Source organism: Arvicanthis niloticus, chromosome 6 (assembly GCF_011762505.2).
Source record: "Arvicanthis niloticus isolate mArvNil1 chromosome 6, mArvNil1.pat.X, whole genome shotgun sequence".
In the NCBI taxonomy this organism is placed as follows: domain Eukaryota; kingdom Metazoa; phylum Chordata; class Mammalia; order Rodentia; family Muridae; genus Arvicanthis; species Arvicanthis niloticus.
In genome coordinates, this window is record NC_047663.1 from 6369371 (window position 1) to 6489914 (window position 120544).

General features: G+C 50.5%; 6 protein-coding genes and 2 long non-coding RNA genes across 19 annotated transcripts; 5 read left to right on the forward strand and 3 right to left on the reverse strand.

Annotated features, from left to right (window-relative positions):
* Positions 1 to 584: 584 nt before the first annotated feature.
* Positions 585 to 8918, forward strand: Wbp2 (WW domain binding protein 2). Of its 6 annotated transcripts, none has more exons than XM_034504469.2 (8): positions 585 to 779; positions 3715 to 3823; positions 5016 to 5151; positions 6239 to 6331; positions 6848 to 6982; positions 7195 to 7320; positions 7758 to 7834; positions 7945 to 8918. In XM_034504469.2, the coding sequence occupies exons 1-8, from the start codon at positions 721 to 723 to the stop codon at positions 7996 to 7998; spliced, it is 789 nt and encodes a 262-aa protein (XP_034360360.1). In that variant the 5' UTR covers positions 585 to 720; the 3' UTR covers positions 7999 to 8918. The 6 variants fall into 6 exon arrangements, with proteins under 6 accessions (XP_034360360.1, XP_034360361.1, XP_034360362.1 ...); XM_034504470.2 differs by having other exon boundaries at positions 7198 to 7320; XM_076935467.1 differs by lacking the exon at positions 585 to 779 and adding an exon at positions 903 to 1681 and having other exon boundaries at positions 7198 to 7320.
* A 741-nt stretch (positions 8919 to 9659) lies between these two features.
* Unc13d (unc-13 homolog D) lies at positions 9660 to 24422 on the forward strand. 3 transcript variants are annotated; one of them, XM_034504451.2, is made up of 32 exons: positions 9660 to 10131; positions 10798 to 10833; positions 11069 to 11176; positions 11274 to 11333; positions 11428 to 11494; positions 11718 to 11898; positions 12839 to 12883; positions 12981 to 13049; positions 13174 to 13243; positions 13432 to 13536; positions 13659 to 13751; positions 13828 to 13931; positions 16104 to 16221; positions 16292 to 16416; positions 16559 to 16649; positions 16732 to 16788; positions 16869 to 16966; positions 17048 to 17099; positions 17177 to 17307; positions 17430 to 17550; positions 17856 to 17999; positions 18188 to 18286; positions 18401 to 18607; positions 18753 to 18821; positions 19810 to 19889; positions 21096 to 21201; positions 21273 to 21344; positions 21806 to 21889; positions 21984 to 22104; positions 22263 to 22386; positions 22747 to 22943; positions 23720 to 24422. In XM_034504451.2, exons 1-32 carry the CDS (start codon positions 10015 to 10017, stop codon positions 23839 to 23841), a joined length of 3273 nt encoding a protein of 1090 aa, XP_034360342.1. In that variant the 5' UTR covers positions 9660 to 10014; the 3' UTR covers positions 23842 to 24422. The 3 variants fall into 3 exon arrangements, with proteins under 3 accessions (XP_034360342.1, XP_076791570.1, XP_076791571.1); XM_076935455.1 differs by having other exon boundaries at positions 16732 to 16782; XM_076935456.1 differs by lacking the exon at positions 9660 to 10131 and adding an exon at positions 10549 to 10677.
* Positions 24423 to 25327: 905 nt separating this feature from the next.
* Unk (unk zinc finger) lies at positions 25328 to 63142 on the reverse strand. Of its 3 annotated transcripts, none has more exons than XM_034504459.2 (17): positions 62889 to 63142; positions 57127 to 57772; positions 38658 to 38867; positions 37430 to 37606; positions 37151 to 37281; positions 36428 to 36563; positions 35794 to 35911; positions 35081 to 35165; positions 33404 to 33546; positions 32851 to 33051; positions 32105 to 32170; positions 31508 to 31682; positions 30510 to 30611; positions 30215 to 30403; positions 28143 to 28324; positions 27335 to 27592; positions 25328 to 26706 (listed from the first exon to the last, which is right to left on the reverse strand). In XM_034504459.2, the coding sequence occupies exons 2-17, from the start codon at positions 57228 to 57230 to the stop codon at positions 26551 to 26553; spliced, it is 2433 nt and encodes an 810-aa protein (XP_034360350.1). In that variant the 5' UTR covers positions 57231 to 57772; positions 62889 to 63142; the 3' UTR covers positions 25328 to 26550. The 3 variants fall into 3 exon arrangements, with proteins under 3 accessions (XP_034360350.1, XP_034360351.1, XP_076791576.1); XM_034504460.2 differs by having other exon boundaries at positions 33443 to 33546; positions 62889 to 63048; XM_076935461.1 differs by lacking the exons at positions 38658 to 38867; positions 57127 to 57772; positions 62889 to 63142 and adding an exon at positions 38601 to 38619.
* A 734-nt stretch (positions 63143 to 63876) lies between these two features.
* H3-3b (H3.3 histone B) lies at positions 63877 to 66149 on the forward strand. The gene is made up of 4 exons (XM_034504472.2): positions 63877 to 64034; positions 64414 to 64551; positions 64655 to 64808; positions 64899 to 66149. Exons 2-4 carry the CDS (start codon positions 64424 to 64426, stop codon positions 65025 to 65027), a joined length of 411 nt encoding a protein of 136 aa, XP_034360363.1. The 5' UTR covers positions 63877 to 64034; positions 64414 to 64423; the 3' UTR covers positions 65028 to 66149.
* Positions 66150 to 66829: 680 nt separating this feature from the next.
* LOC143442612 (uncharacterized) lies at positions 66830 to 74559 on the reverse strand. Its single transcript, XR_013110916.1, has 3 exons — positions 73507 to 74559; positions 71502 to 71598; positions 66830 to 67949 (listed from the first exon to the last, which is right to left on the reverse strand). It is a non-coding gene; the product is annotated as an uncharacterized LOC143442612 (long non-coding RNA).
* A 988-nt stretch (positions 74560 to 75547) lies between these two features.
* Positions 75548 to 79646, forward strand: Galk1 (galactokinase 1). Its single transcript, XM_034504467.2, has 8 exons — positions 75548 to 75754; positions 77057 to 77246; positions 77588 to 77707; positions 77891 to 78026; positions 78155 to 78336; positions 78981 to 79131; positions 79208 to 79370; positions 79457 to 79646. Exons 1-8 carry the CDS (start codon positions 75590 to 75592, stop codon positions 79526 to 79528), a joined length of 1179 nt encoding a protein of 392 aa, XP_034360358.1. The 5' UTR covers positions 75548 to 75589; the 3' UTR covers positions 79529 to 79646.
* Positions 79647 to 79772: 126 nt separating this feature from the next.
* On the reverse strand, positions 79773 to 113274 carry Itgb4 (integrin subunit beta 4). Of its 3 annotated transcripts, none has more exons than XM_076935437.1 (40): positions 113137 to 113274; positions 110411 to 110502; positions 109139 to 109221; positions 108806 to 108907; positions 108451 to 108655; positions 107557 to 107653; positions 107231 to 107402; positions 104099 to 104362; positions 103731 to 103820; positions 103323 to 103445; positions 102886 to 103050; positions 102207 to 102283; positions 100655 to 100857; positions 99110 to 99213; positions 98923 to 99021; positions 98655 to 98784; positions 97825 to 97947; positions 97630 to 97736; positions 96014 to 96047; positions 95648 to 95839; positions 95286 to 95389; positions 94970 to 95028; positions 94774 to 94797; positions 93806 to 93954; positions 93542 to 93721; positions 92740 to 92888; positions 90172 to 90379; positions 88341 to 88498; positions 87864 to 88044; positions 87578 to 87715; positions 85030 to 85212; positions 84820 to 84951; positions 82473 to 82709; positions 82161 to 82319; positions 81603 to 81752; positions 80970 to 81158; positions 80734 to 80889; positions 80486 to 80650; positions 80288 to 80398; positions 79773 to 80192 (listed from the first exon to the last, which is right to left on the reverse strand). In XM_076935437.1, exons 2-40 carry the CDS (start codon positions 110487 to 110489, stop codon positions 80053 to 80055), a joined length of 5421 nt encoding a protein of 1806 aa, XP_076791552.1. In that variant the 5' UTR covers positions 110490 to 110502; positions 113137 to 113274; the 3' UTR covers positions 79773 to 80052. The 3 variants fall into 3 exon arrangements, with proteins under 3 accessions (XP_076791552.1, XP_076791553.1, XP_034360331.1); XM_076935438.1 differs by lacking the exon at positions 82161 to 82319 and adding an exon at positions 83170 to 83364; XM_034504440.2 differs by lacking the exon at positions 82161 to 82319.
* A 203-nt stretch (positions 113275 to 113477) lies between these two features.
* On the forward strand, positions 113478 to 120316 carry LOC143442611 (uncharacterized). The gene is made up of 2 exons (XR_013110915.1): positions 113478 to 113653; positions 119958 to 120316. It is a non-coding gene; the product is annotated as an uncharacterized LOC143442611 (long non-coding RNA).
* Positions 120317 to 120544: the final 228 nt, after the last annotated feature.

The window sequence follows — 120544 nt, forward strand, 5'->3', positions numbered from 1 at the left end:
GATCAGAGCAGGAAGCAGCGCCATCGCGAGGCTGCAGGCTGCAGGTGCTAGACGGGAAGAGGGTGGGAAGCCGACCACTCAGTCCGCAGAAGTTCACACAGTCCGACTCGCGGGGACTAGGTCTGGGTCGATTAAAGCGACATATTTTTCTCAGGCTCTGCCAGTCCACTTTAGAAGGGACTGCACCTCGCACTGCTCTGTAAGTTCGCAACGACTACCCAAGTGTAAGCGCGAACTCATGACAGTTGCGGAAATGAAGGCGGCTGGTTAAGTGACTTTTAAATGTACCGTACACCAAATCATCACATCTAAGTTACATTTCTTCGACTGAGTTTGCTTAACATGAGGAGGCCAGAACGAGAGACGCGTCCAGATGTTTAAGTAGTTTTGTAAATATACGCTCAAGCCTGGCCTATAGTAGGAAAAGACTACAAGTTCCAAAATTGCACGCGTCACTAAAAGCAACGAGAAGCCGCGGTTGCAGGACCATTGCCTGCTGGGAATTGTAGTTGGCTGCTTGTTTGTGATGTAGGTGCAACTTGGGGGAGGGGGAGCGGGAGTAAACTCTCCCCACGTGACAGTCCAGATCAGGTGGTTGGTCAGCCTACGCGCAGGAGCTATGATTGGCTGACTGTAATACGAACGACGCCACTAGAGGCGGGCCAAAGACCAGCGCAAGCGCAGAGCGTTGCGAGTCTCGGGACCCCTGTGGGAGAGACTATGGCGCTCAACAAGAATCACTCAGAGGGCGGCGGAGTGATCGTCAACAACACTGAGAGGTGAAAACACGGCGGAAGGATCCTGGAGACTCGAAGGGCGGGTGTCGGCCGCTTTGTGTGGTGGGCGGTGGGATATGGTGGAGAAGGAAATTGATGGAGCGCTGGGGGGGAAGGGGTGGTAACGGCCGTAGGCGGGGCTGGAGGGAGTGGGTGGGTCGTGGGGGAGGACCAGGGTGCCGATCAGCTGGGGTGCTGGGTGGGGGTGGGGCGGCAGAATGGTGTCAGGGTTTGTTTATGAGTGAGACCCACGGGTGATTTCTTGAACGCCTTCCCAAAACGAAGTCTTAAAAACATAGTTGCTGTTTATTAGGCGTTCACTGCGTCTTTACTAGGCTGCGTCAGTTCTACTTTAGGTAATAATCTTGTGCCGCAGAAACTATTATACACATTTTACAGGTAGGACAAGTGAGGCCTAGTGAGGTTAAATAACTTAGATCGTAGTGCTGTGTTGTGAGTAACAGATGGGAATTGAAGGTAACTTGGCCCCAAAGTCCGTAGGCTTAACTAGTTCTGTACAGTTTTCTCGTATTCTCCAGAACTTCTCAGGTTCCAAAAGAAAGCCTGCGGCCCTAGAGGTGGAACTAAATGTCTGTGAATTGCTTAACCCAGTGACCCTTGTAAGGCTTGTCTCTTGCCTGGTTCTCTTGAATTCCTGATGGCCTGTGTCAGTTCCCAGAACAAAGGTCTCCCAACTTCAAGCTTGTTTTCTCTACCCTCCCCTGAACTGCTGGGCTCCTCTTTTCCTCTTGTTTCTTGTTCCTTGAAAGTCGGACTCTCCTGACTGACTTGCGCTATGTGGGCTTGAATTAACTTCTTGAGAGCCAAGGGAGACATGAGGAGGTCAGAGCCCACACCCATCCTGGGACCTGTCACCCGGGAAGCTTGATGAATCAGACGAGAAGGTGTGTGTACAGTGACAGAGCCAGCTTCCGCTGACTTTGTGTGCAGAGGTCTTGGGAAGAGGCTGGCAAGCACGTGTGCCTGGTGACCACTTGTTTAACCTGAGCTCCCCTCTTTTATTGTACCAAGGAAGGGTATTTGGGAGGGGAGGAGACAGATGAATGGAACCATATGAACTCGGGCCTTTTCATCTTGTAATCTAAGAAACCTTACATTGTTCTCTGGTATACTTTGTCTGGTTCCTTGGCAGAGCCAAGCGCTCTGATACCATTTAATGACTATCCCCACCTCTACCAGTCTCTCTGGTTTTTGAGGTATGGTTTCATTCCTGTACTCCAGGTTGGCCTTGAATTTGAGACAATCCTCCTACCTCTGGCTTTTGAGTGCAAGGAATCCAGGCATGGACCACCACAAACCAGGGCTATTTAGTTTCAGTGTTTAGGAGTAATTGATTGGTTTGTTTGTTTGTTTTTCCAAGACAGTGAGCCCTGGCTGTCCTGGACTCTGTAGTCCAGCCTGGCCTTGAACTCTCATAGAGATTCACCTGCCTCTGCCTCCTGAGTACTGGGATTAAAGGCATGTGTTCCCATGCTGGGAATTTTTTGTCTCTTAAACTGAGTCTTATCTAGGTGGTATCTGCCCTCCTGGGCCTTAGCACCTGGCTCATAGCTCATTTGTGTCAGTAGGGATAACTAAGGGGTAACCTCAGCCTCACTTCTGAAACAGATGTGTCAGCAAAAATTGAAATTTAAGTATAATGCTCAAACTTTGGAAGTTAAAGTAATAAACATTAACCTTTAATTCACAAACCTCTGATAGACATAAAAGCTTTGAACTTGCCGGGAGTTGGTGGCACATGCCTTTAGTCCCAGAATTCAAGAGGCAGAGGCAGGCAGATCTCTGTGAGTTCCAGGACAGCCAGGGCTGTATAGAGAAACCCTATCTCAAAAAAAAAAAAAAAAGGAGAAGCAGCAGCTGCTGTGACCTCTTCCCAGAGAATTGAGTACACACACACACACACACACACACACACACACACATCCCTATCTCAAGGGCCTTATTTGCAGAAGTTTCCTGCTGCTCCAACTAGAGAAGCTTGGATTGGGCTGGAGAGGTGTGGTTCAACAGTTAGGAGTACTTCCTGTTCTTCCAGAGGACCCAGGTTCAGTTCCCAGCATCCATGTGGAACAGGTCACAACCACCTGTAACTCCAGCTCCAGGTGATCCCATGCAAGTACAGAGTCATGTCTTTAACATGCATGCGTGCATGCATGCATACATACATATATACATGCATACATGTATTTACTTGTTTATTTTGGTGCTGGGAATGAACCTAGAGCCTTGACTATGCTAGATAATACTGAGCTATGTCCCTAAGTCCCATTAGACTCTGTTTACATATTGGGTTTTTATTTTGTTTTGAGACCATTTTTCTGTGTAGCTTTGGCTATCCTGGGACTCACTCTGTAGACCAGGCTGGTGTCAAACTCACAGATCCACCTGCCTCTGCCTCCTGGGTACTGAGATTAATCTATGCACTGCCCTGCATAGATTAGGTTTTAAACGCTGACCAAAGAGCTCGGCTGGGACTGAGTCTGGGACTGAGCCGGTGGACTACTTCCATAGCAGGCACACACCCAAGGCTCCAGCCCTAGCACCTCAGGAAACCAGCAGCTTGTGAGGTGGAAGCAGGAGGAACTTAGCAAGCTCAAGACCAGCCTGAGCTGTATGAAACCCTACCCCTAGAACACCCCCAACAGAACCCCACTCACAGGGTTTTAGAGCGAACTAAAGTGCAAACCCAGCTGATCTAATCCAGCTGCAGAGGTGGAGGTGGTTGTCTTCCTGGTCACGGGGGGCTGTGGACATAGAATGTGGGGAGATCCTAGACCTGGCTTGTTCCTCTCGACTGGGCCGTGCTGATGGTTTCCTCACAGCTCCTATTGAGACACTGTTCTGAGTGACTCTCTCCAGTCTAGAATAACTGACGACGTATCATCTGGCCTCTTTGTTTTTAATTTTTTCTTCATAGCATCCTAATGTCCTATGATCATGTGGAACTTACATTTAACGACATGAAGAATGTGCCAGAGGCCTTCAAAGGGACCAAAAAAGGCACCGTCTACCTTACTCCATACCGGGTAAGTTGTGCAGCAGGACAGTTGAGTTAGAGGCTCTGCGCTCTGAGACGGTCATGTGTGTGTCTGCTTCAGCCTTGTGACACCAGTGGCCTCTAAACCCTGGGGACTGTTAGTGCCTTGCCCAGCCTGTTTCTCTGTCACACGATCCTGGATTCTAGAACCACCAGGCTCTTTGTGCCTCTCTCCTGACCCGGGCCATGCAAATTTCACAAAAATCTCTCTGAGGTAGGATATAGCTGCCGGGATGACTTGCCTAGCGTAGCCCTTGATACTCATGTGCACAGTCAGAGTGATGAATGCATAAACAGGGGATGGTAGCAGGGCTGCAATCTCCAGGCTGGGCAGAGAGCCCAAGAGAACCCTGCAGAGTATGAGGTGCCAGGCTGCAGAATCAGCCTCCTCTGAGTGAGCCCTGTGAGCGCTGAGTAATATCAGTAGGAAAGGGGCCCTGCCTGTGGCCCCCCCGCCGGTGAGGTGTGAAGACAGCTGGAGAAGAGCACATGTGCATCTTTCCATGATGGCACCTCTCCCAACACACCCACCCCCGGGGGCGGCCATTCACGGCTTCCATTAGGTTGAGTGTCTGGTGGTTTGGAAACCCAGGGGTTGACCCACAAAGTGGAAGGAAAGAACTGACCTCTGACCTCCATACATGCACTGTGGCATGTGCACACTCACCCACCCTCACAGATACAATATAAATAAATGTAATTAGGAAGACAGGGAATCCAGGGGTTTTCCAGGTATGGGTCAGGAAAGTTACGTGGCTGTCAGGCAATGTGTGGCCTGCAGGAAGTCACAAGGATCCCTTCTCCTGGACCCTTATGTTCCATTGCGTATGAGCTTGGTCCGCCCCCAGGAGCCTCCACCTGCTCTGCCCTGCACCTAGCACATAGCATAGGAGGCTCCTTCTGTGTGCACCATGTCTGCCAGCCTGTGTCTGGAGGGATGGCAGTGTATCCCACTCCTTCTGCGACCTGCAGGTTCCTCATGTGCACGCCAGGGTCTGGTGTCTCCAGGCTGCACTGAGGCCATTCGTTTACAGCACTTGGGAGGAGCCACGTGGCTGCCAGGAGTGGGCTGTGTCACCTCCTCTGGTGCTGGGAACAGACCGCACACAGAGAGTGGCAGGGAGCAGTGACTGAGCTGGCTGTGGTTCTGGCTCTGATGGCCTGGTCTCCTCTCCCCACAGGTCATCTTCCTGTCTAAGGGGAAGGACGCCATGCAATCCTTCATGTTACCCTTCTACCTGATGAAGGACTGCGAGATCAAGCAGCCGGTGTTTGGTGCGAACTTCATTAAGGGGACAGTGAAGGCTGAAGCAGGAGGTGGGTGACGGTGACAAGCTCAGCATCTCTGCCTGCCACCTGGAGACACCCTTTCAGGTTCCTTGTCCAAGCCTTCCACTTCAGAGCTGAGAATTTTTTGTTTTGTTTTGTTTTTTGAGACGGTTTCTCTGTGTAGCCCTGGCTGTCCTGGAACTCACTCTGTAGACCAGGCTAGCCTCGAACTCAGAAATCCACCTGCCTCTGCCTCCCAAGTGCTAGGATTAAAGGCATGTGCCACCACTGCCCGGCGAGAATTTTTTTTTAAAGATTTATTTACTATATATATGTATATGTATATGTATATGTATATGTATATGTATATAGTGCTCGGCCTATCCACCAGAATGGGGCACCAGATCTCATTGCAGATGGTTGTGAGCCACCAAGTAGTTGTTGAGAATTGAACTCGGGACCATTAGAAGAGCAGCCAGTGCTCTCTACCTCTGAGCCATCTCTCTAGCCCCCTAGCCATGAGCAGCGCATGTGGGCTTTGGAAATGCTGGGTTAAATCAGTCTTTTGTTCAGAAGCTGAGCCCAACAGAAAAATTAAAAACTGAATGTGCTTAGTTTTACCCAGGAAGGGCCCAGGGTTTAGGTTTGGAAAGGAGTCGTGTCCCATTCCTGGGAGGCCTTCCATGAGTGATGGTCGAGGCGGCTGCCTCACCAGACTGCAGAGGGTTCTGTGTGAGCCACACTCTGAGCTGGGGGGGCCATGTTTTGTCTTGAGGCCCCTTCCCAAGAGAGTTCTACCCTGGACCGTGATGTCAGTTATCAGAAGAGCTGCCACATGCTTTGTGAGGGGTGGAGAGAGACCTCCCCACCTCCCCCTCGCTGTTGGCTCTACAATCAACTCTATAGCCTTGGTGATGGGGGTGTACTTGGCTGGGGATGGGGAAAGTCATGCTGAGAGGATGAGACCCTCCAGCAGGAGCCGGGCCAGTCTGCAACAGTGGGTGTTAATGTGGGCAGGGCAGGAGTGCACCCTCCCGACAAGTCTCCTCAGTGTTGGTGGATGGCCAGAAGAGGACAGCATCTCTGCACTGAACCTGGTTCCCTTCTCACTCCTGACTGTCCTTGCCCCTCTCAGGTGGCTGGGAAGGCTCTGCCTCCTACAAGCTGACCTTCACAGCAGGGGGCGCCATTGAGTTCGGGCAGCGGATGCTCCAGGTGGCATCTCAAGGTATCCAAGTCCTTAAAAAGTAGGGGCTAAGACACATCAAACATACGGTGGGTTTTTTGTTTGTCCTTTTATTTTGTATTGTAAGCACCAGGAGGTAAATATCTGGGCCTGGCTGACAGGACTGGGAAGTTGGGGGAAAGAAACCTGTAATTATCCTCTGTGGGCTTCCTCTGCCCAGAGCAGGCATGAGATATTCTGGCAGAAATGTTTGGACTGAAAAACAAACAAAAAACCCAGCTATTAAACTACCATCCAGCAGCCATTGTAAATCACCCAGTGCTGGGCTCAACATCCGTCCATCTTGTTCCTCACCTCCCCCCATCCCCAGCACATCTCTCCCTCTGCTTCTCTCACGCCTGTCCTTGACCCCACCCTCCCCTCAGCACATGGTGACCTAGGCATACCCCTTGGGGTGGGCAGGGGATGGTGGTAGGGCACGTCTGTGGGCACATTCCTGGGACCCATCAGTCCCTGGGGCAGGTGACACTCAATGTCTCTCTCCCCTTGTACTTATAGCCTCCAGAGGTGAAGTCCCCAATGGAGCCTATGGGTACCCTTACATGCCCAGCGGGGCCTATGTCTTTCCCCCGCCAGTCGCCAATGGAATGTACCCCTGCCCTCCTGGCTACCCCTATCCACCGCCCCCACCCGGTGAGTGTGTCCTCTGCTGCCCAGACTCAGCCTCCCCAGCCACCCACTAACCACACCTTCAAGCTGCAGAAGGGAGACATGCCCTTTCATTCTTCAGGCCTAAAAGACATTGGAGAGTTTAGAGGGCATCCCAGGTATTAGATAGGACATCCCAGAGTAGCCAGATGGGACCCAAGTGGGTTGCTCACTGTCTCTGTCACTCTCTTCCCAAGCAGAGTTCTATCCAGGACCTCCCATGATGGATGGGGCCATGGGGTACGTACAGCCCCCACCACCACCCTATCCTGGGCCCATGGAGCCTCCAGTCAGCGGCCCCAGTGCCCCCCCTACTACTGCAGGTGAGGCCCCTCAGCTGCTAGCAGCCCTTCAGGATTAGCCTTCCCCTCCCCAAGGTCTTATGGAGAACTCCACACAATGGCTGGGGATGACTGATCCTCAAATGGTGAAGGGTCTCTGGGTTACAGACCACCCAAAGGCACTGACACAGTGGCAGCCTGGTGGTAAAGAGCTATATTCCAAGGGCTGGGTGTGGTTCAGTGAGCACTTGCCTGAAGGGGCTGGACCTGGCTTCTATCCCAACTGCCACAGAACAATAATTCAAAGGTATGGTGAGATGAGGCTTCTGTGGCTTCTTGGCTTGTGGTGACCTTTTGGGACCCAGAAGGTCACCCTCTGTGCCTTGGTGTTCTCATCTACAAATGGCCCTAGGTACTCGGGTGAAGGCAGAGGAGGGCTTATCGCTTGTCGCCGTCTCCCCATCTGTTTGCTTTCACAGCTGAGGCCAAGGCTGCAGAAGCCGCTGCCAGCGCCTATTATAACCCCGGCAACCCGCACAATGTCTACATGCCCACGGTGAGTTACAGGAGACTGCCTTCTCAGTCATGCAGTCTGGGAGCTGGCGTTGGAAGCGAGCACAGCTAGTCCTACGATGTCTAATGTGAGCTTTGTTTATTTTTCTCTAGAGCCAGCCTCCACCACCACCCTACTACCCCCCAGAAGACAAGAAGACCCAGTAGACTCACTTCCCACCTCTTACCTGAAGACCCCTTCCTGGGCCTCCCATGGAGCTGCATCTGGGATTCCAGGAGGCCAGGGAGGGCCCTGTTCTTCCCCAGGCCTGAGTATAAAGTTAGCAGGAGCTAGCCCTGATAGAAAGGTGGAACTCCTGGCCTCTGAGAGACACGTCCCAGCTTACCACCCTCGCTCAGCTCACAGCGCTTTTCTACCCAGCTTCCCTTTCACCATCTCTGGAGCTTGCAGGAGCACGGGTTCACCCCTCATTCCTCATGATAGTAGCACCCCCACACAGAGGGACTCTCTGGCCACTCCTCCGCTGCTGTCCAGCCTGGTGACCATTGTTTTTCATTTCTTAGGCCCCTAAGATCAGCCATGTGTCTCCCCAGCAGGCCCTGCCAAGCCGTGTTCACATTTCTTACCCTGGTCTGTGCGTGTCCGCTGTCTCAGCGGACTGTCAGTCCACAGTCACACCCAGCCACCTTGTTCTTTCTGTTGCTTCCAGGGATTTTACCCCGAGCTTCCAGTGGCTGGCATCAGCGGCAAAGCCACTGTGTCAGAGAGGAAGCCCCTCTGCCCTCTGCTACTGTTGCTGGGAATTATTCGCCCTCTTCTCCTCTCCCCTTTACTAGGGCAATGGAGAATGCATGTCTGTCCCAACAGGCCTTTTGGTCTGGGATTGAGGCCTCCAACCACGTGACCTACAACCCGCCATTCGCCCCTCTGTAAGCTTCACGCCCCTGGATGCACTAAGAATTGCTCTTGTTCCTGGTCTAGACGCAAAATGAGGAGATGGTTATTTAAAGAGAATTCCTATTTATTTGACACAAAAAGTCCAGTTAATATATTAATGTGAAATAAACCCTGTTTGCACCTTGATTTGTTTGCTACAACTGTGAATAGTAAAAATGAAGTGACTGGATGTTCTCTGACTCTGTGTGGTGACCTGGGTGAGGTCTTCCGGAGGAGGGGCTACTGTCTGCTGGGGGCGGGGCTTCAGAGCTGGTTTCCTCCTCAGTGAGTCTCAGCGTGCATGTGGTTCCCAGCCTTCCTACAGAGGCCCCCCACACCTTCCTGGGATGGTGCGAAGTGCCACACACTGCCAACAGGGGGCAGGACGAGGTCTGTGTCCCATCTGCTCCTCCCGATCCCCCCTCTTGAGCACAGGCGTGCCAGGGTTTCTGTGAGGGAAAGTCGCTGGGCTGACTACCACAGTGTGTGCTCTCATGCTGCCTTATTTAGAGAAGAAGACTGGGGGATAAAGCAAAGTCCTTAGCCAGGCCTGCACCCCACTCACAGTGAGCCAAAGAGCTGTGGGAGATCCCAGGGCTGAAGTGTCCTCTCCTGACCAAAATGCTCCCTTAAGCAGAGACTGCTCCAAGGCCTCACCACCTCTGCCTTCCGCCACTGCCCCCGGGGGCTCTCAGGGCTAGTAAAGTACCCTAACGGTGGGCGGTAGGACTGGACTTCAGGTCCCTTCTGTCCATCCCTGGCTAACACAAAGTAGTTCTGTCCCTTTCCTGGAATGTCACCTGTAGGGTGGAGCAGGCTGAGCAATTGGCTGAGAAACGCCTCTCACCTCTAGCCTCTCAGGAGCCGCCGCCCTGCGCCTGCCCCACCCTGACCCAGATCTGGGGCCCATTCAGAAGACCTTAGGGTGAGAACACCACGGGTCTGGGGCGGCTTCCTTGGCCCAGGCATAGTTGAGGCAGGCAGCTGTCTTACCCCTGGCCAGGAGCTCTGGACTCTACCCAGAGCCTCTGTGGGACAGTGGGTGGGGCTTACCCCGCCCACTGGGTCCACTTTCTCCCGGCTGAGGAAGATCTGGCAAGGATCAAGGCTGAAGAGAGTTTCTGGGAGCCTGGAGAAGGCCCCACCAAGGCAGTGACACCCTGACCCTTCCATCCCTCCACCCTCCTCGGCAGAGTGTAGCCTGGGGCCCTTTGCATCACCCTGCGGCTTCCTTGTTTCCACCCGGCAGCCAGGGGGTGGCGGAGAGAAGGGCAGAGCCAACCACCATGGCGACACACCTCTCCCACCCCCAGCGGCGCCCTCCACTCTTGCGCCAGGCCATCAAGATAAGACGCCGCAGGGTCAGAGACCTGCAGGATCCACCGCCCCATGCCACCCAGGAGGTAGGAGTGACTACAGGAAGGTTGAAGAGCCAGCCTGGGGGTCCTCCGTAGTCTTGGGACTTGGATGTGGGAGGCGGGCCCCCACCCATTTGCCCTCTATGGCCCTGGGCATACCCTAGTAGGTAGGCCGAGAGGTCCACCAAGTATTCTCTGACCCACAGTGGGCTGCTTTAGTTCCTTCTCTTTGGTGGGCTTGTACCTCAGGCTCTCTCTGTTCCTCTAGCTTTGAAGGGTCCAGCCCCGTGAAACAGTATCTCCAATGACAGTGGGCTACCTAGGGACCCCTCTGAGCTACCGGAGACCCACCTGCCGTTTCCCCCAGCTCACCCACCTCTGCAGCTAGGCCTCACTTCCGCTGCTGGGGTGAGGAGCGGGTGGCCGTCTGATAAGCACTGCTGTTTCCTCTGGGGAAGGAAGGGGGGGGGCAGGTACTAAAGAGCCCACAGCTGGGCCGGCTGAATGCCCATGGACCTCAGGCATGGCAGGCCAGGGGATGAGCAAGATGGCCCAGGGGTCAGCCCTTTGGAGAGCCTTATTTTGGAACAGGTGAGGGACACTGGTGGGCCCAGAGGCTGAGGTGCTGGGGTTCCACTATCTTAGGCATGGCCCTTCCTGCCTGGCCGGAGAGGCCTTCAGGGACCCCGTGTCTTTCTACCTTGCTCCTAGGTCCAGGTTCAGTCCCACCACTTCTCCCCAGAGGAGGTAAGAGGAAGGGTTGGGAGAGTTGGGGACGTGGGAAGCAGCCCTGCATCCTCTCCGGGGTGTCCGCTCAGTCCTAGAGTCTGAGGATGCAACAGCCCAGTAGCGATCACGATCACGATCACACTGGGTCTCAACCTTCACTGGACATCTGCTGCTTTGCCCCTTTTCTGGGCCTGAGGTGTGGGTCTCGGGGAGGGCTTCTGGGTAATGATGAGGTGACCCTGTTGTGTCTCAGCGGGACCTGCTGTATGAGGAAGCCCTCTATACTGTCCTGCACCGCCTGGGTCAGCCAGAGCCCAACCATGTGAAGGAGGCCTCAGAACTGCTGAGCTATCTGCAGGAGGTAAACCCAGCCTCCACCCTCACCCTCCTCCCACCCCAAGGCTCAGCCCTGCCTCCCACCACCATGTGTCCGCTCCCACACCTCTGCCTCCCTTCAGGCCTTCCAGGTGCAGCCCGAGAAGCACCAGCAGATGCTGCAGCGAGTCAGGGAGCTTGAGGTAAACTGAGCTGGGGCACCCTGGGAAAGGAAGGGGCATGGGAAGAAGCCTGGCCCTCTCAGGAACTCAGGCAGCTCCCCTCTCATCCCTACAGAAGCCAATATTTTGTCTGAAGGCAACAGTGAAACAGGCCAAGGGCATTCTGGGCAAGGATGTCAGCGGTGAGTGTGGTTGAGGTGCCCCAGATGACCTCTCCCCATCAGTCTGGCCTTGAAATGTTCCCCAGAGTTCTTATAAAGAGCCCCCAGCTGCTAGCCTCCTGCATTTAGATGCTGAGGGACCTTACCCAACTGTCTCAGGAGGAGCCTGGGCCCCAGTGGGGCTGATGGGAATTAAAAGGAAGCTGGCTGACTCCCTGGAGTCTTGTCTCTCACACCTTCCTAGGGTTCAGTGACCCCTATTGCCTGCTGGGCATAGAGCAGAGGGTTGGTGTACCAGAGGGGAGCCCTGTGTCCCGACGTCGGCAGAAAGCTGTGGTGAGGCACACGATCCCTGAAGAGGAGACTCATCGCACCCAAGTCAAGAGCCAGACACTTAATCCTGTCTGGGATGAGACCTTTATCCTGTACGTAGTCCTGTCCCATCCACCTTCTGTTTCCTGCTCCCGTCTCGGGCACCTCTGGGTATAAGGTTTTTCTAGATAAGAAGATCAGTGATCTTCCTGGATCAAGAGACACAGCTTAGTCCTTGGTTCTCAGAAGGAGCCGGAGAAAGAATCACCCTCGTCGGACAGACCCATAACATAAATGCCAACCATGCATGGGCCTGATGTAGTGCCACATACCTGTAACCCTAGCACTCAAGAGGGCGAGACAGAAAGATGGCAAGTTCAAGGCTAACCTAGGCTACATGGCAAGAGCCTGCCACATAAATAACTAAGTGTGCTGTAAAGTAGTGAAGCCGCTCTGGGTGAGTGGTGGCCAGGGGACACTGCAGCCCTTCCTTGAGAAAGGTAGTGTTTAGGAAGGAGGAACCATGCTGGGTGAATTTTTAATTCCAGCACTTGGGAGGGAGAGGAGGTAGATCTCTGTGAGTTTGAGGCCAGCCTTATCTACATAGCGAGTCCCAGACCAGCCAAGGCTACATAATAAGATCCTGTACCCAAGAGAAAAAAATAAAAAGGGAAGAGAGAGCCAGGCAGTGGTGGCGCACACCTTTAACCCCAGCACTCAGGAGGCAGGGGCAGGGGCAGGCTGACACTGAGTTCGAGAGGCCAGCCTGGTCTACAGAGAGAGTTCCAGGACAGCCAGGGCTACACAGAGAAACCCTATCTGGAAAAAAAAAAAAACCTAACAGAAAACAAAAGGGAGGGAGGAGGAAGTAGGCAGGACGGGGTTACAACTTCATAGTGCCTGATATTGGCCATGTCATTTCCAGAGGGCAGGCTCTCAGAGGGCAGGCTCCGGGCTTATGGCCAACCCTTGTGGCCTGCTCTGACAGGGATGTGCCCTGGGTGTCCTACCCTGCTAAGGTTCTTAAGCATACATGTTCTTTTTTCCCTAAAGGGAGTTTGAGGACATAGCCAATGCGAGCTTTCACCTGGACATGTGGTGAGTGGCAGGCCCTGACCCTGGGGGAGGGGGGGAGGGACAAAACTGGTGAGGTCACAGGCCTTCTCTGCCCCTTGCTCAAATCTCTGGCCTGCAGGGACCTGGACACTGTGGAGTCTGTCAGGCAGAAGCTCGGGGAGCTCACGGATCTGCACGGGCTCCGGAGGTGGGTGTGGCAGACTCACGGGGAAGGAGGTCCCCTGCCCTCCCACATGCACCCTGGTTTCTGGAAGGCAGGCGCTGCCCTTGGGTGCCCAGGTGGCTGAACCCTCACCAATCCTTTACAACAGGATCTTTAAAGAAGCTCGGAAGGATAAAGGCCAGGATGACTTTCTGGGGAACGTGGTTCTGAGGTTGCAGGTGAGGGCCGGGGAGAGGAGCCAGGATAGAGGCAAAGGCAGGAGCTGGAGGGCTTTGAGGGACTCCAGGTCTGACCCAACCCAAGCAGGGGTGGGGGTAGAGGGGAGGAAGGGGCTGCCCGACCACTTCCCTGTCCTCGCCTCAGCTCTGCACATCCCCCATCATCATCGAAAGTCTTGCTTGCTTAGGACCTGCGCTGCCGTGAGGACCAGTGGTTCCCGCTGGAGCCCTGCACGGAGACCTACCCAGACCGCGGCCAGTGTCACCTCCAATTCCAGTTCATTCACAAGAGGGTAGGTCCAGGGCCTGGGCTAGTGGCTCTGTCATCCTTGATTGGCGGCCTCCTTGGGTTGGGGAGAACTGGCTGTACCTGGCATGAGGCCCTCCACTAATGACCCTGCCGACCTCTTTGCAGAGAGCCACGATGGCCAGCCGCTCCCAACCCAGTTACACTGTACACTTTCACCTACTGCAGCAGCTAGTGTCCCATGAAGTCACACAGCACCAGGTATGGCTGTCTGCCAAAGCTGAGTACCACCAGGGCCACCTGTCAGGTCCTGAGATGCATCTGTTATTTCCCTTAGGCCGGCAGTACCTCCTGGGACGCGTCACTGAGTCCCCAGGCCCTCACCATCCTCTTTCTCCACGCCACTCAGAAGGACCTGTCAGACTTCCACCAGTCCATGGCGTGAGTATACCAGCCCTGCTCAGAACTCCGAGGAGACCTCCTCTGCCCTGCCCGCTCTGCCAGCCTACAGGCGGGCAACTCAAAGCACAACTCTCAAGAGTGTGCTCTAGGGTCTAAGCTGTGTTTTTAAGTTTGGAGTCAGTTAACAAACTTTCAGATCTGGAGATTTTGTGCACAACTCAGATCCTAGCTATCCTGTGAGATGATAGGAGTGCTGGAATTACATGTCCAACAGAGAAGAGTACCGTGTCCTCCTTTTTTGAGCACATCCCCCCCACCCCCAGGTCACTCACTGACCTTGTCTGTGTCTCTCAAGTCCTGGGCTTTTTGAATCTGCCTCGGCTGCAGCTCGATTTCCCAACGCCATAGACTCATGGCAGCCAATAGCTGATACCCATAAGTTGATATTAAAATGACTTGGTGGTATATGTCTGCAATCAATCCCAGCATTCAAAAGGCCGAGGCAGAAGAATTACAGCAAACCCTCTTGGGCTATAGGTGAAACCATCTCAAAGAACAAACCTGTAAAAGTGACTAGTCTCTCAAGGGCCATCATGTCCCCTGGATTATGTCAGCTTCTGGGAATGCCAAGAAGGGCCACTCAGGAATGACTGGCATGCCAGCCTGTGTCGTGTAGCAAAAGGCAGTCACAGCTGGATGCTGGGCAGGAGAAAGAGCAGATGCCACCCAGGGCCTGGCTGTGAGTTGGTCATAGAGCGAGAAACTGGTGGAGAGAAGAGGGTGATTGTGTGTCTTCTGGACTCGGGCACACGGGTGTTCCCGAGGCCAGTGAAATGCCACATGGTAAGGGGCCAGCCTCCCTCTTGGGATCTAGGCATCTAATGCGAATAGTAGCTGTTCTGGGAGAGACCTCCGCCTGTCCCTGGTTGATCCCTGCTTTCACCATAACCCCTTCTAGCCAGTCACCTGTCAGGTCTCCCCTTACGTGTCTAAGGGAACTTGCTGCTGACGATTGCTGTGTGGGCAAGACTTGAGTCTCTAAACCTGTCTTGTTTCAAAAGAAACAAAAACAGCCTGGCATTTCACCCCGGCATGGTGGCTCACTCCTGTAGTCTTAGCACTTGGGAGGTGGAGGCGGGAGCATCAGGAGTTCAAGGCTCTCCTCAGCTATCTAGTGAGTTAGAGTGATGTCCCCATTTAGTAAAGTCTTCTGCTCTGCAGACATTAGGATCTGAGTTCAGTCCCCAGCACCCAGCAGGACTGGCTTGGCATGCCTGAAATCCCAGCACTGGGGCTGGGCTGGGGTGGTGGTGGCAGAGACAGGAGTCTAGGGGAATTGAGGAACTTCAGGATTGATTGAGAAAGACCTTTGACCTCTGGCCTTCACACGTATGTACACACTTACATGCACACCTTCTCATACATATGTGGGTCCATTCACAAACATCCTAAAATTTGTTTTAAGAATCATTTTATTGATGGGTGTGTGTCTGTGTGGTCATCGAACATCTGTGTGCAGATTCCTCACCAACCAGAAGAGGGCACTCGATCCTCTGTAACCTTAGCTGCAGATGGTCAGGAGCCGCCTGATGTGGATGCTGGGAACAAAACTCAGGTCTTCTGGGTGAGCAGCCAGAGCTCTTCACTGTTGGGCCATCTTTCCAGCCCCAGTGAATCCAAGCACTTTTACCCACTGAGCCATCTTACTAGCCCCAGAAATGATGAAGGTTTGTTTGGTTTCGGTTTTGTTGATGTTTGAGACAAGGTCTCTCTATGGAGCCCTGGCTGGTCTAGCATGTGCTGTGTAGACCAGGCAGACTTCTAACACAAAGAAATCCACCTACCTGTGCCTGCCAAGTTGGAGAATTAAAGGTGTGCTTCACCCTGCCCAGCTCTGAAGGTTTATCCATACAAAGCACAATTTAAGAGACAGGTAAGGTGATGTGGTGTATACCTTTAATCCCGGCACCTGGAAAGATCTCTGTGAGTTGGAGGCCAGCCTGGTCTACAGAGTGAATTCCAGGACAGACAGGGATATGTAGAGAGACTTTATCTCAAAAAACAACAAACAAAACAAAAACAGTCAGGCGGTTTGAAAAGCATCTGCAGAAACAAACAGAGACCCCATGAGCCTCCCTGGCCTTCAGCCTCAACTGGTCGAGGTCAGTCGAGTAGGGGGATGTTTCCACCGAGGACTTCCTGTCTCTGCAGGCAGTGGTTGGCTTACAGCCGCCTCTACCAGAGCCTGGAGTTCCCCAGCAGCTGCCTCCTGCATCCCATCACCAGCATAGAGTACCAGTGGATCCAGGGCCGACTCAAAGCAGAACAGGTAACTGGTGTGAGTAGGGTAGGTGGGGCTCTGGAGAGACATGGCCCGTAACATCTTTCTGGCTTTGCAGCGGGAGGAGTTGGCCACCTCCTTCACATCCCTGTTGGCTTATGGCCTCTCCCTCATTCGGAAGTTCCGCTCTGTCTTTCCCCTGTCTGTCTCTGACTCCCCATCCAGGCTGCAGTCCCTCCTCAGGTCAGTGGCCACCCTTATATTCTGTGTGTGTAGGGGGGTCAGAGATTGAGTGTGCAGGCTGGCACCTGCAGGGAGAGGTCAAGAAGGCCAGTTGGGTAGCAGTAGGGTTGCAGACCCCTGGATGGAGCCCTCTGTCTTCTAGAGTCTTAGTCCAGATGTGCAAGATGAAAGCCTTTGGAGAACTGTGCCCAGACAGTGCCCCATTGCCCCAGATGGTTTCTGAAGCTCTGCGGGTAGGCATCTCCTCTGGGGTGGGGGTAGAGGCATGGACCTTAGCTCAGTCACCCCTCCTTCTCCCTGCCTGTCTTCCAACAGATGGGCACAGTTGAATGGTTTCACCTGATGCAGCAACATCATCAACCCATGGTACAGGTAGATTCTGAAACAGGGCTTGGAGGCGGGTGTGTTGTGTCTGCCCTAGAACCCTGCTCAAACACCTGTATCCTTCCCAGGGTATCTTGGAGGCTGGCAAGGCCTTGCTAAGCCTGGTACAGGATGTTATGGGTGATCTGTACCAGTGTCGTTGCACATGGAACAAGATTTTCCACAAGTGAGCATTTATGGGCCTGGAGCTGATGGGCCTGTGGGACCCTGGTGGGTACCACTGTCACACATGCTGCCTTTCCTTCAGTGTCCTCAAGATAGACCTGTTCTCTATGGCCTTCCTGGAGCTGCAGTGGCTGGTGAGACCCTCTACCATCTCTAGGTAGCACCCCTCCGTCCAGCTCTACAGTCCTGTCCAACAAGCTTTTTCTCATAGGTGGCCAAGAGGGTACAGGACCACACGGTAGCGGTTGGCAACGTTGTTTCTCCAGATATCGGAGAGAGTCTGTTTAAGCTCTATGTCAGCCTGAAGGAGCTCTGCCAGCTGGGCCCCGTTCCCTCAGACAGGTGGGCAACAAGTGGCTTGAAGGTGGGCTTCAGACACAGAGGTGGGAAAAGGGTTAACTGACAAGGACTGAGGCCGGAGGCCAGCCCATGCCTTCAACAGGCTAAGCCTCTGTTCTCCCCAGCCATGAAGTCCTGGCCCTGGATGGTTTCCACCATTGGTTTCAGCCAGCCATCCCTTCCTGGCTGCAGAAGACTTACAGCGTTGCCCTGGAGCGGGTGCAGCGTGCTGTCCAGATGGATTCGGTACAGGCAGAGACTGAGATTTGGGAGCATGTGGTTGGGTTCCCTGCTGGGGCCTCCTGGCTGGAAGAAGCCTGTAATGTCTCTGAACATCTCATCTGGGCATTGGTCAGGCCAGCTGGGTACAAAATATGGTCTCAGTAGGGCTTCCCTGAGCCTAGGGTATCCTACAGGTTGGAGGAACAGTGGGCTGGGCCTTGCTTCTGTCCTCCTTGGAGCCTCCACTCAGCTCTGTGACTGATAGTGGTAGCATAGATTTTGGCCTGCCTGCTCTGGGCCTTCTCTTCTAAGCGGTTCCCTTTCCCCAGCTGGTACCCCTCGGTGAACTGACCAAGCATAGCACTTCTGCCGTGGATCTGTCCACCTGCTTTGCCCAAATTAGCCACACTGCCCGGCAGCTGGACTGGCCAGACCCAGAGGAGGCCTTCATGATCACGGTCAAGTTCGTGGAGGTACAGCATCCCCCCTCCCTTCAGGAGAGCCTCCCTTCAGCTCTAGTCGCTTCCTCCCAGACACTCAAACTACTAGCCACTACCAACCCCCTGCATAAATTGTGTCCTAAATTTCAAGTTTCTGAGGCACCTCCACCTAACCATTCTGAAAGCCCCACCCATCAGTTCATCCACTGTTCTCCCCCTAGGATACGTGCCGGCTGGCCCTGGTCTACTGTAGCCTTATAAAGACCCGGGCCCGAGAGCTGTCTGCAGTTCAGAAGGACCAGAGCCAGGCAGCTGACATGGTAAGAGCCAGAGCTGGGGTTGGGGGGCTGGCCAGGGTAAGGGTGGATCTGCTTGTCTTGCTGCTTCTTGTTCATGAAGCTCGCGTCTCTCTCTGTGCCTGTGACTGTCCCCAGCTGTGTGTGGTGGTAAATAACATGGAGCAATTACGGCTGATCATCGACAAGCTGCCCACTCAGCTGGCATGGGAGGCACTGGAGCAGCGGGTCGGGGCCGTGCTGGAGCAGGGGCAGCTGCAGAACACGTTACATGCTCAGCTGCAGGGCGCCTTGGCTGGTCTGGGCCATGAAATCCGTACTGGTGTCCGGACCCTGGCAGAGCAGGTACTGTCTGATCCCCCAGGGGACTGTTCATCAGCAGGACCTGATGCCTATCCCAAGACCCTAAACCTAAACTCAAGCGTTAAACCGACCCTCTGGTTCCCCCGACTCACTCCATCTCCCTTGGTCTCTCTGCCGCGTGTTCCAGTTGGAGGTGGACATTGCCACACACATCCAGAAACTCATCGGCATCAAGGAGTCTGTTCTGCCTGAGGATGTAAGTGACTGTCCTGTTTGCTGGCCTTCGCCTGTAGGCCATCTGTCTACATCTGGGGTTGTGACAGGAGTTGAAGGCTCTGAGGATGTCAGAGATCAGACCCTCAACCTTGAGCCAGGTGTGATGTCTCCATGGCTTCAGCAGTGTCCCCGTTCATGGCCTGGGCTCTCCTAGCACTGATGGATGGTGTGGGATTACCTCAAGAGGTCCAGCTTGGTTTTGTAGCCCAGCAGGTCTGGGGACCCGCCCTTCACCCTGCCCATCATCTCTGTTGCAAGCCCACCGACCCTGACTCCTCATGTGTCACTGTGCTCTTGCTTGCTTGGGGGGAAAGTTGTTCACTAACTCCAAATACTGAGTAAACACATTTTAGTCCCAAATACTGACGTAAGCATTGGTACTAAGTCAGTGTGACCAAAACTCCTGTTTTCCTAGGGCTTCTGCTCTGAGGACATAAAAGATAGCTCAGTGCTGAGATACAGCTGACTACAGGTTATAACTAACTATGAACACGCGTGCAGTCTTGTGCACACATGCTAATACAGTGTGCTGGGTAATAAGCAAGTGCTAAGGGGAAAATAAAACAAGAGAGGGGGCTGGGAAGTGTCAGTGTTGTAGAGTTTGATAGTGGTCAGGGAAAACCTTATCCTGAGTGTGACAGCTGAGTCACAACCCACAGGAAGCAGGGAAAGGATTTGTGCAGATGCCTGCAGATGCCTGCAGGAGGAGCATACCAGGAAGAGCATCAGAAGAAGCCCTGAGGAGGCGCGTGTGGGGCAGGCTGAGGTGTAGTCAGAGGATGGTGTAGTCAGAACACACAGACAGAGCAACAGGCTAGAAAGACCGCAGGGAGCAACCAGTGCAGATATTGTATACCCGACACCTTTGTTCCCTTACCGAGGGGAGGGGACAACCAGGTGGAGCAGAGTGCATGGGGTCAGGACTAAAATAGGCCTGAAGCTTATGTCCTTCCCCCTCTTTCTCTTAGGCCATTCTGCCCCTGATGAAATTCTTGGAGGTGAAGCTGCGTTACATGAACACCAACCTGGTCCAGGGAAACTTCAACAGGTGCTCAGCCGCCCCTGGTCTGTACTGCCCTCAGCCCCATGTCTCCAAGGCCTCAGTGCTCTGGGGTCAGTGGCATGCTGGGAATCCTTTTGGTGACTTCCTTGGAGGATGTAGCCAGCTTCAGGGACAGGAAGCTCACTGCTTACCTTAAAGGTCCTTTTAATTCTGCCCAGCTCCGAGCATGGCAACCCTTTCCCTGTATCCCTCCAGGGCCCATCCCGAGGGCCCCTGACTGCTTCTCCTTCTGCTTCATGATCCAGGCGTCTGGTGTGGCCTACAGTCCAGGGTGGGCAGTGAGGGTGGTGCTTGGGGGGGCCCCAGCATCTGGTTGGGAGTTGACACTATAGGCTCTGGGTACCTGGGTTCAGCCTCTAGTGTTTTAGTTCTTTGAGATGCCCACGTTTTATCAGTGTCCCAGCCTCCCCTGAGGAGTGAATGGGCCACAGGAGGAGCTGAGGGCAGGACTGTGGTCCAGAGCCTCACCTGTCTCCATATGAAATCTGAGCCTTGATAGGCAGCCGGGATCTCCCTCCTAAGAGTTCTGGTCATCTGCTGAGTAGAAAGCAGGGTTCCTGGTGGCTTGGACTCCTTCAGTTTTATTGAACATTTTTTGTTTTGTTTTGTTCTGTTCTGTTTTCCTCCACATAAGCAAGAATTAACTTTCCTAGATAGGAGCTTTGCTCAGAAACATCTAGAACAGTGCCTGGTGCACAATGACCACAATGACCACTGGTCTAGCTTTCCTCCCCGCTCTCTGGTGGTTTGCTGGAGCCCCATGGTCTTACTGGTGAGGGTTCTCCATTGACATTAAGAGACACCTTGTATGGAATTGTGACTCCCGTGGCCTGCCCCTTTTATTCTCTAGAAGCAAGCTTTCCTTTGTATACCACCTGCCAGCTCTGGCCCAGCCTCACTGTGGAACAGGTGGACAGGGAGGGAGGGTGAGCCTGAGTTCCCGAGGCCTCTCCTTTCTTTCTTTGTTTTTTTTTTTTTTTTTTTTTGAGACAGGGTTTCTCTGTGTAGTCCTGGCTGTCCTGGAACTCACTCTGTAGACCAGGCTGGCCTCGAACTCAGAAATCCACCTGCCTCTGCCTCCCAAGTGCTGGGATTAAAGGTGTGCGCCACCACCGCCCGGCGAGGCCTCTCCTTTCTAAAGCACATCTTTGTTTCCTCCCGTCGTCCTGTCCTGTGTCTGCCTCTGGCCAGCCTTCTGACTCTACTGTGGACCCACACACTTACCGTGCTGGTGGAGGTGGCTTCTTCCCAGTGTAGCTCGCCATTGGTTTCTAACAGGCTGAAGGTCGCCCTTCAGGTAATTGTACCAACTATGAGAACAATAACCCTAGGGTGCGTGCCTGGAGTCACCTCTCCTCTCTCCCCCAGAACCTGGAGTTCTGCTTCCACGGGGAGGGTTGTGGTCTGTCACGAGAGGCCCTGCGCACAGACACCTTCCAGGTAAGATCACTTTTCCTGAGCAGTGCCGGGAACAAACCTTGTTCACTGGGATGAACCAGGCAGGGCCTTCTTAGGGTCTTTTGATGAACCCCTAGTTTGGAGGTCAAGGCAGGGAGCCTACTTTGTGTATTCACCTGTATCCAGGACTAGCTATGTAATTCACAAAACCAAGTGCAACATGAAAAGTTGGGTTTCTTATCCAAAATTATTACAGATTTTTGATTGTGGCAAAAAAGAATCCAAATGTGGTGTCCTTCAAAGCACAGGCTCCCTGCATGTCCGCATTAGGGAGATTAGACTTCCAAGCAGACCATCTGGTGCTTCTGCCTTGGGGTCTTCCGGTGCGCCCCTTTCCCTAATTCCATAGCCCCAGCACTTCTTATGGCAAAGCCACACCTTACCCTCTCTGGGTGTCTGGCTGCACCATGAGCATAGGTAGGCATGAAGATATGCCATTCCAGGCTCTGCAGAGTGACCTGGAGCTGCAGGCGGCCTCCAGCCGGGAGCTCATCCAGAAGTACTTCTGTAGCCGAATCCAGCAGCAGGTGAGAAGCCCTTCCTGTCATGCACCCACTGAGGGTCACAGTGGCCTTGCCCCAACTCGTTCCCAGCTGATCCCTCTGCCCGATCCCATGCCAGGCTGAAACCACATCAGAAAGGCTGGGTGCGGTCACAGTCAAGGTATCCTACCGTGCCTCGGAGCAGAAGCTTCATGTGGAACTGCTCAGCGCCTCCAGCCTGCTGCCCCTTGACTCTAACGGTAAGTGGAGGCTGCCCAGGGCCTCTCTCCACTGGGATCCCTGAAGGTTCAGCAGGAGCTTTGAGCACATTTCTTCCGGTTATCAGGAGGGAGGCGGGAAGTAGAATGTGGTGATGGCTGGAATTCAGTCAGCAACCCTCCTCTGGGCCACTTGCTAGGTTACAGTGACCCCTTTGTTCAGCTGACACTGGAACCCAGACATGAATTCCCTGAACTGGCTCCCCGGGAGACACAGAAGCACAAGAAGGAACTTCATCCACTCTTTGATGAGACCTTTGAATTGTGAGTGGGATCCTACCTTTCTCCCAGTCTCTCCTTTCCCTCCCTGGTTACCCTGTGCTATAAGGAGCCCCTAAGGTGACCACAGTGAGCTCTAAGAGTCCTTGGGATGAAGCTTTGCTTCTGTTGGGGGAAGGGGTGGATTCTCATACTTTGACTTCAGGGGTACTCAGGGAAGAAAGGATGCTGTATCCCAGATACTTGGGTACCTGCTCTGTTGAAAATGAGCCTGGGGCCATAGACTCCTTGTAAAATTCAGCTGGTGATCAGAGTGTTATACTGGTGTTATACTGTGTGGTAGAGAGAAGGTTGATGACAGATTTGGGTAAGGCAGTCAACTAACTGAGCCTGACTCCCTGCCAGCCTGGTGCCTGCTGAGCCGTGTCAAAAAGACTGGGCATGCCTCCTGCTCACCGTGCTGGACCATGACACACTGGGAGCTGATGACCTGGAGGGAGAGGCCTTCTTACCACTCTGCAGGGTACCTGGACTGACGGGCAGTGCAGAGCCTGGCGAAGCACCTCAAATGCGCCTGCCTCTCACATACCCTGCACCCAATGGTAGGCCTGAGTCCCAGGGTTGGGCTCCCTGGCAGAGTGTCCAGAGAGATGCCATGGCACAGGTTGCTGACTATTTCAGCAAAGCTCTGGTCTAATGGAGAGACCGGTGAAATTTAAGCTCTGGCAGTGTTATGTGACTTCTGGTTTCCCTGTGACAAGGGGCCTGGATCTCTGTGCTAGGCCCACATCTTGTGAAGAGTACTGTGACAGAAAGGCTCCTCTGCCTCTGTCTGCATCATGAGCCACTGAGTACCTGAGGGCTGGGTGTGATGGCACACCCCTGTAGGCCCAGCACCAGGCAGGCGGATCTCTGTCAGTTTGAGGCCAACCAGAGCTCTAGTGAGGACCTTGTCTCAAACAAAAACTAGTGGGCACCTCCAATTCTCACAACTCTCTAGTGAGGTATAGTCTCACCTGGACTGATGAGCTGTGTAGAGGCTGGTGAAGCACCTCAAATACACCTACCTGCCTCTCACACACCCTGCACCCAGTGGTAGGCCTGAGTCCCAGGTTGGGGATCTCTGGCAGGGTGTCCAGAAAAATGCCCTTTACAGGTGAGTAGGCTGAGGCATGACGTTAGCTATCCAGCCTTAGGTTCTCATAGAAAAAGGCAGCCGAGTCACCACCCAGTACCTATGTTTCCAAGTCGTGTTAGTCAGGACAAATCTTGTGAATTTTGCTGGTCTATATCCACTGGTCTCTTCAAGGTTGGCACAAGAATGCCACAGTGCTATTTTTTAACCCAGAGTTTGACCCTCAAACCTTTCTCTCCGCAGGGGATCCAATTTTGCGGCTGTTGGAGAGCCGGAAGGGTGATCGCGAGGCCCAGGCCTTTGTAAAGCTGAGAAGGCAGCGAGCTAAGCAGGCCTCCCAACACGTCCGCCCTACAGGGCCCTAGCAGCTGAAGCAAAGCCAGAGTCCTGAAAGTTATGGGTCTTCCTAGCCACAGAGAGGCCTTTCATCCTGGTGTAACACAGGGAGAACCAGCAGGTGGAGGGCCCAGAGTTCTTGACAGAACAGTCCTTGGTCAGAGTATCGTGACCAGGATTCATCCTGTCTTGTGCCCTGGCTGTGTTCTCTGCCATATTCTAGCACAGAGAAACATCTCCTGTCTCTGTTCCTTCCCCTTCCCCCAGAAAAGCTGCTTTGGTAGGGTAGCATAGTGTCTACGACCATCTGCCTTCTGGAACTATCAGTTCCAGCTACTGGGGTGAGGCCAGACTACTGGGACCAGAGCTGTGGGCCCAAACTTCAGAGAGAGGACTCTGTCAAAGCCACCCCGGCGCAGGAAGGGGGTGGCCATTACTGAGGGAGGTGGGAAGAGACTCTGGCTCTGAGGTGAGAGCTGGCAGGAAGCAGGCCGGGCACAGATGGATAGCCGCAGTAAGGGGAGTTTGGCTGTCTACAGAATAGCCTTCCTCCCTCAGATAGCACCTGCCACCTAGAAATGTTCTCAGAGAAAATAAAAATAAAACATTATCCACTGCCCTCGGAAAATCTATAATTGGCTTACAGTGGGCCCAGGAAGATCTGTCAGGCCCGGAATGCCTCCTCAGAATGCACTGCAGCATGCTCTACCTGTACCTGGAATGCATGGCCACCACATGGTGGTCACAGGAAGCTGACAGAAGTGGACCTGGAGCGGTCAGCGGTGTGTGTGTGCTGGCTTTTCAGGAGTCAGGCCTCCTTCTACAGGACCAAACTCGGCCTGTCAGGCGTGTGCAGCTAGTACAGCAAGGGCCTTTCCCTGCAGAGCCTCCTTGCTCCTCAGTCAAGACTCCGGACACATTTCACCTGGCACATCAGTTACTGTGATGGCTACAGGATAGGAACCTGGTATTGGAGGGACCATGAGGCTGACTAGCTGCTCTGGACAGCGAGTGTGTGTGTGGAGGGGCTCCTGAACAATGACGGTCAGAGCTTCTGGCCTGGTGGTCTTCCAACTTGACCCTGGAAAGTTAATGTGCACACACAGTCAGGCAGAGGGTGACAGCTCTTGTGGAGGGCAGATCATCCGGCCTGGATGTGTTCTCAGGTAGGAAACTTCCTTGGTGACACCTCCCGTCCTTCCATGTAAATTACTGGGCAGAACTGCTTGTCTACAGCTTAGAGAAGCAGTGAAGGACCCTATCACTCACAGCATGGCAGAGAGCGCTGAGCAGGAGTCACATGGCCTGGGGCGTCACTGTCTACGGCTAAGAGGCTAGGTAGGTCTGGCTTGGGGGTGCCTGAGCTGCCTTTGCACCTGAGAGACTGAGGCTGCTTCAGCTGTCTCTTCACATGCAGAATGGGCAGTAGCCATTTCCACGGCCAAAAGCAGAGTCTCGCTCCCCTGGAAGCCTGGGCGGCCTCATCCTTAGTCCCATCCCACATAAACAAGCCACTGCAAGTTCATAGTTTATTTCCAATAAGTTTGTTGATTTTTGCATTTTTGTAAAAAAGGAGAAAGTTTTCACTTAATTCATTGAAAGCCCTTTCGTGCTGAGCCCAAGGGAGGGGCCTGTGCTGGGGCAGGTTCTTCGTAGCCTCTCGAGCCCTCTGGACACCCAGTACTGGGGACAGGGCTGCCTCCCTCTGCCCTCTCTGCTTTCCCGATTCATTGCATCTCTGTACAGAACAATTTTTAAAATTGAAGCTAAACACAATATACATCAGACAGGCACGCACACACATGCACACAGGCGTCTGCCCAGAACGGCAGTACGTCAGCTGCACTCAGAGAGCACCAGGGAATGCATACTACCTCCTCTCAGCAAGAAGGGCAGGGCTTGTGCCCTTGGTCCTCACACTGCACTCCTCCCAACCATCGCCCTGCTAGCTGCCAGAGGGAGGGAGGCAGGGACAGGCGAGGGCAGTGCCAACCTGACAGTGACTGTGGGGACAGAGGCTATCGAAGGAATTCCAGAAGAAGTGACCAAGGAGAAGCCCAGGCTTCAAGATCCTGAGGGACAGAACTAGGCCTTGACCTTTGAGGAGCGTCAAGGGTCCAGGTGTGGGAGTGGGGCTAGCCCGTAGCTTCGGCCTCCCTGCTCTATGGCTGTCCCCAGAGTTCAATACATATTTGGTAAACCCAGGAGCTAGTCTGGTTTAGAGTTTCAGACCTGCCTGAAGCCCTCACAGCTGGGAAATGGGGACCTGAGTCCACGCTGACAGACCCTGGCCTGGAGAGGCAGGGTGAACGGAGCCTGCCCTTCCAGCTTCCCATCCTTCCCTGCTCTGGCCCCAGGAAGAAGTTAAAAATAGTTAGTTCCTACATAAAAAATGAGACAAAAACATATTCAGTGTCAAAAGGCCAGTGGGAAAAGAGGGGATGTTTTCTGTGAGCAGGAAGGATGGGGAAGGGACAGGAGAGGACTGCAAAATAGTCTCTTCTTTAAAAAGTGCTTGGTAAGTCTGTTTTAAAGTGTGTGTCTATATCTATGTCCAGATATACACACAGACACTGTACACGCTGGCACCACGCACACCTGCACACAGAAATGTATACATGTACATAATCATATACATATACATACATACATACGTACATACATACATACATACATATATATACTTTAAAAAGTCCTAGGTGAAAAGGTCTAGGCCCAGCTGGGCCCGGTCTGCAGGGTCACGACTGGAGGGCATGGGCCCGGCTGGGCTGGCAGACGGGGCACTCACTGCCCTCAGCACAGAGCTCACACAGCACAGCATGTTGGCATGGCAGCACTGCCCGGGTCTGCTCCTGACACTTAAGGCATTTCACTGACTGCATGTGGAACACAGCCTGCAGGGAATAGGACATCGCAGTTACTGGAATGCTCTGTCACCTGCTTGGCTGCGAGCTGACCAAGCGGCTCTCTTGACTCTCATGTTAGCATCTTGGGGAGGAGGAACGTGAGGCCCAAAGCCCAACACTCACAGGGTCCTACTGGCAAGTAAGAGCATCTCAATTCCTGCTGCCCCAGCTCTAATGGCCCGACAGGGGCAGCTGGGTGGCAGCTCTCATCCTCGGGACTTAGTTGGTTCAGAGGTTAATGCCTCTTGTCATACTTGACTTTACCCTAGGCACCCAAGGAAAACCAATGAGGCTGAGGGGACATGCCAAGGGGACTGATGGTTGAAAGACTCTCCTGCTTCTATCAGGCAAGCCAACCCTAGGGACCAGTAGGCACCTGTGGCCTGACCTTTCTGGAATGTCTACTGGAGTGTGGAGAGCCAGAGAAGGCACTGTGGGTACGTGACCCAGCTTAGGTTAATGGCGCTGGAGTGGACACCCCTCCCTGCCACTGCTTTTTTGCCCTTCTCATCCTCTCCCAACAGACCGGCATCGTTATCCACCTAGCTGGGCTCCTGGGAAGGTCCAAGCACTAAGACAGCTGTCCCACCCCATACTTGCAGCTGCTGGGGCTGACCTTGTCCACTTGTTCCAGGTGGACTCGCAGCTGCTTCTGGATGGAGTACAGGGTGGAGAGGGACAGAGCCTCTAGATCAGGGGCGGCTGGCAGGGTCTGGGCTTCCGGCACTGTGTGCAGCCGTTCCAGCTCCTCCTGCAGCTTCTTCACCCGCAGCTCCAGGGCATCCCGCTGCTCCCGGGCCAGCTCACACTCTGCTCCAGCCGCGCTGGCCCGCTCACCGGCCTCCTCTGCTTCTTTCTTCCAGGCATCACAAGCCTGTGGGCCCAATAAGTAGCGCCTCATCACGATGGCCCCCTGCCCCTGCCCCCTCGTCCTCCCCCCCTCTGAGAGAACGTCTCCAGGCCACTCTGGCTATGGGGCCTGCTGTCTGGGGAGGGGCAGGGAGACGGCTGCTGCTGCCTGTGGAGAAGAGAGGTTTCAGGACCTCGGCTGACCCTCCCTTTAGATTCTGGGAAGGGGGCCAGGCCTAGCATGACAGGGGCACAAGGCAGGGCTCACATCTTAGTCTGCATCCCAGGCAGTTGGGTGGCAGCTAGACAGGTGGCCTAACTCAGGATCTAGAAGCAGAGACAGGCAGGAGGTCCTGGGGGCACTCTAAAAACAATTCCCAAATGGAGTCCCAGGCCTGTAGTGCCAGCCACCATAACACTGACTGGCAAGACCAGTCCTCCCATGTGGGGGAAGAGTAAGTACAGTTCTGTTCTTTAGGCCCCTGCTTCCCCACCCGAATGCCTGCTGTGTAGGAAGGGCTTGGGCTTGATGCCACAAGGCACTGGGTACTGCAGGTGGGCGTGGGGCCCGGTACCTGCTTGGCCTGCTTCCAGGACTCCTCCCACTGCTTGATGGTGCCGTTAGCTTCATCTAGCTCTTGCCGAAGCCGGGCCAGCTCAGCAGCCCCTGGCCCTGATAGGAAGGCAGGGGAAGTGCCTGGGGAGAAGCTTCCAGAGGCAAAATGCTCCCAGATGCTGCTGTTCATGCCGTTCAGACCTGCCCCGGGGGAGGAACGTCAGCTGTGCAGGGCTTAGCCCAGGCCCTGGCCAGCCCTGCATGGGCTGCCACAGGCTGGCTGAACACTGGCTGAGTGGATAAGCTAAGTCTGTGAAGGTGTTCTTGGCCGAGTCAGATCTAAACTGTAGTGTTATCTGCCACTTCCTGTCAATCTTAGCATCCTTTTCTGTACCGTGGGATTCTTACCATGGCCTCAGGGGGCTTAGGACTGGGGGGGGGGAGCAATTGGTGATGGTATCTTGTTGGACTATTGCATAGGGTCCCTTTGCATCCCAGTAAGAGGTGGCGAAGGGTCCTGACTGACAACATCAGGCAGGACAAAAGCCACCAGCCAGTGCCTCCTGTCATGGGAGGGCTAGAGCAGGAGGGACCAGGTAAGCCTGGGCCATCTCCCTTGTTTTGCTGACAGAACAGGAGAGGGTGAGTGTCTGACCCCAGAAGCCTCCCTCGCATTGGCATCCACTCAGCGGGCTGACTGACGCTATCCTCAGCTCTGGCTGTCAGGGCAGAACCCATCTTCATGATCCTCTGTATCTCCCCCTAGCTTCCTTCTACCCAGGCACTGTTCTAGTCACTTCTGCTTTGCCCTGTTCCCCACTAACTGAACCAATTTCAGATTTTTCTCCCCCTCTTAGCAGTATCAGCACACTGGGAAAAAAGAAGACACTGGATTGGTGCAGACTTCACACCCCTCTGAGCTTGACATTTCTGAGGGGAGGCGGAGATTGTCCTATGACAGACACACCTGCACCGTGCGCTATCTGACCCTGTCTGCCAGGAGAGACCTGCAGACTTACACAAAAGCTAGTGTGCATGGATCCTGTGTCACTGAGTGTACTTGTGTGCCCAGCACTGCTGGCAGAGGCTGAGGTGGCACCTGCATTGATACAGCAGAGCCAGAGAGTCACCCAGCAAGGGGACAGAGGGAGAGCCAGTGGGTAGGGCTCAGGTGGGATGTCTCCAGAATGTGGAAGTCAGAATTCACCCGATGCAGCCTCCTAACCTCAGAAGCCTGTCCTGTACTGAGGATGAGCTGTGAATTCCTGGCTGAGGTGGAGCCCTAAGCCGAGGAGAACTTCAAGGCTCCCTCCTCTGACTGGTGTCCAGCTGGCTGGGAGCAGGATGAGTTGTTCGTGAAAGACAGTGGCCTATGCTGAATGCTGTAGATCTATGTATTACTGCCTCGGGGAACATCCCCCATAGCCTCCACGCTAGGAGCCTCGATCATGCTGTGGTGGCCTAGTCTCTAGGTCTCCATGCTTACTTCTCACCACTAAACCTGGGAGGCACTCAGGCTCTGGCCCTCTCAGCTCAAAGCCTGGGCAGGTTAGACGTGGGTCCCTGCCCGGAAGACTGCTTGACCCTGGGTGGGCCTGCTCTAACCGTTTCCTTTGCTCTCTGGTGATCCTTGGTGATGGAACCAGCTGCTAGGAACTCTGGGTGACTGGACAAAGTGAGAGAGAGAGTGTGTGTATGTGTGGTCCTGGGGATCATGCCACATGCTCTGCTGTACTTGCTAGGTGAACACACCGCTCACTGAACCACTCTAGTGTGATCAGGCAAAACTGCACTGAAGAGCAGTCCTCCACGATAGAGCCCAAGACCACTCCTCCAGGTGCAGCCTGTCCTAATGCATGCCCTGGCAATTCACTTTCTCCTCACGACCACTGCACCCATTCCACAGAACAGAAAGCTAAGACAGAGGCTGGGCTTCTCCCTTCTGGTCCAACCATGTGGGTATGGAGGGGGAGAAGGTGTCCAGCCTGAAGCCCTGGCTCTAACCTGTAGCTGGGTGATGTTATCACATGGGAGGAGCAGACAAGGGAATTTGCTAAAAGGTACTAGGTTCTTATCCAGTCCCTTTCTTACCCAAAGATCCATGTGATGCTGAGGTCCCCAAAAATGTGTTTTCTGACTGACTCAGGTGGCCCTGTGGCTGCTGCAGGAAGTGTGAGGAGAGGCTGACGGGAGGGGACGGAGAAGCGGAGTGGAAGGAGGCCGAGCTGCCTAAGGATCCAGGGATGTTCACGGGTGCGGAGCTCTGCAGCAAACTGCCGCCTGGAAGAGACCCGGAGGGCAGGCTGTGAGGGCCAGGCAGGCCGTGTGGGGACAGGGGAGCCCCAGGGCACCCTTCAGGCCGTCCTGGCCTACCCACAGCCAGTACCGATTGTGATGCTGCTGGGGTGGGGCACTGTGCTGCTATCAAAAGTCTTCTCCAGGGCAGCTACTCCAAACTCATTCAGGTCCAGGTCATCCAAGGCAGACTCTAGGGACAGAGACGGGGTGTGGGCTCCCAAGGACCATCCCCTCGGCTCTGGGCTTCTGGCTTTGACTACCTCCGTCATTCCTGGCCTTTGCCTTCTCCGATCAGCACTTCAGCCCACACCAACCTTAGAGACACCTGCCCAGTCCAGCCCTAGTGCCCCTTCTTCTGAACTCTTCTTTGATACCCCTAGGAGGAATCAAGACCCAACCCAGTCCAGTGTGGTTCAGCATGTCAGCTCTCCCCACATTCTAAAGGCTGAGATGAGGCCAGCCTAGGCTACATAGCAAGACCTCATCTCAAGGAGAAACACTTGAGTGAATTCAAGATTGTAGCGCCATCCACATAGTGAGTTCCAGAAGTGCAGCGCAGCCTCCTTACGTCCAGGCCGCGTGTCACTGAGTCCCTCGGGGCTAGCACTCCGGGCCTTTGCGGGCCACGCACGTTAGGTACCTGCCAAGGTCAGTACATCTTTCTGGAACTGGCCTGGTTAGAAGGTAGTGTCTCTCCTGGATGGCAGAAGCAGGCCATGGGGCCTGGCACAGAGTGTGCACATAGGCAGTGGGGGAAAGGAGGACTGGCTTTTTCCTCTTGCAGCTGAGGGCCAAACCCAGGGCCTTACACATGCTGTCACCGAGTCACGCCTAGTCCATGGCACTAGCTCCTACCGTCAGCGCTCTGAGCATGGATGCAAAGGCACTCACTTCCCAAGGATGCCTAGTAAATGAACTGAGGCTGCACAACACGACTTTTCTGAAGGGGGTCAGAGGACCTGAGTGTCTGCCCCGACAAGCCAGATGTTTGAAGTACGTGCTGTGCTATCCAAGTCTCACTTGAAAATACCCATGGCTCTGACTCAGGTCCAGTCCTAGACTTGCAAACAAACCCTGCCTAGTTACCTATGACCGACTCTACCGTGTCGCTGGTTGGGTAGAAGGGCAGAGCATTTGCATTCATGCCAGGGGCGCTGCTGGTGCCTGCAGGGCTGGGGGGAGTGGCTGCCAAGCTGGAGGTAATACTTGAAGAGATGCTGGAAGTCAGGGGGCTTCCCACAGGGAGGATGCCCAGCACGTCCTGCAACGAGAGTGGGGAGAGGCAATGGGATGCTTGCCTCCAGAAGCTCTGGCAGAGGCTAGGAGAGGCCAGGCTGGGATAAAGGAGCCAGGACTTTATGGGCCTGGGAGTGGTCCCAGGCCTGCCCTGTTGAATGGTAGAACAGTGGAACATGAAGGCTGTTAGCTCCTTACCCTTGAGGCTCACAGTAGAGGGGAATGAACACGGGGGACTGACATGATCCCCAAACACTTCTTCTGAATGGGTAAGTCTGGGGGGATGGCTCTGGCTCCAGGCTGACCCCACTCTCTCTAGACTTGGGGTTGGACACCCCTTAGCCCTACCATAGTGATGGAGAAACTGGTACCTACTTGCTGACACTAGCTGGGGCTCTGGCCTGTCCTAGCCACAGTGATACCAGGATGAGAGGGAGAGCTTGGTACCTGTTTGGGCTGAAGCAGAGGCTGCTCTTGACTCCTGGGCTCTAGCGAATGGGGTTTTAATTTAGCCTGAGAAAGAAAAAGTAGGGAGCAGGAAGTGATGGTGGCACAGGCAGCTACACGGCTAGTATCTGCCTGGCTTGGCTACGGCCACTGAGACTGGAGATACAGGGGAGGGACAAGGAGTGACAGAGTCACCTGCCACCCAAACCCTCTCCTCCTCCTCTTCCCAGCTTTCTCTATGCATAGGCCCTCTCATCACCCCCTTCTCTGCCTCCCGGCCTGAACAGGAGGCTGGTTCCTTCTCCTAGGTGACAAACCCAGGTTTGCCCCCTGCTACAAGAGACTCCTCTGTCCTGGCTCCCAGACCCTATTTTCTCATCAGGTATCACAATTTGGAAGGGAAAGGGGGACAATCTTGTACCCACTGACTGGCTCAATGGCTCCGGGGAAGCTATGCAGCGTTTTGCAGAGTGAACACTTTTCATAAAGGAAAAGTGAGCGATAACCCCTGAGAGGGTGAGGTGTGGTGCAGCCTCCTGAGCCTCTGCAGCCTCAGCTGAGAAGCAGAGTGACAGACATCAACCACTCTGCCCAACCCTGGAGACACTGAGGATGGACGCAGGCCTAGCTCTCAGTGTCCTTCCTGCAGGTGAGCCAGGCCTTGTCTCTAAGCTGCTCTTGTCCCACAGAAAAGGCTCAGCTTACTGGCCAGCCTCATACCCTCTGCTGTGCCTCCAGTCCTTTACCTGGCACTTGAAATTCTTCAGATACTCAGCCCCGACCTGGTCTTCCCTCTCAAAGCCAGGAGCTTTCTTGTAGCTGCCAGGGGCAAGGCTAGACTCCCCAGGGAAGACCAGGCCCTCCAGGTTTGAGGCCTTCCTGCTGGGGCCTGGCGGGGAGCTGCAGAGGTGAGATGGACTGCCCAGGCCACTATTCCTACAGAGGAGCTGCAGAAGAGGACGGTTGGTGACAGGCAATGGGTACAATGAGTCTGGGAAATGGACACCCGCCCACCCTGCTTCAGAGGGCTGTGGTCAGTGGGCACCAATAAACACTCAGGGACCCCTGAGCCTATCAGTAGGGATTTGACAGATAGGAGTGACAGAAGGCTTATCCCTGCCCTGCCCTGCCCTGCTGCCCAGGCTGATCACTACTGGCTCTGAGGATACATCCCCCACCTCCCTGCCCTTGGCCCCAGGACAAATACCAGGGCCTCAAGCTCCTGGGGCAGAGAAAGGCAGGAGCTCGCTCCTGGGCAGGCAAGGTGCCCACCCACTCACTCCCGGGACAGGCACGTACGGCGCTGAGGTCAGGGGCATGCGGGCTGGAGGGGCTCACAGGGACCGAGTCTCCGGCAGCAGATGGCATGTATAAAACCGGACCCTGCTGGGTAGGACTGGATACAGCTGAGGAGGGCTGCACGTCATCATTTAAGGGTGGCGCTGCAAGAAAGGATGGCGGTGAGCAGGCTCCCCAGCTATGTGTCCCTGCACATCTTCCAAAGGAGGCCATACATGTCCCTGCCACTAGGTCAATTAGTTATCTCCATTGGCATCGTACATGCTAAAGTTAACTGCAAAATATAAATAATATGATGGGCTTCACTCCATAGAAAAGAAAACAGAGGATCAGAAAGGTCAGGTAAGCTTTCTAAGATAACAGGGACAGGAGACAGGAGAGCTGGAATCTCAACCCATTTTGAGAAACCCAAACTATGGATTAATAGCTTCTCTGTACTGCTGCAGGTGGTAGTCCCAGTCTCTACGGCCGCCAGCTACCTCTGAGACCTCCATCTGTTTCCCCCAGAGCTTTCTGTTTATTCTGTCCTCTCAGAGACAGAGCAAAGCAACAAAGAGAGTGAGGAGAAGATCCTTGATTTGCAAGGGAGAGTGGTGTCAATCCTGCACCCACTCCATGGCGGAAGAGTCGGCTTGCAGTGTGGAGCGTGGAGCCTTGAACCTCAGCTGCGTCACAGCACGGCAGCAAGCCGCCTGACACTACTGAGCACCTGAAACAAGCTGACTTACACTGAAATGTGCATGGGGCTTAAAATGACTTGGGGGAGATGGCTCAGCAGTTAAGAGCACTGACTGCTCTTTCAGAGGTTCTGAGTTCAATTCCCAGCACCCACATGGTCGATCACAACCATCTGTAATGGGATCTGATACCCTTTTCTGGTACTCATACACATAAAATAAATCTTTTTTAAAAATTATTAAAAAAAAAAAAACCTGCTGCGTGAAAAAAATTATTTAAAAAAATGACTATCAGTTAAGACTCAGCACAAAAACAGTAAATATTTTGATGCTTTTAAAATTACCTATTAAAATTATACTGTTTTTTAAACATTAATTAACTAATTAATTTTGAGACAGGGCTTCCCTACATAGTTCTGAAACTCACTATGTAGACCAGGCTGGCCTCAAAGATCCATCTGCTTCTGCCGCCTCACAGCTGGTATTAAAGCCATGCACCACCACAGTCAGCTATGAAATCTTTTTATATTGGACTAAGTAAAAATGTTAAAATTAATTTAACCAGTCCCTTTTTAAAACAAAGAAAGAAAGAAAGAAAGAAAGAAAGAAAGAAAGAAAGAAAGAAAGAAAGCCAGCCAGCCATATGAGGCAGCGTTACACTGTGGTGGATGGCTCTGCTCACAAGGGCCAAGCAGGCTCACTAGGAAGAGCTCCATGCTCAGGGTAACTGAGCTGGCCGCGTGCTGTAGATGCTTGGTGCCTCACCCCTGCCTGGCATTCAGTGCCCGGTAGGGCAGGGTGAGAGTGTCTGAATCTATCTCAGGCTCTTAGGAGCCGCATGAGGGCTTCAAGGAGAGTTCCAGAGTAATTAGGGACTGTAACTTCCAGTGGGGATGAGCTCAGGGCACTGCCGGGGACTGATACAATGGCTGAGTCTCAGCAGAGGCGAGGGGAGGGAAAGGAAGACAGGGAACTGGCCCAGGGCATGGGAACTACCTACGTTCTATGTGGGCAAAGGCGCAGAAAGGTCCTCGGGGACAGCTGCCCGACTGCTGCATGTCATTGCACTTGGTGGACTTGTAGATCTGAGGGGCAGAGCAGAGCAGCGTCAGGTCAAGTTCAGGTCAAGTCCAACCACAGCAGACTCTCACTGAAGTAGGGCTAGCTTCGAATCCCTCTCCACCTCAGCCTCTGCTATTCTCCTATGTCTCCACCAACTTTTTTAGGGGAAAAGATATTCAAATATAGCCTGTGCCTGCCTTAAACTCATCCTGAGGTGACAGGCGCATACCACACACCAAGATTCTCATGACCAACCTCTGCCTCAGATCTTGAGGCAGCCTACACTACCAATGCCCTCCTTCTGGAGTCACAGGTCCCTCTTTGTAAAGAGGCAGTCTCCTCTCAGGAGTTCATTGGGGTGATACCTACGAGCACAACCCCTCATATTAAGTGAGCCAAGGCCCAGGAAGCACACAGTGACTTTCAAACACCTATCAGAGAACCTGCACCCCCTCCCCCGTGCTGTCTACAGCCACAGAAGCTGTCTTCATGTCTGTCTGTGTTGCTATGCTACCCTGGCTCCCACAGAACTAGGGCAGGCACAGGCACTGCAGAAGCACTCCAATACTATGCAAGCAGATGATCCCTCCTCTGGGGCAGTGCCAGCATGTGCGCTTGCTGTGTCACTCCTGCCCTCCTCTTGGAACCCACCTCTGGGTGGAACTGCTGTTCTGTGCGCGTGTGGCAATACTGGCAGGCGTCTCCATTTTCACACTTGCCAGGGTCTCCCCATTCATCCCCATGCTTGACGTTTGGACACGGAGACGACCTGGTCCAACAAGAAGGGGTCGGACAACAGCAAGAGAGGATGAGGCTGGGACCTGTACTTGGATACAGAGTGCCCCACCACGCCCTGGCCTCCTTGCCTCACAAGTTCAGGTGCAGAAATGGGTTAGATCAGCTATGGAGGAAGGGTCTCACCGAGGTACTACATCAGGCCCAGCTGGCCATGTAACCAAGGAGGGCAGTTTTGGTCCCTTGAGCCAGGCACTAACCCTCTGACAGCCCGAGAGGCAGGCCACAGCCATATCACATTTCCCACCCTGGCCTGGCCCTACTCCAGCACACACACCGAAGAATCAGCAATGGACGGTCCTCATGCAAGAACTAGAGAGGGTTCCCACCACTCAGCCGTCCTTCACAGCCCCTCCTTTCATAACTGGGCCCTGTAAACCTCGAGGCTTGGCTTCCTGCCTCCTTGGGAACCATGATAGTGGCAGCCTCAGCCATGACCCCTTCCCTGCCACTCCTCCCTCCCATGGCTGGCCTCTTGGGGCCAAAGGACCTGTATTTATGCTTCCGGGGACTCCGACGACGGTCCTTGCTGTTGTGGTAGTAGGGACAGGCATAGCCCTGGCGGCACAGCCGCGGAGGCTTCTTGCACGGCTCCGTCTTATAGTTCCCCAGCACATAAGCAGTCTCTGCACAGAGGTCAGAGGGCAGGGGTCAGGGAATGGAGATGGAGCATCCCAGCAACAGCAGTAGTAGTGTAGGGAAAGCATAGGAGGGAGTCTCAGAGCTGAGATCCCACACAAGGCATCAACAGGGCCACTTCTTTACAGGCTGTGGACATGCATGGGGTGTGTGTGTATGAGAGAGAGAGAGAGAGTGTATATGGAAAAGCCCAGGGGAGTCCTGGGAATGTAGCCCATCTGGAAACTCCCTTACAAGTGCCTTTTGAATGACAGGTTTAATGTGAAATGAAGGGGTAGCAGTGGAGCTAGAGAGATGGCTCCTCGGTTCAGAGCACTTGCTGTTCTTGCAAAGGACCTGGGTTCAGTTCCCAGCACCACACGGTGGCTCACAGCTGTCCATAAGTATGCACATGGTACACATAGATACACTCAAACACCTAAAATAAATACTTAAAGTGAAATTTCAATGGGATGGTGAAGGGCTAGATTTCTAATAGACATGGCAGCTTCAGATGGAAAAGCAGGTAGTTTTGAGCCAAGGCACTGAGCAGCTAGGAACAGTGGAGTACCGGGGCCACCTGAAGTGCCTGTACCTTGCCACCGGGGTTCCTCACTGAGGATTTTTTCTATCATGGCATGGCTTGCTGCCCCAGCTGACTGGCCTTCTATGCTGCCCTCTACTGTAGTCTGGCCATTCTGCAAGGCCTCCATGGCCTGGAGCTCCCTGGGAGAAGAGGAAAGTACAAACAGGGTGAGGAGGAGCACAAGAGAACGGGGAAACAACACAGTGCCTCAGTTCTTTTGTCTTGTGGAGGTCAACAGCTATAGAAGCTAGGCCCCTTGTCGTCCCCGCCCCCAGCCCATCAGCCTACCTGATGTCGTAAACGGGGGAGCGGAGGTCATGCGGGCCATGGGCAAAAGCACAGTGCAGGCCATTTTTGGTGCAGTTGCCTTTTGAGTCTGTCTCATGGATGCAGATTCCAGTTTTATAGTAACGAAGGTGATACCTGCGCTCAGTGTCCCCAGTGGTCCTGTGTAGGAATGGGCACCTGGAACAGAGCATCCCAAGTCAGTCAGCTCTGCCTCCCGAGGCCAGCTGCTGAGGGCTGTCACCATGACCCAGAGGGTACAGTGGAGGTAGACTGAGGACGAGAAGGATGAACTCTCTGGCCACCAGGGCTCTGTGTCTGAGTGCTATGATCTGAAGGGCTTGAAGCCCAGGTGGCTCCCTGCAGATACTTATTGTAAACACTTGTGGATAACAAATGCTACCCAACTCAGGGGGCTCCCAAGAATCAACAACCCTTTGAAACTTGCACACATGTCCCACGAGCTTTAATAGGCTTCTGAGGAGACCAGCCAGCCTTACCTCTGTGAAAAGGTTGGCCACTGTAGGAAAAGTTCAGATACTGTACAGACCCTGGGAGCGTTTCCCAGCACTTTTCTGAGAAGTTGAAACAAATGACAAGGAAGGCCAAAAATGGTCCCAAGTTTGTCACCGCATTTGTTATTAATGGTATACCCAATTCCTGAGCAGGGAATTGTGAGAAGACATTTAAAGTTATTGAACAAGCTAGGTGTGTGGTGGTACAAGCCTTTAATCCCAGCCTTTGGGAGACAGGGGCAGGTGGATCTCTGTGAATTTGAGGCCAGTTCGGTGTACGTAATGAGTCCCAGGACAACGAGGGTTTTGTTATGAGACCCTGTCTCAAACAACAACAAAGACTAGTGAGGCAGGCTCACTGTCTTTGTCTCTCAGCTGCCACCACAGTGGGACCTGCCCAGGACGGTGCAGCAGAGGGGACAGGACATGGAGGGTGAAAGAAAACCTAGGGGGTCAGCTCTGTTCAAATCTGGTCCTCTGGCCTTAGTGGAAGAAAGGCTAATTTTTGGTTTTTACATAACATAGACAAAGGACAACAGAAGCCACTCCCAATGCTGGACCTTTAAGTCAGGGCAGGGATAAGCCCAGGTTTGACCTTCAGATTATAGCCAGGCTCCCAAAGCAGCCTCGGCCTAGCTTCCTAAATGTCCCACGCTTACTCTGAGAGCACCTGACCCAGGAGACCTGGGCTCCTCTGAGGGCGGGCAGGCACTCACTCGTCGCCCTCTGGGCAGAGGCCTGCGGCCTCGTCGTACTTGGTGCAGTAGACATCAGGACTGTAGTTGAAGGTGCCGTCCCGCCGGCGGATGGAGCGGCGGCGGCGCTGGTTCACAAAGTGCCAGTGGAAGCAGGTATAGGGCCGATGCTGTGTGCATTTGTGCTGCACGAAGAGTGGGCACTGCTCTGTGCGGAACTCCTTCAGGTACCTGCAGAGAGACTGTCCGTCAGGAGTGCAACAGGGGCAGAGCGAAGCTCTTTGCTTCCCAGCAGAAAGTGAGCCCCCAAGCTCCAAGGTCCTGCTCTGGGGTGCCAGTCCCACTGGGACAGCAGGAGAGGTCCAGGATTGAGGCTTGACCTCGGATTGTAGGTATGTCCCAGCAGCTAGGCTCTGCACAGCACGAGCCACAGGCCACGAGCGTCCTGTGTTGTAGAGGCCAGCTGTAGTATTCAACAGCAGCTTGGCTGAGCCATCGGAGGTTCCCAGGCCAAGCCACTAATCATAGGATAGGGAAAAGGGTTTTGTCCACAAGAACACGAGCAGCCTCCACAGAGCCTGTGGTCGCTGCTGCCCACATACACCTGACCATCCCGAGACCTCCCCTGTACCAAGAACCGAGTTGGTACAGTGGACTGAGGAGAGGAATGTGGAGACACTGCTTTGGGGCCCTGTTTACAAAGTGTCCCTCTGGACAAGCTCTAATCACTGTCCTTGAGATGTCTTCACACCCGCACAAATATTGGGAAGGAGTTCACACAGAGATTCTGACCTCCTCCTTAGACCAGACTGTCCTGTCATCTCACCCAAGACGACAACAGCTGGGGCTACTCTCTCTCCTCTACCCTCATGTAATAATAGCCAGGATGACCAAAAAAAAAAAAATTCTCTCCCATACTCCACACAGTGGAGGGCTTCAAACCTTTCACCCTGGTGGGACATACCTTGGGACAATGTGTTTTCTTCATTTAAGCCCACCCAAGGTTCTCCTAGACTGGGGTGGAAATTGTCTTGCTGGCAGTCAGTGCAGTTTTCTTTAAACATTTCACTGTGTATAGTGTGTGCATGGCCGGGTGGAAAAGGGAACATATACCACAGCACATGTGTAGAGGTCAGAGGACAACCCCGTGGAACTGGCTTTCTCCTTCCACCTCTACATGGGTTCCAGGAGCCAATTCAGGTCACCAGGTGCCACCATCTTCAAAACCATTTGGCAGGCCATTTTCTTCAGACATTCTCTCAAGCGTAATTATACAGGCAACCAATGGGTTGTGGGGTGAGGAGAGATACAGAGTGCCCAGTGTTGAGTGATTATATATGTACAGAAGTGAAGCAGAAGCAACCTGATTTGAACTGACTATTGCCATTCGGGTGGATCCATGATCTGAAGGGCATAGAAATAGGGCTTTCTGCCCACATGCCTGAGGACTAATCTGACCAATAAAAGCAGGATCAGATAGGAAAGTCTAGTGTCAGGGCAGCATATCTGGGCACAGGTACAGGGCCAAGCACTGAGGAAACAGAGAGGAGCAGTGTCTGTGCTACTTGTGTTTTCATGGGAGATACACAATGTGTGGGACTGATGGGAAAGTGGAAAGGGGCTCTGCCCCTGGTATCTAGGAACCAAGAAGGATCCCTGTGACCCAGGCTGGGATGGAAGAAGGGCTAACAGGATGGGTGCTAGCAGACAAGGGTTCTGCAGACGGGAAACAGGAGAGACACGCGGTATCCAAGTCACGAGTGCCATGCTCCTCTGTAGGAGTGCAGCAAACTCACTCCACAAGTTGTTGGGTATCACCACTGGGCCCCCACATACATCCCCAGACACCGGAGAGAAATAGAGAAATCTGGGAGGCCATACAGCTGCATGCTCTCTCCCCTGTTTATCTGTCTGCCTGGCTAGAAAGACAGCCTGTGCCTTCTTGGCTATATCCAGGTTCCAAGCCCTGGCACTAAGTTAGGGCACCCTCATGCTCCAAGCCACTTCTTTGAGAAATACACATTCTTCCTACTCCTCGAGTCCACTAGGAGACCAACTCAGGTAGAAAATGGGGTGAAGAGGAAGCAGCAAACTGAGCTTAGGAATAGCAAAGTACATACAGAACACCCACTTAAGGTGGGGCCCCAGATAAACAGTGAGTAGGTTCCTACCATATTCCATGGGACATACTAATACTCAAGAACTGAATCACTGAGTCACTGTGCATCTGTGCTATCTAGCTGGTATTCGCTAGTTTACTGTTTTCTTGAGGCTGTTGTTGCCCAAGCTGGCCTCAAAGTCCTGCGCTTAGGTGATCTTTCTGCCTTAAACTCACAAATAGCTAGAATTATAGGTGCAAGCCATGCTAACCATTAGGGGACATGCTGTGCTTTTATTTGTAAAATAAAATTTTGGTGCTCTTAAAAGTTTGACACAGCCGGGCAGTGGTGTCGCATGCTTTTAATCCCAGCACTTGGGAGGCAGAGGCAGGAGGATTTCTGAGTTCGAGGCCAGCCTGGTCTACAGAGTGAGTTCCAGGACAGCCAGGACTACACAGAGAAACTCTGTCTTGAAAAACCAAAAAAGAGTTTGACACAGTGTAGTGGCATAGTCTTTAAATAGTCTTTAACCCCACCACTTGGCACAGTCACGGTTTGGGGTCAGCCTGGTCTATACAGTGAGACCCTGTCTCAGAAAAAGAAAACATCTGAGGCTGGGCTTAGTGGTATACACTTTACTCTCAGCACCTAGGAGGCAGAGGAAGATAGATCTCTGTGAGTTGGAAGGCAGCCTTTACAACACAGAGAATTTCAGGCTAGCCAGGACTATTTAGTGAGGCTCTGTTTCAATAACAAGAAAAATGTTGGCGTCAGCATCTTGGTGAGAACACAGGAGACAGGGAAGAGCACTAATATGTGGTCCCTAGCTTGGGCAGAGTTGTTCTCCTGAAAAGTCACTTGCTTGGGGTAGAAGCTATGCACAAGAGCTTGCATACTTGGGCACACATGCTGCCTGACAGGAACTCCTCAGGTGGGGTTAGATCCTTTAAGCCACACTCCCACTGCTACTGCTCCGTGTCAGCCACACCTTTCTTTTCAATAGGGCTCGTTATTCCTCCTCCCGAGCCAACACCACCACTCAGCCTCACAGGCCGAGTGCGCTCTTCCAACTGTCTTTTTTTGACTCCTCGTCATTCTGGAATGCTTGTAGTCAGAAAACTTTCCTGTCTTGGTTCGTCTCATCTCTTAAAGGCTGGACGGAACGGAATGAACTTTGGATGCCACAATGTCTGTGGAGTTCTTGCTGCTACCTCGCTCTGTTAGCTTCCCACTGCCCAGAATGCTGGGGACAGAACCTGGGGCCTTGCACATAGTAGGCCAGCACTCTCCCACTCTACACTACACACCCAGATCCACTCTATACATTTCTTAGTTCTTATTCTGCTTTGCATATTAATCATACACGTTTGTTTATAGATTGAGTATGCCTTATCTGAAATGCTTGAAAGTTACCTAAAATCTTTTTGAATTTGGGTATCTGCACACTAAGCTATCATGGTGTTTGTTTCACATACATTTTAGAAGTATCGACTCCTGAGTAACCAGAATCATAGGCATGTACACCATGCCCATCCATACCTGTGAGCTGGTACACAGAATGAGGAGAGAAACTTCCCACTTGGTTTTAATTTTTTCTTTATTTTTGTATTTACACATGTATGTGTCTAAGTACATGGCACACTTGTGTGTGGAGGCCAGAGCTGATGGTGCCTGTTCCTCTATTGCTCTCCAACTATTTCTTTTTTATTTTTTTTAAAGATTTATTTATTTATTATATGTATGTGAGTACACTGTAGCTGTCTTCAGACACACCAGGAAGAGGGCATCGGATCCCACTACAGATGGTTATGAGCCACCATGTGGTTGCTGGGAATTGAACTCAGGACCTCTGGAAGAGCAGTCAGTGCTCTTAACCACTGAGTCATCTCTCCAGCCCCACCTATTTCTTTTTTTTCTTTTTTTCTTTTTTTTTTTTTTGGTTTTTTTGAGACAGGGTTTCTCTGTGTAGCCCTGGCTGTCCTGGAACTCACTCTGTAGACCAGGCTGGCCTTGAACTCAGAAATCCGCCTGCCTCTGCCTCCCAAGAGCTGGGATTAAAGGAGTGTGCCACCACCGCCCGGCCCACCTATTTCCTAAGACAAAAGATGTCACTGAACCTAAAACTCTGCAATTTGGCTAGATCAGTGTGCCAGCAAACCATCAAGATCCTCCTGTCTCCACACTCAGTGCTGAGATTACAGGCATGTGCTACCATGCCTAGCATTATCTGGAGGCTGAGCACTCAAAACCAGGTCCTCATGCTTAGGAGGTAAGTGTTCTACTCAATGAGACATCACGCTTGGCCCTCTACTTGGGATATCATGTCTGTGATCACAGTTTTGCACGTTAGGATTTTAGGTTAGGCCTTCTCAGTCAGCACTGCTCTATTATACATGACCACCGACTCTATATGACTCAACAGCAAACCTGTAAGAATCCAATAGAGAGCTCTAACTAAGAAACAATACTTGCCTGTTCTCTGAATCAAGTATCAAGGACTTAAAAGCTCACAAAGGAACACCAACACCTCATGACAGCACCACGAGGCAGACCATCATAGCCAGCACCCAGCCTTCAGCTGTGTGAGCCGTGCTAGAGTGACTCAGAACTTAGCACTTAGGACTGAACTGGACTGCAAAAAAAATTCTCATAGGACAAGAGGTCAAACGCAGTTTTTTAAAGGAATACTTTAAGGCCTACAAGATGGAGCAGTGGATGAGGGTGGCTGTGCAAGCCTGCATGAGTTTAACCTCCAGAAACAAAGAAAAATGGCAAGAGACAACCAACTCCACAAAGCTGACATCCACATGCAAACCCCCATTTCACACAAACAGACATAAACAAACACAGGCAAACAATACATTAACAAACTTAAGAGCTACCTTTTGGGGAACTGAAGAGATGGCTTAGCAGTTAAGAATACTGTCTGTTCCTCCAGAGGACTCAGGTTCAATTCCTAGCACCTACATGGTAGCTCATAACTGTCCATAACGCTACTCCCAGGGGATCATATACCCTCTTCTGGCCTTTGCAGGTACCATGTGTTGCAGTTGATACACAGATATAAATGCAGGCAAAACACACACACACACACACACACACACGCACTGCACTGCACTGCACTGCACTGCACTGCACTACTTTTGGAGCTGCTGAGATGGCTCAGTGGTTAAGAGCACTGGCTGTTCTTACAGAGGACCTGGGTTTAAGTCTCAGAACCCACACAGTGGGTCACAATCATCCACAAATCCAGTCCCAGGGGGTGACTCAAGCACATGGTGCACTGATATACATGCAGGCAAATATTCACACATTAAATAAATACACAAATAAATAAATGCTACTTTTAACTCACTATAATCAGAGATTTCTAAACTTATGCATAAGCCATTATCAAAACTGTAAAATCTATTAATTATGCATCAAAGTGTTTCTCTAGAGTTTTCTATTTTTCCTTTCCTCTCCCACCTTATACTAACAGGAAATCAAGACAAAACCACTTAGATCACTGGCTTCCATCTTCCCTGGATGAAACACAGGATTTCACAAATGATCAGGATAACCTCCTGCCTCTGTCTTCTGGGCAGACAGGGTGACAGGTGTGGACCCCTACAACCTTAGAAGAGCTGAGTTTGCAGGGTATATGCAGAGCTGTGTCCAGTCAGTCCCAGTCCATCTTTGTACTTCCAAAGTCCAAAAGCATTCGGTTGTGGGGCCCAGCACTTGAACCCCAGTACTCCAGAGGAAGAGGCTGGTGGATCCCTGTGAACTGGAGACTAGCCTGACCTACACAGGCAGTTTCAGGTCAGCCAGAGTTACATAGTGCAATGATGTCTCAAACAGAAAGAAAAGTTCCCAAAGGACAAGACCTGAGAACTAAATGGACTACAAACCACTCTTCAGTCGGCTCTCCAGAAAAGCCAAGGGACACTTCCCTGGCCTCCCAACTTCTCCAAGAACTGAGAGGAAGCAGGACTCTGGGACTGCACTCTTTGCACACAATCTCCAAGAGCCCCACTCTCAAGGAGCCATGGGAGCCAAGGAGCAGTGACCCAGAGGGGATAGGACAACTCAGTAAACTACTCAGGCACCTAAGTAAAAAGCCATCACAGGGCTGGAGAGATGGCTTGGCAGTTAAGCGCACTGACTACTCTTCCAGAGGTCCTGAGTTCAATTCCCAGCAACCACATGATGGCTCACAACCATCTGTAATGGGATCTGATGCCCTCTTCTGGTGTGTCTGAAGATAGCTACAGTGTACTCATATACATTAAATAAATCTTAAAAAAAAAAAAAAAGCCATCATAGTCAGGTGGGGGGGGGAACACACATATAGTCCCAATACTTGGAAAGGTAAGGCAGACAGATCACTGTGAGTTCAAGGCCAGGCCAGCCACAGGCAACAAGAAACAAACAAACAATGAAGATTTCACACAACCCACTGCTGGCCTTTGGAAACTTTTCTCCCAGTAATTTCATATACATATAATCATAATCGTATACATATAATCATAATCACTCTGTAAAATGATTAGTGTTCTTTAAACTTAAACCAGATGCATGCAACTACTTAAAGAAAAATAACGCTGATTTATTTTCTTTTTTCTTTTTTTCTTTTTTTTGGTTTTTCGAGACAGGGTTTCTCTGTGTAGTCCTGGCTGTCCTGGAACTCACTCTGTAGATCAGGCTGGCCTCAAACTCAGAAATCAGCCACGAACTCAGAAATCCGCCTGCCTCTGCCTCCCAAGAGCTGGGATTAAAGGCGTGCGCCACCACCGCCCAGCTGATTTATTTTCAACATTCACTGGATTATCTCTATTTTCTAAAACTCAGGGGGAAAAAAAAAGGCAGGCTACATGAAATCTAAATTCAGGGACTGGAGCTGTCCTAGCTGATAAGAAATGCTGCTGTTCCTGCAGGGCCAGAGTTCGGCTCCCAGCATCTACGTGGCCCAGCTCTCAGCTGTCTGTAACTCTAGCTCCGGGGGACCTGGTGCCCTCTTCTGGCCTCTGAGGGCACTGCACTCACATGGTGCACATACCCCACACTCTCCTCTACACACATACACTAAAAAATATAAATTCAATCAGGTCTGGTGGCTCATGCCTTTAACCACAGCATTTGGGAAGTAGAGGCAGGTGGATCTCTGTGAGTTCGAGGCCAGCCTGGTCTACAAAGCCAGTACCAGGACAGCAAGGGCTACACAGACAAATTTTGTCTTGAAAAACCAAGGAAACAAACAAAGACCCCAGATGGGAACAAGTCTGGAAAGGCTGAGTGGGGAGAAGAAGTAGGCATGATCAAAACAGACGGTATACATGTAAGAAAGAAATACACAAAAATATATCAAAATCCAACACAGGCCCAGTAAGATGGCTCAGTAGCTATAGGCACACGGGCCAAGCTTGGTAATCTGAGTTTAATCTGTGGTACCCACATAGTAGAGGAAGAAAACAGAGCTATGCCAGCTGTTCTCAGTCATAAACAAATGAACACACACACAAATAGATAAATGTTAGCAGGAATCTGGCCCTACAACAGCGTGTGAGAGGCAGGCAGTCCAATGGAGGTTCTGCAAAGGCTGGAGAGTAGATGTACAGAGAAGAGCTGTTCTCTTGAAGACTGACCCACAGGTGCCCTATGGACTCAAGACTATATCTTGGGACAGATGTTGCCAAGGAAGGCACCTGTGTAGGGCTACTTCATGAGAAAGTGACTTGGGCTGAGCTCAGAACCTAGTAAGAGGCCAAGTGCAGTGTTGCATCCTGAGACTGATAGGCTGAGACTGATGATGTAAGGACATATAAATGTATAAATTCCAGGAACTGCTCTTTGTACTGTGTTTGCTGAGACAAAGACAAGCTCATCACTTCCAGCTCTAGGCCACACTAAGCCCCACCTGTATGAGTTCATGGACTCCTTAGAGCAACCTGCCCTGTGACTGTTCTCAGTAAACTACAGTGTGGCAGAGCCAGGCTTCATACACAATTGACATGACCATGAAACAGACCCTTAATCACCTTGCTGATTATTAACTGAGCTTAACTGAGCTAAGGGAAAACACAAGCAGCACCAAATAGGTACATGTCAGACTGTCCCGTGTGTGTATGAAGGAGCATTTCTGTCAGGACTTACAGTACCACAAGTTACTGAAAGAAAACAAGAACCTGGCATATGCCACACACTTTCAATCTCAGCACTCAGGTGACACAGGCGGATAGATCTTTAGGAGTTTGGAGCCAACCTGCTCTACATAGCAAATTTCAGGCCAGCCAAATAAGGCTACATATCCAGACCTAACCTCAAAATAAATAAATGAAGACAAATATTACCCTTAAATATGTCTTGCTAGGTATTTACTTTACATTCTCTCTCTCTCTCTCTCTCTCTCTCTCTCTCTCTCTCTCTCTCTCTCTCCATATATTCACTACAAAGGACTCATATCAATAATAAATTATAAGTTAGTTTTCAAGAAGAAAAGTATTGATCTCTAAATTATGTTTAGATTTGATTCACACAGACTAAAAAAAAAAGTATTAGGTCACCAAGTAACAAACACCTTGTAAATAAATGAACATCAAAAGACACAGTAAATAACAAAATTAATAAAAACTAGTTAAAACTTTAATAACACATCATATAAAAGGATTTAATCAACTTTTTTTTTCTGGATTATTACATCTACTTCTCTCCCGTGAGAGTCGCTCTGTAAGTAAGCCACGGTGAGACCTGAACCTTCCCATTCCTCATTAAGAAGTCAATCTTTCAGGACCGATGGTGGCCACAGGGGTCAATGCTGAACATGGGACGCAACTGTGACACAGAAATAAAGGGAAGAACCATCTGATAAACTCAGTTTCTTCTTTATCTATCTTTATCTTCTTTATCTCCTAAATAAACTGAGCCACCAACAGGAAAAGGTCACTTCACAGAGAATGCTATGTTTGCTTTTAGCTGCTAGACTCCTTTCCATCTTCGCTTTCTCCTCAGCTCTTGATAGTGCTGTCAAATTCTACACACTGGCAAAGAAAAAAGGAGTGAAAATTGAGGGATTTTACAGAAAAATGATAGAAAGTTTGCTGTGGTTACTACAAGGAATGCAGATAGAGTCATTAGCACCAACCTACGTGCCTGAATCCCGTGGGCTGGCTGCTCTAAACGCCCATGGAAACCTAAAAGCCCTCACATTACCAACAGGGGCTCTTCCACCTTAGCAGACATGTTTTCCTACCCTTTCCTGCCCTGGAAAGTGAATCCAGCTCAGGTCATGAAGCCGATGGGGAAAACAGGCTTCCTCCTTTTAGAAGTTGTCAATGTAGAGACAACACTTCTCAAACTTGCTGTGAACATCTACCTAGCTCAAACGCTCTCTGACCTTCCCACATGGGGGCATGCACCTGAAGCACACATGTAAGAATGCAGATACTCAAAGACTGGGGGGAAGGCACCTAAGCTTTCTGTAAACCACAGTCTTTCACATATTAAACAGAAGGCTGCCGAACAGATTATATGTTCAAAAGCCTCTCTATGAAAATAATCTTTATTAAAACTTAAAATTTTGAGAAAAAGCCATACAGGTTAAACTCATTGGAGTATGTACTAGGTAGTTTTCAGTATGTTCGATCACGTGCAGTCACTGGGCTGAGACTGTGTCTCAGTTGGTCAGAGGCTTGACTCTGGCTAGATACCCTGGATCACATAAACCACAAATGGTAATGCACACCTGCAAGCTCAGCACTCAGGAGGTGGAGGCAGCAAGATCAGACGTTCACAGTCATACTTGGTAGAACATCGAGTTTGAGGCCAGCCTGAGCTAACTGAAACAATGCCTGGGTGGTGGTGGTGGTGGTGGGGAATATAACAGCAGGGCAATGGGAAGATGGGAGGGAGAAACATCAAGATAACTAACATGTGCTGATTTAAAAAAATTTTTTTTAAGCAGAAAAAGTTGCTGGGCATGTAATCCCAGCTCATGGGGGAGAGGCAGGTAGATCTGTGTGAGTTGCCTGGGCTATGTACAGTCCCTGTCTCAAAGAAAAACAAAAAAGGTATAATCATCACAGCTGTCTGATCATCCCATGCTCGTAATCACAAGTGCTGTTTTACCCATGCTTCTCCAGGTATCTCTGTTGCTAGGCATATTAAGAAAATTGTCTGAGGGGCTGGAGAGATGGCTCAGCAGTTAAGAGCACTGGCTGCTCTTCCAGAGGTCCTGAGTTCAATTCCCAGCAACCACATGGTGGCTCACAACCATCTGTGATGGGATCAGATGCCCTCTTCTGGTGTGTCTGAAGATAGCTACAGTGTACTCATATACATAAAATAAATAAATTTAAGAAAAGAAAATAAGATTGTCAGGGTGAATCTATATAGACTATATGCTATTCTATGGAATGCTGCATCATGTCTAGGTAATACCAAACCAAACTTCTTAGCATTTTTAAAAATTAGGCTAATATAACCTTATGTATTAGGGAAGAATGGCAGAAAAGTTTAGATTCTGCATCCGCCTTCACATACACATTAGTATGTCCCAGATTCATCCATGTTAAAGGGGAAGACAGAGGCCAGGCATAGTGATGCATGCCTTTAGCCATTAATCCCAGCACTCAGAGGTAGAGGCAGGCGGATGCCTGTTAGTTTCAGGACAGCCAGGACTATATGAAGGGAGACTCTGTCTTAAAAATAAGGGAGAGGAAACAGTAATACTCAGATTAGCAACAACTGTCCATAGTTGCAACTTCAAAACACAGAAAATATACTTGGCCAGTGGGAACATTTCTTTAGGATCAAACACAATGGGATTACAGAACAAAAACAAAAATGCTGTTAAACAAATGCTGTCCAGATTGGAAACATAACCAGAAGCCTCTCTCCCCACCTCCTCCCACTACTGCAAGCAGAGCTGTAGATGGAACCTGCTTTCACAGCCCCTGACCCAGCAGCTTCTAACAGAAAATGACAGCCAGGCAAATGCCCAGGGACAAAGCCTGCCTGCGCACTTCTCGGGCTTCAGGGCTCTAAGTGTGCACATGGCTTCTGAGACAGGAGAACAGACCTCACCTTAGGCATCAGGGTGGTAGAAGCGGGAAGTAGTAGGTCCACGAGGGTGTCTTGTTTTCTGCACTTACATGGGGTGCTATCTCCAGAGAAGCTCCTTACAGAGTGCCCAAGATGGAGTTCTCTAAGTTGTTCTCAGAGTTGTCCAGCTGCCCTCAGCAATAGGTCAGTCTTTGTAGGTTGACAGAGACCACCAGTCAAGGCAGATGCATATGGACTGAGGGAGCCTTCCTTAGGTATCTAACACCGCTGGATTAAAACAAAGAAACTTAACCATTAAGCAAATCGTAACTTTAATCACTACTTTAGGTATAACAAATGTCAAGGCGGTGGCAAGCTGAAGAGCTGGTGTCAGCACGGCACTGAATGATGGGATTCGGTGAGCCTTGACTTGAAGCCACAAGGAGCAAGCCCTTCTGTTCTGCAGAAAATTAATTTGATTTGATAGAACATGTAAATAAAATCCAGAAAGGATTACTGGTAACTTAACTCTTCCTCTCTGACGCTGCTAAGCAGTGCGTTCAGTGACTTCTGTTGTTGAGTAAGGTGCACTCCAGTATGTTTGGCTTTATTGCAATTCACATCAATGATTTCAAGACACATTCACGTCCTAAATCTTCCAAAACACAATTGGATGGAATCAAGTAAAGTTCATAACAATCATTCTATCAACTAAAGTACATCTGTAACCATGTCATCTTTCCTGAATAAAGCTCAAGAAATCAACCCTGGACTGGGGAGATGGCTAAGAGTTGGTACCTATGGCCAAGTCTAAATTCAATCTGGGAAATCCGCATGGTACATAAAGAAAACCCACTCTTGCAAACTGTCCTCTGACTTCCCCGGCCCACAAAATAAACACAATGTTACACCTACAACAACAACAACAAAACAAACAAACAAGCAAGGTCTAAATCCAGGAGAGGCCTGCACAGTCAGGATATTGAGCATTTCTCGTCTAAGAACTCACCAAGAGGACAGATGTGCTGTGTGCCTTTAATCCCTACTGGCAAGGACTCCTCTGAGTTCAAAGGCTGCACAATGAGACCATTTCAAAACCAAATGAATAAATAAAATCACCCAAAACCTTTTCAGTAGCTAGAATTTCATTTTCCTCTATCAAGAGCATTAAAGTCTGAGAATCCAGCAAAGCTGAAGGTCTTCAAAACAGGTATGTCTGAAGCATACTTCTTCTTACAGAGGCAAAATAACAAAAGAAACTAATATTTTAAATGATACCTTCCTCAGCCTGTCCTGGCAGTGAATGAATGCCTTTAATCCCAGCACTCTGGAGGCAGAGGCAGGCAGATCTCAGCCTGGTCTACAGAGTGAGTTCCAGGACAGCCAGGACTACATATTAAGACCTTGTCTCTCACAAACTAACAAACTCTCCTCCTGTCCTTTCTTTTTTTCTTTTTTTGTTTTGTTTTTCGAGACAGGGTTTCTCTGTGTAGCCCTGGCTGTCCTGGAACTCACTCTGTAGACGAGACTGGCCTCAAACTCAGAAACCGCCTGCCTCTGCCTCCCAAGTGCTGGGATCAAAGGTGTGCGACACCACTGCCTAGCCTCTCCTGTACTTTCAAGCTAAGTTATTCAATATAGTCTCCCCCACTCAACCCCTATCCGTGCGCACGCGGGCGTGCGGGTGTCTGTGTGTGTGTGTGTGTGTGTGTGTGTGTGTGTGTGTGTGTGTTGTGTATGTGTGTGAATAACTGGTCGAGCTAACTCTCTCCTTCCACGTTCCTATGGGTTCCTGAGTTCTGGACTCAGGTCATCAGGCTAACCCAATTACTTGTACCACTGAGCCATTTCACCAGCCCTCAACTAACTGCCTTTTTTCCCTTCTGTTTTTTGTTTTGTTTTTCAGATAGGGTCTCTCCATGTATCCCTGACTGTCCAGAGTGCTGGGATCAAAGGCATCACAGCCAGCCTAACTGCTTGGTTCTTTCTTTCTTTTCTTTGACATGACTTCATATAGTATTCCAGGCTGTTTCCAACTCACTCTATAAGACACTCCCAAATGTGTACCTCCTTACTGTGTATCCAAGGCTGCTATAGGATTTACAACACAGCCCAGGTGACTTTGAATTTGCAGCAATCCTCCAGCCTCAGGCTATGGCTATAATTCTGAGAGTACAACCACTATGCCTGGTTCAACTAATTATTTAAAATTATGTTATTTTTTTCTATGTGTGTAGGTGTTTTGCCTACAAGTGCTTGGTGCCTATGGATACCAGAAAGAGGACACCAGATACCCCAGAACTGGAGTTGCAGGCAGCTGGGAACCACCTCAGTGAGGATGCTGGCAACTGAACTCAGGCTCCCTGGTAGAACAGCCAACACTCTTTTGTTTTTGTTTTTGTTTTTTTGTTTTTTTGAGACAGGGTTTCTCTGTGTAGCCCTGTCATGGAACTTACTCTGTAGACCAAGCTGGCCTTGAACATTCTGCCTGCCTCTGCCTCCTGAGTGCTGGGATTTAAGGTGTAGGACACCACCACCTGGCCAACTTCTTATTCTTCAATCTGTTTTTTATAAAATTCTTCTAATATACACAGTAGACTTGCTATAAACAAAGGTGGCTTAAATTTTGCCCTTGTCAAGTAAAGAGACACGGCATGGTTCTTATGCTGGAAATGTTTTAACACACACGTCATCGTCATTTTCCTGAGTGCTACATACTTGAAACTACACAACAGACAGAACTGTGGTACAGTCATATTTTTCTATAAGGACTGGATTCCTCAAGTAGCAGCAGCCATTTGCTGATTATTTCAATTTCCTTTAATGTATGACTATTTAAAAGACTAAGAGGTGGGGGTGGAGAGACAGCTCAGCAGTTAAGAGCACTGACTGCTCTTCCAGAGATCCTGAGTTCAATTCCCAGCAACCACATGGTAGCTCACAACCATCTGTAATGGAATCCGATGCCCTCTTCTGGTGTGTCTAAAGATAGCTACAGTGTAATCATAAATGTAAATTAAGAAATCTTAAAAAAAAAAAAACCACAACAACAACAACAAAAAACTTCTAAAAAGAGATTAAGGGGAAATACCAACAAAATAACTATCCTTCAAACCATCTTTTCATAAACTTTCGGCTACAGGAGTGTGCAAGCCTTCCTGGACACACATCTGTAATCCCTGGGAGGTAGAGGCAGAGGGTCAGTAGTAGCTTGAGGTCATCTCCACAGAAAACCTTGAGTGAAAGGAAAGGAACTAACAAGTCAAGTGATAGCAGTAGACACCTCAGAGGGAGACGGGACCCTGAGTTTGAGGCAGACTGGGCTGCATTGAGAGCACTGTCCCAAAATAAACCCCCTTCCAAACAACACGTCAGAAAGTTTTAAAAGGCAAAACATTATTATGGATTATGGGATTGGAAAGATGGCTCAGTGGTTAAGAGTGCTGGCTGTTCTTCCAAAGGATGGGGGTTCAATTCCAAGCACCCACATGGCAGCTCACAACTCTGTAACTCCAACTCCAGGGGATCCAATACCCTCAGATGTATATGCAGGCAAAATACCAGTGCACATAAAATAAATATAAGTAAAAACAGCAGCAGCTGGCATTGGTGGCACCACCTGTAACACGACACTTGGAAAGTAGAAGGATATCTCCATGTTTGCCTGTGCTATGTATGAAGACTGTCCACTAATCCCTAAGGACAGTAACTGAGTTCACCTTAGTAATACAGAGCAGGGACAGCACGTGTGCACACTTGTTCCTGTCTCATGCTTCCTACACTTGGGCCTGGTGTAACAAGTTGCCCAAATTATCAGTTTCTAAATGCCAAACAACTGGTTTCTGATTTTTTTTGTGTATATATATATATGTATATATATATACACACACGCACACGCACACGCACACGCACACATGGTGGTTGTACACACCATTAATTCCAGCACTCGGGAGGCAGAGGCCTGCTTATCTCTGTGAGTTCGAAGCCAGTGTGGTCTACAAAGTAAGTTCTAGGACAGCCAGAGCTACACAAAGAAACCCTGCTTTGAAAAACAAAACCAAAAAGATATATAAAGATATATATATAAAGATAGGAACATCTATAACATCCATCTTTCAGTTAAACTTGGGCGCTTTATTAATTCCTGTTTATTTAAAAGGTATCTCATGCTGGAGAGATGGATCAGTGGTTAAGAGCATTGACTGCTCTTCCAGAGGTTCTGAGTTCAGTTCCCAGCAACCACATGGTGGCTCACAACCATCTGTAATGGGATCCGATGCCCTCTTCTGGTGTGTCTGAAGACAGCAACAGTGTGCTCACATACATAAAATAAATAAATCTTTAAAAAAAAAAAGTCTCAAGTTGGTAAGATGACTCAGAAGGTAAAGACACTTGCCACCAAATCTTATTTCTAGAACCCATATGGAGAAAAGAGATAACTAATGCCCACACATATACATCACCCTCATAGCACAGGCACGTAAAATAAATACATGATTTAATAAATAAAGATGCCTCAGGAGCCAAGCTCCATGACCCTGCACCATCCCTCAAGAAATAGAACAACAAATACCAAACAACTGAGAATCAAGAGGACTGACCCTTGGCTACAGGACTGGAGAAATGGCTCAGCAGTCAGCATTGGCAGCTCTTACAGAGAACCCTGCTTTGATTCCCACCACCCACATGGTAGCTCACAGCCATCTGTAATTCCTGTTTTAGAGGATCTGATGCCCCTTTCTGGTTTCAAGAGCACCAGGCATGTTCCTGCTGCACAAACATACACACAGACAAACATTAGACAAAAAAAATAATAATAATTTTTAAAAAATCAGATACAGCTGGGCAATGATCCCACTACTCAAGCAGCAGAGGCAGGTAGATCTGAGTTCAAAGCCAGCCTAGACTATATATATCATGTATTCCCGAACAACTGGGCTACACAGGGAAACCCTGTCTGAAAAACAAAAAGTAAATAATTCAGACACAATTATACTGTGTCCACTCCTTTCATCTGTAATTTCAAAACAATCAGAAAAGTATCTCAGCCACCACACAACACAGAAACAGACTGCAGCACTCATGTTGGCCACCTCCCATTATCTCAGAGTTCTAGTGAAAAGGATCCCCAACAGAAGGCCAATCTGAGCAATATAGTGAGTTCCAGGCTAACCAAAGCTTATAGCAAGACCTTATCCTCAAAAAAGATGGCTGTGGAGAAGGCTAAATGAGTGCTTGTTGCAAGCATTCGGACCTGAGTTCGAATCTTCATCACCATGCATAAAGTCAGGCATGGCTGCACATGTTTATAACCTCAGTGTTGGGAAGTGAGGTGGGGGAAACAGATGCTAGGAACTCACTAGACAGCCAACCTGGCCAAATTTCAGGTCCAGTAAAATAAGCTATTTTTTAAAGGACTTACTTATTTTATGTATATGGGTAGTTTGTCTACATATATGCCTGCATACCAGAAGAGGGCACAGGATCCCCATGGACTACAGTTATAGACAGCTATGAGCTGTCGTGTAGGTGTTGGGAATTGAAACCAGGACCTGTGGAAAAGCAGCCAGTGCTCTTAACCACAGAGCCATCTCTCTAGAACCTATCTTAAGAAAATGAGGGATAGGACACCTAATGTCCTCCCCTCATCTCCAAGGACAACATGCACATTACACACATTCTCAAAAAGAAACCAAGATTTATTCCAATTTGTTTGGAATTATACCAAAAACCCTGATCCAAGTAACCAGAGATCATTTAAAAGTTCCAAAATAAGGTCCAGTGGTACAGATTTGTAATCCAAGCTACTCAGAAATCTGAGACAGGAGGATACAGAATTCAAGTCCTGTCTGGGTTACAGAAGTTCAAGGCCAGCCCAACTTGGTGAGATCCTAGCTTAAAAAGTAAAAGATAAGCAAACAAACGGGGGTAACTGAAGACTCAGCTCTGTGGCAGAGGCATCCCCAGATGCAAGAGGCCTAGGCTTGATTCGCAGTACAACACAAGCTACCAGCTGTGTGGTAACAGGGTTGGTGAAGTTTAGCTCCTAGACCCCATGTGGCAACAGGAGAGAACCAATTCCTTCAAACTATTTTGACCTCCACACCTGTGCATGGCATGAGTGTTCTCATATATTCACACACAAATAAGTACATAATTTAAAAAAAAATCCAATTAAGTTTACAAATTTGCAAATCAAAACCACATTTTTGTGTGACATTATTCTGATTTTAGCCCTTCTTGTCAAATGCAACGACAAGGATGCAGAGAGAGAGAGAGAGAGAACTCCAGTAAGAAAGGACCAACAAACTGACTGTATTTGAAAGGCTAACCTGAGTTACACAGCAGTCAAGTTTGGATGATGTCAGCCAACAAATTAGAGTCACTCCAAGAAACCAACACATTTTCTATAACCAATGTTCCCCAGTCCTATCTCCCAAAAGTGTTAAGCTAGAGCTCTTCCTGCCTGACTTTAGTTCTCAGTATTCCCAACAGATGCTTCCTGCTCCTGGCTTGAGTGTTGTTCAATCTCAGGTTCTGACATTTCCACGGGTTGGGATCTCCTAAGCAGGCCCATCACTCAGGCACCCAATGAGGACAAGAGGGACTCCTTGCACAGCAGGGGACGGAAACCAACGCTGCTTTACAAGAGGAACCACATCACTGGCCTTTGTCTCACAGAACCTAGGCCTACCGTGACATGACAGCACGAAGACAGGGACCTAAGCTTTACACATGCAGCTTTTCTATGTTGACAATCTCAGTTCTATGAGGCTCCCTTTCCTGCCAGATTCTGAAGAGGCCTGTGATCATTTACACCCCGGATGCCGCTGACTCAAGCTGGACAGTACAGCCAGCAAGGAGTGATTCCATGTCTGCGCCTTTGACTGGTTAAGGGGACTGAAGCATGGGTGATCCTCGTGGACAACCTAACAGGCCTTAAAGATGCACGGAGTCTCCTCCCAAGACTTCAAGCAAATAGTCATTTCTAGACAGGTCTAGTGCTGGTTGCTACAGAATTCGACTTGTCATGTCGTGGACTTATCACTCCCAAAGAGCCTGGTACTGTGGTTTTATGTCTGAGGAACAGTCAGGCCTCCAAGGCCTGGCCTGAGAAGTGTGCATTCGGGACCCGAGCTCCTGCCTTTCCAACTCGGAGGCTGGGACCAAGTTTCCCGCCCCACTGCCCGACCAGAGGTTGGTGACAGTTGGAGGAAGCTGGGACCGGCCCCAGCAGGTTGGAACCGGTCTGGGCCGAGCCGGAGGAAGGGGGGGGGTGGGGAGAACAGCCTCGCGCTCTCCCTGCGCGCGTGACTCACGCTGGCCGCTGACGTCAGGCGTGCGCGCGCGGCGGGGGGGGCTCTACGTACGTGTAGTGCTGCGGTTTCTCGGGCTGTGCCTGCAGCACCTGAGCGGTAGCGGCCGGGGGCGCCGAGGAAGCTGCCGAGCCGCCGGGCCCGGGGCCCTTCGACATGGTCCTGTCTTCCTGCCTCTTCGCCGCTCCCCTTTTATTATTCAGTCTGCGCGGTCCGCGCCGAAGACCCACGGCGCCTGCGCCGCGCCACGAGAACGTGAAGACCCCCCGCACGGCAGCAAAGCTTGCTGGGAGTTGTGGTCCTCCTTTCGGCTGAAATTTTACCGTTGGCACAGTGTCGCTGTTAAAGTGAAAGACCACAATACCCAGAGATCTTTGCGGACGGTGTCCCGGATGCTCAGGATCCGCGATGCCTTGTGGTAATTGTAGTCTATTCACTCTTAGTATTACCAGCGCGTTTTTAGTCTGGTCGGAGGTGAACTCTACCTTGAAACTGGACCTTCCGGAAGGCAAGAAACCAGTTAGGGAGGCCTGAAATGATTCCACGGAGAATGTTCCAAATGTAATTACACTGCCAACAGTGCAGTAATTGCCTTGCCTTCGTACCAGTACAGTTGGCGCACCGTTTCTAAAGTCAACCTAAAGCATTGCCTCCAAGCAAGCAAGCTAGTCAGCCAACATCTTCATAATATAGTAGTAACCTGTAAATCACCAGAGAAAATATGCAGGCTAGCAGATAGCTTGAGGAAGCTTTGTTTAAAAAAAAAAAAAACCAAACACACAACAAAACAAAAAACCCTACAACATATTGTTCCCAGGCTTCATTAATATTTACCAACCCTGAAACCTGGAACCCCTCCAATTGGGCTCCTTCCGAACTCAATGGCTGGCCCAAATACCTTGTTTCCAGTAAGTTAAGGTCCAAGGGAGAACTTAAGCCCTATCTACAGTAGTCTCTTAGGTGCATTGGTAAATTGTTGAGAAGCATCTTGATAGACTCCATTAAAAGGGCTGAGTAAGAAATGAGTTATAATCCACTCTGGTTCCCTTTTCTAGAAAAAACTTTTTGTTCCGGGGAAAATACAAGACAATTGCCTCACATATGGGCATTTGGTTTTATGAAATGATTTCAACAGGCTGGATATAGCGGTATACACCTGAGGGAGGAAAATCACAACTTCCAGGTCAAGCTAGGCTACGTATTAAAACCATGTCTCAAAAAACAACACGGTGGCATGTATCTTGATCCCAGCACACAGGAAGTAAAGGAAGGTGGATCTCTTGAGTTCAAACCCTAGTGGTATACTAGTGGTATACCTAGTGGTAATTCTAGATCAGCCGGAGGTACCCTCTGTCTAAAAATCCCAACAAGAACAACCAAACAATGACAGGACAGAGATGGGTAGGGATAAAAGTGCTTGCTTCTCGAGGCTGGAAACCTGAGTTGGATCCCTAGGACTGATGTTACAGGTGGAAGGAGTAAACCCACTCCACAGAAGTTGTCCTCTGCCCTCCACATCGGTCCACACTTGCCCATCCTCACACGCAAATCGTGCACACACAACCAATAATAAAAATGTCCATCATAGATACGTAATACTTCCCATTTGGCCCTGTTGTCTGTATTCAATCTATGTCTATATTTTTGTTTCTGAGGCAGGATCTGACTGCCTCAATAGATATGTGACACTTTTCATTTGACCTTGCTTTCTTTATTCAATCTATGTCAAATTCTCTTTTATTTTTGGTTTGTGAATATATACTTTTGGTTTTGAGGCAGGATTTTACTTATGTAGCCCCAGCAGGCTTGAAACTTGGTATGTAGATCAGGCTAGACTTGACTTTGCATACACTTGCATACCTCCGGCTCCCAAATGCTGGGATACCAGGCATGCACTGCCATACCTAGTTAAATCCATTGTTTTCAAAACCCATTTGTTTTGTTAAATGAGATCCTGTTGGTATATAATTGCCTCATTGAAGAAATGTATCTGGGCTGAGCTGTAACCGTTGGCATAAGCAAGCATGAACTCCGAGTTCAGTCTTCAGCAACAAATAAATACGTGTAGGTAGGATCCCGCATCTATTAATTCCAGCACTAACATAGCGTGGAAGCCGCGGGATCAGGAACCTAAGGTCATCTCGGCTATAATGAATCCAAGAGTAGGGCTATAGCAAGACCCTGTGGTTGAAGGTGGGGGTAAAAACAAACAAACAAAACCAAAATAAACAAACAAATAAATGTTCTTTTTTTAAAAAAAATGAAGCAGGCTAGAGAGATGGCTCAGTGGTCATGAGCACTGACTACTCTTCCAGAGGTCCTGAGTTCAATTCCCAGCAACCACATGGTGGCTCACAACCATCTGTCATGGGATCTGGCGCCCTCTACTGGTGTGTCTGAAGACAGCTACAGTGTACTCATATAAAATAAATAAATAAATCTTTAAAAAAAGAAAGAAAAGAAAAAACGAAGCTGTGTGTAGTTGTTGGTGCACACCTTTAGTCCCAGCACTCGGGAGGTAGAGACAGGTGATCTCTCTGAGTTTGAGGCCAGCCTGGTCTACATAGCAAGTTCTAGGCCAGCCAAATGCCACAGTGAGAGCTTCTCTCAAAAGACACAGGGAGAGAGGAGTAAAGCTCCTTTCAGATAACCTCAAGGGTGAGAGAGGGTGAGGAAGATAGATATTATATTGTTAGAGTCCAGGAGTGCCACAGCCTTTTTAAAAATCCAATTCTATGTAACCTCACGCTGGAAGCCAACTTGTCAGTTTACAAAGCTGACAAACCGGTCTTCCCTAAACAGGCTACGTCAATTGTTTTGCCAGCAGAGCTGTTTGAAGATGAACAACTCCAAAAGGACAGATAGAACTGATCATGAGCTGCTTTGTTCTTACGGTGAAATCCAAGGAATCCGTTTATATGTTGTCCCTTGGAAGCCCCAGGTGTGAAGTCACTGCAGAAACCTCATCTCATAGGTTTAGTTTTTAATGATAAGAGTTCACAACGGGAGCTTCTGAATGAGCGTGTAGTGTATAATTAGAAGATGATATCACCCAAATTGCTTAATTTACTGGAGAGGAAATCGAAACCCAGGGAAGTTAGGTAACTTGCAGAAAGTCACTCAGCAAGTTCATGAAGGAACAGGGACAGGACAGGAAGAGGACAACAGTCCAGATGGTGCTGCACTTGTCCTGTGCCTGCATTGGTGCCTTGGGATCAAGCCCAGGGCTTCGCCTCACCCCTCAGGCATGTGCACCTTGTTCCTGACCCTCCCTCGTTTGTCTTGTGTTGATTGGATGTACTCTCAGCTCCTCCCCATTCCTCTGCTGCTTTCCTTCCCATTGGTCAATTCAGGAAAAAATAAAAACAAAGGAAAAAAAACCCTTAATTATCAACTAATAGATGGATGATTTTTTTTTGTTTGTTTGTTTGTTTTTTTTGTTTGTTTTTTGTTTTCGAGACAGGGTTTCTCTGTGTAGCCCTGGCTGTCCTGGAACTCACTCTGTAGACCAGGCTGGCCTCGAACTCAGAAATCCGCCTGCCTCTGCCTCCCAAGTGCTGGGATTAAAGGCGTGCACCACCACCGCCCGGCTAGATGGATGAATTAATTACATCTACATCTTCTTTCCTGGGGCAGGCTTTAGATTTCCTTTGACAATTAATAAAACCCAGAGAAAAATAGCCAGGTAATTTTTTTCCAGAGGCAGATGGAGCACTGGCCATCATGGGTGGTGAAGAAGAAAAGAAGAGGGGCGGGGAGTAAGAGGGAAGAAAGAAAGAAGGAAGGAAGGAAGGAAGGAAGGAAGGACAGGTGTGGTAACACAGGCCTTTAATCACAGCACTCAGAGACAGGCAGATCCCTGAGTTTGAGGCCAGCCTGGTCTACTGAGCGAGTTCCAGTATAGGCAGGGCTACACAGAGAAACCCTCTATAGATAAATAGATACAGACAGACAGACAGACAGACAGACAGATGTCGACCTGAGCTACATGAACCCTATCTCCAAAAATAATAAGAAGTTAGGTATAGTAATTGAAGGTGTATGGTGCTTGTTAAGAGGACTCCAGCGCCAAGTGTGGTGGCTCTCACAATCTCATCCCTGCAAAGACTGAGACAGGAGGATAGCCACAAGATCAAGGTATACTGTAATACATAGTGATTTTCAGGGTAGCCTGGAGAAGACTCATCTCAAAGAGTGGGCACATGGCCTCAGTCACATATCTGAAATCCCAGCACTCTGAAGGCAAAAGCAGTATCTCTCTTGGCAACATAGGGGGTTCCAGGCCAATCTGGCCTAACTAAGGAGACCCAGACTGAAAAACTCAAGGGATCAGGACATAGGGGCTTCCAGACCAATCTGACCTAAGGAAACCCAGACTAAAAAACTCAAGGGATCAGGATGTAGCCCAGCTAGGGCTACCAGGGAGCATTAAAAAAAAAATCACCATCTAAATTTTTTTTTTTTTTTTTTTTTTGGTTTTTCGAGACAGGGTTTCTCTCTTAGCCTTGGCTGTCCTGGAACTCACTCTGTAGACCAGGCTGGCCTCGAACTCAGAAATCCACCTGCCTCTGCCTCCCAAGTGCTGGGATTAAAGGCGTGCGCCACCACTGCCCAGGCACCATCTAAATTTTTAAAACTTTGGGAGGAATTATCATACCAGAGATTGCGTCAAAGATGCTTCTTTCACCTTTTCAAATTATGCATTTTCTACAATACTAATACTGGTACACATTGACCTTGGGGCCAGGTGTATTGTGGGAAACTGTGTTACTCACATAACTGATTCTTGAGATTTTCCATGGCAAATAGTCAGCTGTTTCTACTGTGGAACAAATTAATGTGAAAGCTAACAGCATTCCAAATATGAGCTTCTGAAGTTAAGAGGACACGCACTTTTCTTTTTTTGTGAACAGGGTTTCACTACAGAGACCAAGCTGGCCTTGAACCCACAAAGATGCTTCTGCCTGTGGAGTGCTGTGTGCCCGGGGCCTGGGGAGTGGTATTTTTATACTGCTGGAGACATAACTTAGCAATTAAGAGCACTTGCTCTTTTCCAGAGGGCCTTGATTCAATTCTCAGTATCCAGATGGTGGCTCACAACCAACCATAAATCCAATGACCTATTCTGATTTCTGTGGGCACCAGGCAAAACATTCATACATAGAAAATAAATAAATCTAGTCAGCCGTGATGGCATACTCCTTTAATCCCAGCATTTGGGAGGCAGAAACAGGTGAATCCCTAAAATTTTAGGCCAGCCTGGTCTACAGAGCAAGTTCTAGGACAGCCAAAGCTATGCAGAGAAATCCTGTCTACAAAACACAAAACAAAAATCTAAAATATTAGAGTTTCTAAAATCAGGTTGTCAGAAGTAATAATTACCAAATATTACTCAAGGACAACCGATTTTAAAAATTATCTTCTTTATGGATATGATACCCTCTTGGGATTGTTGCCTCTCCTGGTGTTTTTATTTCAGGCAGTTGAATTAAATAGTTCAAGAAATATGCAACCAGGAAATTAATACTTTGGTTGGTGTTTTAGACAGAGTCTCACTAAGTAGCTTGGCTGCTCTGTAATTCCTATGTAGACCAGGCTGGCCTCAAAGCCACCTGCCTCTGATTCTAGGTTGCTGGGATTAAAGAAATGTGTGTGCCAGCATGCCTGACAACTTGTTATTTAACTCTAAGTACACTGAAATAAAATATTTTGTGATGACCTGAATTAAACACGAAATAATAGGGCTTTGTTGTTTTGTTTTGAGACAGAGTCTCACTATGTAGCTTTGGCTGGTCTGGTCCTGCCCTTAAACTTACATGAATTTGCTTGCTTCCAGAGTGCTGGGATTGATCCACTTTCTTTCTTTCTCTTTCTTTTTTTCTTGTGAAGTGGTGTTTTATATAGCCTAGACTGGCCTTGAATTACCCAGCTGTGGATCACCTTGATTTTCGAATCCTGATTCCATCTCCTGATATTACATGTGAGCACCTGGAGCTTGGTTTGTGGAGTCCTAGAGGAAAAAGAAAACAGGATTTGTGAAGACAAGATCTCAGTAGGTAGGTCTGATGTGGATCAGGCTGGCCTCATATTCACAGAAATCTGCCTGCCTCTGAGCCTCCTAAAAGCTGAGATTAAAGGCCTGCACCTCTACCCAACTCTGAAATAATTTTTTGAATTTTCATCTATTCTTTGTATCTATTATCCTTCCCCACCAAACAGTTGCTTTATGCTTTAAAATGCATATGCATTTACAGTGCACAAAACACTATATGCTGTAACATGACTGACTGAATTACATTTCTCACACTATACTAAACGATCAAAATTACAAAAAGTAAATTATTCAGGGAATAGTTTCATTCTACATTGAAATAATAATAATTACTATTATTATTATAATATATTTATGTAAAATCACTCTAAATTCGTCTCTTGATGCAACAGACGGAGTCTCTTGCGGGCCCGACTTTAATTCCAGGAGACTACTGCAATTCATTTGCATTGACTTTCTATTGTAGAGCTTTGGAACCAAGAGAAGGATCCAAACATAGCTCAATTTTATCCAATCAGAAGAGCGGCTTAGTGCTAAACTCTGATTCGTCTATTCCTCTTTGCATCCATCCAATCCTGAAGCAACTTTATCAGCCAATCAGTGGCCTAAACACCGACCAATCAGGAAACGGGCCCGAAGTACGGCCTTTGTGTCGGGAGATGTCAGCGCGTCGTCGAAAGCTCCCGCCAATCGAAAAAGTCGTTGGTGTATGCAAATAAGGGTTCTGTGACGCACTGACGCAGCGTGAAGCGTCTCTATAAATATGGAGGCGTCGGGGGGCTTGGAGCGCAGAGCGGTTTGGTCGTTCGTTGGAGGAGCATCTTCCCGTTCTGCTCGGCGATTGCGGCTCTTGTTCGAGCGCTTACAGCGGCGCGTCGGTCCCAGCAAGGGCCCCAGACTCCGGCTTTGGGTGAGTTCGCGGCTCCGCCGGCGACTCAAGGCTCTGTAGCTTTGGGGACCGCGGTGGCTGGCGGCAGACGGTCGGATCGGCGAGGCAGCCCAGGAGGCCGGGTTCGGCCGGGAGGTTGGCTTCCGCCACCTCCGTCCTGTCTGCTTCCCGGTAATGACTCACAGGTCCCGACGCGGCGTTCCCGGCCGCCCGTGGAGCGGGAAGTGGCTCCTCCCCGCGCTCCCCCTCCCGGGGGAGGCCGCGGCTCGGCGGCGCAGCCTGAGTCATTAGGGGAGGGGGAGGAGGCGGCGGCGGCGGCCATGGCCATCTGCTGCGGCGAGGAGGGGCGCCTGGCAGCCGGACTCCGGTGACCTGGGCTTGAACGTCGCTTGTCTCGCAGGTGAAAGAAAATGGCCCGAACCAAGCAGACCGCCAGGAAGTCCACCGGTGGGAAAGCCCCCCGCAAACAGCTGGCCACCAAGGCGGCCCGGAAAAGCGCGCCCTCTACCGGTGGGGTGAAGAAGCCTCATCGCTACAGGTAGGCAGAGAGCTGGGAACAATGACTTGGCCGCCGGCTGGTGGAGCGGGCGCTATCCCCTCCTCACGGTCCGTTGACGCCCTCCTTTTTCTGGTGACTGCAGGCCCGGGACCGTGGCTCTGAGAGAGATCCGTCGTTACCAGAAATCGACTGAGCTGCTCATCCGGAAGCTGCCGTTCCAGAGGTTGGTGAGAGAGATCGCCCAGGATTTCAAAACCGACTTGAGGTTTCAAAGTGCGGCCATCGGTGCCCTTCAGGTAAAGGGACAAAAGGCTTGGTGTTAGTGGGGGCGGCGGCTTTGATTGCTCCAGGGGGAGTGTTAATGCTGTGGCTCTTGTCCTCAACAGGAGGCTAGCGAAGCATACCTGGTGGGGTTGTTTGAAGATACCAATCTGTGTGCCATCCACGCCAAGAGAGTCACCATCATGCCCAAAGACATCCAGTTGGCTCGCCGGATACGGGGGGAGAGAGCTTAAGTTGAGGCGGTTTTTATGGCATTTTGTAGTAAATTCTGTAAAATACTTTGGTTTAATTTGTGACTTTTTTTGTAAGAAATTGTTTATAATATGTTGCATTTGTACTTAAGTCATTCCATCTTTCACTCAGGATGAATGGGAAGAGTGACTGTTCACAGACCTCAGTGATGTGAGCACTGTGGCTCAGGAGTGACAAGTTGCTAATATGCAGAAGGGATGGGTGATACTTCTTGCTTCTCATGATGCATGTTTCTGTATGTTAATGACTTGTTGGGTAGCTATTAAGGTACTAGAATTGATAAATGTGTACAGGGTCCTTTTGCAATAAAACTGGTTATGACTTGATCCAAGTGTTTAACCATACATCACTGTGATAGAATGTGGGCTTTTTCAAAGGTTGAAGATACAAGTTTTAGCCACAGTGTAACAGTTTCCTTTAAAAAAAAAAAAAGTAAACCTGGCAGCTATAGAATACACTATGTGCATTTATAATAGCTATTTTATATATTGTAGTGTTCAACATTTTTAAATTAAATGTTTTACATTTACAAGTGGTGGGGAGTCTTGTCATTAAGGTGTGTGTAATTTAGTCCAGTTGGTATTTCCTGACTAGACTGCATTTGTTTTTAACAAAGTAGAAAAATGCTATGCGTATTAAACCTTGCATAAGTCCTCATTCTACCACATGTTCACTAACCCCTGACCCTCTGGCTGGTAACACAACACTAACGGGGATTTTATTTATAAGGGCTCTAGAGTTAAATAAGAAGCTATTCACACCAGCATCATCTGTTACTAATCTAGTTAGTGCAGCTTTTCATTGTGGTGTTTGGTCTTCTGCCTAGATTGAGTTTGGTTTTGTTTCTTTTTAATCTTTAAGGGGAAAAACTGTACAAGGTTTGTTTTTCCTTGTGGAGTTTATAAATGGGGTAAGAATACAGCTTCAGCTTATTGGACCTCTGCCAATGAAGATGGGTTAGATTACACCTGGTTACTATCCTGGCAAAAAAAAAAATCCCTTTTATAGAGATGGCCTTCAAGTGGTTTTTAAAAGTATCCTATTGAAGTTTTTAGGTCAATTATGTATGTTGACTAAATTTACAAATAAACTTGTTTATTCAACTAAGTGTCAAACCTAAATTGACTATGCAAAGCTTTTAATCTGGCATCTAAGATTTTTAGTTTCAGCTTTTTGGCTTGGTGGAAAGGGATATTTACAGAAAGTATATGAACAGCCATTTCACTCTTAAAATGCATACATTTGCTGGCATGACAATTTGACAAAATCCATGTTTGTGGTTCATGGGTGGGCTTAACTACATGTTTTATACATCCCTATGGTATTAAAATCTGAAATTGTTACAGGAGAAATTTGAAATTTTAGGATTTGCTGTCTTGAGGGCCTTTGGATCTTTGCAGAAGGCCTTACAAATATTAAACTAGTAGGTTTGGGTTTTATTTATTTTCTCCTAAGACAGTTTCTCTGTACCCTTGGCTGTCCTGGAACTTCCTCTAGAGAGCAGGTTGACTTCAAACTGAAAAAGATTCATCTGCCTCTACCAATGGTATAACCACTACTTGGTGTGGAATCTTTCACACAATTACATGTTGGATATCATTTTACCTTCTGTTACTCATGGTTGAGCCCCTTCCAACTACTAGTGCCGTTCATCCTTTTGTGTGTATTTGATGGTGACTCTGATAAACCACCTTGCTAAGGAGGAGTGCTAGTGAGGACCTGAGATTCTAGTGAAGCCATGTGAGTTTGGCAGGTACCCCAGACTGGCCTGGACATTCTCCCTCAGCCTCCTTAAGTACTAGGGATTACAAGGTGCATATTGCCACAATTTGGACTTTAGGTCCCTTTGGATAAGAGTCAAAGTACCTAACTCAATCAATGGACATGGTATTTGAAGGGACAGTAGTGTGGCCCAGTACAGTGGAAACAGTTCTGACCACATTTATGTTTGGGCTGGGAAAGAAATCAGGCATCCCTGAGAATTGCCTTGCTGAGTTGCTACCTATAGTAGCTCCAAGTTGGAGCATGTTGGTTATTGAAAAGTCTTAAGGCAACTAAGCTGTGCAACTTGGGCTTAAACAGGGCCTGAGCACAGGTTGGTTTTGGTCCTAGACAGCTGCCCATTCGATCCTTTGGACTGGGTTCTAATGCCTTAGATAAGCACTACCACTGAGTTACATCCCCAGCTGTGAGAGGTTTGCCATCTGATTGAGCAGGTAGGGAGCACTCACAGTGAAGAGATGAGATGGTACAACAGTGCAGTTTGCCCAGGACAGTGGCAGTTTATTCATGCCTCTTCAATAGTCATCTGCCTGTATCTGGCAAGTCAGTGGAGTGAGCTTTCAGTGTAGGGACAAATGTACAAAAAAAGAAAAAGAAAAGCTGGCTTCAGACACACCAGAAGAGGGCATTGGATCTCAATTCAGATGGTTGTGAGCCACGGTATGATTACTAGGAGTTGAACTCAGGACCTTAGGAAGAGCACTCAGTGTTCTTAACCACTGAGCCATCTCTCCAGCCTTTGTCCTTTAAATCTTAACTAGGAATGTTGCCTCAGTGTCTTTCAGTAACTGATGAGAGGAGAGGAAGGCAGGAGAGAGGAAGACTGGGTGGGTCTGTCTTCTGCCTACCACTTGAGTGCAGATGTTGCCTTCCAAAGGTGCACAAGCTAGGCCTTCCAATTCAAGGGCTGGCTTCCTCCGGACTCCCAGTATTTCTTGTTCTCAATCACCCAAAATGGTTTGTCAGTGGCTGGCTTAGAAGTAAGGCACCAGAGGCAGGACAAGTCCAAGAGTGGTCAGTAAAGAGCAAGCCATGCCCTTAGCCAGATGTCTGCCTCTTCCTGGATTCCTTCAAAACACTTTATTGCCTGATGGCAGACATCCAGACTTGAGTCTGAAGATCTGGAACCAGGTAGAGGGGTAGAGGGAGGAACATGACAGGAGATAGCTGTTAGTCAAGAAAGAAACCCATGGCCTGGCCCTTCAGTTTTTGCCTCACTGCAGATTGAATCTACCACTGAGGAGGGCTGATTCCTGCCCTTCTGCAGCTGGCCATAAGAACCTAGAGGATCCACTTCTGGTACTCTGTCCTTATGCTTAGCTTGTGAGCCCTTGGGGTGAGAATATTTGTCACCTCACTAAATGAAACAGTTCATTTCTCTTTCTGCACCTTCCTTGGGTCCTCATTGCTTTCCTCCTGCCTTCACTCCAGTGGTGTTTAAACCTTCACTGGGTCAGGCAGTGGTGGCGCACACCTTCAATCCTAGCACTTGGGAGGCAGAGGCAGGCGGATTTCTGAGTTCAAGGCCAGCCTGGTCTACAGGTGAGTTCTAGGGCAGCCAGGCTACACAGAGAAACCCTGTCTTGAAAAATAAAACAACGCTGGGCGGTGGTGGGGCACGCCTTTAATGCTAGCACTTGGGAGGCCGAGGCAGGCGGATTTCTGAGTTAGAGGCCAGCCTGGTCTACAGAGTGAGTTCCAGGACAGCCAGGGCTACACAAAGAAACCCTGTCTCGGAAAAACCAAAAAAAAAAAAAAAAAAAATAATAATAATAATAATAATAAAAAACAACAATAACAACAAAAAAACCCTTCACTGGATCCCATCTTTAGGGAGATGATGTCCCCGTGGGCTATTCCATCAGGCTGGAATGACTTCTGGTCAACATTTAACATAAACAATTACCCTTACAGTGACTGTCCCATGGGCAAAGAGAAAAAGACAACCCAAATCTGTAGCACTATGTGGAGAAAATTGAGCCTGGATTTTTGTTATGTTTTTTCCGGTTCAAGACAGGGTTTCTCTGTGTAGCTCTGGTTGTCCTGGAACTTGCTCTGTAGACCAGGCTGGCCTAGAACTCAGAAATCTGCCTGCCTCTGCCTCCCAAGTGCTGGGATTAAAGGCGTGCACCACCACTGCCTGGCTCTGTGTGTGTGTGTGTGTGTGTGTGTTTCTCTGTAGCCCTGACTGTCCAAGAACTTGCTCTGTAGACCAGGCTCCTGCCTCGGCCTCCCAAGTGCTAGCATTAAAGGCGTGCCCTACCACTTCACAGGCAATGGAGGCTGCTCTTGTGGGCACTCTGGACCTTGTGGTTGGTGGCTTTAGGTTCTTGCTCCATTCAGTAGGTCTGGAATGTGGAAGCTGCAGCCTAGGTGAATGCTGTGGGAATGTCTGACAAAGGGTCAGAAGATGGCGCTCTCCCACAAAGTACCAGCACTACTCCTGCCCAGAGCCAGAACTTTGATGTGCCCCAGCTTGTCCTATTCTTGCACAAGCACCATGCCACTTAGAGCAGTGGCCAGTCTTAACGGCCCAGACACACCTCAAAATAAGACTACCACCAGCCGTCCTGAGGAGAACCATTTCTCTTCCCCACAGAGAAAGCTAGGCAGCTCTGCAGAAACTATGGGAGAAGCAAGGGGAGAGTGCTTCTTCAGTGAGGAGCTAGATCAGGGATATCTCAAAAGGGGTACAATGGAGGACAGGAGGCGGCATCAGATCTCACTAGTGTAAGGAAGCAGCCTCTTGGCTCACTGGCCTCTTCCAAATGCAGGACATCCTGTGGGCACTGGGGCCTCTTGTTCTCCACTAAGGAGAGACTAGCCTTTGTATCTTGGCCATTTTGTAGACAGACCAAAGGCTGCAGCAGCCTACAGTATTCATGAGACCAGGATGGCAGAGAGAATAAATAGGTTTGGGCTCATGACTCAAGCCCAAAGCCCCCTTCTCATTTATGTCTTTTTGTTGTTGTTGTTTGTTTGTTTGTTTGTTTGTTGTTTTGTTTTTCAAGACAGGGTTTCTCTGTGTAGCCCTGGCTATCCTGGAACTCACTCTGTAGACCAGGCTGGCCTCGAACTCAGAAATCCGCCTGCCTCTGCCTCCCAAGTGCTGGGATTAAAGGCTTTCGCCATCACCGACCACCCGGCCTTTTTTTTAATGCATATGAGTTGGGGGCTGGAGAGATGGCTCAGAGGTTGAGAGCACTGACTGCTCTTCCAGAGGAATCAGTGAGTCTGAAGAGAGCAACAGTGTACTCACACACATAAGATAAATGAATCTTTTTTAAAAAAATGGATATGTCGGGCAGTGGTGGCGCACGCCTTTAATCCCAGCACTTGGGAGGCAGAGACAGGTGGATTTCTGAGTTCGAGGCCAGCCTGGTCTACAGAGTGAGTTCCAGGACAGCTAGGACTACACAGAGAAACCCTGTCTCAAAAAACCAAAAAAAAAAAAAATAAATAAAAAAAAATGGATATAAGTATAGTATGCTGTCAATGTCTTCAGACGCACCAGAGGAGGGCATTGGATCCCATTACAGATGGTTTAGAGTCACCATGTAATTGCTAGAAATTGAACTCAGGACCTTCAAAAGAGCAGTCAGTGCTCTCAATCTCTGAACCATCTCTCCAGCCCCTCAATTTATGTCTTTACCTGTAAAAATTTCTGTCTGGTAGGCTTGCAAGAATTTAATAAAGCAGCCTGTGCAAACTTAGGCCCAGTAAGTGCGGGGGACAACTATAAAAATATTTGATCAAAGAAGTCTGGTGTACTGAACAGTTAGAACACAAACCAGCTCTACCCTGTAGGTGCTGTCTAGCTGGCTATCAGCCCCTCAGTCTGTGCCAACTTGAGTCCTGTGTATCACTGGTGATATAGAAGTGTTGTTATACATATCACAGAAGAGGAAAGAGAACTTACCAGGAAATATGGGAACAAGACTCTCCCAGAATGTATGAGACAGTGGGCTCTTGACAAAGCAAATGTTTTCACAGACATCCATTTGGGAGGTAAGGGGTCAAGTCCTATATGGGAAGGTCAGGCTATTTATGCAAGGAAGAAGCCAGAGCTAGGCTAAGCACACAGCTCTTTCTAATTAAAAGAAAAAGAAATTGAGTCTATCTAGAAAGACTTGAGGGGCTGGAGATATGGCTCAGTACTGATCTATATAACTCCAGCTCCAGGGCATCCAACCTCTAGCTTCTCTGGGCCCATGCACTCACATACAGATACAAATAGTTACCCACACTTAAACATGATTTAAAAATAAAAATCTTTTTTTTTGTTTCTTTTTGTTTTTCGAGACAGGGTTTCTCTGTGTAGCCCTGGCTGTCCTGAAACTCACTCTATAGACCAGGCTGTCCTGGAACTCAGAAATCCGCCTGCCTCTGCCTCCCAAGTGCTGGGATTGAAGGCATGTGCCACCACTGCCCGGCAATACAAATCTTTTAAAAATAAAGACCCAAGAGATGTACATTTAGCTGTGGCTTGGAAGGTCAAAGGTCTTTCATACAGAAGAGGCATCTTTGGAGTGCCTGTCCTACTCTGGACAAATAATCCTTAGCACCCTCTAGGTTGACATAGCCTACCAGCTGATGTGGCCAGTGTGGGCAGTACTCCCATCCTGCGCTGTATGCTCTGGTGATGAGTGGTACTACCTGATCCCAGCCCTTACCTGTGCTGATGTAAGTTTCTTGGCCAGTGGAGCAGAGGCAGATCTTGGAGATGCAGTATCCAAATTAAGATGCTACCTTCCTACGGTATTGTGACATCTGGCAAGAAAATGGGAGGGAGAGTCAAAGGTCAAAGCAGACTTCCTTCTGAACAAATTTCCTGTAACAAGATAGAATTTTTGAAAGGAAGTAGGGCCCCTCATTGTAAACTTGTCTAGCCTGGAAACTCACTCTGTAGCCCAGGCTGGCCTCAAACTCTGACTGGTATTACAGGGATTAAAGGCATGCCACAGTCTTGGTTTTTGTTTTGTTTTTTTGGTTTGATTTGGTCTAGTTTTTTGGTTTTTGAGGCAGGGTTTTTCTGTAGCCCTGGCTGACCTAGAACTCCTGTAAACCAGGCTGGCATTGAACTCAGAGATCTGGCTGCTTCTTGCTTCCAGGGCTGGGATTAAAGGCATGTGCCCCTATGCCATGCTTGACTATATATTTTCAAAGCTATTCTCAGTGGCATACTTCCTCTGGCTGACTTCACCCCCTAACTTCATAACGTCCCCCAAACAGTGCTATGGAACAGGGAACAAGAATTCAGCTATGTATGCATATGAAAACAATTTTCTCCCACTCAACCCTCTATGGATCATATGCCTGTAATTAAAGCATTTGGGAAGCCCAGGCAGGAAGATTAGAAGTTCAAAACCAGCCGGGCAGTGGTGGCACATACCTTTATTCCCAGCATTTAGGAACAAGAGGCAGGCAGCTCTCTGAGTTGGAGGCCAACCTGGTCTTTAGAGCTAGTTCCAGGGCAGCCAGGGCTACACAGAGAACCCTTGTCTCTTAAAACCAAAACAAGCCAACCACCCCAAAAATTAAAAAAAAATATTTAAAAATAAGAACAGACATGGTGTTTAATCCCAGCACTAGGGATACAGAAACAGGTAGGTGTCAATAAGTTCTCTGTGACTCAAGACCAGTCTGGTCTACATAGTGAATTCCAGGTTTGCCAGGATGACAGATTTTGTCTGACATTGGTCTTGAGCTCACAAAGACCCACTGGCCACTGCCTCCTGAGGGCTGGAATTTAGGTGTCTACCACCATGCCAGACTTTAATTTTTTTTCTTTTTTCGCTTGAAACAGGGTCTCAGAATTGCAGTCCTGTTAAATAAAATTTTTAAAAAAGTCTTAGGCCAACCTGGGTTTCACACTGTGATCCTGCCTAAATACGAGCCCCACTCTGCAGCAAGCATAGGGTTTAATTCGGTTAGAGGAGGTCAGATTGGAGATTGTCTGCCTCCCAACCAGATGGTAGGAGCTGTGAAGCTTTTTATCTTTCTGGCCAGTTGCACAAAGGAGAGTCCAATAATGCCAGCTGAATTAATGGAAGTCTGATAATGAGAGCAAACATTTATTCCTCGCTCCCAAGTATCAGGCACAGTTCTGGGCACTTTAGACATAAAGGAACTAAAGAGAAAATCACAGCCCTGTTGCAGAAACAAACAGCCGAAGGCCAGACAGGTTGAGGCAGTGACTCAAGGTCCACTGAGCAGAAGTGTGGACTGTTAGATTTCGAACTGAGCTAGGTAGAGAACGTGAACAGAGAAGGGGTCCCTGCGTCTAACTCTGTCACAACACGGTGCCTTGTGCTTCTGACTTTTTCATTTCAGACAGCTCCAAAGGTCACAAGACTTGTCTTGTGTTTTGGGTTATGCAAAAAAAAAAAAAAAAAAAAAAAAAAAAAAAAAAATTGCTGCTGGGTGGTGGTGGCGCATGCCTTTACTTTAATCCCAGCACTTGGGAGGCAGAGGCAGGCGGATTTCTGAGTTCGAGGCCAGCCTGGTCTACAGAGTGAGTGCCAGGACTACACAGAGAAACTCTGTCTCAAAAAAACAAACAAACAGGCTACACAGAGAAACCCTGCCTCGAAAAACAAAAAAACAAAAACAAAAACAAAAACAAACAAACAAACAAAAATTGCTATATTGAAGTGTATTCAAAAAGCAAGGCCTTACCTGTCAGGTTTTGTTATTGCTGTTTGGACTGTTTTTTGTTTGTTTTTGTTTTGTTCTGTTTTGACACAGGCTCTTACGTAGCATAAGCTAGCCTGGAATTCACTATGTAGCTGAGGATGACCTTGAACTCCAAATCTTCATGCCTGTCTTCAACTTAAGGTACCTGCCGCCATACCTGGCTAGAATTCTGTATTGTTTTTCCTCTTAGGTGTTGGGATTACAGGTATTTCCTAAAGTCCTTCAGCCATCCTGTCCTCTCAGTCCTGTTCCCCTCCCCCTCTCCCTTATCCCCCTTGAGAGGGGTCGCACTGAGTAGTCATATGTTGGTCTTGAATTTGCCACAACTCTGCTTCTGCTTCCTGAGTGCTGGAATTCCAAGCCTGTGCCGTTACAGCTTTGTTTTCTTTCTTCTTCTTTTTATTCTTTTGTTTTTTTGAGACAGAGTTTCTCTGTGTAGACAGCCCTGGCTGTCCTGGAACTCACTCTGTAGATCAGGCTGGCCTCGAACTCAGAGACTGTCCTGCCTCTGCCTCCCAAGTGCTGGGACTGAAGCCCTGTGCCACTAAGCTGCTTGGCTCACATCCTGCTTTCTTAATTTACATGACTTTTGACCTATTTATTTGTTTTTCAGACAGGATCTTACTGAGAAGCCCAGACTGGTTTCAGACTGGAGCTCCTCCCATGTGCTGAGGTTAGACATGAACTACCATGCTTGGTTTGGAAAATATTTATTTTCTTGAAGAAAAATTACATTTATTTATTTTGTGTGTCTCTTTGAATGCATGTACTCTTTACCACTGAGCTACATCCATCCCTTCACTTCGAGGTTACAAAGCCTTAGCTCTGTCTGTCTGTCTGTCTTTCTTTCTTTCAAGATTTATTTATTTACTTATTTATTTTATGCATATGAATACACACCATTGCTCTCTTCAGACACACCAGAAGAGGGCTCCAAACCCTATTACAGATGGTTGTGAGCCATCATGTGGTTGCTGAGAATTGAACTCAGGACCTCTGGAAGAGCAGTCAGCGCTCTTAACCACTGAGCCATCTCACCAGCCCCTATTTTTTCTTTCTAGCTGATATATATATATATATATATATATATATATATATATATATATATATATATATATATTATATATGGTGTGAGGGTTTGACCCCAGGATCTTGAGCATGAAAAGTACAGGCCTTTACCATTGACTTAAATGCCTAGCCCCTAAGCTGCATATTTGAATGCAATTCTGTAGTCTGTGGACAAACTTCTGAGCTGACCCCAAGCTACAGCCCTGGCCACAATTCTCTGCAAACTCCTATCAGTCCTTCTGTTAGAAGGTTTCACACAAGGTGACCAGGTATAGATAGGAATCCAGGCAAAGATTTGGGCCAGCATGAAGGCTTTAGGCAGATGATCATGTCTCTGAGACCAAAGAAGCAATTGCTGGGGTTCAACAACATAACCCAACTTTGCAGTAGCCTTTGGGTCATTGAGGAGGGCCTGAACTTGCTTCCGGTCTGGCCACTGGATGAGATGAACTCCTTCAGTTCTCTATCGCCAGGAGCCAGAAAAGGAGCCTGTAAAAGGTGACTTCTCTCGTCTCCTTCAACCTTGGCTCTCCTTGTTTGTCCCTAGACTGTGGACCACATCACCCTGTTGGAGACACGGGATCAGGGACTGACGCCTTAGCATAGCTTCCGCTCTAAAGACCTGGGAGGTAGATCCTCTGGGACACTCCGGTGTTCCTGTTGCCAGCTCCGTTGCCCTGACTGCCTCGGGGATGATTAAGAGGTTCCAGGTTCAGGGATGGAAGGAAAGTTCAGATCTCCATTCGTGTTAACTGCTACTCCAGCGGGAGCCCCAAAGTCCTGCTAAGACATCGCCAAGTGGGTCTCTTCCGGCAGCTGCCAGCTGCCGCGTTGGCTTGCTCTGGAGAGCTGAGTTTCAACCCGGCTCTGCAGGTGGGATGGGCGGGGCTATCGTGGCGGAGGCGGAGCACCGCGATGGACAGGAATGTAGGTCCGCGCCACGTGGCTCCGCCCCCAGCATCCCGCGGGGCGGCGCGCCCAGCTGCAGACGAGCGTCATGGCTGCTTGGAGACCGCCTCGGGTTGAGGAGCTGCTGGCCGAGGCCCGACGGGCCTTCATGGAGGAGTTTGGAGCCGAGCCGGAGCTAGCAGTGTCGGCGCCGGGCCGCGTCAACCTCATCGGGGAGCACACGGACTACAACCAGGGCCTGGTGCTGCCCATGGTGAGGGGCCGTATTGGGGACCCTTCCTTGTGTGTGCTGGCCCGGCCTGTGGTAGGGAAGGGCTGGCATAGGGGGCACGGGAGGGCGGGTACCCTCCGGGTGGAAGGCGGAGTGAGGCGGTCTAGCAGACATGAGAGACCCCGGGACGTGCAGTTGTCCACGTGCGAAGACAGGAAGCCAGAGCTGGGGGAGGGGGGCGTTTGTCTTCTCAATCCCGCCTTCTGGGGGCATCGCCCTTAGCTTGGAAGTATGAATCTCTTAAAAATGTGAGGACCAAGTTAGCAATATACGAGATTGTTAGGCATGGTGGTGCATTCCTAATAGTCTAGTACTGGGGAAGCTGAGGCATGAGAATTGCCACGAGTTCAAGATCAGCCTGGACAACAAAGTGAGTTCCAGGACAGTTTGGGCTGTGATTAAGATTCTTAAAACAAGAAGAAGAAGAAGAAAAGGTTATTTAGTCCTCTGGCTTTGATTGGGCCCACAGCCCCGACCTAGACCTATGCAAAGGTAGACCTGTGTAAATGTAGCTCCCCTGGCCCATCCCTTTGAATTTACCGAGAAAACAGACCCATAGAGCACTAATGACTCATTCAAAGTCACACAGCCCTTTCTTGGACTTCCAGCCCGAGTCTCTGTCAGCGCATGTGCAGCTCCTGAATGAGGGATTACAGCTTGCAGAGCTGGCTCCAGGTGGGAGGAAGTCTGGATCCCCTCTGGGCCTGTTTTTGTCTAAGATCGCTATCTGTCCCCTTTGGCCCACAGCTGGACGCTAGCTAGGGCAGAGTCCAGATTCGAATTCTTATCGCCGCTGGCCCCGCCCCTAAAGACCCAGGAGGCTGTGCTCTAAGCCCCCAAGGCTAGCTCCTAACTGAAGACCTTTCTCACATCTCCTTCAAGCTAAGCCTGTTCCCGGTCATGTATGTCCCTGTCTGTCCCAGACAACAGAACCTTGGAGTTTGAATCCTGATTGCTTCAGTCACCCTGGGGAGACCCAGGCAAGTTCTAGAACTTCAGGGACATGTGTTTTCTATTTCTAGTTTGCAAGGGGATATTCTACCTACATACTTTATTAATCCCAGCGTTCTGGAATAGAGGCAGGTGGGCCTCCTTAGTTAGAGGCTAGCCTGGTCTACATAGAGAGTTCCAGGCTAGACAGGACTACACAGTGAGACCTTGTCTTCAAAAACTTTTAAAAACAAAAAGCAAAAATAAATTCTGTGGCTCTGATGTGGCCCTGGGGGTGGGGGTGGGGACTTCTTCTGTCAGGTGGTATAAACTGCACACACCATCTCCTTCCAGGCCCTGGAGCTTGTGACTGTGATGGTTGGCAGCCCCCGGACAGATGGGCTTGTTTCACTTCTCACCACTTCCAAAGATGCAGACGAGCCCCAGCGACTGCAGTTCCCACTGCCCTCAGACCAGTGGTCCTTGGAGCCTGGAATCCCACAGTGGGCCAATTATGTCAAGGGAGTGATTCAACATTACCCAGGTATGGGACTCCTGCTGCTTCTGGGAATGCCATCTCACCCCTACAAAGTCCATTCATAGCATCCCATGGTCATGCTCCAGGGTGGAGCAGTCATTGTCCTGAGGTCCCAGAGGCTTGGAACTTGCCCTAGGTTTCCTTTGTATGATTAGAGGAGTCAGAATTGAATTGCTAGCCTGCTGGTCTCTGCAACCCTAAGTCAGGAAGATTAAGCCAGCACACCCAGAGGGCAGCAGAATGGAGGATGGGCAGGCCGCTTGAGCTCAGCAGACTGCTGGGGCCCGGGTTCCCTACATCCATGCTCCTGCATCCCATCCTTACCAGCACCCTTCTTTCCCCTGCAGCTTCCCCCCTCATTGGCTTCAGCGCTGTGGTGGTCAGCTCAGTGCCCCTGGGGGGTGGGCTTTCCAGCTCAGCTTCTCTGGAAGTGGCCACGTACACCTTCCTCCAGCAGCTCTGCCCAGGTATCACTTAGCCTCCGCTTTCCTACTCAGAGGCCTCTGTGGTCAGAGCCTCTTCCTTTCCCGGGCTTCGGGAGGGATGGTGGGCAGTCCCTTTGATTGCCCTTGGAGCCCTGCTGTTCCGGTGTGGCCATCCCCTATGCCCTCTCCTGGACCCCAGCTTCCCTACCTCACCCTGTGCTGCAGACTCGGGGTCAATAGCTGCCAGGGCCCAGGTGTGTCAACGGGCTGAGCACAGCTTCGCAGGGGTGCCCTGCGGCATCATGGACCAGATCATCGCTCTGCTGGGGCAGAAAGGCTATGCACTACTTATTGACTGCAGGTCAGGGGCTCTCCTCATACCCCCTACCTCATAACCAGGAGCTCCTGAATGGAGTGTGCCCGCTGGTTGGTCTGGGAAGCAGACCCTTGGCTAGGACGTCTTCCCCCATTCCAACTTCATTCACCCAGGTCCCTGGAAACAAGCCTGGTGCCACTGTCAGACCCCAAGTTGGCTGTGCTCATCACCAACTCCAATGTCCGCCATTCCCTGGGTTCCAGCGAGTACCCGATTCGTCGGCGCCAATGTGAAGAAGTAGCCCAGGCCCTGGGCAAGGAGAGCCTTCGAGAGGTGCGGATGGAGGAGCTTGAGGGTGAGAGCCAGTTTCTCGTTTTCTGTTGTAGAAATGGCCGGGTTCTCTGCTAGGATGTCCATATGACCTACAGTCTAGTCATTATGATCTGCTCACCTTCACTCCCCAATACTGAATAGATCCCAGGCAAGTGCTGTGCCAGTGAGTCACATCCCTGCCTTGCTTGAAATCTTAAGCTTGCCTTTTTAAGCCAGGTTTGGTGGCGCACAAAACACTCGGGAGGCAGAGGCAGATGGGTCTCTAAGTTTGAGGCCAGCCTGGGCTGTATAGAGAAGAGTGTCCTTCCTTGGTTTCAAGACCTGTGCTTTGTCCCATTCATTTTGAAAGCCCCACATGTTAGGGGCTCATGCAGCTATGTATGGAGCAGTCTCTGTGGTGGCTCCTTGTGGGGAGAACTACATGTTTCCTGCAATGTTCTGTAGACCTTAAGTGATGGGGAGATGCAGTTGTCCTATTGTGCAGGACAAAGAGAGATTTGAGATGAGGGGACCTTCAGAACCAGGCCCAGGATAATCAAGCCAGTCCTGTCTGAGCCTGCCTTTACTGAGGAGGGCTCGGGGAACAGCTGCCCACCATGTTTCCCTCCCACACCCTGGGGTAACAGGTGGTATGAGGTGGGGCTGCTGAATTCTGTTCCTCCTCAGCGGGCAGGGAGCTGATGAGCAAGGAGGGCTTCCGGCGGGCCCGCCATGTGGTGAGCGAGATCCGGAGAACAGCCCAGGCAGCAGCTGCTCTGAGCCGAGGAGACTACAAGGCCTTCGGGCGTCTCATGGTGGAGAGTCACTACTCACTCAGGTAGGCCTTCCGGGTGCCCTGTGCTCCTCCAGCATAGGCAGGTCCCAGGTCCCTCTCACTCCTATGTCCTCTGCAGAGATGACTTTGAGGTGAGCTGCCCTGAGCTGGACCAATTGGTTGAGGCCGCGCTCTCTGTGCCTGGGGTTTATGGCAGTCGCATGACAGGTGGTGGCTTTGGTGGCTGCACCGTCACATTGCTGGAGGCCTCTGTTGCCCCGCTTGTCGTGCATCACATGCAGGTGGGTGTGTTCGCCGGAGCCCTGGAGGGCAGGAGGGGTGGGTGGGTACCCAGGCCACTCATTCCTCAGCCTCACTTCTCCCATAGGAGCAGTACAGCGGGACTGCCACCTTCTACCTCTCTCAAGCTGCCGATGGAGCCCAGGTGCTGAGCTTGTGAGGTGTCCCTGAGACCGATGGACGCACAGGCATTAGGCAGAGGCAGCAGGTGTGTACCGCAGCTCTGCCTCGGGCATCCTCCTCCTATATCTGGGTGCTTAATAAATGTGTGCCTCTTACGGTGGTAGCCACCTGCCTCTAGAGGTGGGTAACATGCTCTGGGGTCAAAGAATGGGGGTTGTGGGAGTCAGTGTTCCTACTGCAGGCTGACATCATCCTGGCCTGTGAAGAATGGACAGAGTGGCTACGCAGTAGCAAAATCTTTTATTAAGTGCAGAACAAAGGCTGGGGCCTTGTGCCTTGTGCCGGCTCCAGTTTTTTGGTTACATGTGGATTTGGACCCAGGGCAGGAAGAAGTCAGAAAGACCTTATGTCACATCTACCTACTTCCCGCTTCCTGGACAGCACCTACCCCTGCTCTCTGACTACAAGGGCTGGCTCTGTGATCAGCATGCAGATGGGTAGAACAGCAGAGGAAGAAGGCGCTGGGGGGGAGGCAAGGAGGGGCCCAGGTTATTGGGGGTTTCAGGTTTGGAAGAACTGTTGGTCCATATGAGTGCTGAGAGTGCCACTGGTTGTCAGGGTCCGGCTCACAAATTCCTGGGTCACATGCCGGGTGAGGGAGCCCGCTGCTTCCAGGCGCTGGGTCCCCAGGGTTAGTCCATCTGCAAGGGAAGGAATGAGAAGGGTGGAATACAGTCCTAGTTCCTCCACACTGGCCGTTCCCAGGAGCCGGGGTCTCCTGAGCTTGCTGACTCACCCACGAGGAAGGGTTCAGTCGTGGTGCTGTGACTGCTGGTCACGCTGCTGTACTCGCTTTGCACTGGGTTCTGGAAAAGTCCAGAATGGCTGCCCAGCTGTGGGAAGGGGCCTGGAACAGGCAGATCATTCAGTCGGGATGGTGTTACGCCAAGGCAAGGCCCGGGAGAGACTGGGGTAAGACCTGGGGACAGCTCACCTCCATCCTGAGACTCAATGGTGATGATGCCCTCACGCTCTGGCCCGAAGCCCTCGGTTGTCCTGGCCTGCACCTTGAACTTGTAAGGAACGTTCTCACTGAGGCCAGGGACGGTCAGTCGGCTCTCCAGGCTGTCTCCATCCACCCGGAAGGTCCTGGCTGGTCCTGCATAGGGAAGACGCCTTCAGATCCTGTGGTACCTCCTCATCCCCCCCCCCCAACCATCCTATTTTCAGGGCAGCTGGCACCTCCTCCTTGGGCCATCTCACAGGTCACCAGGTAGCCAAGGATATCTCCATTAGGCCTCCTTGGTCGCTCCCAGCTCAGCTGCAGAGAGTCCGGGCTTAGGGCAGTGAACACCAGTGGGCCTGGAGCACTGGGGGTGCTCAGGGTGAAGGCTGAGCCTGGAGGCAGAGGGTGAGCATCAGTTGGTGGGCAGTAGGTGGGTGGTGAACTGGACAGGAGCAGGGGGCAGGCGGCTCACCTGGCAGGGGGCAGAGAGGGCTTTGCGGGTGCACCTGGGACTCGATGGTGATGACACCCTCTCGCTCTCGGCCCCAGCCCTCCTGGCTCTGGGCCCGCACCCGGAACACATAGGAGTGGTTAGGCAGGAGATCCTCTACCACCACCGAGGTTTGGCCAGGGTTAGGGATGTTGAGCCGATGCATCTCGCCTAAGAGGTGGAGTGAGGGTAGGAAATACCACCTTCACTCCGGGCCCTTGCCGTATCCCTCCCTCCCGTTAGGCTGCCATCAACAACTGGGGTTTGGTACAGTGTCGTATGGTGGGTTGTTGATTAAAGTGAGTGTGGGGGTGGGTTATGGGCATTGTAGCTCTGTGGTAGAGCCTTTACTTAACATGTAAGAAATCCCACCAGTGTTTTGGTCAGAGCCCCCACTCTGGTGACTGTGTCTGACCATTTCCCTGTTCTTACAGGGCTATACCAGTTAGCAGAGGCCCTAGGTCTATGAATCCCCATTAAGCAAAACCTAGTTGAAGAAACGGATAGTAAAGGCCCACAGGAATGAATGAAGCCTCAGCCAACTTGGAGGGGTCCTGGTCCAACTGGGACTGGACGTGCCTGGAAACAGGACCGCCAACAGTCACTATGCCTCACCGCCGTTTAGTAGCTGGTATTCCACACTGTAGCCCAGCAGCGCCCGATCACACTGTGGCTCCTGCCAGCTCACCTTCAAGGACGTGGGCCCCAGAGCGGAGAACACCAGTCGAGTGGGTGTGTCAGGCACACCCACAGCCCCACGGGAATCTGGATTATTGAAGGCGATGGTCAGTCCAAGGTAGGGTTTGGGGTCTGAGATGAGTTACAGTCTAGCCCTTGCTTGCCTCTCCAGCCATATGGCTTCATGCTAACCTGTCCAGGCTGCCCAACACTTCCACATGGCCTTGGAGTCCCCTTGAGTCTGCTAGACTCCTCAGCCCACCCCCTGTACAACTGGTCCTGCTGTTTGCCCAGCACTTTTGCTTTACACCCCAGGAGGGCAGATGTGTTAGGCTTCAGCACTGATGGGGGCAGGCAGGGTAGTGGTTAGCTCCTGTGGGTGGACTGGGGTTCTGTATGCAATGAAGCAGTGAGCACAGGCACAGGCTGTGATGGTAGCTGGGTGACAAATGGAGCATGACAGCCATGGATACATGGTGACCTCCCCTGTACTACCTGTGCCCCAGGAGGGCGCTGCTGACTGCCCGGCCAAGATTATAGAGTCTGGTGAACCCCTGGATGCGGGCACACCCTTCATCTGAGCCCGGCTCCAGGACCCAAGGGTCCAGGACAGTGGAAGCCTGCTCCTCCCATCTTCCCAGATAGGAGGGAGGCCTAGGGCAGGACAAAACAAGAGTGAGAAGGGTGGTGTGTGTGTGTGTGTGTGTGTGTGTGTGTGTGTGTGTGTGTGTGTGTGTGTGTAGCAGACTGGCAGCTGTCTAGGGATTAGCGTGTAGGACAGTCAGCAGACAGGCAGGGGTCACTTACCTTGGGAGGAAAGGGAAGTGAGGGTGGAATAGTCCCGGGGAAGTGTGCCTGAGCGAGAGTGGTCTGTGCGCGTCAGAGAGTGGTAGTCCCGGGTCAGGGTGGAAGACGTGCTCAGCACGCGGTGGGACAGGTGCGGGCTCAGATGCGTGCCATAGGCCGCATTGGTTGCAGTCATTCTGTGCAGTGAGTTGGCACTGCCTGGATAGGCAAAGTCCATCCGGCCATTCACCAGGTGCTCTGAGTGGGGAGAGAGGTCATTCATTGAGGCCCAAGTGACAGGCCATATGAGGCAGGCGGTGGCCCTGAGGTTGCACAGTGCAGCCTTAATCTCAAACTACCAAGACCCTGGATTCCCACAGGCAAACAGGAGACCACACAAGTTTTCCAATCCTGTCTCCTTGCGCCATGCTGCCCTCCACCCGAGAATTGAGCCCAGCTAGAAGCTCATTCCCCTGCAGTGACGCTGGCCCAAGGTTTGCGTTCCAGTTCTTGGAAGTTGCTGTCCTTATCCTCCCTTGGGGAGAGCCCAAGCGCTTCCCCATGGCACTCTTGACTTCCCGGGGCTTGTGTGAACTCAGTTATGCAGATTCTGGGCAGGCAGGTCACTCTAGTGGGTGGCTTAACCAAAACTGGGAACCCAAAGCAACACAGTTGAGCCTAGGACCCGAGAGGCGGGCATGGTCGGGGAGGCGGTCACCTCCCGGGAGCCGAGGCGTAGCCCCGCGGATCCAGCCGCTGCCCTCCCCTTCCACGCCCCCCGCAACACTGCTGTCTTCGTCGGAGCGCCCACTGCTGGCGGACAGGCGCGGGATGAGTTCCGGGGGTAGCCGCCACGTGACGCGCCGCAGGTCCAGCTCCTCCCCGAGCAGGGGCTCGAACTTCCAGCCGCTGCCTTGGGAACAACGAAGGGCCGCGTTGGCACCGCCGGGGAGGGTCAGGAGGAGGAGGTGGCCTGCAGCACTTACGCGGAGTCCAGGGGTGTGGGTATCCCTTCAGACGACAAGAAAAACCCTCGCCCTGCTCTAGCCTTTCCAGATAAACTGTGGGTTTGGCCTCTGCTCAGACACAAAGGCCAGTCTGCCGCGGGAGTCTTGAGAAAGCCTTGTGTAGTCTCCCAGCGTGCAGTTTTCCTGGTTATTTAACAGCTCTGAGCCTGTTTCCTCTCTGTACAAAGGAAAATAATCTCACCCCTGTCTGTTTTCCAGGAATACCAGTGGAAAGCCCTAGGGTGCTAGTACTGCTATTCGAGCAACAGTTCCTGGTTCATAAAACTGTAGTGTAGATACTAGCATCAGGAAGAAGATAGCTGTAGATTTGTGGCCAGCACGGTTTAGTGTAGGAACTTAAAGGTCAGCCAGGTTGTTAATCTAGCAAGACCCTGTTTCAAATCCTTTCCAACACCAGGAAAAGAAGAAAAAAAAGCAGCTTAACATGCCAAGCCCTGCTTACTAGTGACTCCCCACCCTGGCCTTAGACTCAGAAAGGGCCTTCTTTTTCCTGATGGCATTGTGTGGTTTGTATCTCATTTCACAGATTAGAAGGCCAGTTAGTTCTGAGATGGACTAGTGATTCAGAGTCACCTAACAATTCCACAGCGCAGCCAGATCAAACCCTGTAATAGGAGGAGTCCCAGCTGGGGGCTCTTTTTGTACCACATTGTGTGAGAAATCAAGGGAAAATGAAGAAAGCCGGGGGTGTGTCCACCTTAGAGGCTCCCCCTCGCTTCTCTGTCAGGGATTAAGGCACCTGGGCACTCTCATACAGGTACCTTTAGGAGGTGACCTGAGAGCCCTGACCTAGGACAGCAGGTGAACCTTCAGGTTGTAAAGCTGTTATCCCACATGCATGTCCTGTGTATGTGTGCACCAGCCTGGGAATTTCTGTACCGTGAGGTAGACATCCACATGTTTCTCTCTCTCTCTCTCTCTCTCTCTCTCTCTCTCTCTCTCTCTCTCTCTCTCTCTCTCTCTCTCTCTTTTTTTTTTTTTCCGAGACAGGGTTTCTCTGTGTAGCCCTGGCTGTCCTGGAACTCACTCTGTAGACCAGGCTGGCCTCAAACTCAGAAATATGCCTGCCTCTGCCTCCCAAGTGCTGGGATTAAAGGTGTGCATCACCACCGCCCGGCCCACATGTTCTCATACACAGACACATGCATGTTGTATGTACATGTAGCCCATAGCGGTTCTGTCCCTTCAAAACCATGGGCTCTGAATACTTGTCTAAGGCTGAGAAGGTAATTCTGGTCTTGGTCTTCATTGCCTGGCAGTCACTGGCTTCTTCGATCTCTCTGGATACCAGGGACAGCCCCACCAAGAACCCCCACCTTTCTCCGGTGGGTCCCACTCACCAGTGTCATCAGAAACGCTGGGCCTCTGGCTGCTGGCTGGGGAGCGCAGAACGTCATCACTGTACATGAGGAAGTTTTCGTAGTCTTCTCCACCCTGGGCGTCCACTATGGGGATGTCTGGGATGATGGGGACTGCGGGGGAGAAAGTAGTAAGCCAAGGCCCTAGCCATGACCTCTTGTCCCACAACTCCACCCCTGCCTGTCACTCACTGGACATGGGCCGCTTGGGCTGTGTGGCCAGGTTGATGATGGCCTCTCTCTCGGGTCCCCATCCTGCCCCATTTCGTGCCTTCACCGTGTAACGGTATGGCTGGGATTCTCGCAGATTCTCAATGAGAAGCATGCGGTTCTTGGGGTTGTCCACGAGCACCTTCTTCATAGGTCCAATGGGTCCTGGAGGCAGGGACAGTATTTCAGGGAGACCACCAGGGTTCAGCCTGGTCCCATATCCATCACTGGATCCTGGAGACGCTAGGGAGCACACAGCTGCTAAACTCTTGCTACCTGCTAAGTCCTTAAAACCATGTGTGAGAGGCGTGAGAAAATAGCATCAACAGCTTTTTCAGAAGGACTCCTTGTTGAGTGGCAGAGCCAGCTTTAGATGCAAGGTGAACATGCCACAGGCTCTGCTGACTGACTAATGTATGTGCACACAAGGCACCGCCAACAAGGCTGGGTGGCGGGCAAGGGTGTTTTCAAGACCAAGTCTTCCACCCCATGCTCATGGCTAACAGACCAGCTCCAGAGAGAAACCATTCCAAAAAACCAGAGAAAGCACAAAAAGAAGGTAATGCTCAGGTTTCCCAAGATGTTTTGCAAAGGGACAATTTCATGGTCTGATGTGCACCCTCCGTAGATGAATGCTCAAGCGGTGGCAGGTGCAGGAACTGGTAAAGTGGCCCGGTGTGTTACGCATTCTTACCATAAGACTGATGACATTAGTTTGATCCCTTGTATCCATATGGTAGAAGGAGAGAACTGACTCCTTCCTGATACTTGCCCTCTGACCTCTACATGTGTGTGTGGCGCGCAGGTGCCTAGACACACAACCACATTGGTTTTTCCAGACAGTGTTTCTGTATAGCCCTGGTTGTCCTGGAACTCACTCTGTAGGCCAGGCTGGCCTCAAACTCAGAGATCCTCCAGCCTCTGTCTCCTGAGTGCTGGGATTAAAGGTGTGTACTGCCACCACCCAGCAATAATTAAAAAAAAAATATTTTAAAGCAAGTAGGGCTGGGGGGTGCACTAGGGATGCAGAGACAAGAGAATTTCTGGGAGTTAAGAGGCCAACTTGGTCAACCATTCAAGTTCCACATCTGCCAGGGCTATCTGGGGAGACCCTAGTTTTTGTTTTGTTTTTAAAGCAGCAGGTAGTACCTTGGAGGTAAGCCTGTAATTAAAGCTCTCAGGAGGCTAAGGCAGAAATTGTCTTGAGTTTGAGGCCAGCAAGGGTTAAAGAAGACACAGACAGCCCACATGTGAGCAGTGGCTGGGGAGGGCTGGCAGGCTGAAAGGAAGGTGTCTAGCAACCATGGTAGAGCAGCTGTCATATCTGTGTCAGCTCATGAGTGGAGGGGAAGGTACATCCCAAAGCATGGACTCTTGGGTGGAGAGGGGAGGTAGCCCAGCATATTCTTAACATAACTGGGGTCTCAGCAGGCTGGAACCATGAGGAAACCATCAGAGACAAACTTTCACTGGGTTGCAGGCTTGGTTCCTGGCTACTCTGGTTGTAAGAAGTACCAAGGCAGCACACTATTGGCCATATGGAGGCAGTCCTCCCTCACTGGGACCAGCCAGCTGAGGTGAGTCTCTTCCCCAGGGTAGAGGTGGGGCACTCTCACGGTTTCCTGTCCAGCCACTGTCTCCCTTCCAGGAATGAAATATTGAATGAAATCTGGGATGGTGGTGAGGGGAAATGCCGGGAGTTGAACCCAGGCCCTTGCAAATGTGAGGCAAGCATTCTGCCACTGAGCTATACTCCTGGTCCTTGAATGAGCTATTCTAAAAACAGAAATGTCTTTGAAATGCAAGGCTTTCTGCGTTTTTTATGTTGCTTCATTTCTCTTCGTGGTTTTGGTGGGTGTTTTTTGTTTGTTTGTTTTGTGGTTCAGTTTTTGAGATAGGGTCTCATGTATGAGAGACTGGCCTCAAACTTGCTATGTAGCCAGTGATGGCTTTGAACTTCTGATCCTGCTGCCTCCCACCTCCTATGTGCTGGCTCACAGGTGTTCACTACCACAGCCAGTGTATGTAGCACCGGGACTGAGGCCAGTGCCTTTTCCGTGCCAGGCAATCGAGCAGTTTACAACTGAGCTACACTCTCAGGCCTGTGTTTGTTTGTTTGTTGTTTGTTGTTTGTTGTTTGTTTTTCTGAGAAGGGTTCTTGCTACCTTCCTGAGGCTGCTCTCAAACTCTTGGGCTCAGGTGGCAATCCTGCCTCACATCCTGCTAAATTTGGCAGCTATTCCGGCCCTAAGAGAAATGTGTAACAATGAGTCACCTTGGTTCCCTGTACAGAAAGGTGTCCCCCCCCCCCCCAGGCCCCTTGGGCCAGTGACCCTAGGGAACACACATAATCTCAGTGCCCTTGGAATGCAAACCAGCATGGATCCAAAACAAAACCACACAGTGGCTTAGGCTTACTGCTTGACGTGGGGAAAAGGGGCCCAAACGGCCAGAAATGTCGCAGACCCCACGCCTCCCTCCATCTCCACGCCCCTCCATCTCCAGGAAGCCCAGAAAATCTGGTCCTTACGGTTGTCCTCATTGACCAGTCCGTAGCAGACCTCATAGGCTGTGATCTCGCCATTGGTCTCGGCTGGTTCTGCCCAGCTCAGCTGGGTCACCGTAGAAGAGACTACGTTGAAAGCCAGCCTCCCTGGCTCGCTGGGTACTGGAAGGGAACAGAAAGAGCCCTATCAGAGGGGCAGGGGCAGGGCTGAATTCTAGGAGGGAGGGAGGGAGGGAAGGAGGGAGGGAGAGGGGCCTGGGCACACTGACAGCAGGGTATTCCAGGTGGATAGAGTCATCACGAAACTTACCTTCCTGGTGGGTGCGGCAGGACACCAGTGAGCTATAGGGCCCCTCACCCTGTGCCCCGTAGGCACACACCTTCATTTCGTAGTCGCAATAGGGATACAGGTTGGTGAGTTCCACTGAGGGCACCTTGCTGTCCAGCAGGTGGGCTTCAGACTCAGAGTCGCCTTGGATCCAGTACTTCACCTGTGAGTGGGGTGCTCAGTGGGAAGCAGCAAGTGATGGGATTCCCTTTGTACAAGTGACATTGGTGGCTCTCAGCAAAGCTCAGGTGGAGCAGTGGGTCTACCAGGCTGGGCAAAGACCCCATTCCAGGAACAAAGCTGAAGAACTCAGGGTTGGGTCTTCCCACTTGCAGGGTCTAAGATGGGGTTTTATCAGCCCACTGGTACCAAATGTGTTCTCCCCCTCCCTTGGGGCAGTCTACTCCCTTGGCAGTCTGTCAAGGTGAGTGACAGATCTCCCCAATATCCCTCACATACCCTATACCCCGTTGGCTTGCCAGGAGGGGGCAGCCAGTTGAAATGGATCTTCCTGGAGCCGGCAGCTTTGGCGTTAGGGTTCTGTGGGGCACCCAAGTCTCCGTGGGGTGGCAGCGGCGAGGAAATTGTCTGACTTATGAGACTCCTGTCCGTTTCATCTAGTCAAAGTGGTGCGGAGGTTAGGTGGCTGGCTCCGTATGTGACCACCAGGGTGCGCCAGAGATTTTGTTAAACATCACAACTTCCCCAGTTTGAAAGTTCAGTTAAGATCAGTTCATCTAGCAGGGTGGGAGTGGAAGTCCGGGCAGTGGTATTGGGGTGGGGTGGGGGTGCAGCAGCGGTGGTGCACGCCTTACGCCTTTAATCCCAGCACTTGGGAGACAGAGGCAGGCAGATCTTTGTGAGTCCAAGGTCTACAGGACAGCCTGGGTTACAGAAACAAACCTTGTCTCAAAAAACAAAAAGAAAAAAAAAATCTGCTCATTTACCCTCTGGGGTCTGGTGCAGCAGGGGTTAGCCAGGTCGGTGAAAGTCCAGGGGACTCTCCGGAGAAGCGAGGAGAAGGGGTTGGTAAGGGGTTGGTAAGGGGTTGGTAAGGGGTTGGTCTGCTTTCTTCCTCTTTTGGCAGGCCAGGGAAAGTTCCACAGAGAACATCTGCTCCCCTCTCACTACCCACCTTCCCTGAGTACTTCACAGTGGTGGCTAAGAACTGAACTCTCTAATAAGGCTGGGAAAGGGGGCGGGGGTGTTTGGTGCCTACAGCCACATGGCCTCAATCTATGGTTGTCACAAGGGTAGTCTGCTCAGCACAAGATGCTTAGATAAATCTGAGTTCCAGATAACTGTTTTCTCATGGGTCAGTGGTTAAGAGCATGTGCTGCTTGGTTCCCAGTCCTCAGGTCAGCTCACAGCTGCCTTAACCCCGGCTCCAGGGGATCGAAACCTCTTCAGGACTCAGCGGGGACCAGCAGTCAGGTGCACATGCCCACACACAGGCACACAGAGACACACAGAATTTAAAAATAGTAAAATAAAATTACATTAAAAAAATAAGTATGGTTCTGGCAAGAAAGGCACTTGCTGTCATGCTTGAGAACCTGAGCTTGAGCCTGAGTGGCACACAGTGAAGTACACACATACACACACACATGCACACACACACATATATACACACACATACACACATATACACACATGAACACACACACATACATACACACATGCATACACACACACATAGACACATGCATACACACATGCATACATACACGTATACACACATACACACATGCATACACACTCATATACACATATACACATGCATATACACACATACATACACACATACACACATGCATACACACATATACACATGCATACACACATGCATACATACACACATACACATACACACATGCATACACAAATGAACACACACATACACGCATACACACATACACGCATACACACCACACACATACATACACACATGCATACACACTGCACACCACATATACACACATACACACCACACACACACACACACATACACACACACTACCCACCACACACACACACTACTCACTGAAGTATACACATACACACACACAAAGCCAAGGGTATATATAGTGAGACACTGTGTCAGAAAAACAAACCAAAACAAGAATACATATGTTCCTGATATTGCAGGAAGACACTTGGATCTGTGTGACCCTGCTGCTGGTTAAGTGACACGTTTGAAGCCGTGCCCTGGCTGCAGGTTTGACAAGTCCTGTTAGAAGGTCCTGGGGCTTCCTCTCCACCTGCTTATGCAGACCCAGGCTTTACTCACCGTGGTGTTCCCCGATGATAACCGTGGCTGTGCTGGGCTGGCCCAGGCGGGCTCCGAACTTGGGGTTGCTGAGCTGGACTTGGAAGCGGCGGACCTGGCGGCCACGCAGGAGGGAGTCGACCTCCTGCAGCTCCAGGAGCTTGACCTGCAACTCCTTCCAGGTCTCTCCAGGGTGGAAGAGCAGCTCACCCTCCGCAGGGACATAATCCTACAATGGGAAGAGTCAGGGTCAGCCAGGGTTAGGGTGTGAACCAAATGCCAGGATACTGCACAGGAGGTCTCTTGAACAGGCAGGAGGTTAGCCCAGGGCAGCTGGGATTGAGGGCATGCCCAGGAGAAAAAGAACTGTCCCTATAGTGTCAACATGTTCCCTATTGTGTGGCTCTGAAATCTGGAATTCTGTTGGGCTCCAGACACTTGATGGGTCTTCCATTCACCCTAGCTTTCCTATGTTTAAATATTTTCTTTCTTTCTTTCTTTCTTTCTTTTTTTTTTTTTTTTTTTTTTTTTTTTTTTTTTTTTTTTTTTTGGTTTTTCGAGACAGGGTTTCTCTGTGTAGCCTTGGCTGTCCTGGAACTCACTCTGTAGACCAGGTTGGCCTCGAACTCAGAAATCCACCTGCCTCTGCCTCCCAAGTGTGTGCCCAGCATTTTAAACACCTACATTTACATTTATGCTGGGTGTGGTACCATACGCCTCCAGTCTCTGCACTCGGGAGACAGAAGCAGGAGGATTTCAAGCCAGCCTGGTCTACATAGAAAGTTCCAAGACAGCCAGGACTACATAGAGAGATCCTATCTTTATAAAACAAAATAAATAAATATTATATTTACTTATTTGTGCATGTGTGTGTGTGTGTGAGAGAGAGAGAAAGAGAGAAAGAGAGAGAGAGAGAGAGAGAGAGAGAGAGAGAGAGAGAGAGAGAGAGAGAGAGAGAGAGAGAATGAATGAGAATATATTGGTTTTCTTCTCCCGTGTGGGTCCCAGGTATTGAACTCAGGTATTTGTACTTTGACTGCACTGAGCAATCTCATGGGTCCTTGTTGTTTTGATTTGGTTTGGTTTGTTTGGTTTGTTTTTTTTTCGAGACAGGGTTTCTCTGTGGAGCCCTGATTGTCATGGAACTGGCTCTGTAGATAGGCTGGCCTTGAACTCAGAGATCTGCCTGCCTCTGCTCCTCAGTGCTGGGAATAAAGGCATGCGCCACCATCATTATATTTTTTAAATTGTATGTGTTTATGCAGGTCTATGTGCGGTCACCTGCACGTGAGTGAACGTGACTGAGCACGGAGGCCAGAGGCTCTCTTGAAGCTGGAGCTCCAGGCTGTTGTAAGCTGCCTGGAGTGGCTTTGCAGGTCAGTACACATTCTTAATTCTTGAGCCATCTCTCCAGCCCTTATTTTGTGTCTTGGAGACAAGGTTTTGTTACGTAGCCTGGGCATGGCTGGAACTTGTAATTTTCCTGCCCTGGCCTCCTGAGCACTAGATTACAGGCCTGTTCTGCCATGTCCATCTAAATTCAGAATCAAAACCAAGAAAACATGCATGTCTGTCAATATGGTTTGGCTTTCATTTTTCCCAGTACTGGCTTGGGAATGAAGGCACAATAACCAGGCCAGGGCCTTTCCTGTTAGGAAGGGCTGCTTGAGCCTGGGGAAGACCAACAGTGACAGAATTGGGGGGCTGGCTTAAAATACAGAGTGTGGTAGCCTACACATTTAATCTCAGCACTCAGATGGAGAGGCAGGCAGAACTCTATGAGTTCAAGTCCAGCCTGGTCTACATAGCAAGACTGAGGACAGTCAAAGCTACATACTGAGACACTATCTTTAAAAACATGTGTGAAGAGCAAGTGGAGAGATGGCTTGGTGGTTTGCACCACAGCTCTTCCCGAGGACCAGGGTTCAGAGCCCAGCACCCAGCACATACATGGCAGCTCACAACTGTCTCTAACTCCAGTCGTAGGAGATCTGATACCTTCAACTGACTTCCTTGAGCACACATGTGGTGCACAGAAGACATGCATATAGACAAAACCCCCATACACATAAATAATTAAAAATTAAGAAGCCCTTAGCTAGGCATGGTAATGGGTGCAAGCCTTTAATTCCAGCACTCAGAAGGTAGAGGTAGAGGCAGATGGAGCTCTGTGAGTTTCAGGCCAGCCTGGTCTACAAATCAAGTTCTAGTTTGAGACTCTGTTAATTTAAATCAATTAGAATTTAATTAATTAATTTAAATTAAATTTTATTTTATCCAGTTTAATTTTTATAATTAAAACTCCAAAGTCTACTAGATTAGACAGGCAGGTGACTTGGCTATCCTGGGTCACTGAAGGGTACACAAGTACACAAGAATGGTTCAGAGGGTACCTGGATCATCCATGAGAGGTGATGCCCTTGCCCTGAGTTCCTGGCAGTAATGGGACCCTGTCCAGAATATTCTCGGCACTTTGGGTGAGCCACTCCTGATGGCAGGGCCATCTTTGTCTAAGGATACTGCCAGCACCCAAGGATTGGGGTAGCTACCATGGAAATCACTGGATAGTCCCGCTCAACTGAGCCTTACCCGGTGTCCGTGTGCTGTATTATCCTGTGTGCTGTAGGAGACCTGGGACTTGCCATTATCCAGGATGTGCCGGATGACAGGGATGCGGGCCACCTGGTCTCCACGACTCACTGAGTATTCAGGCTGCTCAAAGGACACTACCCCGCTGGCTGCAAGGAACCCAGGTGCTGGTTAACAGGTCCTGGTCTCAATTCCTTCTTAGCTCCTTTCCTCCCTCCTCCCATCCCAGGCTCCAGAGGAATGGGATGGAAATTTCTTCATAAAGAAGCAAAGGGGTTGGAAAAGTCCAGCAGGCAGCCTGGAAAGTCAGGTAGGGTCAGGGACGAGAACCTAAGAGTTGGGGCTGAGCATCCTGGTGCAGGGAGGAGGAGCCAGGGAACCTCCGGGAGCCAGGAGGACTTTTCAGGCCAAGCCACACCCAAGTCTTCCTCTCAATAGAGAAAGGGAGATTGGATGTGGGTAGAAAGTTACAATAAAGCTGGTGGGCATTCCCACTTGGACTGAGACTGTAGCTCAGTGGTAGAGCATTTGCCTGCCATGATGGGTTTCATCCCCAACACCACAAAGAAGAAAGAGGAGAGACTGAGCAGTGACTACACTTAGACTTGTACCAGGTGCTATGGAAAGGCACAGCCATGGCCTCCTTGCAAAAGCCTGTACCCATCTTACAGATGGAGACTCTAAGGTTCTCAGAGAGTAAGTGATTGGCCCCATGGCCCTGTCCCACTTTCACTTGGATATCAGGAGGATCAAGGAGCCCAGGCCTGGCTTCCTGCCTCCCGGGCCCCCAACCCTGACCAACCTTGTTCCTTGATAATGGTGATGTTTACCAGACGGCGACCAAGGGTGGCAGTGCCCACAGGGACATCGATGGCCTCCACCAGCAGCTGCTTCTCATCATCATCCTCAGGCCGGATGAAGAGGGGCACACGCACATCCACCAGCTCCACACCCTCCTGGAACTCCACCATGCCCCGGGCGTCTGGGGTACAAGTCAGACATGGGTCTCAGGGCCATGTGGGTGGGAGGGGGGAGGTGGAGCAGTGTGAGGAGTCTGTGTACCTACCCTGCTCTGCTATGAGGGTATAGTAGCCAGGGGCCACCTTGAGTTCATGGAAGGACCCCTGCTCCACCTGCTTCTCTGTCAGCTTCAGTAGCGTCTGCTTGGCAGAGCGGGGCGCCAGCAACACTGTATCCACAATGGTGTGGTCTTGCCTGGGTTGTGTGTCCAAGTGGAGGAGGAGGGACAAGATGTGTGTCAGCAGAAGGTGTAGGGTCTTTAGCAACAGCAGTGCCTGAAGCTCATGCTGGCTCCTTCTCCACCACCACCCTGCAGCTAAATCACTGCTAGTCCTGAGGAAGGGGCCTCCCTACCCACTTCACCAAACAGAGCTGCTGATACAAGGACTAGGTGTGGGACAGCAGGGAGGCTCAGGTCAGGTTCTGGGTTCAAATTCTGGCTCTGGTCCTTGACAGTCATATAGTCTCGGGCCACGGACTTAACCACCCTGAGTCTCAGTTTTCTCATTGGAAAATGAAATTCACAAGGGTGACACTCTGGCAGGGCTATTGAGAATGTTGGCTGAGGTGGCTAGGCACATGGAGCCCATTGTGAGCACCCAGAGGTGCTGGCCAGAGCATGGCCACACATGGCCCATTTCATTCTGACTAGGCGTAGGGCTCCTTCTCACATACCCTCCCCAGTAGGGCAGAAGCCACAGGACCTGCTGCTCTGTCTGTCTGGTAACATGCCTGCAACTGCAGCTCAGCATGAGAATCTCTGGCCATGAGCCGGTGGGGTAGGGACTGATCTCTGGTTTGTTTTAATTGAGGGTTTGATTCATGGTAAATGCATCTTACAAGTAGTTGCTTGATGAATTGACCAGGAAAGGAAGGAATCAAGGGCCTAGCCAATGGTGGACTTAGGGCCTTCCCTTCCTATGGTGTGATCAGAGAGCTAGAGCAGGGTGGGTGGATGAGGCTCAGGGTGGAGGGATGGAGGTGGGACTGCCCACCTTGCGCTCTTGAACTCACTTTTTCCCGGCATTGGGCTGCTGTCTGTGGGGACAAAGAGGGCACCATGAGCCACATGTCTTTTGGAGTGGGAGCTTGGATGACCAACTCCCATCCAAACCTGGGTATCCTGGCTGCCTGATGGTAAGGCTCAGTGCAGCCAGGCATCCCACCACCACCACCACACACACCCGACCTGGGGCTCCCCACGACTCACCTGAACTTCGTCTGCTGGAGCTTGTGCGCACCGCTGACCTGTCTGTACACCTCATTCAGCTGGCAGGCAAGGGAAGGGGGTTGAGAACAGGCCGGAGCACCTCTCAAGGTTAGCTACCATATGCTGAGGGGTGAACCCCCAAACCCAGGCTCTGCTGCCACCCAAGATGACTCCATTTGAAGCACATGTCCAAAGAGCTCCTCTCCCTTCTGCATAGAAAAGTCTAGGTTCTGAGGCTGCAGCCCTCAGCTCTCCCACAGGTGGCCACCGCACTGCACCCATGTCTGCTCCCCACTCGGCTGATTCTGGTTCTTACATTTTCTTCCACCTCCTGACGTAGCTGGTCACACTCTCTGGTGCCGGGCTTCATGAGGTTCTCAGTGCAGAGGCGGCCAAGGCGCAGGGACAGCCCGTAGGGTACTGGGTGGGAGATATGGGCACTGTCAGACAGTCACTGCAGAGTGTGGCCTCTACACACCAGCCTAAGGCCCAGGACAACTGGCTGACTGTTGTCAGTGTGCCAGGTACACACAGGCCCTAGAGTTTTGGTGCCATCAGGATGGGACATAAAGGGACTGAGTTCTGGGCCTGTACAGGAATGGTATGAACCTAGGTCAGGGACAGACATCCTAAGGGTAGGTAGTGCCAAGAAGGGCAGCATCCAGCCCTGGCCCTCACCGAGCTCCGTGGGGCTGGTGCTGGCTGCATGAGTGGCAAAGCCAGGCCGCTGCACATTGTTGGTAATCTTCCAGCGGACCGTGTCTCGTCCCTTGAGGTTCCCGCTGCGTAGCATGGGCGTGTCCAGGTGGTCGGAGGCCATCAGGTTCTCCCGAAGCATATAGTGATCTTCCTTAAAGCCCACCATGTGACCTGCGGGGAAGGGTCCTCAGCACCGGGGACCCCATCTAGGCCTTCATAGCTGTGGCCATCAGGTAGAACCCAGGGCCTCCTGTTTTCTCTGCTTCTGCCTCTACCCACATATCTCCTCCAGCCTGAACAAAGGGCAGTCAGATACCCACTGCCCACACGTGTGCCTGCCCCTACCTCGGTTGCAGCAAGGAAGAAGCCCCAGGCAGGCCTAGGAGATAAAGAGTTAGAGGTGAGGTTAGGATGGTTGTCCCAGGCTAGATAGGCCTCTCCAGGCACACCCATGCCTAGTCCTTTCACTAGAAGTGTGTGTGTGTGTGTGTACACGAGTGTGTACCTGTGTGCGGGCATTTGAGGCCACCAGGTATCCTGCTCTGCCATTTCCTTTGACACAGGGTCTATCACTGAACCCAGAGATAGGCTGGTAGCCAGCAATCCCTGTCTCTGCCTCCCACAGCACAGGGGTTACAAGGTGATAAGGATTCAAAGTTAGGTCCTCCTGTTGCTTCAGCAAGGGCTGTGACACTGAAAAGTCTTCCCAGGCCCGACTTCTGTCACCCTCCCCGCCCTTCATAAATATCCTTTTCGCCAGGCATGCTAACACACACCTATAATCCCAGCACTGGGAGGCTGAGGCAGGCGGATCTCTGTGGGTTCCAGGGAAACCTGGTCTAGAGTGAGTTCCAGGACATTCAGAGCTGTTACACAGAGAAACCCTGTCTACACACACACACACACACACACACACACACACACACACACACACACACACTGGAACTAACAGAGATCTGCTTGTCTCTGCTCCCTGAGTTCTGAGATTAAACTGAGCCACCATGCTCAGGTCTCTACTTATTTATTTTTGAGATGGGTTCTCATGTAGCCCAGGCTGCCCTCAAACTTGCTATGTAGTTGAGGACAAACTGTGAACTTTGGACCCACCTGCATTCTTATTCCCAGATGACAGGAATATCTCTCTCCTCTCCTCTCTTCTCCTCTCCTCTCCTCTCCCCTCCCCTCCCCTCCCCTCCCCTCTCCTCTCTTCTCTCTCTCTCTCTCCCTCCTTCTCTCTCTCTCTCTCTCTCTCTCTCTCTCTCTCTCTCTTTCTCTCTCTCTCTCTGTCTTTGTCCCTCCCTCCCTCCCCCCCCTCCCCACCCCCTCTCTCCAGTGTTTGTTTGAGACAAAGTCTCATTATGGAGCCTTGGCTGTCCTGGACCTTGCTATGTAGACCAGGCTGTCTTCAAACTCACAAAGATCTGCCTGTGTCTGCCTCCTGACTGCTAGGATTAAAGATGTTCACCACCACGTCTAGCTATGCCTCAGTTTCCCGGAATGTTTGCGATCGAGTCCAGGGCTTTATATATATGTATTAAGTAAGACCAATATCAACCGAGCTACACTCCCAACCCATTATGTAAACACTTGAATGCCCTAAGAAACACATGTTTCTGTAACATATCTGATCATAGAACCCATTTCTGTATACTATACGCACATATCCCACACTGCCGTGGGTTAGCTCAGTATGTGGTCTCTGCCCCTACAACCCAGCATCCCATGCTGTGCGCCCTTCTAGTCTGTTGCCCCTGCTGACGGCCCCAGCGTGTCAGCTCCTGTCTCCCTTGCTCACAGAGGGCTCACAGGGGGCCAACTCCATGACAAGTACTCCGGGGCTCTGGCCACTGATGGCCCAAGGCAGGAGCAGCAGAGTCAGGCAGATGTGGTCCGCTCTACCAAGGCCACTCTGGATCTTCCGTAGATCGTCCATCCCAGGAGGGCCTAGGCCGGGGACTTACTTTGCAGCAGGCACAGTATTTCCAGCAGAGCAGCAGAAGCAAAGCCAGGAGCAACAGGAGGAAGATGAGCAGGGGGATGAGCCACCAGAAGGAGCCGGGAGGGCAGTCTGCAGGGTGAGAAGAGAAGGAGGCAGTGCGCATGCCCGCCCCGGCTGCCAGGGGCCACAGGCTGCGCACGCCCATTAGCCAGCTCACCTTTCTTCCTGTGGACCAGGACCGTGCTGTTGGGCCCAGGGCTGCCGTCGCCCTCCACGGTGTAGCTGTAAGTGCAGTCGTCATCCTCGTCCCGGAAGGAGCAGTACTCCACCACCTCTTCCGCTGGACCCACAGACTGTTAGCATGGTACCCTGACCCCAGCCCTCCACTCGGGGCACCCCAGGGACTCCACCATGGCCTACTACGAGGTCTGGGGAAGACGTAAGTCCCCTGACTAGAGATGTCACCAGGATGAAGGGGACTGCCGTGTCCAGAGCTGGCACCACTAACAGCCTAGTCTGAAAGTTCATCTCCCCCACTTCCCTGCACCGCACACCACACACCATCAAGAGTGTGGTGTCCAGCCAGCAGAGCTGACTTAGAAGGAGACAAATAATATCCCATCATCCAACAACATGCCCCAGCTGGGGCGTGCCCACCTGTGCTGTGGGCAGGCCCTACCACTCACTCATCTGACTCCTCATTCTCCGTTCCCTCTCCGCTCTTGCTCTGACTTTGTACCTGTACTAGGCTTCCTGTCTAGGTCCTGAAGCATCCCACAGTTCCACTCACAAACCCAGTCTGGGAGGCATAACCTCAACTCAGAGCTCAAGCCTCCGCCACCCCCCCCACCCCTCCTCCCTGCTGGGTTCTTCCTGTCTAGACTCAGCCCTACATCCCTCAGACCCCTTACCCTCTCCGACCCCTGGAGACAGGCTCTTGCTACATCACCTATGCTGTACCGGAACTCACTAAGTAAGCAGAGGTCTACCTGCTGCTGTCTCCCAAGTGCTGGTATTAAAGCTGCAGGCACCATGCGGTTGCCTTACCTTTCTTAAGCTCGTCTACCATCTTGACCTTAAAGCTGCACTCCTTACACGTGCGCCCTTTCTTCTCCCCGGTGCCCCAGGCCTGGCACTGTACACAGGAGCGGAGGTCCTCACAGAGGCCCAGGCGTATCTGGGTGGGGAGAAGAAAATAGACACCATGCTGGGTGGACCCAACGCCCTTTCCCTAGTGCCCCCAGCCAGCATCTTCTTCCCAGCCTCTGTAGTTCCTGGGGTTCTCATGCCCATACCCCAGGAACCCTTCCCTCACCGCAGAGTAGTTGATCTCACAGGTGGTGTCCGTGTAGAGCGACTGCTGGTTGCAGTGACAACGGCCACACTCACAGTAGCCTCGTCCATTGCAGATGCCCTGGGGTGGGGGAGTCAGCAGTCACCAGGCAGAACGCTTTTCTTCCCCCCTCTACTGCCCACACCACCTGCCCTGTATCCAGGCCTACCCCATTGCTATCGATACAGGTGGCATTGCTGAGGGGACAGTCACAGCTTCGGCCTGTCCAACCAGGCTCACACACACACTCTCCCATGGAGCAGCGTCCCCGGTCTGTAAAGAGAGGAAGAAACGGAAGAGTAGACCCACATTCATATATGCCATCCAAGATGGCCACCCGTTACAGGTGGCCTCTGGGAGCCCTGTGGTAGAAGCTGCCCCTCATTTTCTGGAAACATCTCCCCTCTTTCCTGCCTTCTTCTGAAGGCAGAGTGACCATTCTCGAACACAAATCCATTCCTGTGATTTCCTTGTGATCTCTAATGAGACAATAGGCTGGAGAAAGGTACAGATATGAATAAATAAGAAATCAAGCTGCAGGGGCTGGCGAGATGGCTCAGAGGGAAGAGGTGTTTGTGGCAGGAGCGTGGTCTGAGTTCAGTCTCCAGAACACACAAGGTGGGTGGAGAAAGACAAGTCACAAGCCTGTACTGTGGGGGGTGGTCCTGCCTGGAGTCAATCAACATGGTCTTCTTAAAGCCAGGAAAACTGTGACAAAGTATCTAGGAGAATCTACCAATGAATACTTAGGCTTCACAGGTGAGTGTAACAGGGTAAACACAAAACACAAAGTGAGGTGACATACATATCCACAGCTTCCTGCTGCCCTCAACCCAAGCTGCTTGTCCACTGGCCCAGCTACATCCTTCCAAATGTCTTCTTCCTCTCCTCGCTCACACCTCCACCTCCACTAACTCTCTGCCCTTTTCCAGAGATTCCTAGCTTATGCTTTCATTTCTCCACACCCTGGGAAAGAGAGCTGAAGAGAAAAAACCAAAACAGTAGACAAAAGCCACACGGGGAAGGAGGGGCCAGCTGGGGGGGGGGGGTCAAGTCTGAGAAGCTTGACGTGGGAGTCAGTCTCTAGGACCAACATGGCAGAGAGAACTGACTCCTGCCGATTGTTGTCTGATCTCCATCTGTATACCACAACACACACGCATGTACTCGCAGACACACAAGGGAAATAAAAATTAAAAAACAAAACAGGATAGATAAAGGTATAGGAAAGCAAGAACATGCTATCTGGTGACCAGTGAGAGTTTAATAAGTATATAACGGATTTCATTTATTTGTATCTATTTAACTACCACCTTGCCTGGGTTGCTCTACCTATGAGCACAGGCCTGTATAATCTTAGCACTCAGCCCTTTGTAAATATGGAGGAGACATAAATTTGTGGCTGCCCCTAGAAGTTTTAGAGAAGAAAGATTGTTCTGTCATGTTCCTGTCACCCTTCGGGGGTTGAACCAGATTGTCTCCATCTTAAGATGGAATGGGGATCTGAGTTGCCAGAGATAGCCCAGAGGAAGGAAGAGTACTTTGTGCCTGTCAGGGACCTTGGTCATGGGTATTGCAGATGAGGGAAGGGAGGTCCAGGCTGTGGCTGAACCTGAACAGGGAGGGGTGTGGGTGGGGTTGGGGGAGGGCTTCTGCCTCTGCTAAGTGCTCTCCCTGCCCACAGGTCTGGTCAAGGCTGCTGACCTGAACTCACCATTGCACAGGAATCCAGAGGTGCGGGGACACTGGAAGTTGTCATATTCGCAGAAGTGACCCTCGTAGCGGCCTTCGCCGTAGCACACACAACGTCCGCACTGGCACTCGCCGTGGCCCGAGCACGGTTTGTCCTCACCCTCACGCAGGCAGGGCTGTGTGTCACTCAGAGAGCCCGTGGAGCAGTTGCAGGTTTTGCCACTCCTGAAGAAGGAACTGGTCACTATTGCACAGCCTGGGAGGAAACCTGGGACTTTTATGCTCCTATTTTACAGACCACAAAACTGAAGATCCACAAGGGTGGAGGTAAATCCAAGTCATACAGATAGCAATGGCTCACCTGGGACCCAAACCTCAGGGTCCTGTTACCTGCTCACTAATTGTCCCTCTTCAGTGTTCACCTGTCTCAAGTCATGACAGACTTGCTTGGTGTCTCGGGTGATTTTGCTTGTCTTTGTTTTTTTGTTGTGTGTCAAACAGAGTCTCTCTTGGAGGCCTTGGCTGACTTGGAAGTCACTAAGACTAGGTTGGTTTTGTCCAGATCCTCGCTCTGCCTCCGTGGTACTGGGGTCAGAGTGGGCGCCACTGTGCCTGGATAGGCTGGATTTGCTGCTTGTGTAAGGTTTCACTATATTGCTTAGGATCCAAACTTCTGGGCTTGAAAAATCCTCCTGCCTTAGCTCCCCAAGTCACCAAGGAACCCGGCAGCCAGCGAGTGTCTCGGAGCTTTAAACACTCCCACCAACCCTTGCCTACCAGCTAACTTCTTTTCTTTTCTTTCTGAGACGGTCTCACGACAGAGGCCTAGCTGGCTTGGAACTTGCTATATATATAGACCAGACTAGCTTCAGAGTCTTAGAGGTCCACCCGCCCCTGCCTCCCGAGTGCTGGGAGGTGAGCCGTCATATCTGCTACTAAGCTCATTTCCGGTTCGGTGGTCTGTGTGTGGCAAAAAAGATTTGAAGTGAAAAGCGAGTCAGACTCGCTATCAGCACCCAGCCCCACCCCTGACAGCCATCTTGTCTGTCTTAGCGAGCGACACCCTGACACCCAGAAATAGCCCGTGTGTCCATGTGTGGATGCGCCTCAGTTTATGATGGGGTTATTCTCCACAAACCCATTGTAAATTGAGCCATGTTTCCAGCACCTAAGCCAGTAACAACAGCCCAGTCCAGCCAACTGTCAGCCACTTTTGCACCATTGTAATTGAAGAGGAGGAGGAGGAGGAGGAGGAGGACTTCAGAGACAGGCCTAGTAGCATAGACCCTCGGGACTTGCAAGTCTGAGACAGAATTGTGAGTTTGAGGCCAGTCTGTCCTATACAGTAAGACTCAACAAAACACACCATTCAATCAACCAAACAAAATAAACCCAGCCCCAAACAGATGAAGCCAGATTCAGTTAAATAAGGACCATCCCACATAGTTTGAAACCGGCTTCACCCAACAATTGAGTGTACCCCTCCCCTCTTTCAGCCCTTTCAAGGACCTGAATATATACAAGGACTGCCCCTGTGGCTGAACGTGTCAGGGTAGGCTCCCCTCCCCACTCACCAGCCCTCGTTGCATACACAGTGTCCACACATGAAGTCTCCTCTGAAGTGACAGCGAGCTGACCGAACTTCCTTTTGCTGGAACAAGATCATGGTGTGTCCACACATAGAAGGCAGGGACAGAGCCATTGGGCACACTTGGTGGGTAAGGGACAAGGTCTCACTATGCAGCTGAGGCTGGTCTGGAACTAACTTCCTTTCTTTCTTTCTTTGTTTCTTTCTTTCTTTCTTTCTTTCTTTCTTTCTTTCTTCCTTCCTTCCTTCCTTCCTTCCTTTCTTTCTTTCTGTCTTTCTTTCTTCTGTTTTTGTTTTGCTTTGTTTTTTTCTTCCAAGGTAAGGTCTATCTGTGTTGCCCTGGCTGTTCTGGAACTGGCTCTGCAGACCAGGCTGGCCTTGAACTCAGAGATCTGCCTGTCTCTGCACCTCCAGTGTCTGGCTGGAACTTTCTATATAACCCAAACTGGCCTCAAACATGGTTCTCTTTATCCAGCCTCTTAAATGCTTGGTTACAAGTGTTTCTTTTATGCCTGGTTTTGCCACTGGGTATTTCTGCTGCTCTCTGTGACTTGGGACAGCCCTTCAGGAATGTGTATCCACAGGAGGTTCCATCTCTTTTACCCAGGGTCCTAGTGCAGGGCTCAGCTCCTCCCTCCCTCACACACAGCAGGGCTGATTCTCACCAGCTCGCAGGCGCACACGTCACAGATCACGCTCACATCCATCCGGAGGCCGTCGGAGAAGGAGGGTTTCAGGTGGATGTTGCCCCCTTGGTCTTCTTTGGGTAGCTGGCACACATGTGTCCCGTCTATGTCCTCCACTGCCCGAAGCTGCACATTGTATGTGCCCTGCAGAGATCCCAGTGTCAGCTGAGGCAGACAGTGGCTCTTGGACATTAGGTGGCTCACACATCTTAGCAGCCCTGACTGGTGCACACTCTGATTCACTCCCAGTGTACGGACAGGGGTATGAGCAAGCAGAGGAATGTGCCAGGCTCATCTAAGAGATCCAAGCCAGAAGAACTGAGCCCCAGGGCCCATGTGTGTCCCTTGTTAGGAGATGCTGCTCCTTTAGGAAGCTACGCCTAACCTCCCATTCCCCCGTGTCCACGGGAGCCTACCACTTCCCCCCGCTTGATGTGAAAGGACCCAGTCTCTGTCTTCTGGAGAGTATCGGAGGTGACCTCTGTCCTCAGGCCTCTTGGGCTGTCCAGAGCCCGGATGTCCAGGTTGGAGCGAATTCGCTGAAGAAGAAGAAGAAGAAATGATAAGTGGTCTGTGTGGAGCCTGGGCTGAGCCATCTTGGCCTGGCCTGACTGCTCTTCACTCGACTGGAACGGAAGACGGATGGAGTTGGGCATGTGAGCACAGGGGCAGCACCTGGGGGAGCCTGGGCCATGGCCAAGTATCGTCTCAGGCTCCAGGGATGGCCAGAGACCCGCCTCACCGCCTTATCCTAGACTCATCCTTCAACCTCTCACCCACTCCTTCCTCCCTCCCTCCCTCCCTGTCCCAGAGGGCCTCCTCACATAGAAGGCCTCCTCCAGCAGCTCCACGATGTTGGATGAATCCTCCTGCAGGACTCCCAGAGAAGAGACGGGGAAATATTTATGGAGCTTCTGCAAGAGACAACACAGGCCTTGGGTTAAGCTCTGCCACTTTGTGTCTTCCTTAGATACTTACTATCTTACATCTTTAGATACATCTACTATGCCAAGTGGTAAAACCAGGCACCTACCCTCTCACCTGCCTGAGAGTTCAAGTAGGGGATGGACAAGAGACTTTCCCATCAGAGCCCACTCCTAAGGACCCAGAAGCTTTGGGGGAGGCATCAGGAGTGAAGAATGGACTTGAGAGGTTCCGTTTTCCACCCCACTGCACTGCCCAGGTCTCACACCTCATAGTAGCTGTAAGAGTAGTTGGTGACCGCGAAGATGGGGATGATGTTGTGTTTGGCAAGTAGGCGAACCAGTGTGGGCACAGATGGGTAGTCCTGCGTCTTGTATTGGGTGTAGGTGCCTGTGTCATCCAGGTGGCATTTCTCATCATTACGGTTCATGATGCCGGCCAGCACGTTGGCACCATCAGCCTCATAGTGGAAGGCAGACTCGGTGGAGAACACCAGCAGGTGGGTGCTGTCAGCCCTCCAGCCGATGTTCCTCTGCAAGGCAAGGAGGGATACACCCACTAAGCAGGCTGCTTGCTTGAGGACTGACATTCTTTCATGAAAGACAGAAGCAGCTCTGGACCGAAGCCACGGGATTAATAAATAGCATGTGCCATTATGCAGGGCACGTAACTGACAGAGAAAACCAAAGAGAGAGACAATGCCCGGCAAAGGGCACCATGGCAGAGTGTGTGCCCAGTATGGGCACCACGAGCGAGTCAAACCTGATACCCTGGGACAGCTCCTTTTGATCCCAAGCCCTCAGCCACACTGCAATGATAGTTTAGATGCGTAGGAAAAATGTTCACAGCACCATGTTAAGTGAAATGGGCAGGCTGAAAGAGATGGTGTTTTCCACAGAACAGGCTCCCACAGGCTCATAGATCTGAATGCTTGGTCATCAGAGAGTGGTCTACTTGAGGGGGATTAGGAGGCGTGGCTTGTTGGAGGCTTTGGGGTTTCAGAAGCTTATTCCTAGCTGTCTCTTCCTGCCGCCTGTGGCTGTGGCTGGAGAACCATGTTTCCCTGCATGCTGCCATGCTTCCCGCCATGATGCTGGACTAAACCTCTGAAACTGTGAGCAAAGCCCCAGTGAAATGCGTTCTTTTGTAAGAGTTGCTGTGATTATAGTGTCTCTCCGCAGCAATAGAACATTAGTTAAGACAGCAGCATATAGCAAATGATTTGAAAAATACATAGGGTGTCTTTGTTTTTAAGATAAGGCCTTGCCCTGTAGTCCAGGCTGACATCAGACTTGCACACTTCCTGCCTCAGCCCCTTGAATGCTGGGGTGACTGTCACAGACCACCATAGCTAGCATTATTTGGGAGGAATTTTTTGTTTGTTTGTTATTTATCTTGAGACAGGGTCTCTCTATGTAGCCCTGGCTGTCCTAAAACTCATTGTGTAGACCAGGTTAGTTTCAAACTCACAGAGATCCTCCTGCCTCTGCCTCTCAAAAGCTGGGACTAAAGGCATGTGCCACCACATCTGGCTTAGGGTGATTTTTTTTTTTTCAATAAAAAAGATTTGTTTTATTTGTGTATGTGTATACTTGTGATTTTGTGCGCCTCATGTGTAGAGGTGTCTGAGGAAGCCAAAAGAAGGTGTCAAGTCCCCCCACTTGTGAGCTGTCTGACATAAATGCTAGGAATCAAACTTCAGTGCTCTGGAGGGGCAGCGAGTGCTCATAAATGTTGACCAATTTCTCTAGCCCGTGATTTTATACCCGTGATTTATTTAATTCTAAGATTTTATTCCCTGTATTTGGATGTTTTGCCTGCATGTCTGTCTGTCTGTATGCATGCATGGTGTCTGCAGAAACCAGAGGAGAGGGTCAGATTCCTTGGAACTGGAGTTAAAGATGACTTTAAGCCACCATGTGGTTGCTGGGAATTAAAACTGGGTCCTCTGGAAGAGCAGTCAGTTCTCCTTCCTAACTGCTGAGCCATCTCTCCAGCACACTGTTCGTTCGTTCTTTCTTTCTTCCTTCCTTCCTTCCTTCCTTCCTTCCTTCCTTCCTTCCTCCCTCCCTCCCTCCCTCCCTCTCTCTCTCTCTCTCCCTTCCTTCCTTCCTTCCTTCCTTCCTTCCTTCCTTGTTTGTTTTTTTTTGTGATTTTTTTTTTATTTTTTGTTTTTTTTTGTTTGTTTGTTTGTTTTCGAGACAGGGTTTCTCTGTGTAGCCCTGGCTGTCCTGGAACTCATTCTGTAGACCAGGCTGGGCTTGAACTCAGAAATTCACCTGCCTCTGCCTCTCAAGTGCTGAGATTAAAGGCGTGCGCCACCACCGCCCAGCTAAAGTGTGTTTTCAAAACTGCATTATAGGAAAGTGTTTGTGATAGCATTAAGTGAAGAAAAAATTGGGGGCAGAGGGGGCAAGTTTCATAATCATAGGAAAATCAGTTCCACTATGTAAAATGTGGGAAAAGGAACAAACTATATCTACAGGCTATCAAAGGGATGGCTGTTTGTTGGTTTTGGAATTATAGGCAGTTTTCGTTCTTTATTTTCTAATTTATCTGCACCATAGATAGATTATTTTCTAAATGAAAAAAATGATGTAGACATAAAAAGAAGTGGCAATTTTAACTGCCAGCCCTGGGCCAGAGATATGGCTCTGCAGGCAATGGTACTTGTCTTCAAGCCTGATAATCTGAGTTATACCCCCCAGGCATGGGGAAAGGAGAGAACTAACCCCCAAAAGTTATCTCCAGACCACTATGTACACACCTCCATACTGTGGCCTGCACACACACACACACACACACACACACACACACACACACACAAATAAATAAATAAACAAACAAACAAATAGCTGCCAGCACAGTTGGAGACTAGACAACTTGTAGATCTGGGAAGTGGTCAGGGCCCTGAATATTCCAGAACTACTAGGCCCATGTCTGCCTCACTGGCCAATACAAATGCAGGTTGTGATGTTGCAGGTACAGACCTAAATTCCCAGCATGTCAAAAGTAGGATTAGAATTAGGGGCTGGGGGCTGAAGAGATGGTTCAGTGTTTAAGAGCACTGGCTGCTTTTCCAGAAGTCCTGAGTTCAATTCCCACCAACCACATGGTGGCTCACAACCATCTGTAATGGGATCTGATGCCCTCTTCTGATGTGTCTGAAGACAGCTAAAGTGTATTTATATGTATAAAATAAATAAATAAATCTTAAAAAAAAAAAGAATTAGGGGCTGGTGGAATTTCTGGTTATCTTAAAGAATGGGGTCCAAGCCTCTGGGGACCCCCTTAAGGGATTCTGAGCCTAACAGTGGTAGAACAGGCCAGCAGAAATTTATGTCCTTCCCAGAAAGCGCCAGCCCTGGCCTAGGCTGCCATTATCTCCCTGGGCACTCACTGTGCACACGGCTGTCTGCAGGATGGCATCGAAGCCTCCTTCAGGAGCGTCCAGGTTGCCTGAGATGCGTTCTCCTTGCAGTTTGTCCCAGAATTCTTCCACATTTTCTGTTAAGCTGATAACATTCTTGAAGGAGAATGGGGGGTCACTGTTGGGCCAGGGTTCCTTCAGCCTGGGCAGAGGTGGAAACAGAGTCAGCATCAGGGAAGGATCAGGTCTCAAGTGCTCCAGTGTGTATGACTCATTACAGTCAGAGGAGAATTCTATGCCAGTATGAGAACACATGGCCAGGACCCCAGCCCGCTTATACCCACTCAGCCACTCACTTCTCGGGCCTCATGTCTGTCTGAGGGACACTGACTTTGTCCACAAACTTTCCAAATCCAATAGTGTAGTCACTGGTGAGCTGGCGCAGGATCTTAGCTGGGTTTCAGGAAGAAAGAAAGACAGCTGAGTCCCACCATCCCCACAGGGGACCCTATGCTGGTTTAGGAAGGAGGAAGCTAGCAAAGGCAGCCTCTTGTAAACACTGCGTGTTGTACTTCAGCTCATAGCACTTAACTCTTGTTCCTTTCCTTTCCTCTTCTCTCTTCTCTCCTGTCCTGTCCTGTCCTGTCCTGTCCTGTCCTGTCCTTTTATGTGTCTGGGTATTTTGCCAGCATATATGACTGTGTACCATGAGGGTGCCTGGTGTCCATGGTGGCCCAAAGAGGGATCACATCTCCCAGAACTGGAGTTATAGATGGTTGTGAGCTGCCCATTGGGTGCTGGGAATTGAGCCCAGGTCTTCTGGAAGGGCAGCTGGTGCTCTTAACTGTGGAGCCGTCTCTCCAGCCCTTGTTCAGATTTACAGGTGGGGAAAGTAGGGTTGGAGGAAATTTAGAGTTATGCATTAAGAAGTAGCAGGGCAGCTGACCTAGTTTAGTCTGCAGAGCTGACATGGCCATGGCCTTGTGGCATGGGGTTCCCTCTTTGTCAGGGCCAGATGGCTCAGCTGTTTGCCATTTGTGGGCCTCCTGTGAAATCTCAAATAGTGAGCTGGCTCTGCCAGAATCTCCCTCTGTGAACAAGGGCTCTTTGAGGTGTATGTGTGTTGGGGGCTCAGATGTTTCACTTTTCCACAAAGAGTATGTGCTGCTGTCCCGTGTCGTGTGTGGCCTCCTGAGCTAGCGAGGCGAGCCCCACATCTATCCTCCCATCTTTTCCATACTGCAGCATACCCAGGTTCTGCCCCATCTGCTTGAGGTTGTCCAGATCATCAGACATGGAGTTGGAGAAGTCCATGAGGATATATAGATCCACGGGGCTCTCCAGGGGCTCAAACACCTTGAACACAAAGTTGCGCTCCTCACCCGGTCGCAGCCGGACTTGCAGGCCTTGGGGAGATACCTGGCTACGGTGCAGGCTGGTGTCAATCTGGGTGTTCTGTGTCCAGGGGAGTGGAGCAGTTTATTAGGAGATCACTATGGAGACCTGAGAGGAGCATCCCAGACCCGCCACGTAGCACATGGTCCTTATAACCACCCACCCAGCCTCATGCATAGAGAGCCCACCCTTCCATCCAACTCCAGGCACCTCTGTGATTTCAAGGCTGCTCTCCATGACCAGTATGCTCTCTCCCCGGCAGCCTGCAGCCAGAAGCTCCGCCTGGGTGTTGCAGCGCCTCTCCTTGAACAGCTGGCCAGAAGCAGATGGGCTCAGGGCAGGTGACAGCCAACCCAGGGTTGCCCCACTCCTGGTTTATTTCCTTCTGATACTCCCACCCTTCACCTCTTCTCACACCCCTGGATGATCTGGGGCTAGGTTAATGGGATGGCAAGAGTCAAGTTGGCCAGAGCCAGATGTGGGGCAACAAGACAGTGAGTGGTAGCTCAGGCTGGCCCAGAAAGCCTAATGGCGGTGGCTCACCTCATCTGTGCAGTAGGCACAGCTCTTGTCCACTCGGATGCACTCGGTACAGCTCTTCACCTGAGCCTTCTTGCAGCGGTTGGCTGGTAAGCAGAGGGCACATGAGTGAGGGCTGCAACCTTCCCAACTGCACCCTCATCTGAGAGAAGTGTGGTTCCTCTCTCCCAAACTTAGAAAGGAGAACATGGTCTGTCTGTTCCATACGGCACAGTAGGAACGAGCAGGGCCAGGTCTCAAACCTGGAACTTTCTTCTTAAGTTGGGAGGATGAAGAGTGCAGGCTTTGCTGGATGGACCCCGCCCCTTGCCACTTCATCCTTTCCAGGTATGCCTAGCCTGTCGCCCTAGGGCCCCCATAACTAATCCTCACTATCAATGCAGACCAATGCACAACAGTAGACTTAGTTAAACATCAGAGATCAGAGATTTTTTTTTTTTTTTTTTTTTTTTTTTTTTTTTGTAACTTGACTGCATAGCTCTCAGGCCTGTCACCCCTGTGACAGGCCACATCCACCATTACCTCCTTGTCAGTCCCTCCTCATTATGGCTTATGCCTCCTAGATTGCTGCCAGGGGACTGGTCTATCCCTTGACCCTCCTCTAGTGAGGATGCTCTGTCTATCTTGTTTATCAGCCTTGTGCCTAAGGCTGGGCACACAGTAGGTTCTCAGAAGGTGAGTGAAAGGCCTCAGTTTCCACATGTCATTGGGGTTCCCTTTCCTTCAAGTTAGTTAGAATCACAATAAGAAGGCCCTACTAGCTGCGCCAGAACACACAGTAGGGCTCTCTTGAACTCTAGTCTGGGGCTCCCTGGTCAGGGTTTAGTAATAGTTTTGATGAGGGAAGGAAAGCTCTGATTTCCTGTGATTGTTGTCAATTTCTATGATGTAAATATTCCCACCATAGTCCTCCCCAAGTACTGAACATGACCTCACCTGACAGGAAAATGTAATTAATCGGTAGGAGCTGTTCTCCAACCAGGAACCCTTAAGAACATAGTTGATATGTCAGCAATCTCCCTGGAGGTTCCTCTAATACCCTTAGCTCCACCACTGAGGCCTCATCTCTGCCTCTAAGTGGGTGGCTCCCCTCCCTAGGCAGCCGCCTTCCCTTCTACCCCAGGCCACCTAGCAGGGCCCACAGCTATCAGAGGCAGAGGGTCCCTCAGGTTCTCCATCGTGAGAGATGTACAGCTGTCAGTTGACTGACTGACTGATCGACGCAGGGTCGTGTCTTGAGCTGCCTGGAAGGGCTACAGGGACGTTCTGGCTCACCCATATTTCCAGGGAGGCTGGCACTCAGCACCACTGCCAGCAGCAGCTTCACCCACAGGCTGGAACATGACCCTGCCATCCTCCTCTTCCTCCTGCAAAACCACAGTGGACACAGGATGTATCTACAGCACTGGTCTGCAGCATGGGCTCCCTGGGTCCCCACCAGAGCTCCACTGGTCAGGTGAGACGATCTCGGGTAAGTGTGGGGCTGGAGGCTCAAGTCTGACACACATGGTGGATCGCTCCTATAATCCCAGCACTTGGGAGATGGAAGAGATGACGGCTCGTGGTCTAGGTAGCCACAGGGGGTACTCTGCTTGTCAGTGGAAGAGGCAAGGCGTTTCCTACCTGTCTTCTCCACTACCTCTTTCTAGCCATCCCCACAGTGACCACATGCCCTGATACCTTTGTTCTGTCTGAGGAAGAGCTCTCTGGCCTTTGTGGACTCTGGGCTCTGAGGATGTTCCAGTACCAGGTCTCTTGGAGCTGGTCTCAGCAAAGGCAGGGTGGGCGTTTATTATGTCCTTGCCTGTCAGTTCCCAGTGGGTGGAGATACGGTCTCTCAGTGGGTAGGCTTCCTCTACAGGGGCTCTGACTGTATCTGCTGACCACTCTGTACCAATTGTTTTGTTCTTTGTGCAGGTGGTGGCACCAAGAGGAGAGGTGCTGGCTTGGGAGTGGCTGCTGCCTGCATTCTATACTGCCTGTTCAACAGTGTGGCTTCTAAACGCCCTGCTGTCCACCAACTGCCTCAGAGTTTCAGGACACCTGAGCAGGGCCTGGGGATGGTTTAGGAGCCCCTGTTGCCCATTGTCACACAATGGTGGCCATTAAAACACTGTTAAACCATCTCAGGATACCAGATGCCTTCCAGTCTTTGAAAAGATGGGCAGCCCAACGCCTTGTCAGGAAGGAGCCGGGCTCCAGAGCTACCAAGGCCTGCACAGAGGAGGGCAAAGGCCGTGGCCGCACCTTTTTGTCTAAGGCCACAACTTCCAGGGGCTCAGACAAGGCCACATCTACTGTCCCTCCACCTTGGATCCTTTCTTAGCACCCTCATGTTGTAGGGCAGGGACAGTCTCAGAGTCTGTAAGGCTGAGGCCTTTTACTCAGCAAAGAAAGTAGGCAGGTACAGTCCCCTGCATCCAAGGCGTGGCCCCCAAGGAGTCAGACATCAGTCTCAGCATATCCACAGTCAGAGCCCGCATGGAGACATTGCCCTAACAGGGTAGTGGCTAGAGGAGAGCCCTGAATCAGCAGAGGCGTGACTCCTAGGAGAAATGAGTTTCTTGCAGCCTTAGGCGTAGGCACCACACCCACATGCTACATAACGCAAGCTGCAGATTTGCCCTCCCCAGGCGCCCGATTACCTAGGCAGGTATGGGCGCCAGAGAGACAAACCCAGCTCTTTTCACAGGCCCAGCATATAGAGCTGTCCCAAACAGACAGGACGGCAACACATACCCAGCATGTCAGCAAAGGGTCACCAAGGCATCTGCACAGGACCCCAGTGGGAGAGGCTCACCTGGGTATGCTTAGTTAGGACAGATGACATGTGGAAGCTGTGAAGCCTCCCCCTCCAGCAGTCAGCATTGGGAGGGTCTGGTGGGGATTTGGGGACAGTGCAGATTCCATACTGAACACAGACACACACACACACACACACACACACACACACACACACACACACACACACACACAGGAGCTATATAATTGCTATTAAAGGCCTAGGAAGACACTCAAATATTTACTTTGACCCAACTTGTATTTTAAAAGTTCTAAAAGTAGTTGCCTATTATAGAAACAACGAGATTTCGCATAAAGGTTAGGACCGAGGATGCCATCAGGGTATGTGGCCATGGCAAGCTGGGCCAAACAGACAGGAAAGCAGTTCTTGAGGCCCTAACAGCCCCTTGCCTAACCTGTCAGCCATCGGAAGTTAGGGTTAAGGAGACAAACACTCATTTTCTGCTGTCCATTCTCTCCTCAGCCCCCAGGAGACTCAATTTTCACTTCTAGTTCTGACAAGGACAGAAACAAAGTTGCTCCCCTTGGTTGAGCCTATGCTCAGGGTGTGGCAAGAGGGAAGAGGTCAGCCCCTACCCTTGGGAGCCACCTGGAGTCCCGGGCCACAGTGACAGCCAGAAGGCTACTCCAAGGTCTGTGGGGAGGAGTGTGTGGCAGGGACAAGTGCTCACAGGGCTGCTGGGTGAGATTCTGAAAGCTCCCCGAGAAAAGGTGCCTGGGGCGGGCTTTGGGAAGAGAGCAGCTGCGGGCCAGCCAAGAGGAAAATCAGGGACTCCCGATGCCCGGCATGCACCGGGTCACCACACAGCAGGTCCTGTCAAGCCAGACAAGAAGGGGGCTCGCTGCAAGGTAGTTAGTTGTTCCTCTACTGTCTTCAGATCGCCGAGGGGAGGCTAACACCCAGGGGGCCGGTGAACCCCAGCCTCTACCCACTCCCACCTACTCAATATCCTTCTCTAGCGGGGGCATCTGATGGCCACCACCCTGCTCCCAGCTGTCCCCTTCCCACATCCTGGCAGGCTTGGCACCTGTCCTGGCAGCATGGGCAGAGGGAGCCAGGGCCTGCCAATCTTCAGAGAAGGGAAGGGAAACAAAAGCCCCGGGAGGGAGTGGGTATTCACTTTCCTCTCCAGCCCTGTCGTCCCGGGGCACCAGGGTAGGCGGCGTGCTCTCGGATCTGCAGCGGGAGTTGCACCTACCTTAGCGGGACTACCTCGGACCTGGGCTGCGCTGGGTCGAGCTGAGCGCGCGGGCGAGCCCGGCGGGGCAGCAGGGCGGGCGGCGGCGGGCGGGAGCCAGCAGCGCTTTATGGACGGGCGGCGCAGGTAGGAAGGAGGCGCTGGTGAGTCAGGCGGGCTGCATTCCTGCGCGCTGTGCGCACCTGTCGGGGCAGGAGCTGGGGTGTCGCCGCAGCCGCCAGGCCCGCCCCCCGGAAAGGGCTGCGGCTCGACCGGCGCCGGCTCCGAGCCCCGAGCCGCCGCGGAGGGGGCTGGAGGAGGAGCCACAGTTTTCTGCAGCACAGACCGGGACTCCGGCTTCCCCACCCGTCCAGGCTCCCGGATCGGGTCCCCTGGCCGCTCCGGGTCGCGAGTCCGATTCTTAATACACAGTCTCTGGGCAGTGAGCCCAGCTAGGCCAGTCCCGCTGCCTCGACGGTCATCGGGTCGTGCACCACCCTCTCCGTGTCAGCGCGAGGATGGGTCGTGCTCCAAACCGGTAGGGAGACTTAGCACTCTTGGGCTGCTGGCCACTGGGCTGTCTCAGCCTCTACAGTGTGACTAAAGAAACCGATAGGCAAGGGCTGGGGCCTCTGAGTTCCTTCAGATCCTACTCAAATCTGTTTAAAATGTAATAGTAGCCATCAAGGGGCCACATGACCTAGTGTGGAGTAGCACTCATGGATTGTTACAGCGTTAGCGACAAGCTGATTCACAAATCTTACTCTTGCTGCAGGCACTCAAATGCCTTCAGGACCCGCTTCTGTTTAATAATGAGCCCGTTAAGGCGCTGCAAGACCCCAGCTCGATTCCCCGTCCCCCCCCCCCGCCCCCAGCCCGGTCTCACCCGGTTAGCTAATGTTCGTTGGCATTCAACCTTCTCAAACCGTGGGGGCTTCAAGCTCGCCAAGTGTCAGAACCAGAGCATGCAGTCTGAAACTCAGCCCGATTTATCCCTTACCCTTGAAGACCCTGGACTAATGTTACAAGATCTTTAGATTTCCTCGGCTTTGCCACAACCTCTGTTGGTTTCTAAGTCCGAGAATATGACATTTTCTCACCGTGTAGACCAGGCTAGTCTTGAATTTGGGGTAATTCTCCTGCCTCCACCTTGCAAGTGCTGGGATTGCAGGCATTTGACACCACGCCTGCTCTTTTATTATTTTCCTTTTGGTACGGTGCTTGGGATAGAACATAGGTCTTCATACACATCGACCATGAACTACCACTGAACTAGACCTCCAGACCAGAGTATGGCTTCTTTATGGCATTTGTTATACTGGTTTGAAAGGATCATTCCACTGGACTGTGGACTCTGAGAGCCCGTGTTTTCTGCCTCAACCTGAGGTGATCCAAGTCAGGAGAGGTGGAAATGCCCAGTTCTGGGCTAGAGACCAGCCCTGGTGCCTGGTACATAGAAGGAACTCAAAACGGTGGGACTGGGTAAGATGTCTCAGTGGGTGAAGGTGCTTGCTGACAAACTTAATGATCCGAGTTTGCTCCCTGGTGGAACTCATTCTCACAAGTCCTCTGTCCTGTGTACATCCATCCCACCCTCTCAAATAAACAAACGTAAAATCCAGCAGTGCAGGACTTTCATCTAAGCACCGAGGAGGCAGAGCCATGTGGATCTCTGTGAGTTTGAAGTCAGCCTGGTCTACATGGAGAGCTTCAGGCCAGCCAGAGCTACACAGACTTTGCTTCAAAAATACTACTAATAAAAATGAATTTCAAAAAGCCTGTTAAATAGCCCTGTCAGCCCTGCCCAGCCATCTGAGGGTTGTTCTGCGCAAGCTGGGTGCTCAGAGAGACTTGCTGCTGAATCTGGGGGCACTGGGGAAGGAGCCCAGTACGTTTTCAGCACTCAGGTGCATGTGCCAGGCCAGCTCAGTGCCTTGTGGGCATCAGCCACTCCAGTAGGCACCCAGTCCAGTCTGCAAAAGAAGAGCTCTACATGGTAATTTAAAAATAGCTCTTTAGCCGGGCGGTGGTGGCGCACGCCTTTAATCCCAGCACTTGGGAGGCAGAGGCAGGCGGATTTCTGAGTTCGAGGCCAGCCTGGTCTACAGAGTGAGTTCCAGGACAGCCAGGGCTACTCAGAGAAACCCTATCTCAAAAAACCAAAAAAAAAAAAAAAAAACCTCTTTGCAGGCTGGAGAGATGGGTCAGTGGTTAGAGCACTGACTGCTCTTTCAGAGGTTCTGAGTTCAATTCCCAGCAACCACATGGTGTGTCTGAATTTAACATAAAACAAATAATCTTTAAAAAATTTAAAATAAAAATTTAATTATCTTTAAAAGATTTAATAAATCTTTAAAAATATTTATTTGTGAGTACACGGTGGGAATTAGAAGATCATCTTTGGGAGTTGGCTCTCACCTGCATCCTGTTGAAGCGGGGTCTCTTGTTTCTGAATTGTTGTGCTGAATACTGCAGGGTAGCTGGTCCCCAAGCTCTGGGACCATTCTGCTGTCTCTAGGGCAGCGCATATGGTTTTTATAAAGCCTAAACATCAGGATTGAGTAGCTAGTGCTTTTACTAGATGGACCAGGCATCTCTCATCTCTCTGTTCTCAAGAGAAGGGGAGGGGGAACGGAGGAGGAGCTGTGTGTGTGTGTGTGTGTGTGTGTGTGTGTGTGTGTGTGTAACTGGAAGGAGGGGGCAGATATTGAAATGTAAAGTAAATAAATAAACTAATGGAAACCAAAACTTTTTAGCTGGGCGGTAGTGGTACACTCCTTTAATTCCAGCACTTGAGGGGCAGAAGCAGGTGGATCTCTGTGAGTTCCAGGACAGCCTGGTTTATAGAACAAGTTCCAGGGCAGCCAGGGCTACACAGAAAAAAAATGCTATCCCGAAAAACCTTTAGCATTGTGTGTTCATGTGCCCATGACACACGTGGGCAAACATGTGGAGGTCAGAGGGCAACTTTGTGTCATAATTTCTCTCCTTCCATCTTTCTGTGGGTTCCTGGGGTGAGACTCAGGCCACTAGGCTTGAGTAGCACATACTTTATGTGCTGAGCCATCTCGCTGGTTCTGCATGTTAGTTTTATAAAAGTAAAATAGCCGCGGGGTTTAGCGGTCTACAATCAGCTACTTGGGAGGCTTTTTAGGAGCCATAAAGCTGTAGGCCTGCATGGGCTACGTGGCAAGTTTGAGGCTACTCTGGGCAACTTTGGAGATGCTGTCTCTCATAATGAATAAGTGGCCGAGGATGTGCCACTTGCCTAGAATGCATTGGGCCCCTGGCTCCATCCTTAGTCATACACATGATATAAAACTTTTTTGGTGATTTGACTGCATGTATGTGCATGAAGGTGTCAGATTCTCTGGAACAGGAGTTACAGACAGTTGTGAGCTGCCATGAGGGTGCTGGGAATTGAACCTAAGTCCTCTGGAAGAGTAGCCACTGCTCTCAACAACTGAGCCTTCTCTCAGCTTCTGTAAAATAAAACTTTATTCATTAGTTCAATCACTTGCTTAGTTTACAAGTGTTTAATGAGCTGCAATGTGAACGAGACACACCGCTTGCCCACAGTGAGCCGCAACCAGATCCTGGCTCTCCCACGGTGAGCCGCGGTCGGTCAGATCCTGGCTCTCCAGCATGAGCTGTACTGCATTCTCCAGGGATGTGCTGGACTTTGCCACAGTCTGACCATGTGACCTAGATCCCCCGACTCTAGGAAATTCAGGGTGAGGCAGCCCCTCCTATAATTGAAGCCTCCGTAGGTGGACGGGGTGGATCCCGGAAACGGCTGTCTACGGGGTGGATCCCGGAAACGGCTGTCCAGCAAGCCTAGCCCTATCAGGGAGCTCTGGGGTTGACTTCGAGATTCAGTTTTGATGTTTGGTGGAAGGATGGGAAGGATGCTTCCCAACAGCAACCTGGGAACCTCTATGTGCCTGTGCACCTACATACACATAAACTCACACATGTGTAAAGATAGTATGGATACAGACATACATGTACACACAAATGCAAAAGCATGCTGAAGAACACTTCTTCTTTCTTTTCTTTTCTTTTTTCTTTTTTTCTTTTTTCTTTTTCGAGACAGGGTTTCTCTGTATAGCCTTTGGCTGTTCTGGAACTCACTCTGTAGACCAGGCTGGCCTCAAACTCAGAAATCCGCCTGCCTCTGCCTCCCAAGTGCTGGGATTAAAGGCGTGCGCCACCACCGCCAGGGTAACAATTCTTCTTTTTACTGTCTATCCTCAAAAGTGTGATTTTTCTACACTGCTATATGTTTATGCGTTTTTTTTCCTATATGTCTATGTGTGTGTGCATGTCTTTAAAATCCCTGTATCTGTGTGTGTCAACTTCAGGTCTTGGCTTTGCCTTCTGACTTGAGATGGTTTTTTTTTTCCTTGTTTGCCACTGCATACTCCAGGCTAGCTGCCCTGTGAGCTTCTGAGATTTCTCCACCTAGGTGGACTGTGATTACAGACACCTACTAGTTTATCATGCTGGGAGTGTGAATCCTGTCTGTGTGGCAGGCCATTTACCACATAGGGAGCCTTTTCTCATCTCTGAATGTTCGTGTTTCTTGTTTGTATTTACACAGAACATACATCTCTTAGCATCTCACCCCTCTGTACTCCAGCATGGGCTGAGAAAACTCCTATCTCAGACCGATTCACCTGGGAAAATGAACAGCACTGTGTCTACTGGGTAACCTGTGACTCAGTCCATGTTTACACTTCTCTAACTGCCCGGGCATGTCTAGCATAATGGTTTCCTTTTGATTCAGTTTTGATTCCTAATTCCTGTTGCACACAACATCTGACCACGTCTCCCTCCTAATCTAGTTTAGCTGTTCATTCTTCACGTTGGCTTTTTTTTTTTCCTTTCAGGATCAGAGTCTTGGATGAGTCTAATTTTGCCCAGTCAGGGAGGTGCTTCCATTCAAGCATGAGAAACAGTGTTCACAGAAAAGCCGGGGGTGCTGGCATGCTCCTGTAACCCCAGGGGGTGGAGGCAGGTGCCTAGCCAGTGTAAAATCCTGTCTCAAAAAGTAAAGTGGAAGGCCAGCTGGATAGCTCTGTGGACAAAGGTGCCTCTGGACCTGAGTTCAATCCTGGAGCTTACATAAAACTGGAAGGAGAAAACCTGCTCCACAAAGTTGCTCTCTGATCTCCACAGGTGTACCATGGTATGCGCACAAGCGCACGAACACACACAAACAAAGCGGGCCAGGTGTGGTGGTGTGCACCTTTGATCTCAGCACTTAGGAGGCAGAGATAGGGGCATCTCCATGAATTCAAGGCCCTCTTGGTCTACATAGTGAGTTCCAGGCCAACCAGCGCTATACAGTACTACCCTGTCGCAAAAAAAAAAAAAAAAAAAAAAAAAAAAAAAAAAAAAAAGAAAAAGAAAAAAAAAAAGAAAAAAAGTTGTACTACATACATGCAGGCAAAACACCCATATACATTAAAAATAAACCATTTGATGTCAACCTCTGGTCTTCACACATGCAGGTATGCAGGTATGAATCAACCCTGTGCATGCACACACACGCACACACACACGCGCACACACACTCACACAGACACAAAGAGTAAGAGAAAAATATGCATTTATAGAACTACATGTCAATATGACCAGATCACCTCAGAGGGAATTCCCAGCATGACTTCATGTATTTTTGAGGACGCAGAGCAACCCTTGTTTAGACATACGCCTTTATCCCTGTCTCCAGCATGGTCTGCCCTCCACTCCCTGGTCATTTCCTGCTATGAATGTACACATCGAGTTGTCTGCTTCTTGGAGCAGAGAGGGCTGGGGCCACAAAGATGAATGATTGAAACAGTTGAGTCTCTGGGTTTCCTGGGAGCCCACCTCCATCCTCGAGTCTGGAATCAGACCAGCTGCTTTTGCTTCTTCCTTTCTTTGTATCTTAAACCCCCAAAACCCCCCAAAAACTGAAGCCAAGTTTGGAAAAGCAAAACCACAGGTTCTGCTATTCCTTAGAGGAAATGTTATCAAAGATAATTGCCATGGGAACCAACTCCAATGCTTGTTCATCTGAGAAGCACACCAGTTTCCCCCTCCCGTTTTTCTAAGAAGCCAGTCCCCTTCCTGCACACTGACCTCTATAGAGGTGTCTGTTCCTCTGCAAGGCCCCAGCTTTCTGGACTGGTGTAATTGTTTCTTCACGTGCAGGGATTAGTGCTTTAGGATTTTGAAAAGTGGACACACTCTCCTTTCATCATTCAGGGTCTTGGAGACTGAACTCAGGTTATCAGGCTTGGCGGGAAGCATCTTTGTCAGCAGAACTATCACTTTTCTCTTAATTATCAACTTCAGGGTTAGATTTGATATTTTGTAATTTTAGTAGTGGCAAATACATACTTCTCCTTCTCTTCTTTCTTCTTTTTTAAAAAAATTTTGTTTTTTCAAGACAGAGTTTCTTTGTATAGCCCTGGCTGTCCTGGAACTTGCTCTGTGTACTAGGCTGGCCTTGAATTTACAGAGATCCCACTGCCTCAGCCTCTTGAGTGCTGGGATTACAGATGTGATCCGCCATCACTCATACTTTTCTTTCTGAAAACAACACTACAGGGATGAGAGATGGCTCATGGGTTAAGAGGATTCTGGCTGCTCTTGCTGAGGACTGGGGATCAATTCTCAGCGCCTATGAAGAGGCTCACAATCACCTGTAACTCCGGTTCCACAGCACCGGAAGCACTCTTTGATCAGGCAGAACACCTTTACATATAATAAAAACAAGTGAGAATATGAATAGATCTTTATTTACTCAACAGTTTACAATTCACTGCAGTTCTTCCTTTTTTTGTCTCAAGTTCAGGGATCAAAGGACTGCACTATCATACCCAGCCCACGGTTACACTTAATGAATGAGGCAAGAGGAGAAATCTCTTTCAAACAGCTCTTTGACCCTGTCTCAACTTCCCCCACCTCCATCCTATTACAATAACTTTGAGTCCAGCATGGTGGGTCCCACATGCCTGTATCCTCGGCTTCGGAAGATGAGAACGGTTGGAGGCTGGAGCCGGATTGGAGGATGAGTTCTCTGCCAGCCGGAGCTACACAGCGAGACTCTGCTCAAAAACCCAACAAATCAACAAAAACGATCAAGATGGCTCCTAGGCTCAGGAGTCTTCCTTGTGTTCTGGAACAAGCTTCTTTGGTCCCACTTGGATTCTGAAATCAGCCTTTCTCCACATAGCCTGCTGTTTGTTTGTGGTGTGGACTCAAGATCTGGTGCATCGCTACTGCAGTGTGATGTTCTTAAATATTGCAAATATCCAACCTCCCAATTAACACCAGGGAGCTGTTTTTCTTCCCTGCCTTTTATCTTCCTCTAGGAATTGACGCCAGGGTCTCCTGCTTGTTGAGTTGCATGTGTTAGCAGAGTCACAACCCCAGG

Bases quoted from the DNA above. Each gene is read 5' to 3' on its own strand.
- Wbp2 (XM_034504469.2), top strand. From the start codon at position 721: ATGGCGCTCAACAAGAATCACTCAGAGGGCGGCGGAGTGATCGTCAAC. The intron at 3,824-5,015 runs GTAAGTTGTGCA...CTCTCCCCACAG, and splicing joins TCTACCTTACTCCATACCGG to GTCATCTTCCTGTCTAAGGG. The intron at 7,835-7,944 runs GTGAGTTACAGG...ATTTTTCTCTAG, and splicing joins ACAATGTCTACATGCCCACG to AGCCAGCCTCCACCACCACC.
- Unc13d (XM_034504451.2), top strand. From the start codon at position 10,015: ATGGCGACACACCTCTCCCACCCCCAGCGGCGCCCTCCACTCTTGCGC. The intron at 16,967-17,047 runs GTGAGCATTTAT...CCTTTCCTTCAG, and splicing joins TGGAACAAGATTTTCCACAA to TGTCCTCAAGATAGACCTGT. The intron at 17,308-17,429 runs GTGGGCAACAAG...TGTTCTCCCCAG, and splicing joins GGCCCCGTTCCCTCAGACAG to CCATGAAGTCCTGGCCCTGG.
- Unk (XM_034504459.2), bottom strand. From the start codon at position 57,230: ATGTCGAAGGGCCCCGGGCCCGGCGGCTCGGCAGCTTCCTCGGCGCCC. The intron at 35,166-35,793 runs GTGGGTTCCAAG...TCTGCCCCTCAG, and splicing joins AACAGCAGTTCCACCCAGAG to ATCTACAAGTCCACCAAGTG. The intron at 30,404-30,509 runs GTACTGGCTGTG...GGTCTCTTCCAG, and splicing joins CCCCAGCAGCATCACAATCG to GCGGCAGTTTGCTGCAGAGC.
- H3-3b (XM_034504472.2), top strand. From the start codon at position 64,424: ATGGCCCGAACCAAGCAGACCGCCAGGAAGTCCACCGGTGGGAAAGCC. The intron at 64,552-64,654 runs GTAGGCAGAGAG...TGGTGACTGCAG, and splicing joins AAGAAGCCTCATCGCTACAG to GCCCGGGACCGTGGCTCTGA. The intron at 64,809-64,898 runs GTAAAGGGACAA...TGTCCTCAACAG, and splicing joins CGGCCATCGGTGCCCTTCAG to GAGGCTAGCGAAGCATACCT.
- Galk1 (XM_034504467.2), top strand. From the start codon at position 75,590: ATGGCTGCTTGGAGACCGCCTCGGGTTGAGGAGCTGCTGGCCGAGGCC. The intron at 78,027-78,154 runs GTCAGGGGCTCT...TCATTCACCCAG, and splicing joins GCACTACTTATTGACTGCAG to GTCCCTGGAAACAAGCCTGG. The intron at 79,371-79,456 runs GTGGGTGTGTTC...CTTCTCCCATAG, and splicing joins TTGTCGTGCATCACATGCAG to GAGCAGTACAGCGGGACTGC.
- Itgb4 (XM_076935438.1), bottom strand. From the start codon at position 110,489: ATGGCAGGGTCATGTTCCAGCCTGTGGGTGAAGCTGCTGCTGGCAGTG. The intron at 107,403-107,556 runs GTGAGTGGCTGA...ACCTCTGCCCAG, and splicing joins ACAGACATGAGGCCCGAGAA to GCTGAAGGAACCCTGGCCCA. The intron at 92,889-93,541 runs GTTGGTCAGGGT...GGTTCCTTGCAG, and splicing joins CACCATTATCAAGGAACAAG to CCAGCGGGGTAGTGTCCTTT.